The 116107-nt window shown below is 35.1% G+C and overlaps 5 protein-coding genes across 6 annotated transcripts; 3 read left to right on the forward strand and 2 right to left on the reverse strand.

The window, feature by feature from the left end:
* The first annotated feature begins 2509 nt into the window (after nt 1-2509).
* LOC144436280 (kelch-like ECH-associated protein 1) lies at nt 2510-29332 on the forward strand. 2 transcript variants are annotated; one of them, XM_078125027.1, is made up of 5 exons: nt 2510-2608; nt 24233-25611; nt 26649-26854; nt 28120-28296; nt 28661-29332. In XM_078125027.1, the coding sequence occupies exons 2-5, from the start codon at nt 24377-24379 to the stop codon at nt 28801-28803; spliced, it is 1761 nt and encodes a 586-aa protein (XP_077981153.1). In that variant the 5' UTR covers nt 2510-2608; nt 24233-24376; the 3' UTR covers nt 28804-29332. The 2 variants fall into 2 exon arrangements, with proteins under 2 accessions (XP_077981153.1, XP_077981154.1); XM_078125028.1 differs by lacking the exon at nt 2510-2608 and adding an exon at nt 20966-21148.
* A 13068-nt stretch (nt 29333-42400) lies between these two features.
* On the reverse strand, nt 42401-63703 carry LOC144436474 (uncharacterized). The gene is made up of 9 exons (XM_078125274.1): nt 63629-63703; nt 62304-62382; nt 61253-61458; nt 59883-60151; nt 58912-59056; nt 53852-53952; nt 52805-52908; nt 49792-49935; nt 42401-42504 (listed from the first exon to the last, which is right to left on the reverse strand). Exons 1-9 carry the CDS (start codon nt 63701-63703, stop codon nt 42401-42403), a joined length of 1227 nt encoding a protein of 408 aa, XP_077981400.1.
* Nucleotides 63704-64218: 515 nt separating this feature from the next.
* Nucleotides 64219-80557, forward strand: LOC144436581 (delta(24)-sterol reductase-like). The gene is made up of 8 exons (XM_078125404.1): nt 64219-64455; nt 65638-65899; nt 67752-67870; nt 70613-70879; nt 71367-71507; nt 73403-73600; nt 74284-74462; nt 80404-80557. Exons 1-8 carry the CDS (start codon nt 64219-64221, stop codon nt 80555-80557), a joined length of 1557 nt encoding a protein of 518 aa, XP_077981530.1.
* A 7477-nt stretch (nt 80558-88034) lies between these two features.
* On the reverse strand, nt 88035-94604 carry LOC144436389 (bifunctional polynucleotide phosphatase/kinase-like). Its single transcript, XM_078125182.1, has 5 exons — nt 94243-94604; nt 93533-93714; nt 91555-91893; nt 90843-91077; nt 88035-90261 (listed from the first exon to the last, which is right to left on the reverse strand). The coding sequence occupies exons 1-5, from the start codon at nt 94505-94507 to the stop codon at nt 90017-90019; spliced, it is 1266 nt and encodes a 421-aa protein (XP_077981308.1). The 5' UTR covers nt 94508-94604; the 3' UTR covers nt 88035-90016.
* Nucleotides 94605-96183: 1579 nt separating this feature from the next.
* Nucleotides 96184-115586, forward strand: LOC144436536 (E3 ubiquitin-protein ligase UHRF1-like). Its single transcript, XM_078125347.1, has 16 exons — nt 96184-96336; nt 101257-101520; nt 102979-103406; nt 104803-104965; nt 106325-106493; nt 107169-107355; nt 108314-108437; nt 109165-109272; nt 110052-110156; nt 110866-110972; nt 111617-111779; nt 112127-112264; nt 112692-112800; nt 114222-114352; nt 114710-114808; nt 115312-115586. Exons 1-16 carry the CDS (start codon nt 96184-96186, stop codon nt 115456-115458), a joined length of 2595 nt encoding a protein of 864 aa, XP_077981473.1. The 3' UTR covers nt 115459-115586.
* The last annotated feature ends 521 nt before the right edge of the window (nt 115587-116107 follow it).

The raw sequence follows: 116107 nt of genomic DNA on the forward strand, positions 1-116107 counted from the left end.
ACCTTTCCAACTATGAAATTCCAGCTGTGGAAGGAATGCACAAAATAGACAAAGTTGAGGCTGTAAGATGCCACTATTATCAATCTAAAGAAAGTGAGAGTGATTTGTCATCTGATGACAGTGACAGTGAGAATGATGATACAGCTAGTTCCAACTCTGATGAAGTTGAAGGAGAAATTGGGTCTGATGATGATGATGACAATGCCATGTTTATATACACAAGATTTGGAAGGAGAGCTACCACTTCGAAATCAAAAATTTAAATAAACACATTCTGAGACTTTGTTTAAAATCCTGCATTCACCTTTGTAATCTAACGTCAAAACCAGTCCAATAATCAGGCTCTTATATTACAAGGTAAATGTATTACCAGGTTCATTAAGATATACAATTACTATGATAATAGGGCCATCTTAATTATCATTACCACTAATATATATCACTTGATTCCTATTCTGTTAGATGAAATGTGGCTGGCATTTTTTAGTCATACATTTATTTTCTTTTGACATTATATTGAACTAATTTACATCAAACAAGAACGGGATACATGCCAATGCATTTTATTAAGAGTTTTTTTCAGTTTTATTTAGACCAAATTGATTTCTTTTAGCACACATTTAGGAAACTGAACTGGAACAATACAGTATAAAACTCTCTTTAGATAACATGTGTATCACAATATTTGCAAATACAACTAAAATGACATTCAACTGTAACACTACTAGTATAATGTACTAATACAATATTGAACAGAAAACAAAGACTCAGTTGGTCTGCTGATCATTTTACAAGAGTTATTCAAAGTGTAATTCATTTACAAGCATATGTTGTTTTTTTGGAAAGGCAATGCACTGGTTAACATAACATTTTGTTTTAACTGGTGTTTGTGTATATATATACACACAATATACAAATTGATTATATATATAATGGACAAAGTTGGTATTAAGTGTATTATGTACAGTTTTGTACTTGGTATGGAATGTTAACGCACAGGAATAGTATTCCAAAAAATATTTATTCGAGTGGAGGGTACTTGAAAATTTATTCGGGTGGGGGGAGGGTACTTGAAATATTTGGGGCTTTGGCGGGGGGGGGGGGGTACTTGAAAAATTGTGGAATATGGCAGGGGGGTACTTGAAAAAAAATTAGGGTTTTACAAAAAATATCCCCCCCAACAAGTTTTTGTGAAAGCAGCTTAAGGCAATGTTTAGGTTATTCACAGCCTTTGAGGTCATATTTCAAAGCTTCGAATAGCTAACGTAAATGTAAGTTTTAAATGAGTTTCCCATGTCACATAAAAATGGGCCCGTAACATTGGTATGAGGTATTGATATTGCATGTATAGTAAAGTCACCAGTATGTTAGAGGACTTTAGGTGGTCATACCTAGTGTATAATAGAAACTGGAATCTGATGAGATGTGGTGAAGCCAAGCATTTACATGACATGTTCTGTAACTAGTGTGGTAACTAGGTAATAAATGTATATGTATATGTATAGTTATGTTTGAACTAATAAGTAATAATAAAAAATTCATGTAAGAAACAGAGATAAGAACAAATATTTACATGTACCACATTTCAGACAAGGCTATATGCCATTGTAGAAAAAGGATTTTTCTTCATCAGAATCCAAAACACAATTACCCACCCCCCTGTCCACAATTTTCAAAACAGCATGACCCCTCTACTGCCAATTTCAAAAACAGAGTGACCCCCTACAAATCCACCGCCCCCCCCCCTCCCCCGCCGAAGAAACTGACCGGTCCCTAAGTGTTGTTTACGAAAACAAACAAACAAACAAACAAACAAACAAACAAACAAAATCATGAATGTGCCACTGTGACTATTTTGCATTTTCGTTATTGTATGTGTGTGTGTGTGTGTGTGTATGTATGTATGTATGTATGTATGTATGTATGTATGTATGTTTGTGTTCGTAAACAACACAAACTGAGCCCGAGCCCGGTAGCCGTGACTTGCTCAATTTGCTGTTGAGCTTTGAGCAAAAAAAAAAGTCGTTATTGTTGAAAAAGAGAGTGGTTCAATGATTAATGTACGGGCGCACGTACGTTTGTGGACATGTAATGCCATTGCAGATCCACGCATTTAGCTGTCAATACTGTTTTCGAATTCTGTGTAAAAGCACACGTTAGAATTTGAGAGGAAATGCGTATTAGAGAATGCCAGAGAATGCTTAGTCATTCCTTACTTGCTTAGTCATCGATGCACCTGGACATCAACCATTCGTGAGGAGGGACAGTGGTAGGAGCAAATTGACATCAGTCACCACAACTAGCTTATATATTTGTAATATCAATAGCAAAATTTATCTACCGTATTGCTTAATGTCTTTTTAACAAAAACCCGATAACTTTTGCCATTAAGAATTAGCACATTTATGATTGTCTCAAAATTACCTCCCCTAAATAATACAATGGAATTGTCCAAATACGATATTCGTGCATGCTGTTTGATTGACCGTTGACCTCGATATATTGTTTAGGGGTGGATTGTCTCAGTTGAATTTCATATCGGTCCTATTCGTGTGCTATGATGGAGATTATTTCACGTTAGTTTTACTGGAATAAATAAGAGTCAAAGGTAAGTGTCAAAACCATACATTTTAGATGTTTTGTTATTATACCGAGGAATCATTTCAAAGAAACATCCAAAGTCTGGTCTGATGTAGCGTTCGGTGAAATCAGAATTAGCCACGATCTCGTCACGATGGGATCGGGACTCGGAGTGTGACAACCGAGTAACCGCTGAGTAAGACATCACACGGATGGTGGGCACTAGAATAACGAATTCATTCAACGCGTTTGTGATGCATGGAAGAGAAAACGAAAGTCCATTCCAGCCTTTAGAAATGTCTGTCGGGGTAGACACGAGGTGATCACCCTGCATTTTTACATTTTTTTCATCGACTGTACACAGTACAGTAGTGTTACGTGATGTCGGATGTGCTGTGTGGTGGTGGTGGATGGCGATGGTGACACCAGTAGTACTAGTAGTACAGTATTATAACCCGCATTCGGCCATACAGAAACGTTATGTATGAGAAAAACGTATTTAGCTTTTTAGCTTTGCAGGCATGATGCATGACATGGCAGTAACGGCCATAAATATAGTCGAGTGTAGGATCGAAGTGTAGCACACGTACGCATGGCGTAATTACTGATTTTATGATTTACTGTTACACGTCACAAGGAACTCTGAGAGGTGGACTGGAAATGGAACTTAAAATGATATGTAATAATATGTTATTAACTTACATACCATGTAAAGCATGGTATAGATAGTAAACACAACATTACAGCACACATAAATATAGCTACTGAAAAGATTTGTTAGAAAGGAATTTGCAAGTTGAAGTTTATCGACTGAATTGGCTGTACGTACTTTGCAAGTTTAAAGTCTTCATGGAATAGTATTAAACATTTATAATTTACAAATTTCATGGTCGTAAAATATCATTGATGAAGTTATGATAATCTGAAACGAAAATAATTCACAAATCTCATGCTTAAGAAATGTGCTGAAATAATAAATTGTCTCCTTGTTTCCTTGCTCACATTGTCTAAACAGTCATTTGTCCGACTTTGTCATTGTTCATAGTCAGTTCTTTATCAAAGTAGAATGACCTACATTTCAATAGTAAATGTCACCAGTAATATATGGGGTTTTTCAAAGGGACACACAGGCTGAGTTTATACGTATTTTTTAGGGCATACTTTTTACTGCAAATTTCAAAGGTACTGGCAGTGCTCTACTTACTGACACATATTAATTTGAACCATCACTTGTAAGTGACTGCACTCAAACCTGGTAATTAGATATACAAAATGTACCTTGAAATGATCCAATGACGTAATTTATCATACATATAAAAATTTTGTCAAGAAATCTGTACAATGCAGTCAACTATTCTAGTAATGCTAGAAGACAATTGTAATGTTATAGAAAACTTGCATCAACATTATTATACTGGAATGGGGTTTTATTTAAGTATTTTCACTTGAGTAAAAAATTTTGCAAAGTGAGCTTGTACCCCTTTAAATATTCTATCCATCATTGTCCTGTAAGAAATTATAATTTGAAATGCTGGTTAGTGTGAATCAATCGTGTTAAAATGCACTCAACATGGAATTTGAACTGTCATTTTGAAAATCAATGACATCTATGGGGTGAGGACGTGATTATATGTTAATACAATGCATTGTGTGATGGTGTATATGTACATGTACTAACAGTTATTGTCAAGTCCATACATTGTGGTTAGTCTGTTGCCATGTACATACATGTACCAAGACACTTTCTAGATGAGTTTTGACCATGTATACTTTGGACACAATCTCTATGTACAGTGACACTGATAGAGGAGCTGTTGTACATCATGTCTACCTGAGTTCCCATGCATTTCCTACGATCTGCTTTTTTAGCACAACTGAACTGCCAAAAGCCAAATGATTGCATATATTGCAAAGAGATAATGGGGATTCATAAACACATGATAGATCATTCAAAAAATGTATGCAATTATATCTAGCAACATGACCACACCCATAGCAACAGCCAAATGATCGCATATATTGCAAAGATAACAACAGGACTGGATAGGCAACTGGATAATCATTCAGCAAATGAACACGGTACCTAGTATGGATCAGCAGGTGGATAAACATGTTTAGAAACTGTACAGTTGTGCTACAATGCCATTGACATTATTTTAAAAAATTATGCCATGGTCAAATATGCTGTATATCAACTTTATAACATTGAGTTTCTGCAACTGTAGAAAATGTACTGATTTTCCCCCATGGTACCAGTGTATGAGAAATTGAATTTTGTTCCACCTAGGCTATAGCTCCTGCATGACAGTGTTGCAGTAACTATATTCATGGTGTTCTGACTACTTGCAAAGTACTGCCATGTAAGTTGGGCTGTTAAAGTCAATGGCTATCAAATCTAGCAATCCTCTATGAACAGTGTTGGAAATGATCACTTCACATAGATTTTAAAACATAGACTTGTGCTATATAAGATCTCTTTTGGAAAAAAAGCCCTTTATGTTACAGGGTCTTAGAAACCGTAAAATAATTTATTTCTATGGATGTCATGAAGAGATGCCTCCTACCTTAAATTTTGAACCATCAAATAGTGTCCATAGTTTGATGTCAAGATACCACAGTTGCTATGTACTTATAGACACAATGTCACCTTGTCATCGTCAGACTCAGTGGTGGTTAGTCAGTCACATTGTGATGGTCATTGACTCTTACATGGTCTTGGATGAAGTGATGTAGACACTAACAATTTTATTTATTCTCTATAAATGTAGTAAACCAACATATTTTTCTGTTTTTATTGGATGAACATGAAATGGAATGAACAAAGCCATAAATTGTCTCATGATAGTCGATAGATGTTGAATCCGTAAAAAATCAAAATGGTGTAGTGTTACATTTATTACCAAACATGATCATCACCAGAGATTTGATTTCACACTTAAACTAATACAACAAGTCTATATAGGCTATGGTGATGTACAGTCATTGAGTTTTAATTCTACAAAGTCATGATGATGTTTAGCCTACGTACATGTAGACTTGAAGGACAAATGCTACCACACTATTTCCACTATTCTAACTGATATTTTTAGATTTTTGTATTTTCACTTGTCAGTGTGGATAGCGGAAATAGTGTACCAGTACATGTCGGTAGTAGTGTTAGTCCTTCAAGTCTACATGTAGGCTATGGTGATGTACAGTCATTGAGTTTTCATTCTACAAAGTCATGATGATGATGACCATGTATTTCAGATGATTGTTGACCATGGCATGACTACTCAAACGCTCAATAGAACATAAAGCCAAGTTGTCTATGTGTTACTTGCTCAAAAATAATGATATACCTGTAATGATGACAAATTATTATTATACGATATGTAGTAAAGACACTGATTCATATGACTTCACCAGACAACCCAAAATACATTTAGTTAACACAACATGTAAGATTCATAACAAAATATAAGCTAGGCAGGATACATGCATACAATTTATATGTTGCCTAAAATATGTGCAGTGAAGTCCTAATTAGTCTAATTCCTGATAACCATTTTCTGATTTACACTATGTCATCTTCATGTTAGATGATAACAGCCATGTAGTGTAAATTGGAACACCATTGTCAAGAACTAGACTACATACAGTGCATGTAAATCCAAGTGTTACACAAAGTTTGTTGACCTGAGGCTGAACAGTGAAAATGTTGCAACTTAAATGATCTTTGATCATGTAACTATTTATTATATGTACAGTGAAGTGTTTCAACTTTTGTGTTTAAATGAAAGTTGAGAACCCTAATATAACGATGACAAGATGTTAGAAAGGCTCCTTTCTCCCCTCAATGACAAGCTTTGGAGTTCCAGGGTGGTTATTCTGATGGCTGGTAGTCAGTACCATTGGTCTTAAAACTGCCTGGTCATGACAGCTGCATGGCAGTGGTAGCTGATCAAAATGATAAGAATACAGTCAGACTCCTCCCCCTCCCCTCCCCCTCCCTTTGCTTCCCACCTGGCTGAAAAGATAATGCTCAGGTTAAATTTTACATGTGAAATGATATTATACTTTTCCAACCTGTGTGATGAATTCTACTTATTTTATTCTGTCGGTGATAGTTTAGACATCTTGTTGAATTTATCTAAGGATAGATTCTACTAGGCTGAAGTCACAGGATAGATTCTACTAGGCTGAAGTCACAGGAAAGAGTCTCGAATAAGGAGAAGCACTGGAACATTTCCCATATCAATTACTAATTGATGTCAGGTATTGACTGACAAGGACATTTGTACAGGTGTAGCAATGATGTACATGTGTACAAGTTTGTCCTGAATAGTAGCCACTGTTCAGTAACTGTACATGTATGAATAGGTGAGAATGACAGGGTCTGTCTATCATTGGAGTAACACCTTCTACTTTTATACATGTAACTCTATAGATTTTAACATATGAATTACTGAAAGTGAGAAATAGAATTATTTTCTGTGTGGTTGCATATGAACAAACAGTTATTTTAAAATAGTGTTGTCGCTAGGGATAGTACAAATGTAAGTGGTGAGGTCTCCTTGGATTCCAGGTATTTTATCATGGTTCCCCACCAAAGTTACATGTATGGTAGAAGGGACACACATACATGTCAATCTGATTAAAATCCGATGTATTGCACACTTCACGATTTCTTTTTGGCTGTTACATTTACTGTCGTTTGTTCTTTTGTGAGCGCCCATTACATACATACATCTGACACAATACCATTGGTTTTCCTGAGCCACACGAGATCACTGAGTGAATTCACTCAACCAATGAAAATGTGTAATACACCGAAACATACATGTACAGTACTTCAAATTTTAATCAGATTGATATACATGCACATGGTAATCTATTTATTGGGTGACCGGAACCCCCTTCCCCCTCCCCCCAGTTAACTGGGTTTCTAAGCCTTTATAGCAGAATTAAATTGCATAAGTAGGTAAATCTTCTTGAATCCCCAAGTATCATATAGAGTGATACCCAACAAAATGTTGTAGATGGTTTGCAAATTTTTCTAAACCCCCCCCCCCCCCCACTGCCCCCCACCAGCATTCCAAAAATTATGTTTGCAAAGTCACTCAAGATCTATATGCAATGTAAGTACTATAGTATGTATAGTATATGCAATCTAAGAAGAGGACATAATACATTCAGTGTATCAGTGTATAAACAAGTGGGTTTTTAAGATTGTGTCCGGTTTGTCTTTTTGTTGTGAAATGTTAAATGATAATGACATGGGTCTTTAATAGATGTATTGTAGGCAATTCAAAAGAAAATACTTGAAAAGACTCCAGACAAAGTTCTATTTGTGCTCAAAACGAGGCAAAAGATAACAAGTCTGGATAGATATCAAAAGTTATGTGAATCAGCTGTGCAAAGACAGTAAGGTCAAAACGAACAGGTAAACTAATTGCTAAGAATTTTAAAATAATGTAAAGATTTAGTGTGAAAGTGATCCCCGATTCAAAATCTATGTTTTTACTGCCGATGCTTTTAGTGCTACCCAATTTAATAAAAGGTGTATAGTCAGTAATAATGTTGTCAGTTTTCATGGTTTTATTTTGGGTTGTATTTTAAATAGTGTGTTGGAATACATGTGTAACAGTTGCAGTAGGACTCTGATCTGAGTCTTGCCAGGTTTTCAGATATGATGGATAAAAACTGAAATACAGACAATTTTTGGGTCCAAAACACCACATTATTCTGTTTTTCAAAGCCGCTTCCCCCCACCTACTATTTGATGGAGGACTTTAGAGAACCCTGGTGTGCATATACCATGAAGAAAAGATATTAATTATTTTGGTCTGTATTCATTGATAGTACACTACACTGAATTCTAAAGACATTTTGAAAACTTGCCACGTCATGTAGCTTTCACAAATTGACAATAGTTTTTCCAGTGCAAGGAAAATATTGCAGAATTGCAGACTGTGTTTTTGTACCAGAACAATATCATATGTGCATGGAGATTAATGTACTTTACAGGAATTTAAAAAAAATATGTTTCAGGTGCAAATTTCTGCTTGCACTGTGACCCACAATGTCTACAACACTTCCCACATTTTGTTTACTGACAGTTGGGAATGTGACATGCATTCATATGAGTTATGACATGTTTAACTATAGTAAACCATAGAGAATGATGACAGAGTAATATGAAATTTACATAACACAAGACAGTATTGTTATGTAAATCAACCACTGTCAATTTCAATGGATCATGGGGGGGGGGGGGGACCTACAGGGTGTGAACCCTGTGTGTACTGTCAAGATACATGTACATGTATAGCCTGTACTGTTGAGATACATCTGTTAGCTGGTTGTACCTCCTAGCCCTAGTATTCTCCTATTCTGGTTGTCATGGTTGAAGGGACTACATACTGTGGTCATGCAACCAGGCTATTGGGTAAAATTTACAATCTGTTGTTATCAGTTTTGACAACATAATCATTACAAGCAGTGAAAAGGAGGGTTAGGAGATAAGACCCCTTAACTATGTTTCTTGACAGTGCAACAACAGAACAACACACGGGTTAGGAGGTATGCCCATGCAGCTGACAATGTTTCTCAACAGTGCTGTAAATCGTAGTCGATGGGTAAATTAACGTCTTGTGGTACTTTGTGTAAGCTGAAGTCTTTTGAAGGCTTTACTCTTGATTTGTAAGAAGCAATGGAAGAAATGATATACTGGTAATATGAATAAGATGCTAACTTTGTATGTGTTAATTAGTATATACATGTATGTACAATGTACTTTCCAATCAGCGGAACTCTTCCAGGAGGTCCGCAACAGTTTGACTTCTATGGGGCAGTCCCACATTGTCACATTTGCATGTGAATTAAAATTAATTTGTAAAGACTAATTCCAAAATACATCCCAGTGATGGGGTGGAGGTGTTCAGTTGTATTCATAGTTTACTTAGGTAAAATTGACAAAGGCAAGGGCAGTGTTCACAAACATTGCTAATCCCATTTAATCATGATTAGCTGTGTATGTAACTCTTGCCTAACAGCAAAATATAGATATAAACTCTAGACTGCCGTCTATGTGGAAATTGGAAATTGATTGGCAGGAGAAACCAGCAAGGAAGTACATTGTACTTGGTGCATTTTACCATGAGTGTGCAAGTAATGTATGTAAGGGTGGAATCAGTTCATAGTGCTGCCATAAAGGTAGCGATAGGGATTTGAATTCAAGTCAGGTCTTATTTTCAGATGTAAATATTGATAACGTGTCCACTAACACCATAGTCTGATTATTACTATATTAGTGATTTCATAGGGTTCACAAATGTGCAAAGGAGAAGAGATCATGTGACATCCTTTCTTCTACAAAAGTTCATACAATGAATAATGTACTGAATCATCAAATAATAATTTCACATAATCAGAACGATAATGTGAATTTTTCCTCATATTACTGTCCTTTGTTTATTCTTAAAACACTTCATTTTGTCAAATAAAGATATTGAATGGCGTTTAGACCACATCCGTAATGTCAAAGAAATATGACTTCCTGGACTCATATATATATTTGAGACTATCCCTTAGTGTTCAGGAAATATATACATGTATACGAACCAAGGACATACATGTATTTATTCTAAATTCCTCAAGTACTCAATTTACAAGTCCTTCATTATGGCTTTTTCTAAATAATCAATTGTACATTGTATGTACAGTGCCCTAGAGAGTTTCCTTGATGACTTCATTGCTGCAAACAAAAACTACCTATGAATGATAATCGGAGAAAAAAGAACTCCGCAACATTTTGTAGTTAACTCAAGGTAAACAGTGAATGTCTCCTAAAAAAGACACAGAGTGTTGTGAAAAGGATGTGCTATCACTGCTAAGGCCAAGACTATGTCGGTCAGCTGTATTTTATGTGATGACGTTCAAAAGACTTGGGTGATAGTTCAATCCTAGCGTACAAGTTAAATATGGAGAACATGAATAGATGAATGGTTCTATTGTAGTAGTAAGAATGAATTACAGTTGTCAATGTAGTACAAGTTAGTCTGTGAAATGACATCAGTTGTGTGTGTAATAGTCAGGGTGTGGTTTATAGTTTGCCACCCTGTAATCAGGACTAGGTGTGTAATAGTCAGGGTATGGTTTACAGTTTGCCACCCTGTAATCAGGACTAGGTGTGTAATAGTCAGGGTATGGTTTACAGTTTGCCACCCTGTAATCAGGACTAGGTGTGTAATAGTCAGGGTGTGGTTTACAGTTTGCCACCCTGTAATCAGGACTAGGTGTGTAATAGTCAGGGTGTGGTTTACAGTTTGCCACCCTGTAATCAGGACGAGGTGTGTAATAGTCAGGGTGTGGTTTACAGTTTGCCACCCTGTAATCAGGACTAGGTGTGTAATAGTCAAGGTATGGTTTACAGTTTGCCACCCTGTAATCAGGACTAGGTGTGTAATAGTCAAGGTGTGGTTTACAGTTTGCCACCCTGTAATCAGGACTAGGTGTGTAATAGTCAGGGTGTGGTTTACAGTTTGCCACCCTGTAATCAGGACTAGGTGTGTAATAGTCAAGGTATGGTTTACAGTTTGCCACCCTGTAATCAGGACTAGGTGTGTTATAGTCAGGGCGTGGTTTACAGTTTGCCACCCTGTAATCAGGACTAGGTGTGTAATAGTCAGGGTATGGTTTACAGTTTGCCACCCTGTAGTCAGGACTAGGTGTGTAATAGTCAGGGTGTGGTTTACAGTTTGCCACCCTGTAATCAGGACGAGGTGTGTAATAGTCAAGGTATGGTTTACAGTTTGCCACCCTGTAATCAGGACTAGGTGTGTAATAGTCAGGGTATGCTTTACAGTTTGCCACCCTGTAATCAAGACTAGGTGTGTAATAGTCAGGGTGTGGTTTACAGTTTGCCACCCTGTAATCAGGACTAGGTGTGTAATAGTCAAGGTGTGGTTTACAGTTTGCCACCCTGTAATCAGGACTAGGTGTGTAATAGTCAAGGTGTGATTTACAGTTTGCCACCCTGTAATCAGGACTAGGTGTGTAATAGTCAGGGTGTGGTTTACAGTTTGCCACCCTGTAATCAGGACTAGGTGTGTAATAGTCGAGGTGTGGTTTACAGTTTGCCACCCTGTAATCAGGACTAGGTGTGTAATAGTCAGGGTGTGGTTTACAGTTTGCCACCCTGTAATCAGGACTAGGTGTGTAATAGTCAGGGTGTGGTTTACAGTTTGCCACCCTGTAATCAGGACTAGGTGTGTAATAGTCAGGGTATGGTTTACAGTTTGCCACCCTGTAATCAGGACTAGGTGTGTAATAGTCAAGGTGTGGTTTACAGTTTGCCACCCTGTAATCAGGACTAGGTGTGTAATAGTCAGGGTGTGGTTTACAGTTTGCCACCCTGTAATCAGGGCTAGGTCTCAATAGAGGGATTTAGGCAATGCCTTTTCTTCACTCTCCATGCACGATCAGACAAACTCCGAACTCTGATGACAAATTACTCCAAGTGGAGTGATTGATGAGTCAATAAAAGGCAATTGATGGCAAACATCCAATTTACTTTACAGGATAGGATGTTTAGAATAATTCCACTCTTGCAAGATTCCTGAATAAATAGAAATGTGTATGTGAACCTATATGTCAATACTCAGGTCTGATAAATCAACATACATATACTTGATATGAAGTAGTTTCAACCCACTGTAAGTGGTAAGTCTAGAGACATGACTGTTTGCCCTTGGCTTGTCACTGTTGTTTTGGTCAGAATACAGCCAGAACAATATTTTCAATCCCCAGTGCACATTGCTTTGTTTTGTGACCTTAGTGATAATGACCGATGGGTGGCCATGTTTCATAATATATACTGAAGTACTTTAAAGTAAGTTGAAATGTTGGTAACTAATGTTGGGGGGGGGGGGAGGGGAGGGGGGGGGGAGGGGGAGGGGTAGTATTGTGTTTGACATAGACTTGTTATTTTAATTAACCAGGCAGGTAGATACTACAGGTTTGGTATTAAGAATTATTGTTTAAAACTGTAATGAGTTCATGGAAGACTATGCAATGGTAATTATGAACTCTCAGTCAGTTTATCAAGGTATATAAGAAAACCAATAGAATCTGTGACAAAGTGTTTGTTTAGACTTCAATGTACAATGTATGTCCATTGCTTGGACTGTGGCACAGTTTGTTTACCCACAGAACTATAAATAGATGTGTGTAAGTCTGGGGTGATTGGCATCTTGTGAATACATCTGAATAATATTGCATAATGATGAATGTAGTGTCAGCTCCTGAGTAACTCGAGATATCCAAGTGTTTACTCTGTCCACTGATAGCATAGACACCTGATAAATATTATGGGATAGAGTGTCACAGTTAGTTGCGTAAAGGCCAATGATTCCATCCTATGTTTTCACTTTAGTGTTACATTATCAGTGGAGATGTATTAAGGATTTAGACAGTATAGTTTTCTCCAGGTTTAAACATAGACAATGAGAATGTTTTCTACAACCCACTACCAGACTAATGTTTTTCTCATCCAAACCTTAACCCCAATCCAAAGTGGGCCTGTACTTACACTGCTGTATGTGTATGTATATTCTAGTATTGCTGTGTAACCACAGTGTCACTAGGACTAGTAGTAGTAGTAGTAGTACACATTGAGTCAGCATAGCTTGTTCAGCAGGGGAATGACTTACACGCTGATTAAAAGCATGCAGCGTTCTGACAATCAAACGTACAATAATAATGCAAACATCAGTTGAGTGAGTGCGATATGTAGATGTTATAAGAAACCATACAAAAGTACCATTCAAAGTATCTCGTATGTTATATTGACACATGTACATGTACTGTACTAGCTATATACAAACAGTTTGTATGCTTTCTATTTGTGAACTCTCTTTAACTTTCGTGCCTGTTTACTACCATTGTTGATTCATTCTATCAGAATATTATTAATTTACTAGGTACCGTTACGAAGTTATATTTGTCGCTGTATCCTGATATGCATGTCTAAAACTTACGCCAGTGCCAGTGGGTGAATTTTTTTTTGTCTTCGTTTGGCCATGAAGATCGAGGCTTTACTCAAAATGTTGATGATGGTATAAAAAAAATATTTAATTATACAAATTTTAGGGACTGTTTCTCTCATTGACATCTTTACTTTCGTATCCCTGTACAGATGTGTGCATTGTGATTTGATGGAAGCAGGTGCCTGGATGTCATGATTTATACTCTGATGTTAACTTATGTATTCAAGCCTTCCTATGTTGATAGATTTTGTAATTACACTGAGTGCTGTAGGGTGGCATGTAATGATTTCGTAATGATAGCAGTGCCATCGTTGACAAACATTAAGACATGTGTACCTGTCAATCTGTCAATCAGTGTATTAATACAAACATATTTGTTAATATACTCATTTGTAACAAAGTCTACCTACATGTATTAACAAGTCCTGATGTAGAATTACATGGTGTATGCTACATCAATTTCACTTGATTTCCATTACTAGTGTCCACATATATAGTGGAATGTTTGTCACACCAATGCCAATCTCTGAGTTTATATAAACTTCTCAAGTGACAGAATTTACAAACAAATTAATAAGTTGCATAACATAAAACATGTTGAACTTTTGTTGTATAATGGTAAATGTTGATGTATACAAGATGTGAAATTTACCATGAAATTACAGTTGTCTTTTGGCATTGTTTAGAACAGCTGTTTACATAGTACTGATAGTAGGGGTTCCCTCAGTTATCTCATTGACCAGTTTTATAAGTGGCCATATGGATGAGGATTGGATATATATTTTGGATTTTTAATTTATGAACAAATTTTGTCATGGCTTCCAACTTAAAAAGATAATGTGAAACAATGCCAAGTCTTTGTTTTATAACTCAATGAATTGCAAAAGATTAAAAAATGCGTAAAATATTTGCTATTGTACATACAATAACAAACTTTTTCACATTTTTTGGCTTTTTTGCAGTGTATCAAGTTACAAAGACAGACTTATTCTTGGTTGTTTCACATTGATTTCTCAAGTAGAAAGCCGTGATAAAATTGTTTTATAAATTAAAAATCCGAAATAAATAATTATCAAGTAAGATACACTGGAGCTGTTACACAGTGTTTCATGCTTTCGCAATCATCGGACGACTAACGGTACAGTCAGTGATGTTCTACTATGTATGTTTTTGATAATATATATATATATATTACATACAAGTAAATGTCACATACAAGTAATTTACAGCCATCAAGTTTAATATGTGGGTATAAAGTTAACATGTGTGTTTAATTCAACAATCATTGTGTGGTTTTATTCAGGTCTGTTATCAGTCTGACTGAGATGCAGTAGAACTATATTATAAATTACAAAATACCAGTCTCTCTGTTTTGCTGCTCACATAGACAAAATTTGGATGCTCCAGAGAAAATACAGTTTTACCAATATATATCAAGTGAGCCTTTAAAATAAAATGGTCTACATTTATTCATAGAATTATGCATCAAGTGGGTCTACTAGTCAACATAGAAACTGGACACAGCTTGAATGTAATGTTATATATTTTGTAGAACAGGACAGTATGGATTCCAGGCTATACTGTAGAACAGGACAGTATGGATTCCAGACTATACTGTAGAACAGGACAGTATGGATTCCAGGCTATACTATGTAGAACAGGACAGTATGGATTCCAGGCTATACTGTAGAACAGGACAGTATGGATGCCAGGCTATACTGTAGAACAGGACAGTATGGATTCCAGGCTTTACTGTAGAACAGGACAGTGTGGATTCCAGGCTATACTGTAGAACAGGACAGTATGGATTCCAGGCTATACTGTAGAACAGGACAGTATGGATTCCAGGCTATACTGTAGAACAGGACAGTGTGGATTCCAGGCTATACTGTAGAACAGGACAGTGTGGATTCCAGGCTTTACTGTAGAACAGGACAGCATGGATTCCAGGCTATACTGTAGAACAGGACAGCATGGATTCCAGGCTATACTGTAGAACAGGATAGTATGGATTCCAGGCTATACTGTAGAACAGGACAGTGTGGATTCCAGGCTTTACTGTAGAACAGGACAGCATGGATTCCAGGCTATACTGTAGAACAGGACAGTATGGATTCCAGGCTATACTGTAGAACAGGACAGTATGGATTCCAGGCTATACTGTAGAACAGGACACACAGAGGTACACTACCCTAGTACACAGATGTACCGGTACAGTAGAAGCCTACCCTAGTACACACAGAGGTACATATACATATATGGTGTGTAGCAGCCTACTCTGGTACACAGTGGTATACATATGGTGTGTAGAAGCCTGCTCTAGTACACAGTGGTATATGCAATATGTGTATGGTGACCCCTAGTAAAAATGCTGACTCAGAGTACATTGTGTGATAGCCTTGTAATTAAATACATTCCTATTTGACAATCTCTTGCAATGTATGTGATCCATTATCCATGCCCTGGGAATGAACCATCCATTTATAATATTCTTTGAAATTACTAATCCACATATATTATGAAATGGCCAGGAATGGAGAGTTTTTGGTTGAATTATTTACCCTATTAACTGTACAGGGGTATACATGTATTCCATTTATTTTTCAATATACAGTGCATTAGCTTGGAAAGCAAGATTACAGATTGCACTATTTGCATATATCAAGACATCATTTGACCTTGAAATGATATGTTTTATGTGGAGAAGTTTTCCACCGGGAGTGATTATGTCTAGAAAATTTATGTCACTTGAACTTTCCTGCACTCTAGGTGATATAGCTTGTATGTGAAATAATCCCATTGCAATTGAAATTCAAAGCATAGTATAAGTCACTAATTCTTGATCTCAAGGGAAATTGATATTTTTCAATATTTTTTATAATTATTGTAATAACTGTCATCTCAGTATCTTCAAATTTATAGGGTTATATTTGACTTACAGTTACAGTAGGAATTTTAGATTTTTGTCAACTAGCTAATGAAAAGAACCTCAGTCACTATGGTCAATTTTCAACTAATTTCCTCAAAACGTTGAAATGACTCGACCGCACTTCCATTATAGTAATTTCCGCAGTTTTGAAAAAGAGAGATTTACTTGGAAATCTTACCTGTACAGATTTGTATTAATGTGTAAATAGAAAATGTTGTGCAGTAACATTGTCTAGCCGAGATAAAACAACCTTTCACTTTAAATCTGTGCAAATTTAAACAATTACACAGAGAAACTGATTTCTCTGTTGGAGGCAAACTTTCATTTCAAATCATGTGTAAATTTATGTAATTTCCTTGAATTAACATGAGAAGTGACTTTGCAAATATGAGTTGTTTGTGTCTGATCTCAATTTTTGACAAAGGTCAGCCTATGCAGAATAAATAGATTTAGTAAAGCACCTTCAAGGTCTGTCTCAGGTTACCCAAAACCGGAGTAATTCTAATCTTCAAAGTAACTATACTCTAGTCTATTTATAAATAGAGATTATATGGTGTGTGTTGACTAGTATTGTTGTCAATGCTGTGTCACCATGTGTAAATATTCATGACATTTCTACAGAACAGCTGATATACTGCTTACAAAGACAAACAGCATGACTTGCAATAACTAACTGTACATTTTGTGTGCTTCCTGTCCTTGGCTTGCCACCTTAACCTTGACTGTCAGGTCAAGGTGAACAGTGATTAATGTGCTGGTGTGTGTAGATCACTTATAATTATGGGATATAAATGAAATAACAAAAAACATACACTGAACAATGAAATGTGTCTTTACTTGCATATATTGATTAATTGAAGTATTTGACAGTGAAGAAGGAGTTCTGGGGAACTTGAAAAAACCCCAGTAAATTATCGCAGTGACATTGTACTTTTAGTAATAGAAGTATCCTAGGATAAATCCTTGCACTGTCACGGCATGTAAACCATCCTTTTATAGCGCTAGCGTGTATGACCTCTGATGACCTTGATACGCATAAATTATGTGTTAATCAGCATGACTTGCAAACTGCATACAAAGGTCTAAGCTGACAAACACCTTTAACAATGGCAATACTTTATACACTGTCACCTCTTTGACATACATAAATTGTACACTCAAAATGAACAATACTGTAGAAATGACAAATAAATGATAAAATATATAGATTGATAGATATTTATAAGTGATGGTGAATTACATGGAATGGAATATGTATTCTTCAAAGGAAGCTTCATGTACAGTGCAAACAATATTCCCAAAGGAAATACATTCTTGCAAGACTCCCTACCATGCAATGAATCCCAGATCAGATTAAATAAAATATCCTTGTAAAAGATCCAATGTAAATGTAAATTTGAGTTTATTTTGTCTCATGTCTCTTGTCCTGTGAAAGAAAACTACATTTGAAAATATGTGTAAAACAACTAGTTTTACATCTGGACGTCATATTAGAAACCAAGTCCAAACCTAAGATTTTCAGATGTTTTCACCAATATGAATTCCTTAAAATAAAATATTATATGTATTGATAAGAAGTGAGATTAAATTAGATTAGATTAGATTAGATTAGATTAGATTAGATTAGGTAAAGTTAGATTATATTTATTGAGCAATAAAATACAGCAATGTATATGCATGTTTTGATAAGTCAAGTGAGCAGTGAGTAGTGACTTACATTGTACATCCAGGTCCTTGAAAAGGTCCCCATGATCATACATGTATGTATGTTGAGGTGTCATGTAAATTATTAAAATAAGTAATAATATATGACTATTATAAATATTAGTATCTAGCCAGCCAAGTGTATATAGGCTTACTTAATTTGAAGTAGTTGTGGTGCCCATGGTAAATAGATGTGGTGCCGTTTTTTGTCAGCTTTCCACTTCACTGATAGATAAATTGATTCCCCATAGACTTGTAGCTACTGATTAATTTAGCAGTCAGCAAACTACTAATAGTGAGTTCAGTTGTTAGAGAAGGATATTATCAAACCACATCAGGACTATATGCATGAGACTAGGGTTGACAATTCATATTCTCATATCTCATTAAAAAAATCACCTCTTAATTTTTTCCGTAATTGTAAAACTTCAAATGACTCAAAACTATATAATTTGATGTTTGTTATAGTTTGTAATTCTAGATTTCAAATAGTTACAAGTACTACTTTGTATAGTTCAAGGAAATCAAACAAAAATGTTACAGTATATTAACATGCAAATATTCATTCTTTTTTGTAAAATCAAAATTAAGCTCGTTCATCTGTAATCTTTACTATGAATTTTTTAGAATTTTTATTATTTGTTTTTGTCTAATTTTCAATTTAGAGACTTTGTTTGCATTGTAAATGTCACTGTATAACCTTCTTTGCCCATCTCCATATTTATCATTACAAACTGAATTTCCATGTCTTCCTGATGAAGGATTTATCTGAGTGCAAATAATGAAAAAATAATCATTTCCTTTGGGGTAAGTAAATAAATAAAGTGATCATATTTGGATTAATATCTTAGGAATGGATGGCCCTGAACTGGGTGCAATATTACAGTTCAATAAATAATGTAGATGGAATTGTATGACGGATTTGGGAGGCTCAGGGTAGTTGCATTTCTTACATTCAGATTATATACCACAACCATGTCAGAAATGAATAAAATAAAAAAAATGAAAGGGTGGGTGGGAGGAAGGTAGCCTGTCTACATTGTGATCTGTGATTTTGCATTGCTTCTCACTAACGGGTTGTAATACTACCAGTATCAACCTGGTAACTAATAGTCACACCTAATTGTTGTTAATAGCCTGCCTGGTAATAATTTACATAAATATTAGTCTGTATGTAAATTATATTGGTGTTAACTCCTGTGTTCATGTGAAAAATGAGTGTACATTTACATAATGACTTAATTTGAATAATCAAAGAGTCTGATGTATATGTAGCGTTACCATTCCCCTTTGTGACGAATCAGTTTGAGCACATATTTCAAATCACAGTATGGGCTCAAACTGATAGTATTATAAGTGGTGAATAGAAAATAACAACTTATAAATCTTGCCTGGAAGTATCAAATACACTCATGTACATGTAGTGTTTGTGAGAGCATGGATTTTACTGATGCTGTGTACCATCAGATACAAATTTGTAGCAAGTTTTAGTACAACAGCCATACCCATAGGGTACAACAGCCATACAAGTTTTAGTACAACAGCCATACCCATAGGGTATAACAGCCATACAAGTTTTAGTACAACAGCCATACCTGTAGGGTACAACAGCCATACAAGTTTTAGTACAACAGCCATACCTGTAGGGTACAACAGCCATACAAGTTTTAGTACAACAGCCATACCTGTAGGGTACAACAGCCATACAAGTTTTAGTACAACAGCCATACCTGTAGGGTACAACAGCCATACCTGTAGGGTACAACAGCCATACAAGTTTTAGTACAACAGCCATACCTGTAGGGTACAACAGCCATACAAGTTTTAGTACAACAGCCATACCTGTAGGGTACAACAGCCATACCCATAGGGTACAACAGCCATACAAGTTTTAGTACAACAGCCATACCCATAGGGTATATTTTGTACAACATGCTGAGATAGGCCGATTCATGTGACTTCACTCGAGATAAACATAATTTCATTCACAACCTGTAGTTATTGAAGTGTTGTTTACAATACTTTTCTTGATTTTTACAAGGAACTGAACCTTTTGGTCAGAAAATAATGTTGCTTCATGGGACGTCGGTGAACATGCTTGCACTCCAGAACATATGGTTCGTCATCACATCATTACTCGTGAATATTTATTACTAATCTGAAATAACCATCCATCCATCGTAAGAAACCAGAGTTCGTTATTTTGCAGTGTCGTGGAAGAAATAACAGCTCTGGTTTGCGAGAATGAAGTAAAAGAAAAGAATGAGCAATTAATGACTTGCAATTCAGTATAGAACTACTTTTTGTTGAATCAGAAAGTCAAACAGTTCCAGGGAATTTGTATTAAAGGATGTGAACAACCAGGCTAGAGTGACTTCCATCTAATAACAATATGATAGGATATGAGTAAATGCTGTGTTATGCTTTGGAAATGACAAGTTTGTGGAAAAAGCGTAAATGGGGTTTGACTTTCCCAAAAATGAACATTTGAGTGGTACATGTACATTTACTGTGATTAATGAGTGTTTGATATATAACGTGTGTAATCACGATTCTAGTTTGTAAGAGATGTAGTTAAAATGTTTTGAATACAAATTAATGATATACATGAATAGGTATTTTCCTTGAAGTACAGCAGTGACTCATCAAAATTGTAGGCCTATACAAAGGTCATTGAATGAATGCTATGTAATCATTATTATACAGCTATATACAACATGTATGTCGTATGTAGATTGTACTAGTATTCTATTACAAAGCTGTACATGTACACGTGTGTCAAGTCATACCGGTCCCAAGTCATACCGGTCCCAAGTCATACCAGTCCCAAGTTATACCGATCCCAAGTCATACTGGTCCCCAGACCATTGTCATTCTGGACTACAGTGTACTGCCTTTCAGTCAGGTAATTGTGTGTTTCATAACTTATTTCAGGTAGTGTTGCTCCTAAGGCTTGTTGAAGTTGTTCTTCTGTCAGTGTCAGACTGATAGTGCAGTACAGTACATATGTATATTCATCAACCTTCATTAGTATAGAATCTCTACTGCAAAGTTTTTAGGTTTCAAAATTACCACCCCAATGTCTTTCAGTTCGGAAAGTTGCCAAGTTAGGTCTTTATTTGCTGTATTAAGTAGCTTTATCAAAACAGTTTGGCGCACATAATTGTATGTTAATTCTATGGAACTACTCATAAAAAGCCAAAAAAATTATAGGGCTAGCCTTGGAAAGTAGTTCTCTTTAAGTTTTTGGTAGAATGTAACCCTGACAATAAAATAGCTTTTGTGTGAAGGAGTGTACTAAATTCCACCGTCTTAGTGAGTATTACGTAGAATTGAAGAATATGAGACTCATTCAACTACTCACTCTAGGGATATATACCGATACAGTTCAAATCATGGAATTATTGTGACTTATTAATATTATATTTCTGTATATTGATTCTATCACTACCAGTTTTACATGTCATGTTGGCATGGAAACTAAATTGCCTTTGTAAATGTTATGATTCTGAAAACAAACTTTTGAGAACAATATTGAAATACTTTTTCTAATAACAGTCCAAGGAAAATACAGATTTATTATATTATTTATTTTATTCTACATTTTCACTTGTTGTCATTCTTCTTTGAATTTTTTTTTACCAAGAAATTTATTATTTTGGATTTGCAGATAATGCAAGTCATTGCTTCATGTTTATATCAGGTAGTTTTGATGGAAGGTTTTGCATGAGATGACATCACTTTCTAAGTTAACATTATATTTGTTTGTATATACTCTCTTTGTATGCATTGAATCTCCATACCTAATTGAGACAAGTAAGTGAACCTTGAAAATTAAAAACCTTGACTTACATAAACATGACCATATGTGTGAGTAAAAATGTTGTGTTGAGAAAGTTTTAGACTATGTCTTGTTATGATTGCTGTATTGTGTACCAATGACTCTATCCTTGAATTCAGCCTTTACAAAGGATATTATCAAGTGAATGGTTATTATTGTACTTTGGATGTGTTCCAGGGATAGCAATGACTTGGCAGTTTTGTAATACCAGTGTAACTACATGTGTCATGTCCTGTACGGTGATACTGTGGATTGTCACACTGTCACTATTTTATGAGTTGTACAGGTACCCTAGATACAGTGACATGTCATACCGTCACTATTTTACGTGTATGAGTTGTACAGGTATTATGGAGATGTCACACTTTCAAAACTGTGTTAATTATACATGCTGACTTTAACACCCTATAGGTAAAATGATTTGCCATATTGTCACAATGGAATTGTGTTAGTTATACAAGTACTAAGTGGACAAACTATGTAGATGGAAGAGTCAATGTCAAAATTGTGTTAGTTCTACAGGTACTAAGTAAGTGGATGTAGTTTGAATCATGATGTCAAAATAGTGTTAGTTATACAGGTACTAACAGAACACAGGATGTGTAGGGGGGATGAGTTTCATGATGTCAAAATAGTGTTAGTTATACAGGTACATGTACTAACAGAACACAGGATGTGTAGGGTGATGAGTTTCATTATGTCAAAATAGTGTTAGTTATACAGGTACTAACTGGGTACAATATGAGTCACTCACAAAAGTGTTAGTTATTGAAACTGAACAGGTGTAGCACCATAAAGTCAAAGTAGTGTGAGTTTTGTCCAAATATTTTATTGTCTCTCTGTGTTTATCATTTACAATGTAGTCGTACACCTGTTGATCAGATCAATACTTTCCTTTGATGACATTTATTCAAAGTATGTATGAATAAAGTATATGTTAAAACAACTACAACCATGTAGGTTTTGATTTTTGATCTAATGTCTGTGGGAGCTCAGCTCAGTTTTCACTTTTGCTTTGAGTGACCTTTGACACTGTGTTATATACATATAGTTTATTGTAATCAAAGTCGAAGTAGATAAACACTTATTTGTGGCTGAACTCTTAAGATTGGGATTACAGTTACTGTATTGGCCGTAAATGTGTATTTTTAAGCAATGTATATATGTATTGAACAATTTTAGTTTGACAGTTGTATACTTTGTGGTCAGAAGATTAATTTTCTTGAGAGTGAATAAGGTTGTTGGGTTATATATAAATCATGTACCTGTGAATTGTATAAACACATTCCCCATGGTGCCCAGAGCTAAATTTAGAAAGGACCAGTTAAAATGGACTGCAAAATACATAGTCATTGTCCTGATAACTTATATGTGTGTAGAAGGAGATTATGAAAACACCTCCTCTCATAAAATGTTTCTCAGTTTAAACATGTAAGTGCATAGTTACTGATTATGTAGATTGTAAATATGAAATTGATTGGTATTCATACCTTTCATGTTTACCTACTAATTGTATATAGATTAAGAGTGAAACAGAAAAAAAAGTTAGTGGATTTTTTGACTTTTAGCCAATCAAACTCTTGGTTTGAACCTGAGAGATGAACTTACCATTATATAATTCTATTATTACTTGATATTAATTTTATTATTATTATTATGATTTTAAGAATTAGTTATATATTTGTCAGTTTTAATTTTTTTCTTGTATTTCCGTACTTCACTCTAGGTCATATAGTCTCTGTGTGTTTATATTTTGTATTTCATGTGTCTTTATCAAATGTGAGTGTTCTTTAATTCTGGAGATCTTTTACAGTTACATTCAATTCAAATTTCTAGAAAAGTATGCTTAGCTGAGATGCAAAACTAGTCAAAGTTTCAAGTTATTTTTGTACAACACAAATAATAACCTTATGGCCTATAAGAAAGCCACACTCACAGTTAAAACAAAGCAAAATTCTTGAATGGCCGTCATGAATGATGAAGTGTACAATGTAGATTAGGGTGATAAAAGATTAGACATTCATTGTGTGACCTTTCCTGTATTCAAGGTTTTCAAATTAGGTAAGTCCAATACAACAATGCAGTGTTCTTGTGTAATGTGGTTGTTTTACATTTATTTAACTGAACTGCATTTTTCTTACTTAACAGATGCCCTGAAGTTCATATCAATGGGGCAGTTTGAAGTATCAAGAAATGGCTATCTTGTACTACTACAGTGTTTTTTAGGAAGAGTTCATCAAAATTCGTGTTGTGATCATTTGAGTTGATATCCATGGAAAAGTTAAATTAAGTATGGCAGAGACTAACTTATTACAACCCAAGTCGTATAATGGTACCAAATACAAGTATGAGTCGACAAAAGATGGTGCTTTTATTTTCAAAGTCGAGCAGCATCATGATGAAGCGTTCCAGGTAATGAACGAACTACGATATAATCGTCATCTATGTGATGTAACTATACAGGTTGATTCCAAGGAATTCTATGCACACAAGGTAGTTTTGGCATCTTCCAGTCCCTATTTCAAAGCTATGTTTACCAGTGGATACAGTGAATGCGCCAAGGATGTTGTCGAACTCAAAGAAACGCATCCGTGTGTGTTCGCTAGATTGATCGATTTCGCATATACCTCCACTATACTAATTAATGAATGGAATGTATTGAAGTTACTGACAACTGCAATCATGTTCCAAATGAACCATGTTGTGAATGCATGTTGTCAATTTCTAGAACAGCAGCTTGATCCAAGCAATTGTATTGGAATTGCCGAGTTTGCAAAGGAATATTCACTGACTGAACTTCAGGAGGAAGCTATGGGTTACATATGTAAGAATTTCTGTGAAGTGTCCAAGTCAGAAGAATTCATGAACTTGAACTTGTATCAGCTAGTCATGCTTGTCAGTCGCGACTGTCTTGACGTGACTTGTGAATCAGAAGTCTACAATGCATGCATAGAGTGGATCCGTTTTGATGAGAAGACACGAAGAGCATGCTTTGATAAACTTCTAGGTCGGGGCATACGATGTAGTCAACTTACACCATGCTTTCTGAAGAAGCAACTACAACACTGTGATATAGTGAATTGTGAACCCAAATGTAAAGATTACTTAGTGAAAATATTCCAAGACCTCACACTACATAAGAAATCCTGTGAAAAAAGCAGGAAACCTCCTTCCCATTGTGTGATATACTCATCCGGTGGTTATTTACGCCATTCCCTCAGTGCTATGGAATGTTACTATCCGGAATCCAACTCATGGGTAAGACTAGCTGATCTTCCGGAACCAAGGAGCGGACTGAGTGCAGTGACAATCCATGGTACTTTTTACGCAATTGGTGGACGTAATAATTCACCCGATGGCAACATGGATTGTAATAGTGTAGAAGCGTATGATCCTGTTACCAATACCTGGAAGAGTCTTCAACCGATGAATTTTCGTAGAAATCGTGTTGGTGTTGGTATTATTGATGGATTATTGTATGCTGTTGGAGGATCCCAGGGATGCCAGCATCATAACTCAGTTGAAAGGTATACTAGTATGTTGTTGTGTCTTTGCTCCCAGAATGAATGTGTGTGTGTGTGTGTGTGTGTGTGTGTGTGTGTGTGTGTGTGTGTGTGTGTGTGTGTGTGTGTGTGTGTGTGTGTGTGTGTGTGTGTGTGTGTGTGTGTGTGTTGCCACCTGAGACTATTTTCAGGTAGATGTTTTTTTGCCTTCTGAAACTGACAAACTGAGACTGGTCTCAGACGACAATTTTTTGCCTTCTGAAACTGACAAACTGAGACTGGTCTCAGACGACAATTTTTTGCCTTCTGAAACTGACAAACTGAGACTGGTCTCAGATGGCGATTTTTTGCAAACTGAGACTCAGTTTATGGTCTCAGTTTAACGTTTTAGCACTTTTAGGTACCCTTTCATACCACTGTATACCAAATATAGGACAGTGTAAATGGCGTGATATCTATACAATGGATTGAAATCAAACAAGTTTATAGGGACGGTTCTTAATACTTTGTGATGTTTATAACAGAGCTAAAGTTAAAAGGCATTCTTTGTTCAGCCTCCTGAAAATACAGTGTTTGACTTGAAAAAAAATAGAAAACTGGATGGTCTCAACAAAACTCGTTAGTTTGTTAACACTCTGATTAGCTTTCATTCTCATAGGACATGTAATGTTGATATTTCAGTGTAAAAATTAGGTTTGTAGTACAAGCTAGTGTTGGTACAACAGTTGTGAATAGTTGGCACAAGTAGATTAGGATACCTGGACTTGACAGTCAGTATTATTATTAACTTTGAGTTGGAATTAAAGAGAGACACATCCAAGGATATCAAAACTATCCAAAGTTTCAGTCTTTATGAATTTCACTTTCAACAACAACCTTGACACATACATTCAAACATTTTGTGTGGAGCATGACCATCATTAGCACCATTGAATAGTACTTTGGTTCTGGAGTCTGGCGAGTTATAAATTATATTGATTGATTGATTGATTGATTGAAGTGTAAAAGTGTACATATCTGAGTCATAGTTCAACACATGTGAATTATTTTTTCTCTTCTAGATATGACCCGAATCAGGACAAATGGAGCCAGGTAGCATCAATGCATGCCAGACGTATAGGGGTTGGATGTGCTGTTGTTAACCGTTTATTGTATGCCGTCGGTGGATATGATGGTACAAATAGGTTACGATGTGTGGAATGTTACTACCCAGAAAAAGATGAATGGAAGTGTGTGGCATCTATGAATACGGCAAGAAGTGGGGCAGGTGAGTTATATAATAAGATTCTGGTCCAGCAACCAGTGTGTTCGTCGAGGTCTTGGGTAAACTGTCCTGGAAATTGATGGTTCAATTTATTTTGTGCCATTAAAAAGAACAAAACGAAATGAATAGAGAAAAGGCGTGTTTGACATACCGGTATTAGATGAGGGCTTTATGGTAGATTGAGAAGGATTCCAGTCAATGAGAAATATTGGGTGTGTTGTCAGAACAGGAACTAGGTCAGTTTTAGTGTAACAAAATTTAGCAAGGTCACCTACTTTATATGGTGTATTTCAGATTTTAACATGTGTGTCACTGTCAGCTGGAATCTAACCCTATACTTACAGATGCCTTCAACTATAGACATGAATTTTATAATAAATTAAGAACAGAAGTTAACTTTTAAATACTGAGGAAACTGTGACTGACATCAACTTCAGGATATTCACACATAGATGTAGCTGCAACTGTAATGCTGTTTTGTCAGATATAATGACTTACTTGTACTATTGTACACCTTAAAGTGTATTTGTGTAGCTGTACTCATAATGTGGTCAAATTAAATCCTATCAAGTTGATTTTTGAGTCCGCACCCAAAAATCAGAATCTGAATGTGATAGCAATTTGACCCTGTTACTGTACAACATGTGTACTCCTGGATCAACCTCTAAGTAACAAGTAAAATGTCTAATTATTGGTATTTTAACAATTATCAGTGAATACATTGTTGGTTGTCTAATATAACAAATAATGCCCCAGTTAAAGCTAGTACAGAGAGATCAAATATGGCAAACTTAAGATGTGTATTGTTAAAAATCTACATTGATTTGTGTAATACAAACTGATAGAAGCTAACAGAACTAACCAGGAATCAATTTCAAACATAAAAAAAAATCAACTTGAAAGATAGAAACCAATATCCAGTGTGATGTTTTCACTGTCCTATATTTATTTCTGACCAGTTTGACAAACATCTGCATATTGAATCCATGGTAATAATAATTAAGTGATTTATTGCTATTTAATTTATGTAACTACACTGAATGTCCTCTGTCATGGACCTTGTTGTATAGGGGAATCAGCTTACATTCACAATATACGATATCATTATGTCCACTGGCAATCAGTTCTGCCACACTATTCAAATATTCTTGTACTAAAATAGTGTGTAACCAATATGAAATAATGTCTGAATATTGTGAATGAATATTCTGTGATATTTTTAATGCTTATCAATGTTGACTGTTTATATATTATGTTTGGTACCATAGGAGTGACCAGTGTGGACAACCATGTGTATGCTATTGGTGGGTATGATGGTACCAGTCAGTTGAGTAGTGTAGAACGCTATGATATAGAGACAGATACATGGACCTATGTAGCCAGTATGAACTCACGACGGAGTGCCCTCAGTGTAGCAGTACTTGATGGCAAACTGTATGCATTAGGTGAGTTGAATGTATCTTGTAAATAAAGACTGTGTGTGTGGTGGTGGTGGTGGGGGTACTTGGATATATATTTTAGACAGACAGGTTCTAAACATCGACCCATTTCCAATTCTGTTTTTTGGCAAAATAATATTTTGGCTGTTTGAGGCACTATTGCTCTGGTAGCATGACCATATTAGTGCCGTCTGTTACGTGTAGACAAGATGCTGGACATCACAGACGTATGGTAGACACTCAGCAATGCATTAAGAATAACCAAGTACCATGATGACAGAAATCCTCACGTGGTTTCACACCTCACCAGGCTTTTTCAAGAAATATTAATGATTGATTTATGACTCTCTTGTATTATTTAATTTTTAAGGTGGTTATGATGGTTCTGACTTCCTAGCCAGTGTTGAAATGTACAATGCCGAAGCCAATTCTTGGACTGTGGTTACTCAAATGAGTACAGGGCGCAGTGGTGCAGGGGTGGCAGTAGGAATGGAGCCTTGTCTTAACAGGTGACACAGAAGATCTAAGACCCCCTCTCCTGGAAGATCATCGAGACCGAGACAAAGACATTCAATGGCCTTCTAGAAGTGATGGGTCTTATTGACGACCTGCAGTGATAGATTGTACTCAACTAGCATTTACGTTAAAACGAGACGGAGACAACTATTGCTGGAGAAGTGGAAATTTTGACACTGAGGACATTAGGATATGAATTTACATTGTACCATCTCGATACTGCAATTTTGTTACAACCCCAGACTTGCTTTTTTTCCCATTTGTATCTGTGTGTTCACAAACAAAATCACTCCCAACTTTTGCAAAAGTTGAAACAAATCCATCTTGTTTTCAACAATATTTACCTAGCCTGTATACCGTATGAGTTTGGCAGCCATTTTGAATTGAGTTACAAGTGTGAAAATGTATGATTAATTTGTCCTCAATTCTAAAAATTGGCTTGACAACACATGGGTGTTTTTGGGATTTGCAAGGGGAAAAATTCTCTTGTGCAAGGTACCAGCAAATATTCTTGGTCTTTTATGTTCACACACACACACACACACACACACACACACACACACACACACACACACACACACACACACACACACACACATTAGCACCATTGAATAGTTTTCAGTATATCTCCTTAATTGGTAGCAAACCACTCAATACACAAGCAGAGAATGATAACAGCCTGTTGTTATTTTATTATATTTTATCCCCCAAAACAAGAATTGAAGAATTTTTTTTTATAATTTTCATTTTCCAAATTTTTTAAAAACAATATCACAAAAATCTTGAACCTAAAATGGTCAAGGTCAGCAGAATTGATTCATTGCTGTATCACCACTCACATACTATGTATTGTGATTTTTGTAGAAGAAATGCTGAGTGGGGAGAGGTGGTGGGGGTAGGGGGGGTGGGGGTGGGGGGAGTGTTCAGTATGTAAATTTTGATATATAAGTTGTTATCAACTGAACTCCAGCAATGTACAAGCATTACTAGAATAGAAATATTTAAGTTACATTTTAAGACAAATAATTTTCAACTCAAATATTGTCTTTCATAACAGTACTGTACATTCTGTACAAGTAGGAGGAATGAACTCAACAAACTATTGTGTAATCACTGACCTGATAAGTATAGGGGTCACAGGTCAGAGGTCACTGAAGACAGTATGCTCTCTAATTGTACAATAGGCTATCAGTTGAATAATACATCACCTCATCCATTGTGCCATTGAGGATTTACGTATTGAACACACACACTCCCCTGAGGCTTATCTGTCTCTCATATATTAAATGCTCCAGGGGGATTTTAAAAGGGAAACTTAGATGTGATTATTTATAGGGGGAATAAATAAAATACTTGACTGGTAGAGCTGTTAAATTAACATGCATGGGACAATACAATGTCCATGTTTCCTCACAATGTCTGAATATCCACTTTAACACATTAGTGTTATCATATCAGTGTAGCCATACATCAGATTATTCTTAGGTTCTGGGTAAACTTTTTCTATAGCTATGCCAGACAACTACATTTCATGTCTAAATTGGAATTCTAGTTCAATGACTAATGCAATATTATCATTTTCACTCTTCTAAGATATTCCTTCAATAATTTCATTGTGAAAAGTAAGCCTGGGATGTTAGCAAAACCAAATCAAAGAGACTAATATCAGGAATCTACAACTGTATATGAATCTAGTGAGTGAAATAATAACCTGTGTTGTTCTAATTCTAAGTCTTATCGGATTGTTTGTTATGTGTTCTTGTCCTGTTTTAGTGTATGCTGAAAATACCATGATTCCATATTGACCCTATTGTGTATACTAGTATGTGTAATTGTTAAGTACAATGTAAGTGTATTTACAGCAGTTTGAATAGTGCATCAACATGAAGTGACCATTAGACATAGCCAGTGTTTTCAGTCATGTATTGTCTAGCTATCTAAGAGGTAGACAGTAACTTATAGTGTCTATAAGGGGTAGACAGTAACATAGTGTCTATAGGGGTAGAGTGTCTATAAGGGTTAGACAGTAACATAGTGTCTATAGGGGTAGACAGTAACATAGTGTCTATAAGGGGTAGACAGTAACTTACAGTGTCTATAGGGGTAGACAGTAACTTATAGTGTCTATAGTCTATAGGGATAACTTATAGTGTTTTAGCTATATAAGAATTTGACAAACTTGTCTTGGTACGAGATCTATAAGGAATAGACTGTCATAGACTTACATGTATAGTGTCTAACTACAGAAACTGATTATGGTATAAAAATATAACCACCAAGCATATATCAATGTTTTGTATAGTGTGTTTATCTAACCTTTATCCCTAAATTCATGAAGATGAAATTATTAGTAAAACTCTAAGATTGCAGATATGTCGACTCTACATCTACTGATAGTCATTGTATTTACATATACAATGTATTGTTTTATCACATGCACACACAGCATGCACTGTGCCTCCTTTACATACGTATTCAAGAATACACAGGTATACAGACATGCACATACATACATACATACACACGTACGTTGCATGTCATTGTCAATTAGAAATTATAAACACATTAGTAATAAGGTATAGATAATGCTTAATTTTAGATCTTGGAGAAGTTATTTGTACTAGTCTAGTAAAAATGGCTTCAAGGAAATGGTATTCATGTTCAGGGCTATGCCAGTCTAGGGATACTAACTAATAATATACATGTTAAGGGCCATGATAGCACATCTCCCATGATAGTGGCTAAGCATCACTGGTAAACAAAGAAATGGACAAGCTATTTAGTTCTTTAACTATCAGAATGTGACATGTATATTGTGTGTCTTGGCCAGTGCATGTAAACAAATAGAAGTAGTAATGGTATATACCTGGTTCTATAACATTTCAAGAAAATCTCTGAAATATATGTGAAATGGAAATAGTAGTAATAACAGTAGAAAATTAGAAAATTAATCTAACAGTTGTGTACCATGACAGGAAGGGGATGTTGGTAAGAGTGGTGTGTGTGTGTGTGTGGGGGGGGGACTAGTTAGCCCCCAGTGGGCACTAGCTGGAGGGAGCTTACATGGTGGATTCCATCCATCTGTGCGTGTGTGCATGTGTTTGTTCGTATAGCAAAATGGTGGCCATGTTTGTGATTAACAAGCACATTTTGCCTGTTACCACTAAAAGTTTGATACATATTGACACCATTCAGGTGTCTACCCTCACATTATCAATAATGAGCTTTCTGATGAGACCATGACCTTGACATATATTTTCAAGGTTAAATGAGCAAAATTTAACCTTGAATCTAGCGACACTGTTAAAGGTCATGAAATTAAGTGACATGTATATGCCTCACATAGTCAAACCCAAGTCATAATCAAAATATTATCATTTGGAATATTTTATTTAAAAAGATATGAAGGTGAATGAACGAACGCATGCACACATGGATGGAATCCACCATGTAAGCTATGAAGGTGAATGAACGAACTCATGCACACATGGATGGAATCCACCATGTAAGCTATGAAGGTGAATGAACGAACGCATGCACACATGGATGGAATCCACCATGTAAGCTATGAAGGTGAATGAACGAACACATGCACACATGGATGGAATCCACCATGTAAGCTATGAAGGTGAATGAACGAACACATGCACACATGGATGGAATCCACCATGTAAGCTATGAAGGTGAACGAACGAACGCATGCACACATGGATGGAATCCACCATGTAAGCTATGAAGGTGAATGAACGAACACATGCACACATGGATGGAATCCACCATGTAAGCTATGAAGGTGAATGAACGAACGCATGCACACATGGATGGAATCCACCATGTAAGCTATGAAGGTGAATGAACGAACACATGCACACATGGATGGAATCCACCATGTAAGCTATGAAGGTGAATGAACGAACACATGCACACATGGATGGAATCCACCATGTAAGCTATGAAGGTGAACGAACGAACGCATGCACACATGGATGGAATCCACCATGTAAGCTATGAAGGTGAATGAACGAACACATGCACACATGGATGGAATCCACCATGTAAGCTATGAAGGTGAATGAACGAACTCATGCACACATGGATGGAATCCACCATGTAAGCTATGAAGGTGAATGAACGAACGCATGCACACATGGATGGAATCCACCATGTAAGCTATGAAGGTGAATGAACGAACACATGCACACATGGATGGAATCCACCATGTAAGCTATGAAGGTGAATGAACGAACACATGCACACATGGATGGAATCCACCATGTAAGCTATGAAGGTGAATGAACGAACTCATGCACACATGGATGGAATCCACCATGTAAGCTATGAAGGTGAATGAACGAACGCATGCACACATGGATGGAATCCACCATGTAAGCTATGAAGGTGAATGAACGAACGCATGCACACATGGATGGAATCCACCATGTAAGCTCAAGAAGTTGAATACACAAAGACTCAATTTAAATGTCTATACCCAAAGGTCAGCTGTCTTAAGTTTTTATACCTTGAACTTTGACTTTGACCTCCATGTTCAAGGTCAAATAGCAAATTGGTTCATAAATAATATATAAAGCTTTGTATCTAGCGATACTGTTCAGATTTGCAGAATAACTTCACCGTAAAACACACCAGTTTGGGTTTATGTCTTCAATTAAAGGCTTGTTTTTGAATCGTAATCAGTGAGACCAACTTTTTACATATATAATGTCGACATTTACATAATTTCTCTTGCCAGTGTGGTTTTGTCTTTGTGTGTTTAGAATGGAGTATTAAGAAGTGGAGATATTGTGGACCTTAACAAGTTGACAGTTCAATAACAAAACAATACAATATGAACATCAAATGTCAAGTTGTCATGACATTTTGATATTAACAATCAGTATTGCTTTATGTTTATCCATAAGCTATATTTCCCATGATGCACCATTCAATATGGTGGATTTGCAAATTCACTATTAATGTCAAAAATGCAAATACAGCTGGTATCTGGTCTCATTATTTTGACTACTTACCTAGGTACTGACCATGTTGTTCCTTGTGACTCTGTGTTTGAAAAGACACACCACACAAATAGGTTTGATTTGGTTGTAGATGCATTTATGTGTTCCTATTTTCATGATTTTATGAATGGCAATTATGTCCAAGATTGCAAATAGTTGAATTTTCAAGCTATCGTCATTGACTTAGACAATCAGCAATATACTTTAATCCTACAAAGCTTTAACATTGTTTGTGATCATTAATTAACTTTTGTAGAATATTTAGACTACCGTAGATTCTGAGTTGACTGCCATGGTGTGTATAAATGAAGTCTTTGATCAGTTTGATGTACTCTGTGTATATATCAGGTTTACATACTCATCAAATGAATAGGGTGTGGGTGAGGGTGGGGGTGGGCGCTACTTTTGTGTGAGTATTACTGTTAATGAAGGTATGTTATATTTCTGTATTTATCAAGAAAGTACATGGTACAATGACTTCAAGTAAAATACTTGGTTGGACATGTTGTTAACTTATTGAGTGGATCCAGATGTAAGGCAGACTGTCTTAGTTCCAATTCAGACCATAAATATTTGTCCCTCCATGCAGAATTTTACTTCATTTTTATGCATTATCAAATAAAAAGATGGGCAATATAAGTGATTCAGTTTTGCTGCATCTGTCCATGTTTTCCCTTGTCTATCTGCTCTAGTAGGTTAGATATATAGCTAGTCAAATGATTTCACTTTAAAATGACAACAGATAAGGGTAGACTATTTTAACAGTAACTTTTTTTTTTTTTTTACAGTAAATGTACCGCTACACTGTAAGATATATTGTGTTGTTCAGCAAATCAGGCTTACTTATGTCTGATTATAGGGGTTGTCTTGTCTTACAGGCTATTGCCCTCAATCAAAATTTTGAAACATCAGCTGACAGGTTGACTAGATGAGAGAGTAATAACTCCATTCAGACTGATTATTTGCCAGATGAAGCTTATTTTATCAGGTGTAACCTACACTATAGTTAAGGTGTATCATGATGTCAAGGCATGTAATGCGCCCTCTGTAGACAAAGCTGTGTTACCATGGAAATGTATCAGTGTTAACCATATCTGTCAAACATTTTGAAAATACCACATATATTAACAAGTTTCATTAATACGTATAGCCTTGAGTTAATTATTTTATATATCATTTTATTCTGGAATAGCAAGACATTTGCTAGTAGAGATGAGAACTATCTTTGCAGCGTATTTACTTCAGACAGAACTGTGGTGCTATTGATATTAACCCACGTGTTGAGCACTATGTGTTACTGTCCTGTTTCTACAGTATGGTATTTGGAATGACTTTTTCTTGTGATTTCATGAATGACTTGCACATGACAAAGAAACCAGTGTTGTGCATGCACACCTTTGGTGTATTATCAATAATAAAATGGTGACTTTCAGTGCTTTAAGACGTGTTGTCGAATCTATTATATCAATATCATATGTTGATGACCTTGTGAATGTAATTATTATTGTAATAAGGTCATAAAATATTTCAGGGCATAGTCAGTATGCTTTAGTTTGAATTTCATCTGCAGTTTTTTTTTTTTGAGATTGATTTAAACAAGAGATGTAATATAACAGTAACAGAGTTAATTAATTGAATTTAATAAAAGAATTCAAAATAATTGATGTGTTTTGTACACTTGGTTATTGAGTATAGATTATTGGATGAATGGATGAATGGTTGGTTGGACAGGTTTGGTTAGATGACTGGTTGGTTGGACAGGTTTGGTTGGATGAATGGTTGGTTGGACAGGTTTGGTTAGATGACTGGTTGGTTGGACAGGTTTGGTTGGATAAATGGCTGGTCGGACAGGTTTGGTAGGAAGAATGGTTGGTCGGACAGGTTTGGTTGGACGAATGGTTGGTCGGACAGGTTTGGTTGGATGAATGGTTAGTCGGACAAGTTTGTTAGATGAATGAATGGTTGGTTGGATAGGGATACTTGGTTTGACGGCTGGTCTAATGAATAAATAGTTGTTTATTTGGTTGGTTATTTGGTTGGATAAAGGTCAATCTAGTGAATGGTTGGATAAAGGTCAATCTAGTGAATGGTTGGTTGGATAAAGGTCAGTCTAGTCAATGGTTGGTTGGATAAAGGTCAATCTAGTCAATGGTTGGATAAATGTCAATCTAGTCAATGGTTGGTTGGATAAAGGTCAATCTAGTGAATGGTTGGATAAAGGTCAATCTAGTCAATGGTTGGATAAAGGTCAATCTAGTCAATGGTTGGTTGGATAAAGGTCAATCTAGTGAATGGTTGGATAAAGGTCAATCTAGTGAATGGTTGGATAAAGGTCAATCTAGTGAATGGTTGGATAAAGGTCAATCTAGTCAATGGTTGGATAAATGTCAATCTAGTCAATGGTTGGATAAATGTCAATCTAGTCAATGGTTGGTTGGATAAAGGTCAATCTAGTGAATGGTTGGATAAAGGTCAATCTAGTCAATGGTTGGATAAAGGTCAATCTAGTCAATGGTTGGTTGGATAAAGGTCAATCTAGTGAATGGTTGGATAAAGGTCAATCTAGTGAATGGTTGGATAAAGGTCAATCTAGTCAATGGTTGGTTGGATAAAGGTCAATCTAGTGAATGGTTGGATAAAGGTCAATCTCGTGAATGGTTGGATAAAGGTCAATCTAGTCAATGGTTGGTTGGATAAAGGTCAATCTAGTGAATGGTTGGATAAAGGTCAATCTAGTGAATGGTTGGATAAATGTCAATCTAGTCAATGGTTGGTTGGATAAAGGTCAATCTAGTGAATGGTTGGATAAAGGTCAATCTAGTCAATGGTTGGATAAAGGTCAATCTAGTCAATGGTTGGTTGGATAAAGGTCAATCTAGTGAATGGTTGGATAAAGGTCAATCTAGTCAATGGTTGGATAAAGGTCAATCTAGTCAATGGTTGGATAAAGGTCAATCTAGTTAATGGTTGGATAAAGGTCAATCTAGTCAATGGTTGGTTGGATAAAGGTCAATCTAGTGAATGGTTGGATAAAGGTCAATCTAGTCAATGGTTGGATAAAGGTCAATCTAGTGAATGGTTGGTTGGATAAAGGTCAATCTATTGAATGGTTGGATAAAGGTCAATCTAGTCAATGGTTGGATAAAGGTCAATCTAGTCAATGGTTGGTTGGATACAGGTCAATCTAGTCAATGGTTGGATAAATGTCAATCTAGTGAATGGTTGGTTGGATGGGAAGTTGAAATAAGGGGTGCTATAATTCACTAAAAAAATAAAAATTTAAAACATGCTGCCATATGATTTTCATTATTTTATTATTAATTGAAATATTCTATACAATTGACAAGATATGTTGAAATAGTGTATAATACTGATTATTTAGGTTGTACATGTAATTACCATATCATCTCTATATTTAGGTTGTACTTGTAATTATCATATCATCTCTTTATTTAGGTTGTACTTGTAATTATCACATCATCTCTTAAATTACATAAATACAGTCACTTTCCATATGTAGAATATCTTCAAATAAAAGATTTAATAATTCATTTTTTAAACATGAAATCAAGATGAAATTTTAGATTCAGGAGAAAACTCAGTTGTAAGTGATTTGTTGATGAATGGAAATCACTATGTTATGTTTCAAAGTACAAATGTATCAATAAAAATTGATGGGAAAATGATATGGTGATTGTCTGTCTGTCTGTCTGTCTGTCTGTCTGTCTGTCTGTCTGTCTGTCTGTTTAATCAATACCTTACAACGAAAATCATAAACCCTGAAACAAAACGTTGCCTGGCTCGACAAAAAGCTCATTAACAAAGCTACATTTTATTGTCTGGCTAGACAAAAATCTTACCAACAGCGTTTCGTCAATTGTCTGGTGTGACAAACATCTTTACTGATATTGTTACACTTTCTTTGCATGAGCTACCATTATCTTAGGAGATAATTGCCAAATTTATACATCCCTGGTAAACCTATGGTTGGTGTGTTCTTTTATATTTTTGAAACAGTCAATTGACTAAAATGTAACAGTTGTAATTTGCTGGTTTGTTGACGTGCCAGTAGACATGCTGGTTTGTTGACGTGCCAGTAGACATGCTGGTTTGTTGACATGCCAGTAGACATGCTGGTTTGTTGACGTGCCAGTAGACATGCTGGTTTGTTGACGTGCCAGTAGACATGCTGGTTTGTTGACGTGCCAGTAGACATGCTGGTTTGTTGACGTGCCAGTAGACATGCTGGTTTGTTGACGTGCCAGTAGACATGCTGGTTTGTTGACGTGCCAGTAGACATGCTGGTTTGTTGACGTGCCAGTAGACATGCTGGTTTGTTGACGTGCCAGTAGACATGCTGGTTTGTTGACGTGCCAGTAGACATGCTGGTTTGTTGACGTGCCAGTAGACATGCTGGTTTGTTGACGTGCCAGTAGACATGCTGGTTTGTTGACGTGCCAGTAGACATGCTGGTTTGTTGACGTGCCAGTAGACATGCTGGTTTGTTGATGTGCCAGTAGACATGCTCGTAGCTAGAAGAATGTACACAACAAATCTCCCATCTTAACTTTGAATCAAAATTCCTTGACTTAATGTCTTTCATAAATTAACTGTTCAATGATAAAATTGTCATTCCTATAAGTATTTCTAGAATTCTTGTCATAATATTTGACCTGACAAAATATAAACATACTCTTTATTTCATATTTTGTTGAGATTGTATAAAATCATCCATCATCTAGATAAAAGCTGTCCATATTTTTTGAAAAGGAGTATTGTTAGTATTCAATAAGTACATCCTAATACAATTGTAGATTATTATTTGAAACTAGCTTATATAATTCCTGATCAAAGACAAAACTATTTGTATTAATCCACTTTACAAAATGGGTTAAGTAGTGAAAATAGTATACTGTAAAAAACTAGAGAAAATATACCAAATGATGAAATATCTAAAGTATGTGGTATAATACTGCTTATGGTGAAAACGAAAGAAGCTTATACAATAAGATGACCGTAGAGGGCGGTTTGCATTAAAAAGAATAATTCACACATATCAAACAAACACAAAGCATCTAAGAATAAGAGTGACAGAGGTAGAGTATCAATATCTGAACAGTCAGGGCTAATCAGTTATACAAGCAATTGAAATAGAATTTTTACATATGAATCTTAGGTCTAAAGTAACACAATATTTGAAGGATCAAACTCTGTGTTTTTCAATGAAAAACATTTTTTGATGTTGTTAAAACTATATGCAGCTGTACAGACTCTTCTTCTGCTTATATCTTCACCAAATTAATTAGATTGAGACTAAAATATTCACTCAGTCCAGCTGAATGTATAGGCAAAATGTCTCACATAGAAATCTGCAGTGTTCTAAAATTTATATTATATTACACAAAAATGTACATTATTTAGAAATTTACACAAATAAATCTACAAAGTGTAGAAATTTACTTTACAAAGAAATCTATAAAGTTAAGAAATGTACTGAGCTAGGAATGTTTTTGAAATCTACAACAATATGCAAATGTACCACGTTGATCCATACATGTATGACTGAAATGTACCACACTGATCCCATATAACTGAAAGTCATCATTTATCAGATCATGATAGACATTTGAGATACAATATCACACAAATGATAGTCCTAGCTAAAGATTGCCATGTCAGTTTAGGAAGGAATGAAAAACATTGCTTTGTGATATGTTAGTTTTAAAAATGACTAGCTGCTGTCAATTTCATCTGCATATAGACCAGGGAAGGTAGGTTGGTAGTAAACACACACACACACACACACACACGCACGCACACACACACTGTATGTGGCGCGCGTGCACACACACACACACACACACACACACACACACACACACACACACACACAGACCAGGGAAGGAAGGTTGGAAGTAAACACACACTGTACGTGACACACACACACACACACACACAGACACAGACACACACACACACACACACACACACACACACACACTGCATGAAGCATGCCTCAATTATCAACTCATTAAGAACAGCTAAAACTGTAACTAGGATTAGCAAGTGGAATGTACATTTCAAAATTCCTGACTGATCCCAATTCTGTGTTTAGAGATGACATTTCTCACCTTTAATTAACAATTGTTATAAACAAGTTTTACAAATAACTTCACAGGATTGACAACAACATTGATTCTCTCAGTTAGCTAACAAACATGTTTCAGCCTTACATGGGTTTCCAATATCTATTGTTAGCCATTGTAAACTATAAGTCACTCAATTACTCTTAGTATATCAAGAAAGGTTTTGTACTTTGTGGAGTGATTTGTTTGCACTTGGTTACAAGGGTTATATGGGATGTAGGGTTGATAATATATATATATATGAAATACAGAACTAAATTAGTTTGAGTTTTATGTTGTTAATATTATCTAAATACAGTTGTACAATGTGTAGTTTTCAAATAAATACTGTACATTAATATACTGTTTTATTAAAATATATCTGGCTTTGAGTTTATATGGATTAAAATGGTCTAGTAGTACCGGGACTGTATGCCAGAACTTGTGGTCTACAGGTTAGTAGTACCAGAACTATATGCCTGGACTTGTGATCTACAGGTTAGTAGTACCAGAACTATATGCCTGGACTTGTGGTCTACAGGTTAGTAGTACCAGAACTATATGCCTGGACTTGTGGTCTACAGGTTAGTAGTACCAGAACTATATGCCTGGACTTGTGATCTACAGGTTAGTAGTACCAGAACTATATGCCTGGACTTGTGGTCTACAGGTTAGTAGTACCAGGACTATATGCCTGGACTTGTGATCTACAGGTTAGTAGTACCAGAACTATATGCCTGGACTTGTGGTCTACAGGTTAGTAGTACCAGGACTATATGCCTGGACTTGTGATCTACAGGTTAGTAGTACCAGGACTATATGCCTGGACTTGTGATCTACAGGTTAGTAGTACCAGGACTATATGCCTGGACTTGTGGTCTACAGGTTAGTAGTACCAGAACTATATGCCTGGACTTGTGATCTACAGGTTAGTAGTACCAGAACTATATGCCTGGACTTGTGGTCTACAGGTTAGTAGTACCAGAACTATATGCCTGGACTTGTGATCTACAGGTTAGTAGTACCAGAACTATATGCCTGGACTTGTGGTCTACAGGTTAGTAGTACCAGAACTATATGCCTGGACTTGTGGTCTACAGGTTAGTAGTACCAGAACTATATGCCTGGACTTGTGGTCTACAGGTTAGTAGTACCAGAACTATATGCCTGGACTTGTGATCTACAGGTTAGTAGTACCAGAACTATATGCCTGGACTTGTGAGTACCAATATTGGAACTTCTTAAAACACTAAATACAATTTTTTTCATGAAATCAATTCCTTTCTTTCGTTTGATTTATATAATAATCTTTTTTTACTTCTTTGATATAACTAAATAGGATGGAAAGAAACATGAATTATTGTGAAAATACAGGCAAAGATAGCACACCTAAAATGTCCACTAATTATCTACGTACCTAATTATCTAAAGTATATAGAATACAAACATTAGCTCATTGTCAATGTATCAAATTTTAAATAGATTCCTCAAGGGCCAGAGTCTGTAACTTTACAGGTGCTTGTGGTGACTTTCCTTTTATCGATGTATGCACCAAATTATATGGAAGTTTGAAGCATGTATTCTGAAGATATTGCCAAATTGCAACAAAAAATTAATTATACAAATAACTCATTTGTACAATCTTTGTAGATTTACATTTGATTTGTTATCATCAACAGTTACAAATGAGATTTGAAGCAATAATTCAACAGATTTGTTTAGACATTGAAAGAGATTCCAAGTCAATGAATAGCCACTATACTATTGTGTATCAAGTCAGTCTATTTGTACACTACATTTTTCAAACTCATTTATTATTAGTGTACATGTAAACTGACTTTACTAAAATAATTGGGACTAGTTACAGACCATGATATTAGCCAAAAGTGAAGAAATCAATTCTAAATATCTATATCGGTACACATTTTTTCCGTATATTGATCTTAATAGTTAACTATTCTTTATTGCTTGCTAACACTCTTTGAAATCACTTCCCTGTATTTTAATTAGGAACTTGTGTGTGGTGTATGGACAGATACTGAGATTGGAAAAATCTCTTTTCTTGGTATGAAACATCAGAAAAAGAAAAAAATGCAAAAATACATGTAAAGTTTTGAATATATTTCAGCGATAAGACAAGACTTGCCAATACTGCCTATGCAAAGATATCACAGAAAACCACAAAATCTTACAATCTACAGATGCTATTCTTCTGAATTTTCCTTTAAAATATCAATGATAATAAATTAGTATTTTGAAATCACAGTTACCATGGCAATATTGGACATAAACTGATAAAGCTAAATTTTTTTGTAAACATGTTCCCTTTCCAATTTTTTGAGATGATGATGGTGTAGGAAGGAAGACTATCACATACTCTGATGAGATGACACATATGCCGTATCACTCACATATACTTTGTGTCACCTAGAGATGTCCAGGAGTTGTTTTTTCTCATAGCACATCAGACTCTAACTCCACAGAACTAATAGTCTGTGTACCACTCAGATCCAGATCATATATATCTATGGTTAGGTCCGGCTCTGATAATGGACTCACTGAAATTAAACCACAGAAAGATCACTCAGTATTCATATAGTTAAGATAAATTTCAACAAAAAGTCTAATGAAACAAACAGCAGGTAATGAAACTGATAAGTCAATGTGTATAACAATATATGTGTGGAAACATTACAGTGCATACAGATTAGTTATATTACAGTGTATACAGATTAGTTATATTACAGTGCATACAGATTAGTTATATTACAGTACATACAGATTAGTTATATTACAGTGCATACAGATTAGTTATATTACAGTGCATACAGATTAGTTATATTACAGTACATACAGATTAGTTATATTACAGTACATACAGATTAGTTATATTACAGTACATACAGATTAGTTATATTACAGTGCATACAGATTAGTTATATTACAGTGCATACAGATTAGTTATATTACAGTGTATACAGATTAGTTATATTACAGTGCATACAGATTAGTTATATTACAGTACATACAGATTAGTTATATTACAGTACATACAGATTAGTTATATTACAGTACATACAGATTAGTTATATTACAGTACATACAGATTAGTTATATTACAGTACATACAGATTAGTTACATTACAGTGCATACAGATTAGTTATATTACAGTACATACAGATTAGTTATATTACAGTACATACAGATTAGTTATATTACAGTGCATACAGATTAGTTATATTACAGTACATACAGATTAGTTATATTACAGTGCATACAGATTAGTTATATTACAGTACATACAGATTAGTTATATTACAGTACATACAGATTAGTTATATTACAGTGCATACAGATTAGTTATATTACAGTACATACAGATTAGTTACATTACAGTGCATACAGATTAGTTATATTACAGTACATACAGATTAGTTATATTACAGTACATACAGATTAGTTATATTACAGTGCATACAGATTAGTTATATTACAGTACATACAGATTAGTTATATTACAGTGCATACAGATTAGTTATATTACAGTGCATACAGATTAGTTATATTACAGTACATACAGATTAGTTATATTACAGTACATACAGATTAGTTACATTACAGTGCATACAGATTAGTTATATTACAGTACATACAGATTAGTTATATTACAGTACATACAGATTAGTTATATTACAGTGCATACAGATTAGTTATATTACAGTACATAGATTAGTTATATTACAATGCATACAGATTAGTTATATTACAGTGCATACAGATTAGTTATATTACAGTGCATACAGATTAGTTACATTACAGTGCATACAGATTAGTTATATTACAGTGCATACAGATTAGTTATATTACAGTACATACAGATTAGTTATATTACAGTGCATACAGATTAGTTATATTACAGTACATACAGATTAGTTATATTACAGTACATACAGATTAGTTATATTACAGTACATACAGATTAGTTACATTACAGTGCATACAGATTAGTTATATTACAGTGTATACAGATTAGTTATATTACAGTGCATACAGATTAGTTACATTACAGTGCATACAGATTAGTTATATTACAGTACATACAGATTAGTTACATTACAGTGCATACAGATTAGTTATATTACAGTACATACAGATTAGTTATATTACAGTACATACAGATTAGTTATATTACAGTGCATACAGATTAGTTATATTACAGTACATAGATTAGTTATATTACAGTACATACAGATTAGTTATATTACAGTACATACAGATTAGTTACATTACAGTGCATACAGATTAGTTATATTACAGTGTATACAGATTAGTTATATTACAGTGCATACAGATTAGTTATATTACAGTACATACAGATTAGTTATATTACAGTGCATACAGATTAGTTATATTACAGTACATACAGATTAGTTATATTACAGTGCATACAGATTAGTTATATTACAGTGCATACAGATTAGTTATATTACAGTGCATACAGATTAGTTATATTACAGTGCATACAGATTAGTTATATTACAGTACATACAGATTAGTTATATTACAGTGCATACAGATTAGTTATATTACAGTGCATACAGATTAGTTACATTACAGTGCATACAGATTAGTTACATTACAGTGCATACAGATTAGTTATATTACAGTACATACAGATTAGTTATATTACAGTACATACAGATTAGTTATATTACAGTGCATACAGATTAGTTATATTACAGTACATACAGATTAGTTATATTACAGTGCATACAGATTAGTTATATTACAGTGCATACAGATTAGTTATATTACAGTGCATACAGATTAGTTATATTACAGTGCATACAGATTAGTTATATTACAGTGCATACAGATTAGTTATATTACAGTGCATACAGATTAGTTATATTACAGTGCATACAGATAATAGTTATATTACAGTACATACAGATTAGTTATATTACAGTGCATACAGATTAGTTATATTACAGTGCATACAGATTAGTTATATTACAGTGTATACAGATTAGTTATATTACAGTGCATACAGATTAGTTATATTACAGTACATACAGATTAGTTATATTACAGTGCATACAGATTAGTTATATTACAGTGCATACAGATTAGTTATATTACAGTGTATACAGATTAGTTATATTACAGTGCATACAGATTAGTTATATTACAGTACATACAGATTAGTTATATTACAGTACATACAGATTAGTTATATTACAGTGCATACAGATTAGTTATATTACAGTGCATACAGATTAGTTATATTACAGTGCATACAGATTAGTTATATTACAGTGCATACAGATTAGTTATATTACAGTGCATACAGATTAGTTATATTACAGTGTATACAGATTAGTTACATTACAGTACATACAGATTAGTTATATTACAGTGCATACAGATTAGTTACATTACAGTACATACAGATTAGTTATATTACAGTGCATACAGATTAGTTACATTACAGTACATACAGATTAGTTATATTACAGTGCATACAGATTAGTTATATTACAGTGCATACAGATTAGTTATATTACAGTGCATACTGATTAGTTATATTACAGTGCATACAGATTAGTTATATTACAGTGCATACTGATTAGTTATATTACAGTGCATACAGATAATAGTTATATTACAGTGCATACTGATTAGTTATATTACAGTGCATACAGATTAGTTACATTACAGTGCATACAGATTAGTTACATTACAGTGCATACAGATTAGTTATATTACAGTGCATACTGATTAGTTATATTACAGTGCATACAGATTAGTTATATTACAGTGCATACTGATTAGTTATATTACAGTGCATACAGATTAGTTATATTACAGTACATACAGATTAGTTACATTACAGTGCATACAGATTAGTTATATTACAGTGCATACTGATTAGTTATATTACAGTGCATACAGATTACGGTAGTTATATTACAGTGCATACAGATTAGTTATATTACAGTGCATACAGATTAGTTATATTACAGTACATACAGATTAGTTATATTACAGTGCATACAGATTAGTTATATTACAGTGCATACTGATTAGTTATATTACAGTGCATACAGATTAGTTATATTACAGTGCATACAGATTAGTTATATTACAGTGCATACAGATTAGTTATATTACAGTGCATACAGATTAGTTATATTACAGTGCATACAGATTAGTTATATTACAGTGTATACAGATTAGTTATATTACAGTACATACAGATTAGTTATATTACAGTACATACAGATTAGTTATATTACAGTGCATACAGATTAGTTATATTACAGTGCATACTGATTAGTTATATTACAGTGCATACAGATTACGGTAGTTATATTACAGTGCATACAGATTAGTTATATTACAGTGCATACAGATTAGTTATATTACAGTGCATACAGATTAGTTATATTACAGTGCATACAGATTAGTTATATTACAGTGTATACAGATTAGTTATATTACAGTGCATACAGATTAGTTATATTACAGTACATACAGATTAGTTATATTACAGTGCATACAGATTAGTTACATTACAGTGTATACAGATTAGTTATATTACAGTGCATACAGATTAGTTACATTACAGTGCATACAGATTACGGTAGTTATATTACAGTGCATACAGATTAGTTATATTACAGTGCATACAGATTACGGTAGTTATATTACAGTGCATACAGATTAGTTATATTACAGTACATACAGATTAGTTACATTACAGTGCATACAGATTACGGTAGTTATATTACAGTGCATACAGATTAGTTATATTACAGTACATACTGATTAGTTATATTACAGTGCATACAGATTAGTTATATTACAGTGCATACAGATTAGTTATATTACAGTGCATACAGATTAGTTATATTACAGTACATACAGATTAGTTACATTACAGTACATACAGATTAGTTATATTACAGTACATACAGATTAGTTATATTACAGTACATACAGATTAGTTATATTACAGTGCATACAGATTAGTTATATTACAGTGCATACAGATTAGTTATATTACAGTGCATACAGATTAGTTATATTACAGTACATACAGATTAGTTATATTACAGTGCATACAGATTAGTTATATTACAGTGCATACAGATTAGTTATATTACAGTACATACAGATTAGTTATATTACAGTGCATACAGATTAGTTACATTACAGTGCATACAGATTAGTTATATTACAGTGCATACAGATTAGTTATATTACAGTACATACAGATTAGTTATATTACAGTGCATACAGATTAGTTATATTACAGTGCATACAGATTAGTTATATTACAGTGCATACAGATTAGTTATATTACAGTGCATACAGATTAGTTATATTACAGTGCATACAGATTAGTTACATTACAGTGCATACAGATTAGTTATATTACAGTGCATACAGATTAGTTATATTACAGTGCATACAGATTAGTTATATTACAGTGCATACTGATTAGTTATATTACAGTGCATACAGATTAGTTACATTACAGTGCATACAGATTAGTTACATTACAGTGCATACAGATTAGTTACATTACAGTACATACAGATTAGTTATATTACAGTGCATACAGATTAGTTATATTACAGTGCATACAGATTAGTTATATTACAGTGCATACAGATTAGTTATATTACAGTACATACAGATTAGTTATATTACAGTGCATACAGATTAGTTATATTACAGTGCATACAGATTAGTTATATTACAGTACATACAGATTAGTTATATTACAGTGCATACAGATTAGTTATATTACAGTGTATACAGATTAGTTATATTACAGTGCATACTGATTAGTTATATTACAGTGCATACAGATTAGTTATATTACAGTGCATACAGATTAGTTATATTACAGTGCATACAGATTAGTTATATTACAGTACATACAGATTAGTTATATTACAGTGCATACTGATTAGTTATATTACAGTACATACAGATTAGTTATATTACAGTGCATACAGATTAGTTATATTACAGTACATACAGATTAGTTATATTACAATGCATACAGATTAGTTATATTACAGTGCATACAGATTAGTTATATTACAGTGCATACAGATTAGTTATATTACAGTGCATACAGATTAGTTATATTACAGTGCATACAGATTAGTTATATTACAGTACATACAGATTAGTTATATTACAGTACATACAGATTAGTTATATTACAGTGCATACAGATTAGTTATATTACAGTGCATACAGATTAGTTATATTACAGTGCATACAGATTAGTTATATTACAGTACATACAGATTAGTTATATTACAGTGCATACAGATTAGTTATATTACAGTGCATACAGATTAGTTATATTACAGTGCATACAGATTAGTTATATTACAGTACATACAGATTAGTTATATTACAGTGCATACAGATTAGTTATATTACAGTGCATACAGATTAGTTATATTACAGTACATACAGATTAGTTATATTACAGTGCATACAGATTAGTTATATTACAGTGCATACAGATTAGTTATATTACAGTGCATACAGATTAGTTATATTACAGTGCATACAGATTAGTTATATTACAGTGCATACAGATTAGTTATATTACAGTGCATACAGATTAGTTATATTACAGTACATACAGATTAGTTATATTACAGTACATACAGATTAGTTATATTACAGTACATACAGATTAGTTATATTACAGTGCATACAGATTAGTTATATTACAGTGCATACAGATTAGTTATATTACAGTGCATACAGATTAGTTATATTACAGTGCATACAGATTAGTTATATTACAGTGCATACAGATTAGTTATATTACAGTACATACAGATTAGTTATATTACAGTGCATACAGATTAGTTATATTACAGTGCATACAGATTAGTTATATTACAGTGCATACAGATTAGTTATATTACAGTGCATACAGATTAGTTATATTACAGTACATACAGATTAGTTATATTACAGTGCATACAGATTAGTTATATTACAGTGCATACAGATTAGTTATATTACAGTACATACAGATTAGTTATATTACAGTGCATACAGATTAGTTATATTACAGTGCATACAGATTAGTTATATTACAGTGCATACAGATTAGTTATATTACAGTGCATACAGATTAGTTATATTACAGTGCATACAGATTAGTTATATTACAGTGCATACAGATTAGTTATATTACAGTGCATACAGATTATTAATGTCAGGACCAGATAACAAAGTCATTGAAATTGACAAGAAACATACATGATTACTGAAATGCTAACATAACCCTTAGTAAAAATCTTTTATTTATTAATACTGGATAATTCTTTAAATTTTTATAAACTTGTCTTCAAAGGAGTCCAGTGAGGGTCAACCCTCGGTGTTAATGAAGGAGGAAACCAGATTACCTGGGGAATACATACATTATTTGGTAGTTAAACTGAATAGTACTCTGTGGCAAATTTAGTCAAACCCTGACCTGAATTTAAACCCAATCTGATTCAAATCTGATGTAGGGAACTTGGTGTGATTTCTTTATTTACCTCCTACTTTTATTGTCATTTGTTCTTTTTTTGTTCTGCAAGAAACTGATATCTACATCTGACACAATACCATAGGTGTTTTTGTGTACTTACTCAACCAATGAGACCACTTAATAATGCACTGACACATACAAGTACAGTACTTCAGATTAATTCAGATTCACCTCAAAACACAAAGTCTATCTTAGCTGTGGTCATGATTACACTGTACATTAAACACACAAATCTAATGTATAACTACTATCAATACATACCTTCAATATCTTTAGCATTGAGTTGTTTTGGTGTGAATGAGAAGTCAGAGTTTTGATAATCTCCCAGACTGACACTACTAATATCAAAGTCACTCAATGATAACGCATAACTATCAAATTCACCTGCCTTCTTACTTCCAAAATCTAGTCACAAAATACAAACAATATCAATACAGAATTAGAATCTTCTCAAAAGACATCACACCCTGAAAAGTCAAAAACTTGTTATAGACTAAATTATAATACATAAGTTGTAAGTATTACTTTGCAAACTCAATAAATCTTATCAAACATAGACAAGCTGCAGTGACAATATCATTTTTTGTTGTGTGGGTAATCTGTCTATAAATATATCTGATGTAAGTTCTAAGTATATTCAGTGATGACGAAATAGGTATTTACCCTGCATTGCAAGTAAACTTATTAGACTTGGTACACATGTATTATTCTGATATATAAAATCACTCATTAATGTTGACATGTATGAGATATTTGTCATATTTTTAGCATAATACCTCAATACCAGGATACTATATGACAGTATTACCAAAATGTGTATAAATTAATATCATAACTAGGCAAAGCCCATAAGCTCGCGCAGGTATTGACCATCAAAATTTATTTTATTGAATGACATCTAATTCCCTGACAAGGACGAGAAGTAATTAACAACAGCTCTCACAATACGTTACAAAACATTTTAAAGAAAGTCAACACTCTATGCAGTTGTTGATTTCAAAAAACATCATAGCCATTAGATTAATATTGTTCATTTTCAATCAGCCAACTTATCATAGACTCTCAACCAACGTTGGTCTTTGGACAAATATTTTGTTGACATGTTGCCGAACATCACGATTTCTGAATTCAACTCGATGATTTAGGAATGTTACTGTACCAACAAACATAGGAATGCAGTTATTCTTTTTAGAACATGTAAAAAAAATCAATTATCGACAATATAAACGTCAAAACCACACTTCCAAAACCCGGAAATTCAACTGCGCTATGTCATCACTTGGTCCGTATCAGTATCGCCGTGCGTCAAACTTCCAAATAGTATATTAAACAATTTCTCCTAGTGGTACAGCGATGCCACGATACTCGTTACAATGTTACGATAATCGTGCCAACAGACCTACTGTTACAATATTGAAATGCATGGTGATGTTATGTCGCCTATGCTATATGATGATACGGTAGCATGTGGGGGATGCACGTATTGCACGTAGTATATGGAAGGCGCATGCGTAGTCACTGCACGCCGCAATGCATCCCTGGGAGAACCACCAAATTTTTTCGCATAGTATATACGACGCGTATGCGTACTAGTCATTGAGCAGCAATGCGGCAGCTTCGCTGCCGCTGCGCGAGCTATTAGAAAACAGGGAAATATTAGATTAAGGTATGTGTACATATTCCACAATATCTGAATATTACAGTGTCTATGATATTATACAATAACTGAATATTAGTGTCTATGATATTATACAATATCTGAATATTACAGTGTCTATGATATTATACAATATCTGAATATTACAGTGTCTATGATATTATACAATATCTGAATATTACAGTGTCTATATTATACAATATCTGAATATTACAGTGTCTATGATATTATACAATAACTGAATATTACATTGTCTATGATATTATACAATATCTGAATATTACAGTGTCTATGATATTATACAATAACTGAATATTACAGTGTCTATGATATTATACAATATCTGAATATTACAGTGTCTATGATATTATACAATATCTGAATATTACAGTGTCTATGATATTATACAATAACTGAATATTACAGTGTCTATGATATTATACAATATCTGAATATTACAGTGTCTATGATATTATACAATATCTGAATATTACAGTGTCTATGATATTATGCAATATCTGAATATTACAGTGTCTATGATATTATACAATATCTGAATATTACAGTGTCTATGATATTATACAATATCTGAATATTACAGTGTCTATGATATTATGCAATATCTGAATATTACAGTGTCTATGATATTATACAATAACTGAATATTACAGTGTCTATGATATTATACAATATCTGAATATTACATTGTCTATGATATTATACAATAACTGAATATTAGTGTCTATGATATTATACAATATCTGAATATTACAGTGTCTATGATATTATACAATATCTGAATATTACAGTGTCTATGATATTATACAATATCTGAATATTACAGTGTCTATGATATTATACAATAACTGAATATTACAGTGTCTATGATATTATACAATATCTGAATATTACAGTGTCTATGATATTATACAATATCTGAATATTACAGTGTCTATGATATTATACAATAACTGAATATTACAGTGTCTATGATATTATACAATATCTGAATATTACAGTGTCTATGATATTATACAATATCTGAATATTACAGTGTCTATGATATTATACAATATCTGAATATTACAGTGTCTATGATATTATACAATATCTGAATATTACAGTGTCTATGATATTATACAATAACTGAATATTACAGTGTCTATGATATTATACAATAACTGAATATTACAGTGTCTATGATATTATACAATATCTGAATATTACAGTGTCTATGATATTATACAATAACTGAATATTACAGTGTCTATGATATTATGCAATATCTGAATATTACAGTGTCTATGATATTATACAATATCTGAATATTACAGTGTCTATGATATTATACAATATCTGAATATTGTGCAGTATGTACAGTTACCAAATATGCAAATATTCCACAAAATGTGAATATTTAGATGTTATTCCACAATGTTTTTCCTCGTTCAACAAAGGAAAATATGAGTGACCTAAGGGGTCCTTGTCACATGAGACTTGTAGTGACAACCCTTAGGTCACAAGTATTTTGCAACTGAATGAAGAGAAATATTGGAAATAATATAATTATACGTACCTCCTCAAGCATAAAAATCTATATGAAATCATCAAACCTACCTGTTGGTGGCGGTATTCTATCAACACCATTCATTTCAACTGGTCCAACACTGTCTTTATTTTCTAGTCTTGAAACACCATCCAATAATTTCTCCATTTCAGTCCTGACAAACAATAATGTTTTGGCTGTTATTAAAATATCCTGGTCAAAGGTCTAGCCACTGTTTCACATTTACTGCCACAACCTTTGGACCCAAATTCTTGTATTTCTATAACTTTTAGGCACACATCAACTTAATTTTTGTATTAAAGCATAGCATTAATTTATGGTTTGGTGATAAAAATTTTACAACTTTTCCTGCAAAACCATTTATATCAGTTTTTTGTGTGCGTAACTTTTTAGCATACATCAACGTATTTTAGAATTAAATATGAAGCATGGCACTGATACAATCATTATCAATCACTTTATTTCATTATTTTGACTTAAAACAAGAAAAATTCAGCACTTTTCATAAAAACTGAGTTGCCATATTTCTATTGTCTGTTTCAGGTGATGTACAGAAGTAATTTATAACATGATGGTCTAATTTGCATCGTTTTGGTAAATAAAATTTCACATTTTGCAAAGTCACTCAATGTATGTATTGTAAATAAACAAAATGAAATGAGATCCCATCAACACTTCTTAGTTGTTTATATCCATACATACATGTATATAGGAATACTTATTGTCATCAAAAGACAATACCTGTAAAGTTTAAAACACTTTGTTAGTTTCTTCAACATGAATCTCCTTTCCCTGGCAGTATAAAATTAATTCCTCAGATTTGGAAATCAAACATGCATCACTACCATAGCAACTACACAGGTTTTATAAAAACAATGAATATTTGATATATGGGTCAACACCATAACTTCCACTCCATGCGCTTCACAAGCATTACAATAAGTATGCATGAGATTAAGTTGACTTTTTTATTCTATTTTGACCCTCTAGCACGAGGTAAAAAGCTATTGCAGGTACCGAGAATTTGATGCATCTTGGCATAAAAAATAGTGACCTAATTCTGAGAGTAAAGTGAGTAAATTGTAAGTGGAATGTACCTGATTTGTGTGAGTTGTTTCTGGGTGCTATGATTACTCTGCAAGGTGTCTGACATTTCACGGCTTTGTCGTCTCTGACTATCAGACATGTTATACACATTCTGTGGTGAATCAAAATACAATCATGATTATAATGGGGTGTAAATATTCTAAGCTTTGCAGTCATATTGAAGTTATTAGAGAGATGAGAGAGTGTACACTGTTGCCACTATGGGGCACTTTTCAAATACAGCATAGATAATGGATGGGATTGTCTTTATGCCTGTATGCTGTAGTGAGGGCCAGAATACTTGAATAGTGAAGGCCAGAATAACTGAGTTCTATGAAAATAATTTCTGCCAAGAGTTTCCTTACTAAAGTAAATGGTACTCTCAGACAGATAAAACTTAAATAATTCTGTAGTTTTTTAGGAGATCAAGTTCTTTTTTTAAACAATTTGGAGACTGTTTCATGTATGATGTTACTGGCAGTTATCATTATAAACCTCATTTTCCTACCCTGGGTGCGCCCTCATAGTGCTTTTTTGAAAATAGCTCCAAATATTGTGCCTTGAGTATGACATTTGTTGCTATCACCATTCTTTACTATACAATATCTGCTCATTTACTGTTATATTATAGTGGCATTGGTCCAGTTTTTGACTTTAACATAAAAAATGCACCTTGGAAATAAATTCTATAACTTTTACAGTTACTCTTGTTCAAAACAATTCCAACCAACTCTCAGTTGAAAGCAATAAAAAAGTCTGAAGTTACGGCACAAATTTTTGAAATAAAGGTCAAAATGATATGAAAACTTAATCAGTTTAGAATCCAATATGGCTGCCAAGCAGCATGCTAGAGGTGATTGGGTATGCACACAATGGATGTAAAGTTTATCAAACTTTTTGGTACCAACAAATTACATATGTCATGTTCACATCATATTTGATTATTGATGAGAATTTGAATAGACAATGTATGTTCATAAACTCCGTCTTCACAGATATGAATATAAACTTCTATTTCCATAGTCATGGGAAACTTAGACTAAGTAAGAATTTTCATTCATAATGCAACCCATTTAAGAAGTTGTACTGATAACAAAAGTTATAAAAGTTATCACAAAAGATGATAAAGTTATAGACTATGCCTCTTGCATGTTACTATTTTTATTATTTAGTAAATCAAAGGGAAAGAATATCTTGTAAATTCACTATGTTAAATAAAAACTTGAAATAAAATGTGTTGTTTCATTTACTTCAACTTATCAGTACGGAGTTGGCATTGATCCAAACTATAGACATTGCTAGGAAACTTCCACTAAATGTGTTGTCAACTGTGTCTATTGTTAGTGTAATCATATACTAGTAACAATTCAATCAGTAGACAATATATTTAACAGAAATTCCCTACCAAGGTCTACAGGTATATGTCACTTCCATCTTAGTTCTGATTGGTGCAAGCTTTCAACCCATTTTATCTCATTTAACATCCAAGTTTTTAATAAAACCTGGTGAATTAATTTACAAGGTATTGTTTCCTATTGACACTCATGATATTAGGAAATAATCACATAGATCACATACAATGTAAAGATTACCACTGACAGTACAAACCTAAGAATGGTTGTATGTTGGTACAGTAGAAACTTACAACCAGGAGGTATGTTGGTACAATAGAAACTTACAACCAGGAGGTATGTTGGTACAGTAGAAACTTACAACCAGGAGGTATGTTGGTACAGTAGAAACTTACAACCAGGAGGTATGTTGGTACAATAGAAACTTACAACCAGGAGGTATGTTGGTACAGTAGAAACTTACAACCAGGAGGTATGTTGGTACAGTAGAAACTTACAACCAGGAGGTATGTTGGTACAATAGAAACTTAGAACCAGGAGGTATGTTGGTACAGTAGAAACTTACAACCAGGAGGTATGTTGGTAAAGTAGAAACTTACAACCAGGAGGTATGTTGGTACAATAGAAACTTACAACCAGGAGGTATGTTGGTAAAGTAGAAACTTACAACCAGGAGGTATGTTGGTACAGTAGAAACTTACAACCAGGAGGTATGTTGGTACAGTAGAAACTTACAACCAGGAGGTATGTTGGTACAGTAGAAACTTACAACCAGGAGGTATGTTGGTACAATAGAAACTTACAACCAGGAGGTATGTTGGTAAAGTAGAAACTTACAACCAGGAGGTATGTTGGTACAGTAGAAACTTACAACCAGGAGGTATGTTGGTACAATAGAAACTTACAACCAGGAGGTATGTTGGTACAGTAGACACTTACAACCAGGAGGTATGTTGGTACAGTAGAAACTTACAACCAGGAGGTATGTTGGTACAGTAGAAACTTACAACCAGGAGGTATGTTGGTACAATAGAAACTTACAACCAGGAGGTATGTTGGTACAGTAGAAACTTACAACCAGGAGGTATGTTGGTACAATAGAAACTTACAACCAGGAGGTATGTTGGTACAGTAGACACTTACAACCAGGAGGTATGTTGGTACAGTAGAAACTTACAACCAGGAGGTATGTTGGTACAGTAGAAACTTACAACCAGGAGGTATGTTGGTACAATAGAAACTTACAACCAGGAGGTATGTTGGTACAGTAGAAACTTACAACCAGGAGGTATGTTGGTACAATAGAAACTTACAACCAGGAGGTATGTTGGTACAGTAGAAACTTACAACCAGGCGGTATGTTGGTACAATAGAAACTTACAACCAGGCGGTATGTTGGTACAGTAGAAACTTACAACCAGGCGGTATGTTGGTACAATAGAAACTTACAACCAGGAGGTATGTTGGTACAATAGAAACTTAGAACCAGGAGGTATGTTGGTACAGTAGAAACTTACAACCAGGAGGTATGTTGGTAAAGTAGAAACTTACAACCAGGAGGTATGTTGGTACAATAGAAACTTACAACCAGGAGGTATGTTGGTAAAGTAGAAACTTACAACCAGGAGGTATGTTGGTACAGTAGAAACTTACAACCAGGAGGTATGTTGGTACAGTAGAAACTTACAACCAGGAGGTATGTTGGTACAGTAGAAACTTACAACCAGGAGGTATGTTGGTACAGTAGAAACTTACAACCAGGAGGTATGTTGGTACAATAGAAACTTACAACCAGGAGGTATGTTGGTACAGTAGACACTTACAACCAGGAGGTATGTTGGTACAGTAGAAACTTACAACCAGGAGGTATGTTGGTACAGTAGAAACTTACAACCAGGAGGTATGTTGGTACAGTAGAAACTTACAACCAGGAGGTATGTTGGTACAATAGAAACTTACAACCAGGAGGTATGTTGGTACAGTAGACACTTACAACCAGGAGGTATGTTGGTACAGTAGAAACTTACAACCAGGAGGTATGTTGGTACAGTAGAAACTTACAACCAGGAGGTATGTTGGTACAATAGAAACTTACAACCAGGAGGTATGTTGGTACAGTAGAAACTTACAACCAGGAGGTATGTTGGTACAATAGAAACTTACAACCAGGAGGTATGTTGGTACAGTAGACACTTACAACCAGGAGGTATGTTGGTACAGTAGAAACTTACAACCAGGAGGTATGTTGGTACAGTAGAAACTTACAACCAGGAGGTATGTTGGTACAATAGAAACTTACAACCAGGAGGTATGTTGGTACAGTAGAAACTTACAACCAGGAGGTATGTTGGTACAATAGAAACTTACAACCAGGAGGTATGTTGGTACAGTAGAAACTTACAACCAGGCGGTATGTTGGTACAATAGAAACTTACAACCAGGCGGTATGTTGGTACAGTAGAAACTTACAACCAGGCGGTATGTTGGTACAATAGAAACTTACAACCAGGAGGTATGTTGGTACAGTAGAAACTTACAACCAGGCGGTATGTTGGTACAATAGAAACTTACAACCAGGAGGTATGTTGGTACAGTAGAAACTTACAACCAGGAGGTATGTTGGTACAATAGAAACTTACAACCAGGAGGTATGTTGGTACAGTAGAAACTTACAACCAGGAGGTATGTTGGTACAATAGAAACTTACAACCAGGAGGTATGTTGGTACAGTAGAAACTTACAACCAGGAGGTATGTTGGTACAGTAGAAACTTACAACCAGGAGGTATGTTGGTACAATAGAAACTTACAACCAGGAGGTATGTTGGTACAATAGAAACTTACAACCAGGAGGTATGTTGGTACAGTAGAAACTTACAACCAGGATGTATGTTGGTACAGTAGAAACTTACAACCAGGAGGTATGTTGGTACAGTAGAAACTTACAACCAGGAGATATGTTGGTACAGTAGAAACTTACAACCAGGAGGTATGTTGGTACAATAGAAACTTACAACCAGGAGGTATGTTGGTACAATAGAAACTTACAACCAGGAGATATGTTGGTACAGTAGAAACTTACAACCAGGAGGTATGTTGGTACAGTAGAAACTTACAACCAGGAGATATGTTGGTACAATAGAAACTTACAACCAGGAGATATGTTGGTACAATAGAAACTTACAACCAGGAGATATGTTGGTACAGTAGAAACTTACAACCAGGAGGTATGTTGGTACAATAGAAACTTACAACCAGGAGGTATGTTGGTACAGTAGAAACTTACAACCAGGAGGTATGTTGGTACAGTAGAAACTTACAACCAGGAAGTATGTTGGTACAATAGAAACTTACAACCAGGAGGTATGTTGGTACAATAGAAACTTACAACCAGGAGGTATGTTGGTACAATAGAAACTTAGAACCAGGAGGTATGTTGGTACAATAGAAACTTACAACCAGGAGGTATGTTGGTACAATAGAAACTTACAACCAGGAGGTATGTTGGTACAATAGAAACTTACAACCAGGAGGTATGTTGGTACAATAGAAACTTACAACCAGGAGGTATGTTGGTACAATAGAAACTTACAACCAGGAGGTATGTTGGTACAGTAGAAACTTACAACCAGGAGGTATGTTGGTACAGTAGAAACTTACAACCAGGAGGTATGTTGGTACAATAGAAACTTCACTTCTCAACTCTGTCTATTTTCTTACCTTATCTAGTCTATCCAGCTTTCTCCCCATATCTTTAGTGTCAGCTAATTGAGATTTAATATCCACTTCATGACTTAACAACCGAGTTTTAAGACTTTCAATTTCTCTTCTCAGTGCATCGTTTTCTTCCTCTAGTTGTCTCTTGCTAATGGATTAAATACATCAATAAAGCAGCCAATGTTAACATAACTACATGATGTGGCACTATGATAATAATGTTGTACTGCAGATTAAACTATATATAGATGCAAATTGATGATTTATGTGGAAACTTAATTGATAAAACAACTCTACTAGGCTTTTCTACTTGGAAATACAATGTCAAAGAACATATATCAAGAACTTGTTTGTAACTCAATAAACTGCAAAACTTGAAAAATGAGTAAAGTGTTTGTTAATGTACATACAGTACAATAACACATTTTTACACATTTTTTATTTTTTATGCAATTCTTGAGTGTCAAACATGGACTTGGTGTATGTTCTTTTAAATTATATTTCCAAGTAGAAAAATATAGTAAAAAATTGTTTGATAAATTTAGAAACCAAAATAAATAGCAATTTATCACCCATAAGGCTGCTTTAAAAGGTTTACCAGTACTACATATTTAGAATTGAAATTTGTATCATGATTGGGCACTACTCTTTTCTTTGTTGGACACTCAGGCTTCACAGAATTTCATTATCTGAGGGTGTATCTATCTATCTATGTCTGTCTGTCTAATGGGGTTGTTACCATGATAATGGCAGTCTTTGGTGGCCTTGGTTGCAAAGTTGTGTGATGGACAGCTTGTGATAACACTATACCCCTTTTGAAGAACATGTAGACCATTAGATTAAAGTACGCCCTCACACAACAAGCCACTGCAGAATGTTTTAACACCCAACTCTAGAAGAATGCCCTCGTGTGGTGAGGCACCATAAAATACTTGAATCAATCTATTTTGATATCTTATAGTTTATACACTAACCTGTCCCTGAAATCTCTCTGAACTGATGCAACTTTATCATCATCCTGGTTATAACGTTTGGATTGGAGCTGTGTTCGTATGTCGTATAGTTCCGTCTTCACTTCTCTCTTCCACATATCAATTTTACGTTCTGTTTGTAAGTCAATACCTTTCTCTGATAGTCGTTGATCCATGGCTCGTAATTTATCTTCATATTTCGTCAACTGATTACTCATTTGGTCTTTATCCTTTTCCAAAGATTGAATTTGTCTACTCAAGTTTTCAATCAGCTACAAAAATATCAATAGATTACTATAAGTAACTCAAACAGCTGTTAACAAAGAATCTGATTCAACAATTTCTGTAAAATAATCTACAAAAAATTGCTTGAAAGCAGACTATAGTAATAGTGTATAAGCAATTAATTTGTTACCCTGTATGTATTCCATTAATTAAATGTTAAAAAGTACTTTTTAAAGTGGCCATATGGATGAAGATTGGATAGTTATTTTTTTTTCATTTATAGAATAATATCATCATGACTTCCTACTTGAAAAATTAATGTGAAACAACATATACCAAGTCCTTGTTTGTAACTTAGTAACTTGCAAAAAATTAGTAAATGTGTAAAATCTTTGTCACATAGTACGTACAATAACAAACTTTTTACACATTTTTTAAAGCATTTTGCAAAATATTGAGTTACAAACACAGACTTGGTCATTGCTGTTTTACATTAATTTTTCAAGTAGGAAGGCATGATAAAAATGTTTTATAAAAACAAATACCAAATCCTAATCCATATGACCACTTTCATGCAAAATAATACTTGATAACTGAGTTATATATTCATGTTTACCCAAAGAGTATTAACAACATATTTTGTACATGTAATCTTTTAAATGCTTTGGAGCAGGTACAGAAATTAGTTGGTTTATACTATGTTAGGAACTTCTGAAGTCTATAAACAAACAGTAACAATTATTGCTATCTCTAATGCTGACAGCATTGTTTGAATACAATAAGGCTATTGTCAACCAATGTGTTTCTACATTTAAGTACTCTGTCAATATTTAAATCCTGTTTACACAATACTGTACTCTCTTGAACTCCTATCTCTCAGGTAGGGTCAGGACAGCAGTGCGCCCTCTATAGGTAGGGGTCAGGACAGCAATGTATCCTCTATCATGTCAATTCGACATGCCACTATACACAGCTATTTCTTGTGATATAAATATACCAAAAAATGTGGTCTTCCCCTATTGCTTTATATGTGGTGACTTCAGAGGAAACCCATTTTGACCCAAAATGAAAATTGTCATCAATAGTCTTTCAGTAGAAGGCTGCGACACTAGAGGACAGTTTTTTAGTCTATTTCATTTTCTACTTACCCTTCCTTGTTGTTCAATCTTATCATCTAACAATGCAACTAAACCTGGTGACGGTTCATTGGTCTGTAAACCAGATGTTGTTAGAGATGTATGGTAATTAGCTTTATCTGCTGATGAATATGACATTGGCTGAGAACTTTGGTACGCTGTTTTTTCTGGTGATGAATATGATGAGGTAGGTGAGGAATAAGTGTTGCCATAGTTACCTGAAATATCAATCAGTTTATATCTGTTAAGGCCTAGAAAAAAAATGTTTGATTCCGGTTACCCGAGCCCACCTAGTTTTTCATGCCAACCCTACACTTTTTTATGTATTCGAGAAAACAATAATAAAATTGTGAAAATTGTGAAGTCTCACAAGAAAAGAGTAGATGCAGTAACTGAGATCAACTTAAAAAGACAATATAAAACAGTTCTTCCAATTTGTAATGACTGTACATCTGATGAGGAGGAAACCAATAACACAGAGACTATTTGGAAAACAACAATCTCTCTTTGGCTTTACACACTATCTATTGAATTTGAGAAAGATAGAGATTGTGGCAGATCTGATGTCTTCACCAGTGGTTTTCCCATTAAACCCTTGCAAAAAATGCCCAAAATGGTCAAGCAAGATTTCAGAACTGAGTAAGTTGGGTCTGTGTTACCACAGTACTTCCTTATCCTCCAAAATCATTTGTAATTTGGTAGCAGTGTACTAACGACAGAAATAAGCCTAACTGGAGTTGTTTCCTTTGAAACATCTGGAAAACTCTACATTAACCTGCTTTGAATCAGCTTCATTCTAATAATTTCTATGCTGAGCAGATAACTATTGGTACCATAATAAAATATAAATTACAAGTAATCAAATTGTTTTGACAAGAATGAAACAATTATGACACCAGCATATACAAGTATGCAACACACACACACACACACACACACACACACAGACACACACACACACACACACAGACTAGTGCACACACACAGACAGACACAGACAGACACACACACACACACACACACACACACACACACAGACACACACACACACCATGTACTTTACCTGAGTAGTTGGATTTCGGTGAGGAGTACATACTAAGACTATCATAAACACTGGATGACTTGCTGGCTCCTAAACGTTGCTGTTATAACAACAAATAGAAAGATATATCAAATTAGTAAGTTTCTTTTCAAGTTATCAAATTCTAAGTAAAGAACAATGCACCAACAATGACTCATCCACTCACTCACTCACTCACTCACTCACTCATTCACCAAATCAACCAACCAACCAACCAACAAATGCATAACCATACCTATAATGCTAGTTGTGAGTTGTGAATAATGTTGATTTGATTCACTGTACTTATAATTTATCAACTATACATACCAAGTAAGCTAGAATCCCATGAAATATGAAAATTATCTGCCCATCAGTTTAGGACAAAACGGTCACACACACACACACAACACCACACAACACACACACACACACCACACAACACACACACAACACAGACACACACACACACACACACATACACACACACACACACAACACACACTGACATATGTTGCATTCATTGATACTGTACACAAAAATAAACTGTGTTTCTTTAGGCTTGTTCTGGTCAAGAGACACTTTATAGAGTAATCCTTGATTTGACTTTTGCAATGGAATGACACAATATGTGGGCTGAACATAAAATACATTTACTCACTCTAAAAATGCTCTGTTATTATAGTGTTATATACACATCATGCTGTTAGTGAACCAAAAGTTGTTGTTATACACTGGTTGTACAAATAGACATTGTACCTCTCAAACTAATTCTGATACTTTAAGTTATTGTAATGCAAACACTTAATACTTGTATAACCATGTTCACATTATGTTACATCTCTTCACTACTTCAGTAAAAGTTTCTTTATCATAATTTATAATTTAGACATGTCTCAGCAGACGAATATAAAAGCACTCTCTACCATGAAGTCACGTGAGTGACACTTGCAAACAAACAATTGAGTTGTTGTGGAATAAATTAGAATATTCTTACTGCTCACACATGAGCTCACACAGAACAAACACGATCTTCAGCAAGAAATAATTGATAGCGTCAGTATGTTGTTATGGTAACCGAAGAGGGGTTTTAAACTTTTCAAAAACGAATTGGAATCTTATGAAAAGCAATGGCCAACTGTAAGCCAACTTTGGGGGTCCTGGTTATTTCAAAAGTACTACATGTACCTTTGGCTATTATATTAATTACAACCACAACGTAACTTGGACCGTTAGGTGATTTCAGAAAAAGGCGTCAGTCCAGTCACTGGCTGGGTCACACACAGGTGCTGCACAAATATCAATACCCATATAAAATAATAACTTACCCGCACTTTGGCAAGATTGGCCTCCGTTTCTCTAACAATTGACGAAAATTTACTTTCCCAATTAAGAGATGACATACTTGTTGGAGATATCAGCTGTTGCAAACTAAAACTTTAAAAGCCGAGGACTCTGCGATTCACCTCACGGTCAAATGGTGCAGCGGACGACAAAATATTTTTTTTACGATTTCCCTTGTGGCGTCCTGTTTCACTGTCTTCGATCGTCAAATGGAAATAAACACGGTACTTCAGTAATCTATATCTTGCTTCAGAATCGATAAATTGAAAGAAATTCAAACACAATCGACCGTTTACTGGCTAGCAACCTTCACAGTCATCCGCCATACTATTTTGAAATCTAGCCAAGTTCAGAGTGATCTCGTGAGATATCGCGTGATCGTCTGGTTAAGATGACCTTTGATCATACTAGTACTTGACGAATGCTAGCGCCACACGCGTTCACACCCTAGATTTTCGTTTTCAGGTGATTGGTGTGTCATCAAATCGATGTCGCGCTGTCTTGCGGAATGCTCTTTCATTCATGCTAATTTTGTGCAATCTTGTGTAATAGGATCTGGTTACAAGACGTCGCAATGTTTCTCTTCCTACTACAAATATTCGCAGTCCTGGTTCTCGCAGCAGTTTTCTGGATTCGAGTAAAGGGCTTCGAATATGTGATCGTCAATCAACGATGGATATTTGTATGTTTATTTCTACTACCAGTCTCTGTTGTCTACGATTTGTTATTTTACCTGAGAAACTGGATCGTTTTCCAACTCAGCAGTGCTCCTAAACAGCATGATAAACGAGTCCAGGACATTCAACGGCAGGTGAGATACTATTTTCTTATGCAAAATGCAAATGGTAAATTGAATATATGAATTATGATACTCAGCTGTAGATGAATTATAACTTTTTGCGCCCCTCCCACTCCCCTTTGTTTTTGTACGAAGTTTTAATATTGATTAATTTCAAAGAATTCGAATACCAGAGGATGGATTTGCCGTAATCTAGTTCACACTATTTGGTTAGCTGCAATACTATGTTTCGCGGTGTGGAAGTTCATTTCTGTATTTTATATAGCCATTAGCAAGGATATGGGTGGTTTTTATTCCAAAAATCCGTGCGAATGAAATCTGTTCTCAGTCTCGTAGGGAAGAACCATAGTGGAGAGCGAGAGGGAAGACGTGTTGTACCTCATCGTATAAACCCGGCACCCAAAGCTACTATTTGGTCAACGTAGTATTATCTTCGTTTAGATGACACATAACTCCTGGCTACACATGCATGTACATTGTTCTTATGATAAAGCCGGTTGCATGTTTGTAATGTATTTTACGAGATCTGATCATGCCATAGTCCATGCACCAATCCAAGTCATTTGGTGACGAGTTCATCACACGCTCTGAGTCTCATTCAAACTTTTCCTGCATCTACATTTGTATACATAAATTGTCTACATTAAATAAATTTTCATTAATTATCACCATGATCATTAATTAAATAGGTCAAGTTTTTCTAAGCATTTTTATTGTGTTGAAATAATATTAATTATAGGGTTATCTATGCAAATACTTTCAATAATCACTTTTTATTTCATTTATTAAAATGTGACATTTCCAGTCAGATTTTCATGCATTTGTCAAATTTTTGGAACTAAATAGCCAATTTATTGTAAACTGTTATCATACAATGTGTCATTTTTTATATTTCACCTTAATTAAAAATTATTATAATTGAATAAATGAATAGATGATATATATAGATGATAACTTGTAGTAAATTGGAATATTCAAAATTAGTCTAGACTTAGGACAGGTCTAGTAGAGATTTGCCCTAGATTTGAGACAAGTTTGACCTTTGACCTACATATTCTTTATGCAATCTTGTAACATTTTCAAAGATACATTTGTTCAACACACATTCAATGATAAATAAATATATAGGTAATATATTATGATATACATACAAGAAGTTCTTATCGTAAATATTTTCTATTTTCTAATGTGAAGGTCCGTGAATGGCGATCTGATGGACGACAAGAGTTAATGTGCACAGCTAGGCCAGGATGGATGACGGTCAGTTTACGTGTCGGAAAGTACAAGAAAACACATCGTAATATTAAGATTAATTTGGTTGATATTTTGGAGGTTGATACAAATCGACAGATAGTGAGAGTAGAACCAATGGCTACAATGGGACAAATAACAGCCACATTGAATCCATTGGGATGGACTTTACCTGTATTGCCTGAACTAGATGATTTGACTGTAGGTAAGAATACCTGGTGAATAAGTCATTGCACATCTAGCAATGTAACAGATTTTGACAAACTAAAACTGACACAAACTGTTATTTTAAGGTATCAATCACTCACATTAAGGTGTAACTGATAGTTCATTGCATGTATTTAAACCTGCAAAATGGCTGGAATATATTTCATAGATTCATTTTTGTGTGTGTGTGGGGGGAGGGGGAGGGGGGGGGGAGGATTGTCTAGTATGATCGTTGCATAATTAATGAAATATTTATAATTTAGATGAATTATAGAATACATATATTTAAATCCAGAATGAAAAACCTCTTCATGAATTATATTTTTCAAAACTTAAATGAAAACATTCTGTCTGTATTTTACAATGGAAGACATCGGGAATGGATTACTTTCAGTATAAATTTACTATCAGTGTTACATTTTAGAATGAAAGTCACACAGCAAAGTACAAACAATGTTGTGTTAGCTATTTGCCAACCTTTGATTTCTACAAAACAAACACTATTCTTTTGATATAGAAATCTTTGTACATTGAAATATTTGTACTTTGAAATATTTGCATATGAAAACCTTTTTGCTAGTCCTGTATATTCAGACATCTTGTGTGTCCTCTTAGATTCTGTACTCAGTGACATCGATAATTTGAAAAAGTTGAAATTATTCCAAGTTTAATTTCTATAAGTGGATATACAATATGTTGCATACTGAATGATACTGGATGGCATAACAAGGCTAACGTCTATACATGGCAGTCACTTTTAGCCAAATGAAGTATTTTAGCTATAATTGTGTATGCATTATTAATTCCAACAGACTACCACCTACCTAATAAAGTTGGTTTCTAGATGTAGTGTTTATGTCTTAGAGCTCTAGACTGCTTCAAATTGTAAGTCATGTATAAATCATATAAAGTCACTGTCTGCAATGTCATGTTAAATCTGTGACAATAAGGTCAACAAACTTTTGTTGATAAACTTTTTAAAAAGATAACTGTAATCCCTTCCAATTGTCCAGAGATAGTCATAGACTAAGTGCACCCTCAACAATTAATTACCAGTAATATAATTTTCTTTTTCCTTTAATTAAATAATAAATTGAGGTTTAGAAGATATAAACCAGTAAATCTTGCAAAAAGCTTTATTGTCTTTCACATGATAATTTTCATCTTATGCATAGTAAGACAAAATAAGTATAGCTGGATAAATATTATTTTGATGCAGCTGAGATGTACATTCATCAATGATCTAGGATAGGTCAATTAATAACTTAATGAAATATTTGAGTTGTAACTTGTAATGAATAAATAAGGTTTGTCAATTAATAAAATTCTGAAACCACAAAGGAAAATTTCATCAACTTTTGATTGAAAACAATTTTAATAATTCCCTTCAATCACTGATAAAACTGTCAATACAAAATTGTGAGGATTTTTCATGTTTCTAACTAATTTAGACACTGGCTGTTTAGACTTTTATCTTTATTAGTGTTTCATTCAGTATTTTGTTTTGTATTTCAAATTCAGTTTACACACTTTAATTAAAATACAGATAGATTTATAATAATACTAATTGCCAACATGATGTACTTGTATACAAATGCTATGAATACATTAATGGACATATGTACCATCATTTAGGAATTTACTTTTAAGGAGATGATGATTAAAAATTCAAATGTATTTGAAATGTTTTTTAGAAATGAAATCTGTTCCAGGTGGCACTTCTGACATTCTACCATCTTTAATTAATGAGATTATTTGTTGCAGTCTGATTAGTCATTTACTATTCTCTGTCAGCTTAGGTGGTCTGTTGCAGTCAGTCACTGATTTACTCTAATTCTGTTTCATCCTAGGTGGCCTTATTATGGGGGTAGGAATAGAGACCTCATCCCACAAACATGGATTGTTTCAGCATACCTGTGTCAGCTTTGAATTGGTACTGGCTGATGGAAGCTGTGTTAAATGTTCCAAGGTATATAGTTCAATTTTATACAGTGTTTATACACTAACTTTTTCCACAAAGATTCTCGTCGATTATTGGTTGACGAGTCATATTGGGTAGTCCTGATTACAAAATAGTTCACTGCATTAGTAATAATATGATGTCATCATACACTAGCTTTTATCATGTTCATGCATGTATGTGACACACTTCATGTCTGCAAAGTTTTGATGTTGAAAATGTTATGTGCAAACAGTATCATCGGGTGCAATTAGTGTCATTGGGTGCAATTAGTGTCATCGGGTGCAATTAGTGCCATTGGGTGCAATTAGTGTCATAGGGTGCAATTAGTGTCGATCATTGGGTGCAATTAGTGTCATTGGATGCAATTAGTGTCATAGGGTGCAATTAGTGTCATTGGGTGCAAGTAGTGTCATAGGGTGCAATTAGTGTCATTGGGTGCAATTAGTGTCATAGGGTGCAATTAGTGTCATAGGGTGCAATTAGTGTCATTGGGTGCAATTAGTGTCATAGGGTGCAATTAGTGACATAGGGTGCAATTTGTGTCATTGGGTGCAATTAGTGTCATTGGGTGCAATTAGTGTCATTGGGTGCAATTAGTGTCATTGGGTGCAATTAGTGTCATTGGGTGCAAGTAGTGTCATTGGGTGCAATTTGTGTCGATCATTGGGTGCAATTAGTGTCATTGGATGCAATTAGTGTCGATCATTGGGTGCAATTAGTGTCATTGGATGCAATTAGTGTTGATCATTGGGTGCAATTAGTGTCATTGGGTGCAATTAATGTCATTGGGTGCAATTAGTGTCATTGGTGTCATAGGGTGCAATTAGTGTCATAGGGTGCAATTAGTGTCGATCATTGGGTGCAATTAGTGTCATTGGATGCAATTAGTGTCATAGGGTGCAATTAGTGTCATTGGTGTCATAGGGTGCAATTAGTGTCATTGGGTGCAATTAGTGTTATAGGGTGCAATTAGTGTCATTGGGTGCAATTAGTGTCATTGGGTGCAATTAGTGTCATAGGGTGCAATTATTGTCATTGGTGTCATAGGGTGCAATTAGTGTCATTGGGTGCAATTAGTGTCATTGGATGCAATTAGTGTCATTGGGTGCAATTAGTGTCGATCATTGGGTGCAATCAGTGTCATTGGGTGCAATTAGTGTCATTGGATGCAATTAGTGTCGATCATTGGGTGCAATTAGTGTCATTGGGTGCAATTAGTGTCATTGGATGCAATTAGTGTCATTGGGTGCAATTAGTGTCATTGGGTGCAATTAGTGTCGATCATTGGGTGCAATTAGTGTCATTGGATGCAATTAGTGTCATTTGGTGCAATTAGTGTCATTGGGTGCAATTAGTGTCATTGGATGCAATTAGTGTCATTTGGTGCAATTAGTGTCATTGGGTGCAATTAGTGTCATTGGATGCAATTAGTGTCATTGGGTGCAATTAGTGTCGATCATTGGGTGCAATTAGTGTCATTGGATGCAATTAGTGTCGATCATTGGGTGCAATTAGTGTCATTGGATGCAATTAGTGTCATTGGGTGCAATTAGTGTCATTGGGTGCAATTAGTGTCATTGGGTGCAATTAGTGTCGATCATTGGGTGCAATTAGTGTCATTGGATGCAATTAGTGTCGATCATTGGGTGCAATTAGTGTCATTGGATGCAATTAGTGTCGATCATTGGGTGCAATTAGTGTCATTGGATGCAATTAGTGTCATTGGGTGCAATTAGTGTCGATCATTGGGTGCAATTAGTGTCATAGGGTGCAATTAGTGTCATTGGGTGCAATTAGTGTCATTGGGTGCAATTAGTGTCATTGGGTGCAATTAGTGTCATTGGATGCAATTAGTGTCATTGGGTGCAATTAGTGTCATTGGGTGCAATTAGTGTCGATCATTGGGTGCAATTAGTGTCATTGGGTGCAATTAGTGTCATTGGGTGCAATTAGTGTCGATCATAGGGTGCAATTAGTGTCATTGGGTGCAATTAGTGTCATTGGGTGCAATTAGTGTCATTGGGTGCAATTAGTGTCATTGGATGCAATTAGTGTCATTGGGTGCAATTAGTGTCATTGGGTGCAATTAGTGTCGATCATTGGGTGCAATTAGTGTCATTGGATGCAATTAGTGTCATTGGGTGCAATTAGTGTCATTGGGTGCAATTAGTGTCATAGGGTGCAATTAGTGTCATAGGGTGCAATTAGTGTCATTGGGTGCAATTAATGTCATAGGGTGCAATTAATGTCATAGGGTGCAATTAGTGTCATTGGATGCAATTAGTGTCATAGAGTGCAATTAGTGTCATTGGGTGCAATTAGTGTCATAGGGTGCAATTAGTGTCATTGGGTGCAATTAGTGTCATAGGGTGCAATTAATGTCATAGGGTGCAATTAGTGTCATTGGGTGCAAGCCAAATCATGTGTAAAACTTACAAGGAACTGTAACTTTGTCCATTATGAAAGTAACGGATGATTTAAAATTCTGGACAAATGTGGTTCCTTTCTAAAACAGAAGAAGCATAAATTAAAACAAAAGAAATGGCATCAATACTGATAGGGGTATTATTCCATGTCATCTGACAGGAATATCAAATCCATGATTTAATTTTGAGAACAGTTGTACATCACACAAGAACAAAACTGTACTTTTCCTTGGTTTAAAACATGTTAATGTATGTATGACAACACTAGCTAAACTTTATTTCCACTTTAAATTAATAACTATATGTCTCTGTTGTTCTTTAGGATGATAACCCAGACCTGTTTTACGCTGTGCCATGGTCCCATGGTACACTGGGATTCATAGTGTCTGCAGAAATTAAAATTATTCCAGCATACAAGTTTGTCAAGATGGAATACTTCCCAGTTCACAAGTTTGATGATATCACAGCAGTGTTTGCAGAGAAAGTCACAGAAGAACCTGGCCATGAATTTGTTGAATGTTTGGTCTACTCTGAAAATCAAGCTGTTGTCATGACAGCAAATCAGACAGCTAGTGCCGAGCCAGACAAGGTGAGATGTGATGAGATGAATATGGTATTTATAATTGATTGACTATGTCATGATTGTGATATGGTTATTCTAAGTCATCATCAGAAATCATCTTCAAACCACTCAGACTCTACATAGAGATGTACCAGGAAAATTATTTTGAATGTGTTTTTGTCACAAAATCATGTGAATGCATGATAATATTTCAATGAAATGTTTTTTTTTTGGTTCTAATGTAATAGTAATATTGGTATTAAAAGAGTCCTAATTGTGTAAGTACAAGACTGAATAATTTATATATTTGTCCACAAACTTACTGTTTTTAGCTGTACTTGCATAATTGAACATTACAATGACATGCAAAGTATGCATTCTCATGCATGATGGGAAGATTTTATGTTATGGAATAGTTAATACCTAAAGTGGCACAAGCAGATTTTTTAAGCTTTTTACTCAAGTGAAAATACTTACTTCTGCACCATATGAAATACATCATTTTCATTTATAGGTGAATTCCATTGGTAATTTCTGGAAGCCATGGTTTTTCAAACATGTTGAATCGTATCTAAAAACTGGTCATGGAGTTGAATATATTCCACTACGTCATTACTACCATAGACACACCAAGAGTATATTCTGGGAATTACAGGTATGTGTTACATCATTACTACCATAGACACACCAAGAGTATATTCTGGGAATTACAGGTATGGAATTACGGCCACCGACAATCCATTGATGTCTGTATGTAAACAGTCATTGGTACTGTGTACACTGACTTGATGTCTGTTTGTAAACAGTCATTGGTATTGTGTACACTGACTTGATGTCTGTATGTAAACAGTCATTGGTACTGTGTACACTGACTTGATGTCTGTATGTAAACAGTCATTGGTATTGTGTACACTGACTTGATGTCTGTATGTAAACAGTCATTGGTACTGTGTACACTGACTTGATGTCTGTATGTAAACAGTCATTGGTATTGTGTACACTGACTTGATGTCTGTGTGTAAACAGTCTTGAACCAGGTACAGACCCATTAGCTTGTTTTTCAATGAAAATTAAATGGTAAATTGTTGGAACATTGGTACAGGGTATCATACATTTACCATCATACTATGATTACTACAAAACTATCTATTAAAATAAGTACAATAAAATAGTAACTATTACCAGGGATTTAGCAAATTTATAATAATAGTAGGCAGTAATACCTACAAAACAATGCAGAGTTACTGTAGACAGGTTTTTCCAGGTACCAGCCCTTAAAATCTATATCCCTTCTAACATTTAAACATACTTGATATTACCGATTGTATTCTAGTTATATTTGTGCCATCTACAAAGACATTTTAGTTGAGATACTTGTGTCTATTTTAGGACATTATTCCATTCGGTAACAAACCTATATTCCGATATTTAGTCCCCGCGGACGAAGTCCGGAACGGGGACTTATGGATTGGGTTCCGTCCGTGCGTCCGTGCGTCCGTCCGTCCACAGCCGTTTCTTGGAGATGCCTGTACCGATTTTTTTCAAACTTGGTACAGGGGCAACATGCTATGGCATACATATGCACATCAATTTGTTTTATGATACGATCCAATATGGCCGCCTAGCAGCCATTTTGTTTGCGAATTTTCCCTGTCTAAAGCCATAACTCAGACATGCTCACACAGATCTCATTCAGAGTTGGTATTAGGACAGTGTTCTATGGCATATATGTGCATATTCATTGTTGTCATGATACGATCCAATATGGCTGCCTGGCAGCCATTTTGTTTGTGAATTTTCATGTCCAAAGCCATAACTTAGACATGCTTGAACAGATCTCATTCAAAGTTGGTATTAGGACAGTGTTCTATGACATACATGTGCATATCCATTTTCATTGTGATACGATCCAATATGGCTGCCTGGCAGCCATTTTGTTTGCAAATTTTCCATGTCCAAAGCCATAACTCAGACATGCTTGAACAGATCTCATTCAAAGTTGGTATTAGGACAGTGTTCTATGACATACATGTGCATATCCATTTTCATTGTGATACGATCCAATATGGCTGCCTGGCAGCCATTTTGTTTGCAAATTTTCCATGTCCAAAGCCATAACTCAGACATGCTTGAACAGATCTCATTCGAAGTTGGTATTAGGACAGTGTTCTATGACATACATGTGCATATCCATTTTCGTCATGATACGATCCAATATGGCTGCCTGGCAGCCATTTTGTTTGTGAATTTTCCATGTCCAAAGCCATAACTCAGACATGCTTGAACAGATCTCATTCAGAGTTGGTATTAGGACAGTGTTCTATGACATACATTTGCATATCCATTTTCATATTGATATGATCCCCCATACCCAACCAATCCTTTATTGTTGTAGGCATGTTCCATGTCCGACAAGCAGACACAACATATCTAAGTCTGTTTGATTTAGGTTCACAAGTGTTGTTGCGTGATCAGAGTAGTGCTAATTCCTTAAAACCCAATCATAGCGGGGACTATGTCATTCTCAATGGCTTGTTATGTCTATTTTAGGACATTATTCCATTCGGTAACAACCCTATATTCCGATATTTATGTGGTTGGATGGTTCCTCCTAAGATTTCATTATTGAAATTGACTCAAGGTGAAACTGTACGTCAATTGTATGAGAAACACCATGTTATTCAGGATATGTTAATTCCAATCTCAAAGCTAGGGGATGGACTCAAGGCCTTCCATAAAGAACTCAAGGTAACTTTGTATACAGTATTTAATATGTGTTGTGTTCATTTGCCTTGAAGCATGGTGTGTGTGTGTGTGTGTGTGTGTATGTGTGTGTGTGTGTGGGGGGGTGGGGGTGGGGGGTGGGTGTGCGTGTGTGTGCATATGTTGTATGTATGTCTATCTGTCTTCTGTCTGTCTGTCTGTCTGTCTGTCTGTCTGTCTGTCTGTCTGTCTGTCTGTGTCAATCTGTTTGTATGTGAGGTAGATATTTTATTTAGTGTATGTGTATTATCTATATCAGTGTGTGTTTGTGTGTCCAGAAGAAGGTACTGTTCATTGTAGCCATTCCTTTATCTACTTTAGAAATAATTTCAGTGTCTGGCCAAACAAGGACTGCTATCATTATTGCCCCCCCCCCCCCCACGTAACTCACTACAACTCACTACAATGTCAGCACCAGATTCTACTAAACAAAATAATTGTAAATAAATACAATTGATGACAGACTACATTAATTATGAGCCACTCTGTGGTGATTTGTACATAAGCTAAGAGACACTCCCAGCATCTGCTTTGAATTATCTTAATTTTAATTATCTTCATTTTCAGCAACTTTTGAATTAGTGAGAGTAAAAGTACATGTTGATCATCCAGTGTTAAATTATTAGATTTTACTAACAACTACTTTATATTATTACTGTCTATTGTAGCTGTACCCACTATGGCTGTGTCCAATGCTGTTACCTAATATCCCTGGTTTGGTGCATCCAGCTGGTAATAAAGATGAAATGTTTATTGACATTGGAGCTTATGGAGAACCTAAACAGCCAGGTTTCGTTGCTAAGGAGACAGTCAGGAGACTGGAAGAGTTTGTACGCAGTGTTGATGGGTATGTTACTAGTATTAGTTTCATTCTTGTAACCTGAATTTTTTTCATTTTATGGTGGAAATCAAAACATGGGAACATCTAATATTGTCATAATTTGCCATCCTTTATTTGGCTTAGTCCTCAAGTCATGCCAACACATGCCATTAGTCAAGTAATAGAACAAATATTCTTATACCATACCCGGGCCATTTAGAACAGAAAATACAGAATATATACTCTGGTTGTTCTACTTCACAACAACGTGTGCCTATGTCAGGACAACATGTGTCTAAGTTATTAGTTCTGCTCAGTTTGAAATACGAGTCAAAACGTTCAAAATTACCATTACTATTCCCAATGTTTCTTTGAAATTACTGGTGCTGGTATAATTTTGTTATTCACATATATTATTTTTCATTCAGCTGGAAAATACTTGTGACCTAGGGGTTGTCACTACTTGTCTATCGACTCGTAGTTGCAAGGACCCCTTAGGTCATGCATATTTTCCTTGGCTGAGGGAAGAAAAATATCGGGGAATAACATATAAAAGGACTCATATTTACAAATGAAACTATTCACAGCTAACAGGTTTTTTAGACAAATACAAAAAGATCGCTGATGTCTCTTCAGCATTGGTATGGGTTTCAAGGAACACATTATCTATATTAATTGGTGGTTGTTAACTTTTAGCAGTGTAAAATCTGAAGAAGTCACAACATAGTTGTCACATAGGGAATTTCAAAATCTTTGACAGAGAGGACCAGTTGTGTAGATGTATGAGATTTAAAGGAAACAAATTAGATCACTCAAATGATGCCCAACCTAAATTTAGATCCAGGCATTGAGATCCTGTCTGTATCAATCAAATGAAGCCCAACCTAAATTTGGATCCAGGTATTGAGATCCTGTCTGTATCAATCAAATGAAGCCCAACCTAAATTTAGATCCAGGCATTGAGATCCTGTCTGTATCAATCAAATGATGCCCCAACCTAAATGTGGATCCAGGCATTGAGATCCTGTCTGTATCAATCAAATGGCGCCAACCTTAATTTGGATCCAGGCATTGAGATCCTGTCTGTATCAATCAAATGGCGCCAACCTTAATTTGGATCCAGGCATTGAGATCCTGTCTGTATCAATCAAATGATGCCCAACCTAAATTTGGATCCAGGCATTGAGATCCTGTCTGTATCAATCAAATGACGCCCAACCTAAATTTGGATCCAGGTATTGAGATCCTGTCTGTATCAATCAAATGACGCCCCAACCTTAATGTGGATCCAGGCATTGAGATCCTGTCTGTATCAATCAAATGATGCCCCAACCTAAATTTGGATCCAGGTATCGAGATCCTGTCTGTATCAATCAAATGACGCCCAACCTAAATTTGGATCCAGGCATTGAGATCCTGTCTGTATCAATCAAATGACGCCCAACCTAAATTTGGATCCAGGTATCGAGATCCTGTCTGTATCAATCAAATGATGCCCAACCTAAATTTGGATCCAGGTATCGAGATCCTGTCTGTATCAATCAAATGACGCCCAACCTAAATTTGGATCCAGGCATCGAGATCCTGTCTGTATCAATCAAATGATGCCCCAACCTAAATTTGGATCCAGGTATCGAGATCCTGTCTGTATCAATCAAATGACGCCCAACCTAAATTTGGATCCAGGCATCGAGATCCTGTCTGTATCAATCAAATGATGCCCCAACCTAAATTTGGATCCAGGCATCGAGATCCTGTCTGTATCAATCAAATGACGCCCAACCTAAATTTGGATCCAGGCATCGAGATCCTGTCTGTATCAATCAAATGATGCCCCAACCTAAATTTGGATCCAGGTATCGAGATCCTGTCTGTATCAATCAAATGACGCCCAACCTAAATTTGGATCCAGGCATTGAGATCCTGTCTGTATCAATCAAATGATGCCCCAACCTAAATTTGGATCCAGGCATCGAGATCCTGTCTGTATCAATCAAATGACGCCCAACCTAAATTTGGATCCAGGTATTGAGATCCTGTCTGTATCAATCAAATGACGCCCCAACCTAAATGTGGATCCAGGCATTGAGATCCTGTCTGTATCAATCAAATGATGCCCCAACCTAAATTTGGATCCAGGTATCGAGATCCTGTCTGTATCAATCAAATGACGCCCAACCTAAATTTGGATCCAGGCATTGAGATCCTGTCTGTATCAATCAAATGACGCCCAACCTAAATTTGGATCCAGGTATCGAGATCCTGTCTGTATCAATCAAATGATGCCCAACCTAAATTTGGATCCAGGTATCGAGATCCTGTCTGTATCAATCAAATGACGCCCAACCTAAATTTGGATCCAGGCATCGAGATCCTGTCTGTATCGATCAAATGATGCCCCAACCTAAATTTGGATCCAGGTATCGAGATCCTGTCTGTATCAATCAAATGACGCCCAACCTAAATTTGGATCCAGGCATCGAGATCCTGTCTGTATCAATCAAATGATGCCCCAACCTAAATTTGGATCCAGGCATCGAGATCCTGTCTGTATCAATCAAATGACGCCCAACCTAAATTTGGATCCAGGCATCGAGATCCTGTCTGTATCAATCAAATGATGCCCCAACCTAAATTTGGATCCAGGTATCGAGATCCTGTCTGTATCAATCAAATGACGCCCAACCTAAATTTGGATCCAGGCATTGAGATCCTGTCTGTATCAATCAAATGACGCCCAACCTAAATTTGGATCCAGGTATCGAGATCCTGTCTGTATCAATCAAATGACGCCCAACCTAAATTTGGATCCAGGCATTGAGATCCTGTCTGTATCAATCAAATGATGCCCCAACCTAAATTTGGATCCAGGCATTGAGATCCTATCTGTAACATTTATATCCCATTGTAGTACAGCAAGGCATGTAACATTTATATCCCATTGTAGTACAGCAAGGCATGTAACATTTATATCCCATTGTAGTACAGCAAGGCATGTAATATTTATATCCCATTGTAGTACAGCAAGGCATGTAACATTTATATCCCATTGTAGTACAGCAAGGCATGTAACATTTATATCACATTGTAGTACAGCAAGGCATGTAACATTTATATCCCATTGTAGTACAGCAAGGCATGTAACATTTATATCCCATTGTAGTACAGCAAGGCATGTAACATTTATATCCCATTGTAGTACAGCAAGGCATGTAATATTTATATCCCATTGTAGTACAGCAAGGCATGTAATATTTATATCCCATTGTAGTACAGCAAGGCATGTAACATTTATATCCCATTGTAGTACAGCAAGGCATGTAACATTTATATCCCATTGTAGTACAGCAAGGCATGTAACATTTATATCCCATTGTAGTACAGCAAGGCATGTAACATTTATATCCCATTGTAGTACAGCAAGGCATGTAACATTTATATCACATTGTAGTACAGCAAGGCATGTAACATTTATATCCCATTGTAGTACAGCAAGGCATGTAACATTTATATCCCATTGTAGTACAGCAAGGCATGTAACATGTATATCACATTGTAGTACAGCAAGGCATGTAACATTTATATCCCATTGTAGTACAGCAAGGCATGTAACATTTATATCCCATTGTAGTACAGCAAGGCATGTAACATTTATATCCCATTGTAGTACAGCAAGGCATGTAATATTTATATCCCATTGTAGTACAGCAAGGCATGTAACATTTATATCCCATTGTAGTACAGCAAGGCATGTAATATTTATATCCCATTGTAGTACAGCAAGGCATGTAATATTTATATCCCATTGTAGTACAGCAAGGCATGTAATATTTATATCCCATTGTAGTACAGCAAGGCATGTAACATTTATATCCCATTGTAGTACAGCAAGGCATGTAATATTTATATAATCCCATTGTAGTACAGCAAGGCATGTAACATTTATATCCCATTGTAGTACAGCAAGGCATGTAATATTTATATAATCCCATTGTAGTACAGCAAGGCATGTAACATTTATATCCCATTGTAGTACAGCAAGGCATGTAATATTTATATAATCCCATTGTAGTACAGCAAGGCATGTAACATTTATATCCCATTGTAGTACAGCAAGGCATGTAACATTTATATCCCATTGTAGTACAGCAAGGCATGTAATATTTATATAATCCCATTGTAGTACAGCAAGGCATGTAATATTTATATAATCCCATTGTAGTACAGCAAGGCATGTAACATTTATATCCCATTGTAGTACAGCAAGGCATGTAATATTTATATCCCATTGTAGTACAGCAAGGCATGTAATATTTATATAATCCCATTGTAGTACAGCAAGGCATGTAACATTTATATCCCATTGTAGTACAGCAAGGCATGTAACATTTATATCCCATTGTAGTACAGCAAGGCATGTAATATTTATATCCCATTGTAGTACAGCAAGGCATGTAACATTTATATCCCATTGTAGTACAGCAAGGCATGTAATATTTATATCCCATTGTAGTACAGCAAGGCATGTAATATTTATATCCCATTGTAGTACAGCAAGGCATGTAACATTTATATCCCATTGTAGTACAGCAAGGCATGTAACATTTATATCCCATTGTAGTACAGCAAGGCATGTAACATTTATATCCCATTGTAGTACAGCAAGGCATGTAACATTTATATCCCATTGTAGTACAGCAAGGCATGTAATATTTATATCCCATTGTAGTACAGCAAGGCATGTAACATTTATATCCCATTGTAGTACAGCAAGGCATGTAATATTTATATCCCATTGTAGTACAGCAAGGCATGTAATATTTATATCCCATTGTAGTACAGCAAGGCATGTAACATTTATATCCCATTGTAGTACAGCAAGGCATGTAACATTTATATCCCATTGTAGTACAGCAAGGCATGTAACATTTATATCCCATTGTAGTACAGCAAGGCATGTAACATTTATATCCCATTGTAGTACAGCAAGGCATGTAATATTTATATCCCATTGTAGTACAGCAAGGCATGTAATATTTATATCCCATTGTAGTACAGCAAGGCATGTAACATTTATATCCCATTGTAGTACAGCAAGGCATGTAACATTTATATCCCATTGTAGTACAGCAAGGCATGTAACATTTATATCCCATTGTAGTACAGCAAGGCATGTAATATTTATATCCCATTGTAGTACAGCAAGGCATGTAACATTTATATCCCATTGTAGTACAGCAAGGCATGTAACATTTATATCCCATTGTAGTACAGCAAGGCATGTAATATTTATATCCCATTGTAGTACAGCAAGGCATGTAATATTTATATCCCATTGTAGTACAGCAAGGCATGTAACATTTATATCCCATTGTAGTACAGCAAGGCATGTAACATGTATATCACATTGTAGTACAGCAAGGCATGTAATATTTATATCCCATTGTAGTACAGCAAGGCATGTAATATTTATATCCCATTGTAGTACAGCAAGGCATGTAATATTTATATCCCATTGTAGTACAGCAAGGCATGTAATATTTATATCCCATTGTAGTACAGCAAGGCATGTAATATTTATATCCCATTGTAGTACAGCAAGGCATGTAACATTTATATCCCATTGTAGTACAGCAAGGCATGTAATATTTATATCCCATTGTAGTACAGCAAGGCATGTAATATTTATATCCCATTGTAGTACAGCAAGGCATGTAATATTTATATCCCATTGTAGTACAGCAAGGCATGTAATATTTATATCCCATTGTAGTACAGCAAGGCATGTAATATTTATATCCCATTGTAGTACAGTATTGATACAGATGAGATGTCAGTAAAATTTGGGAATCCCTGGCCTTCTCAAAATGTTTGACTTGGTGAGAAACTTTAATTCATAAATATGTCAACATTTAATTAATCATTTTTGCCGGATAAGACTAAATCAACTCCTGTGCTTCTCTTTCAGCTTCCAAATGTTGTATGCAGATTGTTACATGACTAATGAAGAGTTCCGTCAGATGTTTGACCACACCTTGTATGACAAACTAAGAAAGGAGCTAGATTGTGAAAAAGCCTTCCCGGAAATCTTCAACAAAGTTTGTAAAGCTGCCAGACATTGATTGAGGAAACTGACACCTTGGAAACTGATATGGATACACCTTGGAAACTAACACGGATACACATTGGAAACTGACACGGATACACATTGGAAACTAACACGGATACACATTGGAAACTAACACGGATACACATTGGAAACTAACACGGATACACATTGGAAACTGACACGGATACACATTGGAAACTAACACGGATACACCTTGGAAACTGATACAGATACACCTTGGAAACTCCATTGTCATCATTTCATACCAACTCTATTGTCATCAATTCATACCAACTCTATTGTCATCATTTCATACCAACTCTATTGTCATCATTTCATACCAACTCTATTGTCATCAATTCATACCAACTCTATTGTCATCATTTCATACCAACTCTATTGTCATCAATTCATACCAACTCTATTGTCATCATTTCATACCAACTCTATTGTCATCATTTCATACCAACTCTATTGTCATCATTTCATACCAACTCTATTGTCATCATTTCATACCAACTCTATTGTCATCATTTCATACCAACTCTATTGTCATCATTTCATACCAACTCTATTGTCATCAATTCATACCAACTCTATTGTCATCATTTCATACCAACTCTATTGTCATCATTTCATACCAACTCTATTGTCATCAATTCATACCAACTCTATTGTCATCATTTCATACCAACTCTATTGTCATCAATTCATACCAACTCTATTGTCATCATTTCATACCAACTCTATTGTCATCATTTCATACCAACTCTATTGTCATCAATTCATACCAACTCTATTGTCATCATTTCATACCAACTCTATTGTCATCAATTCATACCAACTCTATTGTCATCATTTCATACCAACTCTATTGTCATCATTTCATACCAACTCTATTGTCATCAATTCATACCAACTCTATTGTCATCATTTCATACCAACTCTATTGTCATCAATTCATACCAACTCTATTGTCATCATTTCATACCAACTCTATTGTCATCATTTCATACCAACTCTATTGTCATCATTTCATTTTGACGTATACAAGATCAAAGTGAATCATATTGTAGGAGACCAGTTTGTTTCAGCTGAGTAATTGGACTAATATTATTGATATTCATAATATTTCAATTTACCATCCGGGTATATTAAGATAAAACAACTCCAATAATTTACTACTCAATGTATTAATGTATTTACTGTATTAAAAGATAACTGTTCTAAATTTATCTTTAAGAGGTACATGTAAAAGAACATTCTCTTAAAAAAATAAACTTTAACAATGTAAAATAAAAAGTCATCAGCTAATGAATGAATATTGCATCTTTTACAAAATCAAGCTTAAATTAAAATAACAAGGTATCATATCTTTAATATAATCATAGTAATAGTAAAGTGATTGTAACCATAGTTACTAGCCTGACATAGTGATTGTAACCATAGTTACTTGCCTGATATTGGTGTCATTTCCCTGCACCTTATAGCAGTGCAACCAATGAATCATAGTCTACAATAGTCTATGGTATGTGTGGATGTATGACACACAGACATTTAATGGCTGTATTGAGATCCACATAGTTGTAACAAAATGATGAGAAGAAAGAATCAGTCACATTTTTAACTGAAATGTTACATTTGGCAAAGCTTGGTTTAACTTGTCATATAATGCTAGTTTTGTTGTGCTGTTATAAACTTTGACAACTCTGAATAATTATAATTATTGCTGTATAATTGTTATTATTTACTGACATTCTTAGACAGTTCCTGAAATACCTTGAATATTTATATAAATCTCCCGGTGTTCCAAATGAGTGCTATGAATGAATGATTCCCCTCGGCCGTATTCCTCCAAGCCGATCGGATACAGACATTGGGGAATCAGAATCATCAGTCCGAGATGATGTAGCACGAAATGAAAATACTGGGAGATTATTTATTTATTATATACATAGACCCACTAAGTTTTTCTATTATGATGACAATTTTAAACTAAAATATTCTTAAACTTTACGATGAACATGCATAAATTTTATGAAGTGATGGGGCTACAGCGCTCAGCTGTTCATTCAGTTTTCAGAATGTAGTCACAACAGCTGCCGTCACTACTACTACTAACTTACAAGTGTACATTGAGATCAGTAAAATTACACCACAGAATTTCAGGTAGGGAACATTTTGTCAACAACAGGACATTTGTCAAGAGCTGTGACTATTTCTTTGACAAACTATAGTGTCTGACACTTTCATTGGGAAAATGAGACATACCGACAGACTCACTAATGAATGGATGTCGGCTAAGCATAGAACTCGGCTCATATGCTTAAAACATTAACACTAGCAAGTTAAAATGTCTTTTGTCAAAAGTCATTCAAAAATTCTATCAATAGTTGAATTATAACAGACAACCATTTAACTGCAGTGTGCAACTATCACAAATGGAGGTTTCTACGATGTTGTAGCATGTTTACGTATGTTAGTTGCTGTACGAAAGGAAATTTGAATGTCCAAAAGAGCTGCATTTGTTCACTGTTTACACTAAAGATGATGGTGAATGTTCGGCAATCCATAAATTGAACAGGAAACCATATTTTCATATGTGTTTCACTTTTTTATGACAGTCACATTAAGTCTAGTACTTGATACAAACTATGTTGATGTACCTGTATACGTGTAGCATCGCGTTGTTGTTGATATGTTTTGTGCCAGAAGGTGATGTGAGTGGATGTGGTGATTTTTTATCCCCTGTTACCTTTGATGATCACGTCCAATATTCGAAAAATCATCAATTATAACCCCAACCTTATTTCACAGGTGTCTTACATGTATATATCACAAAATTATGATTTACACTTTCGCATTTAACAACAACAACATCGTAACTCTACAGGTTAATGTTTATAAATAATTCAAAGTAGTTCCGACCATATTACTATATCTCTGCCGTCAGAAGTATAGTAATATGAAATTTAAGGACTTCATATTACTGTAATTTGATGTCACACACCCTAGGAATATGAGGGTCTATGTATATAATATGTACTATTAAACTGAGTGTGTTTTCCTCGGTGCTAGAGTTGTTGCCAACACTGTGTTCATTGGCTTAATATCAACAATGCTTTTACAAAGACATAAGAATATTTTTAATTTTATTATATATTTTAAGTATATCTTGAGATCTGTTTGAAATCTGTTATAATAATAATATTTTAAATGCGTTCAACTATCTGTATTATTCAATCAAGATAACTTTAAAGTATCCATTGATTAAACTCAACATGTTATCATGTCAAAGGTACATCAAAAAGGAAACATACATTATATAAATTTTAAAGCAAAATAAACTTAACAAGTAAAAATTTTTATTGGCACAAAAAGAATGGTATGTCAGATGAAAATTACAACTCAAATTTGGGTGACTGTTTGTTTGTTGTATATTGTCTCTTTAATGTGGTTAAATTTTGATGAATTTTGTGTACAGTGTGAATTGTCAAAAGCAATTCCTGTATGTCAAACAATCAGATGTATTTTGTGTTGATTTTATTTTGTACCTTGGATTAATTCACACTGTTACTGATTTATTGCCATGGCAACGTTTCAGTCTATAAACATATTATATTGTATGGGTAAAGTCAATCTGATTAAAATCTGATGTGGTGAAAGCAGCAAGATGCCTTCATTTACCTCTATTTCTATTGTTTTGTGTCATTTTTTTGTTCCGGGTGATTGCCACCTTTCCACAATGTTTCAGTCTCTAGAAATATTATATTGTATGGGTACAGTGTAACTGAGATAGCGTTAATCATTGATTGATTGATTTGTAAAAATCAGTCTTTGAGAACTAGCTGAAAAAGTGCAAAAATCACAAAATTATCTAAATATCTAGGTTGGATGGTTGTTGGGTTGTTTGGTTGGTTTGTTGGTTGGAGGGACAGACAGACGGAAGCTTAACGGAAGGAAGGATATTCAATGTGACTAGTGTTAACTCAACATATTAACACAAAAGTGTCCACCAAGGCCATAGTTATATAGTCTCTGCCTCAATTTTAGGAACTCACATCAAAGATTTAACAAAATGAAGTTTTCAATTTGAGAAAGAGTGAATGTGATAAACTACAAATTACTTCATGTGTGTACAATGAGAAAGTTTCAACGCATTTTTTTATTGTACTTGAACAAAATAATGATATGAAACCACTTAGAACCAGTTCATGGTTTTCAATGAATCCACTTAGAACCAGTTCATGGTTTTCAATGAAACCACTTAGAACCAGTTCATGGTTTTCAATGAATCCACTTAGAACCAGTTCATGGTTTTCAATGAAACCACTTAGAACCAGTTCATGGTTTTCAATGAATCCAGTTCATGGTTTTCAATGAAACCACTTAGAACCAGTTCATGGTTTTCAATGAATCCAGTTCATGGTTTTCAATGAAACCACTTAGAACCAGTTCATGGTTTTCAATGAAACCACTTAGAACCAGTTCATGGTTTTCAATGAAACCACTTAGAACCAGTTCATGGTTTTCAATGAAACCACTTAGAACCAGTTCGTGGTTTTCAATGAAACCACTTAGAACCAGTTCGTGGTTTTCAATGAAACCACTTAGAACCAGTTCGTGGTTTTCAATGAAACCACTTAGAACCAGTTCGTGGTTTTCAATGAAACCACTTAGAACCAGTTCGTGGTTTTCAATGAAACCACTTAGAACCAGTTCATGGTTTTCAATGAAGGAAAAGAAGTAAATAGAAGCTTTTACAAGTGACCTGAATTCATCATTCTCAGTAGGTCAAAGGTCAACTGAATTACAAAGGTTAACAATTTAGCATTGAACTTTTCATCTGTCCTGGTTGTTTATGGTGATCCTCATCTGAATGACGATTTCCACAGTTGCAGTTGACCTCTAGGTGGCAGTATGATCACTGCAGCCAATTATAGATGTTTGGTACTGTGTGCCCCTATCTCTGATCTAGATCTTGGGATTACAGTGTCAGTCATATTGACCTCTAGGTAGCGATATAATCACTGATGTTTGGTACTGTGTGTCCCTACGTTTGATTTTGATTTGGGATTACAGTGTCAGATGTTGACATCCTCTGTTACCTTTCTTAGAAATACATACCAGAATGTGTCAATGAATGGAAACTGAGTCCCAGTCAATGTTATGTATTCAATAGAAAATATCTCTCCAATGCCTGCACTGGAGTGAATCACAGTACATACATGAATATAAACACACTGTACATAAACATTGCTACTTTCTGCCACTACACTTTTCCTGACAAGTTCACCAAAAGACAAAAGTGAAGAAGCATAGAACTTATACTACACCACGTGGACTGATTAAAAAATTTTCAAAAACAATAATTGTATGCAACTCAACTTAAAATTATACCACAAATGACAACTATACATATTTGTGTGTTTCCAATAAGATGGCCTCAGAAAAAATAGTAGGTAGGTCGGGATTTAATTTAATTTAATTTTGTCTTTTTAGTTGTTTTTATTATTTATTAATTGCTTCATATGAAAGCGGATTAGCATTTACAGAATAAAAAAAAGAAATTCTCTAGAGAGACTTTCTCGTTATCTCTAGAAATTATACCTTGTTATCTCTAATAACAAAATTGCAAAAATTGTGAAGTCTTGCCAGAAATAGTGGATGTGGAAACTGATATCAACTTAAAAAGACAATATAGACCTGGTCTCAGTGAATCTGTAATGACTGTACATCTGATTAGAAGAAACCAATAACACAGAGACCATATAGAAAACAACGGAAAACATAACTACCTGAACTAGACACATATGAAAAAAATATATATATGAAAAAATAGATTTAAAAATCTACTAACCAAACTATTCTAAAATTGAGCATAATTGAAACCACACAATTTTTAGCCCCTTATGTACATAATATATTCAGATTTGAGATCAAGTTTTCAATGCAATTCTGAATGTAGATAACATCAATATGTTCGACCGAGGATGGTGGACGCTCTCAATCGACCAAGATCAATTGAAGAAGTTTTATTGTCTTCTCAGGGCTTTCTACTCAGAGCTACAAGATTTAAAGTGTTCAGCGATAATTATCGTCCCAAACACAGAACACTAGCAACTAGCAGGACTAGTGGGCAATGTCTTTCCAGACTTGCTATCATAGAAAGCTGCATCCTGGTGGATTGAATGACAGATGATGATGTTATTGTTCGTTACATTGGATTCCTGGTATATTCCCATTCACCTATGATATATTTCCCAAGATGTCATGGAAAAATCTTGATTTGCCTGGTGATACAGGCAACCAGATGTAAAAACACTAACCATTATGCTCATCTACCAAAGAATGTGAACAAAAAAATAATCCTTACAATATTTAGTTGTTTACATTGGAAAAAAACCTAGTGTAACTGAGGAGCATCTGATACATGCAATTGCTGAGATCAAATTCTGTCTTGGAAGTAAACTATCTTTAGTGAAATGCATGGGTATGCAAAACAATAATCAGTTTTGTACCTAGCATCTCTTGTATCTGCCTTACAGAACTTGGCCAATTGTAGCATCTCTTGTATCTGCCTTACAGAACTTGGCCAATTGTAGCATCTCTTGTATCTGCCTTACAGAACTTGGCCAATTATAGCGTCTCTTGTATCTATCTGCCTTACAGAACTTGGCCAAATGTGATGGTGAAAGTTCTTCCTCAGAGCTTGTAACTGGCATCTTGTGTATATGCATTACAGAACTTGGCCAATTATGATGGTGAAAGTTCTCCTTCAGAGTTTCAAGGTACACATCAATGAGAACAGATTTTCAATCAATATTGGGCTGACGTGGTGTGAAGCCTTTGCAAGGCTTCCACTGATTGGACAGCATACAGAACTCTACTTTTCATTACAATCATATCTTCTTTTTTTCAATGTCTTTTAGCCAATCAGAGTGAAAAATTTAAATAGGCAACTTCATGTCAAACCAAAGTTCTGAAAATGAATAGATTTTTGAACACTGTGGTGAACCTTTGGTTTCGGCAAAAAGAAATAGTTTATTTGGTTCAAAGTACTTGTAATGCATTCCTCAGTCTGTCTTTTCTCATAACTTTGAATGAAAGCATAAGTTTAACAAGTTTCAAGAACTACATGATAATAGGGTATAGACATGTATAGTGTAGTTTAGCCGTGTCAAAGGTCAATGATGTGTATGGACATTCACTTTGAACAGGAGAAAGATTGCTGTGTATAAAATGCAATGTTGCCAATGACAGGAATATTTCAATATTTTTGTCTGTCAATCGTATGGTTCAAAGAGAAATAAAAAATCTTGCTATGCATACATCAACACTTAGTGTTATATTTATTGTATTTTATCACATGATATATAATACATATAAATGGATACATCATAAAAGAAAAATCTCAGTTTGTGCTAAAACGAGAACGAGAAGTTTTAAAAACCATTTCTGTAAAACAACATGGCTGAATTAATTGTCCTGAAATATCAATATTAAATAAATCTCAACATATTATATATACACCTAAAATAATACTATTGTACTTTTGGATATAAAAATCAACCAATGCTACTTATAATAAAGGGGGAACATAGAGTTTTATGACATTATTACAAATTGTATCCCACTTTTATTATTCCTCAATGTTTCTACAACTCTTGGGCAGTCAATAAATTATATTGACCTCACTGGTGTAATTATTTACTTCAAAATATAGTAACAGTACTGTTATCCTTGTTGCCATACCCTGTATCAGAGAACAACCAGGCCCTGTACCCTGTATATGTATATTAGCCTGTGTATTCAGTGATCTATGGAGACTTCTGTAGAGATCTAGCTATGAACAACCAGGCCCTGTACCCTGTATACTTGGATTATTGTTTAGCCCTGCAGTGCCATCTGTCTTGAACCATGTTCTATTTGTTTCATCATAGTGTTGTCTAACCACTCAGCACCATTAAACAGAAATAATACTCCAGAGAGAGTTTGGTGCTTTGTTTACAACTTACTGATTTATCTAAGTTTATATATATTGATGTGCATTTCATTTGCTTATTAACTTATTTGAATGCCCCATCAACTTTGCAAAACAGCAGAAATAATCTCTTAAAAATTTCATATAAGCAGTAGAAAATATAGACATGTATACTGGTTTTAAACCTCAGAAACACACTACAGGAATATTTCATATTCATATTTTCTCAATATCACCTTTCACATAAACTGGTAACTCAGACTACAATGTCTTCAAAAGTAACATTAATTAATATACTGTGAAAAGATTCACATTTCATACATAATCATGATCATGTACACCTTATAATCACACCAATATCACATTTGACATAAATACACAATTCAAACTTCAAAGATTAAAATAACAGCATTAATCTGCACTGGCCATTTTATGGTTTATATTGTCAATACATTTTGAATTATGTACACTTACACAACACATAAACAGTGTTTTATTTAAGGGCGGTAAGTAGGTAAAATCTACCGGGGTTCCCACATCATTTTACCGGGGTTCCCCACCTAAACTATGATACATTGCATGGGAAGTACTACCAGTTTTACCTCTTTCCCCCTTTCTGTTACCGGGGTTCCCAAACCTTAGCAAAAACACTGCATAAAGTCATAATTTTTAAAAAACCACTAAAAGTTATCAAGTAGGAAAATGTCTCATAAAATTCTCAACAACAAGGCACATGTACTAATATACATATTTACATATCATTATGTATTCAAATAATTAGATATTATTTTAATGAGTCATATTTGGAGCAACTCAGATCCAACAGACATGTCATTGTTAAAGGAAATGATCAAGGTATAAATTCCATATTTTGTGTTCAAACATATACAACTTGTTTATTGATATATACAGACATCAAAATATAAACATCTAGATGATATGATTATTCTTAGACCATACAAACATATTTTATGTAAAACTTGGCAACACCAGGCAAAACTGTAGTTTGATTACATTTGTATCAAACTAGAGAGTTTTGGTAGAGTTCAGTGAAGGGCAAAAATAAAATAAGGCCCCTTAACTTGAATCAAATTAGTATTGCTGACCTCATAGCAAGTCTGTTACGATGACAAAATTCTTAAAACTATTTCAAATACCATGAAATACTAAATTTTCACTTCAAAATTTATTTTCACTGTGTTTACTGGTGTGGTTTTCCACAAAATAAAATCCCTTGACTATACTGTGTACTCTTTATTCATAGGTACCATGCATTACATTCCTAAATCAGTGAAACTTAGGTCCAGGCAATTTCTCTTTTCAGTGAAAATTTAATCTCTTGAAAATATAGTATCTGACAGTACAAGAAGTTACCTTTATCTTGAATAAAATGGTAAATACTAGTTTTCACCCAAGCTAGTGTTCGATTGTCAGCAATTTGTAGTACGTTGTTCATTGTAACCATAAAGTCCAACTATTTATTTCACTCTAACAAGTCCACTGCTTAAAGAGTTCTTCATCTTTCTTGCTGGCAAAATTTGGAATAAATTCAATTTTCTTGATTTCGGTAAAACCCTCTGACAATTCAGGTTCCTCAAAGTTTTTCTTGAACACATTGTATCCAACATCTGGTACTCGTCTCACCTGGCCATTGGTCAGTGTCTGACGAAACATGTTCATGTGTTGTGCAAGTGGTAACGGTGTCTCAAACCAGAAACAACGAACTGGTACTCCTGGAAATAGTAGGTAAGAGAAAATTAGGTACTATTACTATAATAACATGCCAGGTTCCAGATAGGATACTGAAGAAATAACATTTTATTATTTGGCCACTAGGGGTGCTGTCTAGAACCAGATATTTGGTTGGAATTAAGCGAGTGCTAGAAGCCATGAGTGCTGTGATGTACATTGAAAATTGTCTTTCCCCAGTGTTGGATCGCATATTACCGATGAGTCTTTTGAATACCTAACCAATTCAAATTGTTCTTCTTTATTTTCAATTATGTGAATTTCAGAAAGTCATGAAACTCTAAATTGACATACTTATTGTACCAAGGTATCCTTACCAGTGTTGTTGTTGTTAAGGGTCAGGTCAGTAAGTAGGTAAGTCAAATATAATACATACATTTTCCAAGTCACTTTAGAAATGCAACTTACAAAAGATGTACTAAAGACTATAGTAAGCCTTCTACCATATTTTCCCTTCTCTGTTACCAGAGTTCTGAAACCTATCCAAGATATACCAATGAAATAACACTCTGAAAGCAGAAGAGTTGGACAACAAATGCTTGGAATTGATTTTGGTTACACTTACCATATTTCTGTGCTAGTTTGATGTATTCATACCGTGTATGTTTGGCAGGGTTGGTATTATCAATGACAACACTTTTACCAGCTTTTAATGCCTCTATACATCCTTTCTGACATTTACTCTGTGTACCCAGTGTATCACGATTGATGGCTACGTAACCATGGGATACCAAATAATTCTTACTAAAGGTACTCTTTCCTGATGCAGGACAACCAATAGATATGACCATCTCTTGTGTCTGGAGATTAAAGACATATACAAAGATTATCAGGGTATGGTAATGAGGTACTGTCCATAATGTTGTGATTCTTATAGTCACTACATTTGTACCATATTGAAATAATATTCTAAAGTTATTCCAACTTTCTGAACTAAAATATGTTGTATTATGTGTGGCAACTGTTGGGACTCATACTAGGTATTCCCATATGATATGACAATGACCCTATGGCATAATATTTTGGTTACTAAAAATTCACAAATGATTAAAGTCTCAGTCACTGTGTATGTATTCAACTGTACACCTCAATAACACAGTGTTTATACTGATTTGCTCTTAAATGTCAATAATACGACAAATTTCAACAAATTTCCAACCAACCACTTACATGTCACTGAGAGAGTTTATTCTAAACCATAAAAAGATGGATTGTAACTTAGATATCAACACCAAAATTTCAATCCAACATTTTTCTTACATTATAGATTTACTTACATTTGAATGATAGGAGCCCTCTGGTGTTTTGTCTTTAGCCTTCTTAAGTTCATTGATTGGATTGACAGATCGCCATTCAAACTTTGTTGGTTCTTCACCCAGGAAGTATTCTTCTGGTGTGTAGAATTTCAACTTACAATTGGCAGCAAACATACGATCACTACATGAGAAATCACGTGATTTACCAGGGGCCCATTCTTTCTTTCTGCCAGCAGCATCACCCACATAGTAAGACTGTTTGAGATCGACTGTCATGTCGTTATTACAATCACGTTCCATGTGGTCAAAGATGGTACAACTTGGTTTCCTGTATTGGTTTTGTCCAGTACACATAAAGACCTGAATAAAATGTAATGAGTGTTAGTTTTCAATCTTCTAAACATACTTCTTAAGTTTAGTGAAATTTTACTATTTTCAGCAAGAAAAAAAAAGAATAGATTACCCCAAAACAATAAACTAAACTTTTCATCATAATATGTTTTCAGCAAGAGACAATTCCATTTTTGAATAACATAAGACATTTCTTAAATCTTGTGCTGGCTTTGGACTTGCAATGAGTTCAACCATGAATTACATGTAAAACAATAGAATACTCCACATTGAAACATATTGGCTCATGTCATATCCTCTGCTAAACTTTACTATTTTATCAAATCAATAAACATTGCTAAAAAAATCTCCTCATAAAATCAACAGGTGGTTTAGAACACAGTCCTTCTATATGTACCTAAACATGTACTGGGTCAAAGAAAATTGTGGTGATAGAGGGAAACGGTTTTTACTTTTAATAGTTTTATTACACATTAATAATGATGAATTAAATATTGTTCACTTCTTAATTGGTTACCAAATCAATAAAGTGAAATGACTTCAGATTTGACAGAAAATGACAAATTGTAATTTCCCCAATACTTCCTATTCATCTTATACTACATATCTGTACATGAAGCCCTGACTGTATAATACTTGAGTTAGGGAGTTCAGGTTAGATTAAGGTAGATCATTATAGGACCCCCTAGCATAAGCCTGATTTATATCATTGTCCATACCTTACAAAATATTGGTATAATGTTTCCCTGGTTCACTTGTAAGTTGTAATGTGCTAAAACTTTTATCATATTGATCATGTTATGCTAACCTACCACAATATTTTACTCAGTAATATTGGTTATAATTTGTGTTATGATTAATTTGCTGGATGTTTGATCATTATACTCGGGTACATTACGGTATGTGATTGTGTTTAAAAAAATGATGTGGTTAAAAGGTAAGATGACATCTCCCAAACGCTATGAAATAAACACCAGTCCTTCACTACATAATATCCATTTGAATGCTAGTGAAATGTTTTTCAGTATGCAAATTTGGTGATGACGTCATCATTTAAATGTAAAAAATTGCACGTTTTGGAACTATCAAAACCGGGAGGACAAAGACTCCAGAAATCGCCGAATTGAGATATAATACATTATTTTCGATTGTTGTGCTACAATATCTAGGTAGAAAGAAATTTCTAAATTAATCATTTTTCATTGTATGACTAATTATCTTTATTTTTTTAGCTATATTTGCATAACACTGGTAACTTCAACATCAGATTTACTAAAAAATGATTAATTTAGAAATTTCTTTCAACCTAGATATTGCAGCACAACAATCGAAAATAATGTATTATATCTCAATTCGGCGATTTCTGGAGTCTTTGTCCTCGCGATTTTGATAGTTCCAAAATGTGCAGTTTTTGACATTTAAATGATGACGTCATCATCAAATTTTGCATACAGAAAAAAAAATTCACTAGCATTCAAATGGATATTATGTAGTGAAGGACTGGTGTTAATGTCATAGTGTTTGCGAGATGCTATCTTACCTTTTAACCATATAATTTCTTATACACAATCACAGACCGTAATGTACCTGAGTACCCTTGTCACTATAGTGTAAATTAAATAGATCAGATAAATATCCTCCTCTTTACCTGAACTGGGAATCCTAACTCACAAATGATGTCTTCACATTTTCGACAGATCTCCTTTGGACTGACGTGATTTTTCTCAATACCAGCTTGGTTGGTAAAGAATACAATCTTGAAACCATTGTCATGTGCTTCTTTCAGTTTCTCTGGCACTTCATCACTCCACCATTTCCAGTCAGACATACCTGGTACACCAAATAAATATTCATATAATAAAAAGGTAGCCAACCATTGTTTGGAAAAAAATAGCCATTCCCTAGTGTTTTGCTGAACAAATCATGGACACAATATCTATTCCATGTGTTCACTAATATCAGCAAGAACCAGTAAACCTGTTGAGTTGGCACTTTTGCCACTTTTAAAAGAAAGTGGACACAAGAGATCCCAATTGTGATTTATTTTCCTTTGAAAATTTCGTTTTCTTTGTTCCTAACACTAAATTCTCACTAAAGTATGATCTTTGTCACAATGCTTCATTACCCCAGAGTTTGTACAGAAAACATTTGTACTATTACTTAGGTACTGTGTATTGGACTGCAAAGTGACGTCACGTTCAGGTACCTCCCCCTGACACTGATACCTGGGTGGGCTAGTTCGAGCGTGGTACAGTACAATAATCATTTTATTATTTTTTTCATTTGTGGCCGTTGTAAATCGGCTGTCTTGCGGTCGTATCAACAAATAAGTATAGATCACAGATGTAGGATCACTACCTGTTGCAAATTTCCTTCCACTCTTCGTTGCGATCAATGTACTGTCAATATCGAACCCTGCTACTTTCGTAGAGCTGGGAATACCAGGACCATTAAGTTGAATAACTGGAGCAAACGCAGTTGGATTCTCGTAAACCAACTGTCCGTCTTTCTTGCTACCTGGGTTGTACCACGTCCAACTCGCTTCAAAATCTAAAGGACTTTCGTCCTTCTTTTTCTTTGCCTCTGCAGCTTGAGCTACACGACTTGATTTCCTTTTCGACATTCTGATTGGTAAATGTAATATGTTTGTAAGTCTCGTAATATTATTCACTATCAGCCAGTGGTGACTTGATCTCGTAGAAAGACGTCTGAGAATGGATGTCGTCTGTATTATCATGGCATACACACACGGTGTACTGACTTATATATGTATGCTTTAAATGGCACAGCGCATGCGCATTGGTGTGATATTGCTAACTTGTAGAGACACGCCACCCCGTTACGTTGCTATAAATAGAACATTAGTAAATATCAATGTCAGCAAATTTATGGACGACCTGTTTGAACATGTTTCCACAGGGTTTATTGTGATTTTATGGTAAGAATAAAATATAAATAAACAAATTGCTGACAAACAATAAAATAGATTTTACACAGTATTTTAAGTTCAGAAAAACTGTGTACCGGTGTTTCTAAGAGAGTTTCTGAGTAGGTGTAGATATAAATGTAAATTCATTTTTAAATGGCCGGTGGTATTTTTGTGGGGATGGCATCATTTCGACCACTTGCGCTCTGGGTGAGGGGTTTACCATGGAAAACAGCTATACATGTAATTTTAATGCAAGTTTAGTACGAAACAAATAGTTTTTTGTGCCAGTTTAGTGTCAAGTTTAACTTACATGTGTGTAGGCTTACCCTGAATAATTGTAATTTCTCAAAATACATAAAGATAAAGATAAAATACATATGTATAAAGATTCTACCTCCGCCCAGAGGTTTTTTTCCCGTCGGGACCCGTGTTTACCTAAAACATACGCCATGTTCACTATTCCTTAGGTAGGAAAGTAAACACTGCCAAACGTGAACGGCGACTCATCGACCAACAACTTGATTTCTTTTGAAAATTGCAAATTATTTACGGACGCTCAAATTAAAGACATTTTTAATCGTCCACAGATAGGTGTACCATTTTATTGAGAATCCCAAAGATTGCCAAAATAGGTCTTTCCCCACGTAAAGAAGTGGTTTGCAGATCTGAAATTGTTCATACATGTACACCTTTTATTATCTTGGCACTTACATGTATTTCATGTAGATTGTTTCTCATCATTTTTTGTGAATGGATAATTTTTGTGAGTCGCAAGGTAGTGACTAGTCACATGTGTAAAAGGGAACTATTGTCCTTGTCTTTGTAATATACAACTTCCAAGTTAACGATGTATGCACACATTGTTGCCATTGATAGAAGTATTTTCAAAAATAAATGGCAACAGAATAGTGATTAATGTCCCGTATTTCTTTACAGTTCTGACACTGAGCACTTAAAAATTTGTTTACATACGCTAGAAATGAAATGTATTTACATATATTTATCTATCGACACTTTCTTGAAATGTTTTCAGCTTTCGTCAGCGAAGGGATTTTAAAAATCATTTGAACGGCTGCATGGGAACAGCAAACTCTATTTCACTCAGCTAACACGGTCGAATATGCCTTGACATTGGCACGTCACACCGTGCACCGTGTACGGTTTACTTCGGGACGTTTAGGTCAGCGAGGGTCAAGGTCGTGAGCTCCCGTTCACACTCTCTTACAAGACGAGAGTTATTTCTCTCGCGAGACTATAATTCCCGCCACAACTCACGTGTATAAATAAAGATATCAGCTGTTGGCACAGTAACTAGACTAGGCAGTGTGCTGCGTGTTGTTGTTACTATTTTGCCAGATACAAAGATAGAGATGTGGATTCAAGTACGTAGCATGGATGGCAAAAAGTCCATTCAGGTGGACGGACTGTCAAAACTTACAAAAATTGAAGACTTGAGAAAAAAGCTCGAAGCTCCGTTTGATGCTCCACCGGAGAGGCAGCGCCTGTTCTATCGTGGCAAGCAGGTAAGCAAGTTCAAGTTGTCATTTCTTAGACAAAGTTTCCTTCATTCCAGAGAAGTTGTACCTTGGACGTAAACACATTTGTGATATATGTAGGTGTGAGGTTTGACTGCAAGGCAACACGTGTGTGTGTGCTACATGATGCTGTAGTAACATGGGTTTTTTACATCGTACATGTGTTGAAATATTGTGCACCACTCGCTACAAACGCTAACATGACGGTACACCACGACTTCAGGGACTCTGCACTGATAAATTAGTTATGTAATACTGTACTTGTCACCCACGTTAAAACTGTGACTAGGTTCACATGTGCAGATGCCTGAACAAAAGAAACCACCGAAACTGAAGTGGTGTTCGCCCTGAAACTGAACACCTCGATGTTCAAGGTGAACCCAAGCTGATATACGACATATCACAATACTGGACATGCAAAGTTACTTTGCACTCCCAGCCTTGGCGTGCCATCTCCTCTGCTTTCGCTTTCTTTGGTAGCCATGGCAAGTCCACGTGAAGTTGTAATGTCCAACTTCCGTGCGAGCCACGTTGGCCAAAATTGGTTTCTCATTGTCACACAAGTGTGTGGTGTTTACAAGTTGAGATAATCCAATGTGAGCACAAAGCAAGATGGCCATTCATAACCATAGGTGGAACATGTATTTATTGACTAGAGGAGTATTAAACTTTGTTCTGTTGTAAAACAAGGAAGGGTATTGTTATACTGGTTAGAATTTGGATTCTTGCAAATCACTCCAATTTCTGTCAGTACTAGTCCCCTCCTTACAACATGTCAGCATGGATGGGTGATATTTCAATGGCTAAAGGGAAATTAAAACTAACTGAATATACATGTTTGGATAAGAAACTGTTATTTTAACTCATTATCTGAAAAGAAAATAGACAGTTATAGATAATAAGACTTTTGTTCATAATATAGAGACTAAGTAGGTGTGCAATGAACATTGATGATTTTACATATTTCTCAAAATAATTGCAAATGAAAACATTGTTGGATATTTGTGTTAATTTTTGTACTTGTCTGATACAGAATTATACTTTGAACTGTTCTGTAAAGGCATGTATGTGTAAACAAGTACAAATGAAAGCTGCACCTTGTAATCCGAATAGGGCGAAAAAATGCCATTTTGTTCTTTTTAATGTTTAAATGTGAGCCTAAACTGAAGTACATGTACATTATGGAAGTAGAATAACGAAGTAGCTATTTATTAGCGTATATACAGTGTAGTTATCAGTCATTGCTGTCTTTCCATCGTTAAACCTTTACCGTGGTAACTTTATTCAGATAACAACACAAACTAGGTCAAACCATTTAATTTGGAGCTGGCTAATTTATAGTTTAGATTGTCATTAACCCTGCACCCTATAACAGGAAGCCTTGCTTCTCTTGGAAGCCATTTTATATCTTGTTGGCGGGATGTATGTTGATTTAATTTGCATACATGCATGTGACCCGGTCCACAACAATACATGTACACTGCAATGTCATAGTCACTACAGCAAAATTTAAAACTACATTCGGTTCATATACCCATGAAGTACACACATGATTATTTGATATCGTAAACTGTTCGGTATATTTGGCTCAAGTCCAACAGAAATGATGAGCGAGTTATGTCGGCGACACGTTTTAGATTTGCATGAATATTCCCGTCTAGGTTGGTGCTTATACAGGACCTATTTTCCTCGGCCTGTCTTTCTCTTGGCATGGCGCCAACATTTAACATTGCAGTTTTAGCAATGTTCTATCCTAACATACAAATTATAATAGGATTGGTGTAATTTGCTTGGCAAATTTTAATATTGGCGCACATGTATGTCGCTGTAACTTTTATTATGCACATAGTCGCATTTACGTGTTTGGGCCTAGCTGTTAAATGTGCAGTGAATCGCCTGTGGAAAATAAAAATGGCGTGTGACTAAATGTTCACCATTGAATTCAAATTACAAACAGTTGACTGTTGACGTTTTCAGTGCACCTGTATATGAAGGTTGCAAAAGGTGAAATGTGTCAGGGTCCTTTCGCACAACTTTGTCCCACGTAGAATATACTGACAAAATGTTGATCATAATACTGCAGTTTAATGCGATTAATGACGTAATGTACAGAAGGAAATAAGAAGTGGAATGGTTAGCAATGGCAGTGGATATGGTTTCTCTCGTATTTGTGTGTTCTGTTTTATTTACATTTTAATTAAAGATCTTGCAGCAAAACTAACCCAGTTGGTATAGAACTAAAGGTCACACAACAGCCTTCAAAAATAGAAGTCAATATGCAAATGAAACGTAAAGAATGCAGGCGTGACATGGTAATGAGGCGTGTGAACTCTAGTAGAATCATCTGGCAAAGCCAGCGACCAACTGGTGTAATTTGCATATGAAATGATCTATGACCCCCCCTTTCCTAATCTACAGGAAATGAAACCACAACTATGCCATAGAGATGAAAGACTACTGTACAGAATACCAATCATTCCATACCGACAAAAGGGGCCTAGATGTGTTTTTGATTTCAACCAGGTTCCCTCTACAAAAAGATGCATAGTAACCTTGGCATAGGCCAGGGTCTTCATAACAGACTCATCTGTCATAATTGTGGACATAGTCAAATCTAGAGCAGATGGTGTACATATAGACTGCATGGTGTACATCAAATGTGTTCATGAACAAGTTTAGTGTGTTTCTAGAACTGTTCCACACATTTTTGCTCCTGGACATTTGGTCATTCTTTTTTTATCTGGCATCCCAGCTGGAAGCAAAGTTAAAATTACTTATAAAATTGTGAAGTATTTTGGATCCCCATGTTTCCAAGTGCCAAGATCTCCTTCCATTTTCATGCTCACACACACAGTCACCGCAGAAAGAATGGAAGAATGACACCATGTGATCTAGTCATTCTTTGTTCTTAATCTTATTAGACCAAAAAAGAATAGTTTGGTTCCGATTTCCTGACCCCATCTAGTTTTTCACACCAACCCAAAACTTTTTTTTCACATATTCAAGAAAGAAATGATAAAATTGCGAAAATTGTGAAGTCTCACATGAAATAGTGGATGCAGAAACTGACACTGACATAAACTAAAAAAGACAGTATAAACTGTTCTACCAATTTGTAATAGCTGTACATCTGATGAGAAGAAAACAACCGAAAAATATAACTACCTTAACTAGACACTCAAGTCTATTCTAAATATTAAGCTTAATCGAAACCACACAATTATTTAGGACTTAACAATAACAATGGTTGTATCAAGAAAAAAATTGTATTATGAAAGAAAAGCACTTTTGGTTTTTAGTTAGGCCTGGGAGAAATCTATTATTTCAATTCAGTTGCAAATGTCAAAGAAAAAGAGAAATTACTGTGATTTGAGGTACAATGTACATGTATACTAGCTTTTGAATGAAAGCAAAGTTGCATCCATTTTATTTCTGTTCATTTGTGGTATAGTAAATGCAATGTTTTTTCAGCTCTGCTATCTTCATGTTTAGTCAATCCTGTAAATCTCTCGTGGCTGATGGGTGGGTCAGACATGTTTTGAGCTATTTTTCTGATGTACATGTGTATGAATAGTGGTGATGGAAAACTAAAGTTGTTAATGTTGTCTTGGCAGTTATTGTGCATGTGTCAACACCAACTGTGTGAAAGGCACTTGATCAGTCAATGTGTGAAATGTTATCCAGTATGTCAGTTTGAAAACTACCTTGTGACATTTCGTTAGTTCTTAACTTGTATAATGAAGTGCTTGACCCGTTCTTAGAAGGTTACCGGAAGTAATTTGCATACCTGAACTCTGTGCATATCACATGGTTGCAATGTAATCAAATCAAAGATGTATTATTTACCTTAGACGATCACACATCATATCTACGAAGAGTTGAACAAAAAGAATTGCATTTCAGAGGGAAAATAAATTGATGTAACTTTGAGTTGTTATAGTTTTACTGTAAATAGGTAACTGTCACAACTGAATTGTGACCTGACAATGCACACTAGTGGTGCTGATTTCCCGCGTAAATTATCCGCTCACCATGGGTGCTTGTATTTGAATTTTTAGTCAAATTAATATGTAACTGCAATGACAGCCTGTTGTACTGTTATGGAAAACTGTACCTGTTGTCAATGTAAGCTATTCTCATCTGAAAATACTACAGTGACATTTTAAACTATTTTTCACTGTGTTTTTTAAATGCTGTAATTTAGATTAAATGGGTACAAAACTAGTGACATTATAGTAATGAATGCCGCCACCACGTCTTTCAATAGAGAACAGCCAAAAATTAATGGATGATCTCCAATATTAATCTATCTAACATAGAACACAGGATGATCTCCAATATTAATCTATCTAAATTAGAACACAGGATGATCTCCAATATTAATCTATCTAAATTAAAACACAGGATGATCTCCAATATTAATCTATCTAAAATAAAACACAATGATCTCCATCTTGGCCCTTATTGATAGTGTTGTGATTTACAACAAAGAGAGTGTTGAGAAAAAATTCGCAAAAAATTTTGATTTTTATAGTCTTGTAACCAAATAGCCTTGTTCACTACATATCCTTCACGAGTGAAGGTGACACATATTGTCGTGTCAGGCGTCAACATCATGTGTACAATCAGTTCACACATTCTTTACTCACAAATTACACTTTCACACATCTGGTGTCTTTTTCTTTTCCTTGTTTGATCAGACTTTTTATTGTCTTTGTACAGACGTTCTCATTTCAATGAACGAAGTACATTGTCACCGTCATTGAGCATAGATAGTGACAGGTCCCATGGATTCATTGGTGAAAATTGAAGTGGGGTCCCATTCAAATGCATTGCGTCTTGGATGTGTTATAAACACGTTAACGCGAACCATGTTTAAATATAATTTTTTTGATTTTTGTCTTACAGCTTGAAGATGGACATACAATATTTGATTATGATGTTGGATTAAATGAAATAGTTCAAATTCTTGTCAGAAGTAGTTTACCAATGACTCCTATATTTAACAATGGATATTCCGACTGCAATGGACATACGGAGTCCCCTTCAGAATCATCCTCAGAATCTTCCATGGATATCACAGACACCCCACCATCAACAAGTGCATGCAGCTATGATGCGGTACCATCCACAAGTAGTGATAGTGAGGAGGTGACAGGCTCACATTACAAGGTAAGAAATAATGGAAGGCTTCGCAGGGATGTGTGGAGATGGGAAAGACTCAAGGGGTGTGGGGATGGGTGTCTGTCAAGGGGTGTGGGGATGGGTGGTCTGTCAAGGGGTGTGGGGATGGGTGGTCTGTCAAGGGGTGTGGGGATGGGTGGTCTGTCAAGGGGTGTGGGGATGGGTGGTCTGTCAAGGGGTGTGGGGATGGGTGGTCTGTCAAGGGGTGTGGAGATCTCAGGGTGTTGGATTGGGAGTGTGTCAAGAGGTGTGGAGATGGAGATCTTTCGGATGGTATGGTAGTAAGTTCTTACGTTTTGGAGCAAAATGCTCATAAACTGACATCCATAGGTAATGTGTTTGTTGTTGTAAAGGATTCTTGTTTGTAAAACACAACATGCAACTTGAGGTGTGGATGGCTGAAGAAGATCACGTGTACATTTGTCATGCAAATATTGTATTACTGTCGACATGTCTTTTTGGAGAGTGGTGCTATAGAACTATTCTGTCAACTTTAAGTTGGAAAGAAATAGCTGTACAATTAAATCCAAGAAATGAATGATTCTGTAAAATTAGCATACATGTAGTTTTGTTTTCTAACCATGGGGAGCTGACGAACAGGCTTTTCCCCAGGGCATTATAGGGTGGTGGATTCCATCTTCTGTTTTTTTAGAACAAAAGAAGCAAATTAGAATAATAATAGTTTATTATTGTCATTTAAATCAACCAGTTACACAGTAAATTTCTTGGGAGAAAGAACACTATACTTTGCCAACTGTCATTTCAATCATTTTTGGTCTTGATAGTAATTTTTTCCTGTGACCATTCTTTGGTCAATGACTTCAATCCTCAGTATCACATCATGCTAGGGGGTCAAAATAGAACAAGCAGGTTGACTTATTCTCTTGCACACATATAGTAGTGCATATGTAGCATGTGGCGCTAAAGTTATTGTGTTGACAAAGAAGTTGAACAGTTGTTATTTTTTTATGACACACCTAGGTGCAGTGTGTGAACTTAAGGGAAAATGACTACTGGTCATAAGGACCGACATGTAGCAAATGCTGCTGGTCCCTAAGGAAAACTACTGGTCCATACTCAATGTAGTTCACGTTCACGACCTGTATCTACATCACACCCCCCCCCCCCCACTTACAGATTAAATGATTTTGAACTTTAATATGATACAACATATGTTTTGATATACTAAAGTAAAAGATAGCACAACTAATTGTTTACTATCCACTTTTATTTCATCAATCTGTTCTTACAATTGAAAATTTCCACTCACAGAGTCAAAAAATAACTTGAAGCAAATTTTGGATTCGCAACCAAGTAATTTTTGACTCTGTGTGTAGAGATTTTCATTTGCAACTATGAACTCTGAGACTGAATATATTGCAGATTTGGGTACAATTTAGATTACAGTTACCATGGTAACACAATCTGTTTGACTTGTATTTACAGGTTGGTGATATTGTTGATGCCATGGATCTAGCAATGTGTGCCTGGTTTGAAGCACATTTAGTGAAAATTTGCCGCCGGAATACAGACAGTGAGGAATGTACCAAAGACTGTCTGAAACGTAATGTGGACAATGTGAATGGACAAAATGATGATACTGGAAATAAACAGGAAACTGTGGGTGAAGATTGTATAGACGGTGTTTGTGAACTTGACAAGGTCAAAAGTAATAGTATTGATGATACAGATAATAGGACTAAAGACAATGAAGATGTGGTAACAGAGGATACTTTGTCAGCTGTTAATGGTGGTGATACAAAGGAGAATACAGACATTACCAATGCAAATGGAAAAACTGAAGAAAATGGAATAAAAGCCACAAAATTTGATGATGATGATGATGGATATTTATATACTGTGAGATGGGAAGGGTAAGAACAGGAGGAAACAACACATAGGTTGTGTACATGGATCCATCTAATAGAGATACATGTAGACTACAGATTTGTACAATGTGATTTTCAGAAAAAATTCACGTGTCAGTGTTTCTGCTCAGGTTTAGGAACCCCCTGTAACATAGGATAGGGGAGTTGCTAAAACTTGCCTGGCTTGCCATACTCATAAAATAAAAAGATTTCATCCCTGGAGTAAGATTTCATCCCTGTAACAGGTTCTATGCAGATCTTGTACCATTTTGCAGTACATATCTCTTTGGAGAGACAGCAAACTGTGTTTACAGGCCTGTCAAAAGAGGTGTGGTCACTGGTTATATTGTGTTTGTGACAGGCCTGTTAACAGAGGTTTGGCCATAGTGTTTGTGACAGGCCTGTCTACAGAGGTGTGGCCATGTTGTGTTTGTGACAGGCCTGTCAACAGAGGTGTGTGTTTCTGACAGGGTTTGTATCTTATCACAGTATGACATGCTTGTATACACTTACAAAATTACTGTAACCAATTAGCGTTTGAAATCAGAGATCTGAAATATCTTCAGAAATTACACTTCTGTATACATACCTGTACCAACAGGCCTGTTTGTCTTTACAGTCCTGAAATCTGACCAAATTTATAAAGTGTAACAACTTGAACACACAACTGAATACATATCTGTCTCTACAGCTAGGTCAATCTTGTGATCAATGTTTAGTCAGCATTGCGCCCATGTATACATGCCTATACCAACAGACCTGTTAGATGTCTGAATACAGCTATAAAATTTTACCAAACTTAAAGACCTTGTGTAACAGAAGAACTTGTTTCACATACCCTGTTGCAGGATATGTACAGGACCTGTTTTGAACATGTGTAATCTACCTATGGATTTTTAGCAGTGTAAAGTAGCAGTGTAAAGTAGCAGTGTAAAGTGTACATTGTGTCATAATTTTGGTTACGAACACACCCTGTAAAGTACCTGGAGAACACAGGTAGATTAGTGGCGCGGTGCTTTACTTCACTAGACAATGAAAATCTTGTAATACTGTACAAATGTAAGGATGGTATATTTAAAAAAAAAATTGATTCAAGTTTTGTGTCATTGGAGAGTGTGCACATCATGTACCATGGTCCTTACAGGAATGAATGACTGCAGTTTCTGCTGATGGAATGCAAGTTCATTTAAATCAGGCTTGAAATTTGGGTAAGAAAAAACCATTGTCTGTAAGAGCTATAGAAGAAGTTGGTCCTGTACAAAAGCATCCCCAGGGCTGTACTGATAAGAATTGGCCTAATGTATAAACTTGGTATTGAATGTTTGGAGTTTAACTCCTTCTTTTCAAATTTGTAGCAGTCTTTACTATCTCTAGTAATGGTTGTAACTTGAATATTAAATAGGTATGAAGAGACATGTGATCTTTGTAGTAAGTATATCCGACCTAGAGCTAGAACTGTTCTTAGCTGGGATGATATTGAGATTGGTATGAAGGTAATGGCAAACTATAACTCAGACCAGCCTGCCCAAAGAGGATACTGGTATGATGTAGAAATAACAGACAAGGTAGGCGATGTCATTTAAGCTTCTAACTAATGTCAGAAATAGTCAGGTGTAACACTATGTCCTCCTTCTCCAAATATAGACATAGACTGTACCATTGTATGAAAGGGATAAAGGGATTACTGGCTATAGATTGAGGGACACAATGGCATTCACAGTCTGACCAATGGTAGAGTCCAGTTCTAAGCTTGGGGTAGAGTAATACACTTGATCCTCAATATTTAAACTTATTTTCAGGTTGACTTAATTTTCTTCTTTGTCTCCGCAAATGTACTTGAAAGTAACTTATCATCAGTTATTCATGTCAAATTTATTTCAAGTAACCTGATAACGTGATGTTTATTTGCATGTACAGTGTACATTTTGGTTTCTTTAAATTTGTCAAAGAAAGGGTTTTTTGCAGATGTTCTTTCTGCTGTTTATTTAATGTTTTATGTTTCAAGTTCTCATATCACATCCATAAATGTGTGATGCAGTTTCTTCAAATTATCTTTAGGAGCGAATTGAAATTTTTTTAGTTTTGAATCAGAAAGTCAGTTATTGTTTTTTTAATGTTTCACATTATCTGGCATTTACTGTATGTACACAAATAGTGCAGTGAAGTTTCTTCACATCCCATAAATGCACTTGCTATTTTGTATTTTAAGGTATGCTATAGTTTTAAATATGGTTTCTCGCTGATAGCTTGATTTCATCTCAGTTGTCCCCAGAACCAAATGTTTGAATCATTCTCAGCTAGCTGTCCTGAGAACCAGATGTTTAAATTCTTCTAACAAGTATCTGTCCCCGAAACGACATGTTTCTAAAACTTCCACAAGACCAGCATTGGATAGCTGTTGTTGGTTGTCCTTGACCAATGTATAACAATGACCTTGGTCAACCTGACTAGGTGTTTGTTAACAAGTATTTTGATTCCACTAATTTAGAATTTTATCTAATTGTAGTTAATTATTCAATAACTATTTATTCTAAAAGTTGGTTTATTTGTCAACTCAACTCTACATTGGTATATTTGTTTTGGCACTTCTCTGTATTTTTTTTTCAACAAAACTTCATGACAGCATGATTAGATTAGGGTCAGGTATTAGTTATGACTGTCCTGATAATATGATTGGATTAAGGTCTCATTGAATTCAATATTTATACAAATACACTTCAGGGTAAAATAATACCAAGATCTATACATCATTTCATATCACATTAAATATTACATTAAATTTCATTTTCTTTTATATACATATATGGGTTTGTTGTTGTCAAGTGTGTATTTCATAATACTGTTGAAAACAGTACATTCTGTCAACTCCAAAGTTTTAGTCAGGTTAAGAGAAATGACACACCACTACATTTTGTCTACTACAGAGAGGCTCAAGAACTTATAAAGAACTGTATGGAACGGTAAACATGGGTTCAGCTGGAGACGTCCTACATGCATGTAAACTGATGTTTATAGATGAAATATACCAAATAGAGAAACCAGGTGAAGTGAGCCGAGACTTGGCAGTTAATGGAGATACCCCACTTGTCAAACGTAAGTCAGTGTTGATGTCTGTACTGTATTTTGAGCATGTCAAATTCACCATATCTGCTCCAACTGGTAGACATTGTACACTTTTGACAGTGTTTTGTTTTAAGTCTATCCCTGAAGAAGGTCTTTTGGGTGAGACTGAAACGTTGCTGTAATTTCTAACAATTTTTCAGAAACTGGAGCTTGTTCTCCTCCATACCCAGTACAATATTTCCCTCAAGTCCTGTTCCTGTATACATCAAAAACTGGTGCTAGCCTGTAGTTGGACTGATACTTGCTGTTCTTACAAACCAGGGATTTTGATATAACACAACAAAACAACAATAGAGAAATGACAGCCAAAGTGATAAAGTGTTTATATTGCAGTCTGGCCAAGAATTATCAAGGAGCCCCACAGCTTCAACTTTTTAGCTCCCAAAGCACTTTCTGTTAACTTTGGTTACCATTTGAAAGTATACACATCTCTACTATACTGACAAATATGATACCATACGAAATGTTTATATAGTTCAAAATTTCCAACTCACAGTTCTGTAGAACAAATATAACTGAACAAGTGATAATGTTGATATTTGTAATTCATAATGTAACATTACCAGAATGTGATTTTAAGGAAGGACTGTTTCCTAAACACCGAAATAACTAAATTTGTGGCTTGTTGGTTATTGTTGTCTTCAGGTACAACTCAACCAGACTGTGACCACTGTAATGACAACCCTAAGAGGAAATGTAAGCACTGTAACTGTCACATCTGTGGAGAAAAGCATGATCAAAACAAACAACTCCTGTGTGATGAGTGTGACATGGCCTATCATTTGTCATGTCTTGATCCACCGTTGGAAAGTATACCAGATGTTGATGAATGGTTAGTTATAGACATATAAAGTATACCAGATGTTGATGAATGGTTAGTTATAGACATATAATGTATACCAGATGTTGATGAATGGTTAGTTATAGATATATAAAGTGTACCAGATGTTGATGAATGGTTAGTTATAGATATATAAAGTGTACCAGATGTTGATGAATGGTTAGTTATAGACAGACAGGTATAGACTATAGGACAGGACTCCCTATGTTCACTACAGAGGTACTATAGGACAGGACTCCCTATGTTCACTACAGAGGTACTATAGGACAGGACTCCCTATGTTCACTACAGAGGTACTATAGGACAGGACTCCCTATGTTCACTACAGAGGTACTATAGGACAGGACTCCCTATGTTCACTACAGAGGTACTATAGGACAGGACTCCCTATGTTCACTACAGAGGTACTATAGGACAGGACTCCCTGTGGTATAAACGAAATATGACAGGACTCCCTATGTTCACTACAAAGGTTCTGTAGGACAGGACTCCCTGTGGTATAAAGGCAATATGACAGGACTCCCTATGTTGCAAGGGAATATAAGACTCCCTATATTGTAAAGCAATATGATAAGACTCCCTAAAAACTTCATTGTTTCAACCAGTAGATTTCCATCAGTGGACAGATTCATAGATAATACTGCCTATTTTTCACATTTGACCAGTTACTTTTACAATAGTTCCATCCCTGATATTAGGGGATTTGACAAAAGTTGGTATAAATAGATGTAACATAAATCATGGAACCTGACTAGACTACTAGGTAACACAAGTTTTTGTTTGTTTTTAGTAATTGCACACCTTTCATTTGTGTATATAGGTACTGTCTTTAGTAATTGCACACCTTTCATTTGTGTATATAGGTACTGTCTTTAGTAATTGCACACCTTTCATTTCTGTATATAGGTACTGTCTTTAGTAATTGCACACCTTTCATTTGTGTATATAGGTACTGTCCAGAGTGTAAGAATGATGATACTGCTGTCGTCAAGGCAGGAGAAAAGTTAAAAGAGAGCAAGAAGAAATCTAAGATGGCATCTGCATCATCTTCATCAAGTCGAGATTGGGGCAAGGTACGTCAATCAATGTTTTTGTGAAAATCATTTGATTGGTAGATGAGTGTATTAATGGATTGGCAGGTGGGTGGTTGATGGATGAGTGGGTGATGGATAGATGGATGGAGGGAGGGATATGGATTGATGGATGGATTGGAAGGTGAGTTGATGGATGGATGGGTAGGGTTCATAGTTGGGTTTATGGATGGGTTGATAACTAGATGCAAGTATGATGATCAGCACTGGGCAATGATATGTAATGATTTCAATGCCTTTCATGAGCCTCAGAAACTTGTGTCTCTGACTTGCACATCTCCAGATCACATAATTACCAGAAGTGTCTTTTCGTCTGAGAAATAAACTCAAAATTAAAAGACAGAAGATCTGTCTGGAGAACACCACACCCCCTTGTGATACATCCCATGTGATAGATGTCAATATAATATACATGATATGTGTGCAATGGTGTGCTAGATGTCTTTGTTAGATATTCCATAGTGTAGGGACTTATTTACCACACCACTTCTAGTGTGATGCAGTTAAAATGTGTGACTAGAAACTTGTATCTGTGAAATATGTGCATAATATTTGTTTTTTCTAACTATTTATTGTTTAAATAATGTATTTGCTGATGGTCAAAGGGAGAAGTACAAAAGTGGGAGCGTTTTCAAATTATCCAGTTTTAGTAGTATGGTCCCAAATTTTGTTTTATTTTGATGTTTAAACTTTGACTCAATCTATACAGGGTATGGCATGTGTTGGACGAACAAAAGTGTGTACCATTGTACCATCCAATCACTTTGGAGAGATCCCTGGAGTTCACGTCGGACAGCTGTGGAAATTTAGAGTCCAGGTAAGTTGTTGATTTAATCAACAATACCCAGTGTTAGCCCTATCAAGTTGATGTACATGTATGTACATTTAGTAGTGTTAACCCCTATAATCTGAGCAGTTTGATAAACTGGACACCTTGTTTATGTAAACTGTGATATTTGAATTACATGTAGTATGGTGAAGTTCAATAGATACACAGGTAAGTAGTTACACAGTTGGATAGATTTATACCCTGGGAGACAATTGATAGTTAGATGCAAGTATGATGATTAGCACTGGGCAATGATATGTAATGATTTCAATGCCTTTCATGAGCCTCAGAAACTCATGCCTCTGACTTGCACTCACAAAAGTGTACCCCCCCCCCCCCCCCCCCCCAAAAAAAAATGTCTGTAATTGCACTGATCCTGTAGATTTGAACTGTTTGCTCCCAGAAATAGAAGTAATCATATATCCCCCAATAAACTCTTAACATTACTATTTTGGTAGGATTTTAATCAAAATGTATAAATTGACAATTATTTCATTACAAACTGCACTTTTTATGGACATTGAGTAGTATTTTTGAGATCTCCTAAAACAGACGAGGGGAATCTAGTATAGCTTGCATACATTATCACACCTTTTTCCATAGTTGTGATGGCAACCCTGGTGAAATGAATACCATGGCAACCCAGATGTTACTTAACTTCCTTGCAAACCAAATACTGAAGTCTCTTAGTCAGTGTGGTATTTTGTCTTTAGTAATGTCAATGGAATTCTAACAATATAGTTATTGTGTCATATTTTACCTTCTAGGTTAGTGAAGCTGGTGTACACCGCCCTCATGTGGCAGGTATCCATGGACGTGAAAATGAAGGTGCATACTCCATTGTATTGTCAGGTGGATATGAAGATGATGTGGTAAGTGTCACAAATCTAGAACTATGAAGATGATGTGGTAAGTGACACATCTAGAACTATGCAAGTATGATGATCAGCACTGGGCAATGATATGTAATGATTTCAATGCCTTTCATGAGCCTCAGAAACTCATGTCTCTGACTTGCACATCTCCAGATAAACTTCAAATGTGTTTCAGCAGCAGTGTACTGTATATTGTCCAATGATGTGCTTCCACCTGAGAAGTCAACACCAAATCAAATAACTGGAAGAATGGTTTGATGAGCAGCGCCCTCTTGTGGTATAACCTAATGTGATAGACTTCATTGTTTGTTACCACAAATGGATCTAATACTGTTCCAATTTTGTATTTCCATTGAAAAGATATCGATAGTTGTCAGACTAGTGGCATGAAAATTAATATTGAAATTATTAGGAATGAATTCAGCAATATAAATTACTGAATTAAGAGTAATTTATTGCTGTGTAGTTGAGTGTATGCAGTGGTTGACAATCATGAAAATTTGTGCAATCAAATGATCTCACCTTGTAACAATGCTAGTTTGTGTGTGTTTGCCAAAGGCAAGTTATGTAACCTTAGTAACCAAGAAACATAGTAAAATTAGCACATTTCAATTAACAATTCTCCTTACTTTGGCCTAGATCCTTCGTTTAATATCAGCTGTTTTTGGTAGTATGTACAGTTGTATTCATTTTGTATAATTTATAGGACCAAGGTGATAGCTTTACCTACACTGGTAGTGGTGGACGAGATCTCTCTGGAAATAAACGCACAGCTGAACAATCATGTGATCAGAAACTGACCAAGATGAACTTGTAAGTTGTGATATCTTAGGTTACAGGTCACAAAGAGGTCAAAGGTCAAACACATCATCCTCTCCTGTCATATGTCAGATTCAGCTAAGCGATCAAGTATCAAAAATACTTCAATCAAATGTTCAAGGATGGGCATGTACAGTATACATCTACTATCAAGAAATAATATAAACCATATACATGTACTACACAGGTTGTAGCTACCAGCATAGTACACAGTTTACTTTTACCAGTAGGCCTCTCAAGTCAAAATGTACTGAATTTGTTTCCAAGTTTGCTTACTTACTTCCATACTTGCCAATTTCTCTTTTCAAAAAGAGTTTAGCCATCGTAACTTGTGCAGAGTTTCTCTTTTCAAAAAGAGTTTAGTCATCGTAACTTGTGCAGAGTTTCTTTGTAGAGCTCAAAAGTGTAGTATGCTTTGCAATCAAACCATTTAGTTTTGGCCTGGAGTTTGTTACCAGTTCAGAGTAAGAAATTAAAAATATTACTAAACATCATACCAGTCTTGTTTCAAATTGAAATATTTGCTCTTGAATTGTGGGCATGATTGTTTTTTAATTTACTAATTGTTTTTTAAGATGTGAAAGACAGGTTTGTTATAAATGTACAAATGACCAATTAGTAAATGTTATCGTTTTCAGAGCACTGGCTTTGAATGTCAATGCATCATTGGATAAAGTGAAAGGTAATGAAGCCAAGGACTGGAAAAATGGTAAACCAGTCAGAGTTGTCAGAAATTTTAAAGGAAGGAAGCATTCCAAGTATTCTCCAGAAGAAGGCAATCGTTATGACGGCATGTACAAAGTAAGTAAAACCAAATATTCAATCATTTCTAGAAATACTACACTACATCTGAGTGATCTTTACAATTCTAACAATCCATTCATAAAATGACAATAACAATTTATGTGGCTGAAATGATAAACATTTACAAAGTAAACAAGATAACAATAATAATTATCTGAAATTACATGATTTAAACAATAAAAATGACAAAGTTTACACTTGGCTGAAATGACAATAAAAATTGTATAAAGTAACACCTGTTAACATTGCTATTGTGTTTGTTCTTGCAATTCTTATATGCAAGTCTAGGAGTCAAGAAACAAATCAAACTAAACTGATCAGTGGTTATTTTCTGTGTTTACTAGATTGTAAAGTACTGGCCTGAGAAAGGCAAGAGTGGATTCCTAGTGTGGAGGTATATGCTGAGACGAGATGATCCCAACCCAGCACCATGGACCAATGCTGGCAAGAAAAAAATCAAAGAATTGGGTCTCAAGTTAGAGGTAAGTAAGTCACCAAATATTTAAAGAGAAATCTTTCTAGCAGACTATCAGACTATGATTGGCTGGATCCTATGCATTGCTGAGGATTTTGGTTTTGTACTTATAGACTGTTGCTACTGGGGGGGGGGGGGGGTGTCAATGATGGGTCCATGTGAAAACAGTGTACTTCTTTCAAGTCAGCATACCATTGGCACAGACTGAAACTACTGATAGTTCTATTTTGGGGCGGCAGATATTAATCATACAAAGTGTGTGTGTGTGTGTGTGTGTGTGTGTGTGTGTGTGTGTGTGTGTGTGTGTGTGTGTGTGTGTGTGTGTGTGTGTGTGTGTGTGTGTGTGTGTGTGTGTGTGTGTGTGTGTGTGTGTGTGTGTGTGTGTGTGTGTGTGTGAACTCTGACCTTTTAACTCTAACCTTTCACCTTTTCAGTTTCCTGATGGCTATCTTGAAGCTCAGAGAAAGAAGGAAGAGCAGGAAAACAAGGACTCACCAGCTGTGGATAAAGGAAAGGGAAAAGGAAAGAAAAGGAAACTTGAAGGTACTGTACTGAAGTCAACAATAATAACAATGTCTTGATTTCATGCACTGAAGGAAAATACAGTTCCAAATATTTATCTTCATTCACTCACTAGGAAAATCTGAATTAAGCAAGAAGCTTTGTAATGTCAATTTATAGACAACAAATAATAAAAACCTCCTGTATCATGACTTCTGTTAGGAAGCTGTCGTGTGTCTGTGATTTATGGGGGATCAATTTTATGGTACCAATGTCAGTGTAACAAGTCATGCTATCAATTTTATAGTACCAATGTCAGTGTAACAAGTCACGCTATCAATTTTATAGTACCAATGTCAGTGTAACAAGTCACGCTATCAATTTTATAGTACCAATGTCAGTGTAACAAGTCACGCTATCAATCTTATAGTACCAATGTCAGTGTAACAAGTCACGCTATCAATCTTATAGTACCAATGTCAGTGTAACAAGTCACGCTATCAATTTTATAGTACCAATGTCAGTGTAACAAGTCACGCTATCAATTTTATAGTACCAATGTCAGTGTAACAAGTCACGCTATCAATTTTATATTACCAATGTCAGTGTACCAAGTCGCGCTTTCAATTTTATATTACCAATGTCAGTGTAACAAGTCGCGCTATCAATTTTATAGTACCAATGTCAGTGTAACAAGTCACGCTATCAATTTTATAGTACCAATGTCAGTGTAACAAGTCACGCTATCAATTTTATAGTACCAATGTCAGTGTAACAAGTCACGCTATCAATGTTATAGTACCAATGTCAGTGCAACAAGTCACACTTTCAATTTTATAGTACCAATGTCAGTGAAACAAGTCAAGCTATCAATTTTATAGTACCAATGTCAGTGTAACAAGTCACGCTATCAATGTTATAGTACCAATGTCAGTGTAACAAGTCACGCTATCAATGTTATAGTACCAATGTCAGTGCAACAAGTCACACTTTCAATTTTATAGTACCAATGTCAGTGAAACAAGTCAAGCTATCAATTTTATAGTACCAATGTCAGTGTAACAAGTGACACTATAAAGCAGTGTGACCTCCAATGAAAGGCAACACATGTAATACTGTGGGTCAAGTTGATGAAACCTTGGTTTTCTTGTGAGTAAAGGTAACTCCAAATTTTGGTACATCACAATAAGTTGACATAGAGGGCATAGTACTACTTGGAATTTGTTTTATCTAGTGGGTAAGAATCCAACTCAAAATATCGGTTTTACTCTCAGTCTGTGCAGACACTTTCAGCTGTCTGGTGTGGGTTTCTATAGCAACCTGGAGGGAAACTGATATTTTGAATTGGATTGTTCCCAAAAGAACCCAAGGAATAAGTAATTTGGCATATATTGTTGTGAAAATTATTTGTTTTTTTTCCAATTATTTAAGTTCAATTACATTTTAATATGGAATTTATTTAGGATCCCCACGGTGTAGTCCTGCTAAGAAGTGTAATAATCAAATACCAACTGATGTTAAGAACTTAGTGAAGAATGACGACAATAACAAGAAACTATGGGATGAAGTTTTATCTCAGGTCAAACAAGGAAAGGTAAGAAGGAATACATCAGAGTTTTAAAATGGGTATCTACATTATGTCAGTTGACTGTCTCCCATTTGTACAGCGGGTTGACACCCCCCCACCCCCATTTGTACAGCTGGGTTGACTGTCCCCCATCTTATCTACAGTGTATAACTCGGCAATTCTTCCCATATGATCATTAAGAGTTAACAAGTTGTCTGTAATTGTAAAGCCGATTCCACATTTTTGCTAGGAACTGTCTTGTATGTTATATTTACTCATCTGTTGTTACCTTGGCCATGTCAAAGTGTCACACAACCTATTGATTCTTTATGCTATAAACAATATGAAGATAGATATCTTATTATTTCTCAATTATTTTTTTAGAAATTTGTGGACACTGTCGAAGAAAGTTTTCTATGTATCTGCTGTCAGGAGGTTGTGTATCAACCCATCACTACACCCTGTCACCATAACGTGTGTAAAGTAAGTAATACACACACACACACTGAGATGCAAACATGTTGTATATCAACCCATGATCACTCCCATCATCATGATGTATGTAAAGTTAAGTAACAAGAGATGCGCACACACTCATACACAGACCATGTGTGTACAATAACACCCACACTTCCAGAGACGTGCTATAGCTGTTTTTGACTGTTGTGAGTTTATGAACACACTGTGGTGTAAGTAAAATATTGAACATGTTAATAACTGACAATTACTAGAACATTCCTCATTACACAATCTTATTTTCACACACCTTAGTTCCAAATAATATGTATATGCAACATTTTTTTGCTTTGTATGGAAACATGTTACTCATCACAACAATCGTGTTGAAATCAGGAATTTGCCAGTTGCTGTTTTCACAAGGGTTGTCGTACATTGTGATTGTATTCAGATTGGGATTGGGATTCATATTCATTTGTCTACCTGTCATACTGTAGAGTAATTGCCTGTTTGCTTTGATCTGATTTCAGAGTTGCCTTCAGCGGTCATTCCGTGCTACTGTTTACAGCTGTCCAGCCTGTCGTAATGAGCTTGGTAAAGGATTCAGCATGCAAACCAACAAGACACTCCAGCAAGCTTTGAAATTGATCTTTCCTGGATATGAGAATGGACGGTGATGTGGTGTGACTGATCCACCAAACTGAAACTTGTAGAATTGTTCTGTTGAGAGAAAACTCCTGTTTTGAAGTTGTTTTCATAACAACTCACTTTAAAAAAAAAAGGTTTTTGAATTGAAAATATCTGTTCAGAATGTTGTCTACATATGACCTTTTCCCCAGAATATAATAGTTGTCATCAGGAAATTAACATAACAATGTCATGTGCCTGGTTCCCCTAAGTTTTTAAAATATTGGAGGATGGAACTCACTACTCTGTTACAGCTTGTGGAGAAGTTTGTTTGAACTCACTATTCTATTGTAACCTAGGGTGCCTTTTTGGCCAAACTTGCTACCATGTTATAACCTGAGCAGCCCGTGTGGTTGAACCCGCTACACTGCATCAGCGGTCCAGCTGGGGCCTCTTTGGCTGAACTTGCTATTCTGTTGTAGCTGAGGGAGTACTCTGACCAACTATTTTTCATAAAATTTAGACCTATGATGATAACCAGGTTCATATTATAGTGAGAAATCTGTGAAAATCATGGAAAAAGAAAACACAAAATTTACAGTGATCAGCCATAGAATGTCAAACTCCCACTTCTACTTTATTAACAATATTTGCATAGCGACAAGTCAATTTGCATAGCGACAAGACAATTTGCTTAGC

The sequence above is a fragment of the Glandiceps talaboti genome, chromosome 6 (assembly GCF_964340395.1).
Source record: "Glandiceps talaboti chromosome 6, keGlaTala1.1, whole genome shotgun sequence".
NCBI classification, from domain to species: domain Eukaryota; kingdom Metazoa; phylum Hemichordata; class Enteropneusta; family Spengelidae; genus Glandiceps; species Glandiceps talaboti.

Excerpts from the sequence above, each read along its gene's own strand:
- LOC144436389 (XM_078125182.1), bottom strand. The coding sequence starts at position 94,507 with ATGTCGAAAAGGAAATCAAGTCGTGTAGCTCAAGCTGCAGAGGCAAAG. Across the intron at positions 93,715-94,242 it reads TGGAAGGAAATTTGCAACAG|GTATGTCTGACTGGAAATGG; the intron begins GTAGTGATCCTA and ends TTGGTGTACCAG. Across the intron at positions 91,078-91,554 it reads AGGGCTCCTATCATTCAAAT|ACACAAGAGATGGTCATATC; the intron begins GTAAGTAAATCT and ends TTTAATCTCCAG.
- LOC144436280 (XM_078125027.1), top strand. The coding sequence starts at position 24,377 with ATGGCAGAGACTAACTTATTACAACCCAAGTCGTATAATGGTACCAAA. Across the intron at positions 26,855-28,119 it reads TACGGCAAGAAGTGGGGCAG|GAGTGACCAGTGTGGACAAC; the intron begins GTGAGTTATATA and ends TTGGTACCATAG. Across the intron at positions 28,297-28,660 it reads TGGCAAACTGTATGCATTAG|GTGGTTATGATGGTTCTGAC; the intron begins GTGAGTTGAATG and ends TTAATTTTTAAG.
- LOC144436536 (XM_078125347.1), top strand. The coding sequence starts at position 96,184 with ATGTGGATTCAAGTACGTAGCATGGATGGCAAAAAGTCCATTCAGGTG. Across the intron at positions 112,265-112,691 it reads AATTGGGTCTCAAGTTAGAG|TTTCCTGATGGCTATCTTGA; the intron begins GTAAGTAAGTCA and ends TCACCTTTTCAG. Across the intron at positions 114,353-114,709 it reads CTCAGGTCAAACAAGGAAAG|AAATTTGTGGACACTGTCGA; the intron begins GTAAGAAGGAAT and ends TTATTTTTTTAG.
- LOC144436581 (XM_078125404.1), top strand. The coding sequence starts at position 64,219 with ATGTTTCTCTTCCTACTACAAATATTCGCAGTCCTGGTTCTCGCAGCA. Across the intron at positions 71,508-73,402 it reads GTATATTCTGGGAATTACAG|GACATTATTCCATTCGGTAA; the intron begins GTATGTGTTACA and ends TGTCTATTTTAG. Across the intron at positions 73,601-74,283 it reads CCTTCCATAAAGAACTCAAG|CTGTACCCACTATGGCTGTG; the intron begins GTAACTTTGTAT and ends TGTCTATTGTAG.
- LOC144436474 (XM_078125274.1), bottom strand. The coding sequence starts at position 63,703 with ATGTCATCTCTTAATTGGGAAAGTAAATTTTCGTCAATTGTTAGAGAA. Across the intron at positions 59,057-59,882 it reads CAGAGAGATTTCAGGGACAG|CAAGAGACAACTAGAGGAAG; the intron begins GTTAGTGTATAA and ends TTAATCCATTAG. Across the intron at positions 49,936-52,804 it reads TAGAATACCGCCACCAACAG|ATTTTGGAAGTAAGAAGGCA; the intron begins GTAGGTTTGATG and ends TTTTGTGACTAG.